The sequence below is a fragment of the Calliopsis andreniformis genome, unplaced genomic scaffold (genome assembly GCF_051401765.1).
Source record: "Calliopsis andreniformis isolate RMS-2024a unplaced genomic scaffold, iyCalAndr_principal scaffold0004, whole genome shotgun sequence".
In the NCBI taxonomy this organism is placed as follows: domain Eukaryota; kingdom Metazoa; phylum Arthropoda; class Insecta; order Hymenoptera; family Andrenidae; genus Calliopsis; species Calliopsis andreniformis.
The window spans coordinates 7,514,876-7,659,054 of record NW_027480424.1 but is presented as its reverse complement, the minus strand read 5'-3'; positions in this window follow the sequence as shown (position 1 = coordinate 7,659,054).

Here is a 144,179-nt window from a genome sequence, read left to right as displayed (position 1 = left end):
CCAGTTTGAAAGTGATGGTCATTTCTACGTTCCGGACAACCTAGGCTTCACTCTATGGCGTTCTTCCACCACATCGAATAGCTGCGGCCTCAGAAGTCAACGCCTGAAGCATAAAATACAATAGAAATGCAACAGTCTTTCCATCCTATAACAGGAATAATTGCAGCCCTTGTGAAAGTGATGGTCATTTGTACGTTCCAGGCAACCTAGGCTTCACTCTAGGGCGTTGTTCCACCAGATCGAATTGTTAGGGCCTAAGAAGTGAACGCCAGAAGCATAAAATGCAATAAAAATACAACAGCTTTTCCATCGTATAACAGGATTAATTGCAACCTGTTTGAAAGTGATGGTCATTTCTCCTTTCCGGGCAACCTAGGCTCCACTCTAGGGCGTTGCTCCACTAGATCGAATAGCTAGGGCCTAAGAAGTCTACGCCAGAAGCAAAAAATACGATATAAATACAACAGCTTTTCCATCGTATAAAACGAATAATAGCAACCAGTGTGAAAGTTATGGTCATTTCTACGTTCCGGGCAACCTAGGCTTCACTCTAGGGCATTGCTCGACCAGATCGAATAGTTTGTGCCTTAGAAGTCAACGCCAGAAGCATAAAATACAATAAAGATGCAACAGCTTTTCCATCGTATAAAACGAATAATTGCAACCAGTGTGAAAGTTATTGTTATTTCTACTTTCCGGGCAACCTAGGCTTCACCCTAGGGCGTCGCTCCAACAGATTGAATAGTTAGGACCTTAGAAGTCAATGCCAGAAGCATAAAATGCAATAAAAATGCAACAGTTTTTCCATCATATAACAGGAATAATTGCAACCAGTTTGAAAGAGATGGTCATTTCTACGTTCCGGGCAACATAGGCTTCACTCTAGGGCATTGCTCGACCAGATCGAATAGTTTGTGCCTTAGAAGTCAACGCCAGACGCATAAATTACAATATAAATACAACAGTTTTTCCATCGTATAAAACGAACGATTGCTACCAGTATGGAAGTGATGGTCATTTCTACGTTCCGGGCAACCTAGGCCTCACTCTATGGTGTTGTTCCACGAGATTGAATAGTTAGGGCCTAAGAAGTCAACGCCAGAAGCATAAAATACAATTTAAATACAACAGTTTTTCCATCGTATAAGACGAATAATTTCAACCAGTGTGAATGTTATGGTCATTTTTACATTCCGAGCAACCTAGGCTTCACTCTAGGGCATTTATACACCAGATAGAATAGTTAGGGCCTTAGAAGTCAACGCCAGAAGCATAAAATTCAATAAAGATGCAACAGTTTTTCCATCGTATAACAGGAGTCACTGCAAACAGTGTGAAAGTACTGGTCATTTCTACGTTCCGGGTAACCTAGGCTTCACTCTAGGGCGTTGTTCCACCAGATCGAACAGTTAGTGCCTAAGAAGGCAACGCCAGAAGCATAAAGCACAATATAAATATAACAGTTTTTCCATCGTATAAAACGAATTATAGCAACCAGAGTGAATGTTATGGTCATTTCTACGTTCCGGGCAACCTAGGCTTCACCCCAGGGCGTTGTTCCACCACATCGAATAGTTAGGGCCTAAGAAGAGAACGCCAGCAGCATAAAATACAATATAAATACAACAGCTTTTCCATCATATGAAACGAATTATTGCCACCAGCATGAAAGTTATGGTCATTTGTACGGTCCGGGCAACCTAGGCTTCACTCTATGGCGTTCTTCCACCACATCGAATAGCTGCGGCCTCAGAAGTCAACGCCTGAAGCATAAAGTACAATAGAAATGCAACAGTCTTTCCATCCTATAACAGGAATAATTGCAACCCTTGTGAAAGTGATGGTCATTTGTACGTTCCAGGCAACCTAGGCTTCACTCTAGGGCGTTGTTCCACCAGATCGAATTGTTAGGGCCTAAGAAGTGAACGCCAGAAGCATAAGGTACAATATAAATATAACAGTTTTTCCATCGTATAGAACGAATAATAGCAACCAGTGTGAAAGTTATGGTCATTTCTACGTTCCGGGCAACCTAGGCTTCACCCTAGGGCGTTGTTCCACCAGATCGAATAGTTAGGGCCTAAGAAGTGAACGCCAGAAGCATAAAATACAATATAAATACAACAGTTTTTCCATCATATAAAACGAGTAATTGCAACCAGTATGAAAGTTGTGGTCATTTCTACTTTCCGAGCAACCTAGGCTTCACCCTAGGGCGTTGCTCCAACAGATTGAATAGTTAGGGCCGTAGAAGTCAACGCCCGAACCATAAAATGCAAAAAAAATACAACAGTGTTACCATCATATAACAGGAGTAATTGCAACCAGTTTGAAAGTGATGGTCATTTCTACGTTCCGGGCAACCTAGGCTTCACTCTAGGTCGTTGTTCCACCAGATCGAATAGTTAGTGCCTTAGAAGTCAACGCCAGAAGCATAAAATACAATATAAATAGAACAGTTTTTCCATCGTATAAAACGAATAATTGCAACCAGCATGAAACTTATGGTCATTTCTACTTTCCGAGCAACCTAGGCTTCACCCTAGGGCGTTGTTCCACCAGATCGAATAGCTAGGGCCTAAGAAGTGAACGCCAGAAGCATAAAATACAAAATAAATATAACAGTTCTTCCATCATATAAAACGAATAATTGCAACCAGTATGAAAGCTCTTGTCATTTCTACTTTACGGGCAACCTAGGCTACACCCTAGGGCGTTGCTCCACCAGATCGAATAGTTAGTGCCTTAGAAGTCAACGCCAGAAGCATAAATTACAATATAAATACAACAGTTTTTCCATTGTATAAAACGAATGATTGCTACCAGTATGGAAGTGATGGTCATTTCTACGTTCCGGGCAACCTAGGCCTCACTCTAGGGTGTTGTTCCACGAGATTGAATAGTTAGGGCCTAAGAAATCAACGCCAGAAGCATAAAATACAATTTAAGTACAACAGTTTTTCCATCGTATAAAACGAATGATTGCTACCAGTATGGAAGTGATGGTCATTTCTACGTTCCGGGCAACCTAGGCCTCACTCTAGGGTGTTGTTCCACGAGATTGAATAGTTAGGGCCTAAGAAGTCAACGCCAGAAGCATAAGATGCAATATAAATATAACAGTTTTTCCATCGTATAGAACGAATAATAGCAACCAGAGTGAATGTTATGGTCATTTCTACGTTCCGGGCAACCTAGGCTTCACCCCAGGGCGTTGTTCCACCACATCGAATAGTTAGGGCCTAAGAAGTGAACGCCAGAAGCATAAAATACAATATAAATACAACAGTTTTTCCATCATATAAAACGAGTAATTGCAACCAGTATGAAAGTTGTGGTCATTTCTACTTTCCGAGCAACCTAGGCTTCACCCTAGGGCGTTGCTCCAACAGATTGAATAGTTAGGGCCGTAGAAGTCAACGCCCGAACCATAAAATGCAAAAAAAATACAACAGTGTTACCATCATATAACAGGAATAATTGCAACCAGTTTGAAAGTGATGGTCATTTCTACGTTCCGGACAACCTAGGCTTCACTCTATGGCGTTCTACCACCACATCGAATAGCTGCGGCCTCAGAAGTCAACGCCTGAAGCATAAAATACAATAGAAATGCAACAGTCTTTCCATCCTATAACAGGAATAATTGCAGCCCTTGTGAAAGTGATGGTCATTTGTACGTTCCAGGCAACCTAGGCTTCACTCTAGGGCGTTGTTCCACCAGATCGAATTGTTAGGGCCTAAGAAGTGAACGCCAGAAGCATAAAATGCAATAAAAATACAACAGCTTTTCCATCGTATAACAGGATTAATTGCAACCTGTTTGAAAGTGATGGTCATTTCTCCTTTCCGGGCAACCTAGTCTCCACTCTAGGGCGTTGCTCCACTAGATCGAATAGCTAGGGCCTAAGAAGTCTACGCCAGAAGCAAAAAATACGATATAAATACAACAGCTTTTCCATCGTATAAAACGAATAATAGCAACCAGTGTGAAAGTTATGGTCATTTCTACGTTCCGGGCAACCTAGGCTTCACTCTAGGGCATTGCTCGACCAGATCGAATAGTTTGTGCCTTAGAAGTCAACGCCAGAAGCATAAAATACAATAAAGATGCAACAGCTTTTCCATCGTATAAAACGAATAATTGCAACCAGTGTGAAAGTTATTGTTATTTCTACTTTCCGGGCAACCTAGGCTTCACCCTAGGGCGTCGCGCCAACAGATTGAATAGTTAGGACCTTAGAAGTCAATGCCCGAAGCATAAAATGCAATAAAAATGCAACAGTTTTTCCATCATATAACAGGAATAATTGCAACCAGTTTGAAAGAGATGGTCATTTCTACGTTCCGGGCAACATAGGCTTCACTCTAGGGCATTGCTCGACCAGATCGAATAGTTTGTGCCTTAGAAGTCAACGCCAGACGCATAAATTACAATATAAATACAACAGTTTTTCCATCGTATAAAACGAACGATTGCTACCAGTATGGAAGTGATGGTCATTTCTACGTTCCGGGCAACCTAGGCCTCACTCTAGGGTGTTGTTCCACGAGATTGAATAGTTAGGGCCTAAGAAGTCAACGCCAGAAGCATAAAATACAATTTAAATACAACAGTTTTTCCATCGTATAAGACGAATAATTTCAACCAGTGTGAATGTTATGGTCATTTTTACATTCCGAGCAACCTAGGCTTCACTCTAGGGCATTTATACACCAGATAGAATAGTTAGGGCCTTAGAAGTCAACGCCAGAAGCATAAAATTCAATAAAGATGCAACAGTTTTTCCATCGTATAACAGGAGTCACTGCAAACAGTGTGAAAGTACTGGTCATTTCTACGTTCCGGGTAACCTAGGCTTCACTCTAGGGCGTTGTTCCACCAGATCGAACAGTTAGTGCCTAAGAAGGCAACGCCAGAAGCATAAAGCACAATATAAATATAACAGTTTTTCCATCGTATAAAACGAATAATAGCAACCAGCATGAAACTTATGGTCATTTCTACTTTCCGAGCAACCTAGGCTTCACCCTAGGGCGTTGTTCCACCAGATCGAATAGCTAGGGCCTAAGAAGTGAACGCCAGAAGCATAAAATACAAAATAAATATAACAGTTTTTCCATCATATAAAACGAATAATTGCAACCAGTATGAAAGCTCTTGTCATTTCTACTTTACGGGCAACCTAGGCTACACCCTAGGGCGTTGCTCCACCAGATCGAATAGTTAGTGCCTTAGAAGTCAACGCCAGAAGCATAAATTACAATATAAATACAACAGTTTTTCCATTGTATAAAACGAATGATTGCTACCAGTATGGAAGTGATGGTCATTTCTACGTTCCGGGCAACCTAGGCCTCACTCTAGGGTGTTGTTCCACGAGATTGAATAGTTAGGGCCTAAGAAATCAACGCCAGAAGCATAAAATACAATTTAAGTACAACAGTTTTTCCATCGTATAAGACGAATAATAGCAACCAGAGTGAATGTTATGGTCATTTCTACGTTCCGGGCAACCTAGGCTTCACCCCAGGGCGTTGTTCCACCACATCGAATAGTTAGGGCCTAAGAAGAGAACGCCAGCAGCATAAAATACAATATAAATACAACAGCTCTTCCATCATATAAAACGAATAATTACAACTAGTGTGAAAGATATGGTCATTTCTACGTTCCGGGCAACCTAGGCTTCTCTCTAGGGCGTTGTTCCACCAGATCGAACAGATAGGGCCTAAGAAGGCAACGCCAGAAGCATAAAATACAATATAAATATAACAGTTTCTCCATCGTATAAAACGAATAATAGCGACCAGTGTGAAAGTTATGGTCATTTCTACGTTCCCGGCAACCTAGGCTTCACCCCAGGGCGTTGTTCCACCAGATCGAATAGTTAGGGCCTAAGAAGTGAACGCCAGCAGCATGACATACAATATAAATACAACAGCTTTTCCATCGTATAAAACGAATAATTTCAACCAGTGTGAATGTTATGGTCATTTCTACATTCCGAGCAATCTTGGCTTCACTCTAGGGCGTTGATCCAACAGATTGAATAGCTAGGGCCTTAGAAGTCAACGCCCGAAGTATAAAATACAATATAAATACAACAGCTTTTCCATCGTATAAAACGAATAATTGCAAGCAGTATGAAAGTTATGGTCATTTCTACTTTCCGGGCAACCTAGGCTTCACCCTAGGGCGTTGCTCCATCAGATTGAATAGTTAGGGCCTTAGAAGTCAACGGCCGAAGCATAAAATACAAAATAAATAGAACTGTTTTTCTAGCGTATAAAACGAATAATCGCTACCGGTGTGAAAGATATTTCCATTTCTACGTTGCGGGCAACCTAGACTTCACCCTAGGGCGTTGTTCCACCAGATCGAACAGTTAGTGCCTAAGAAGGCAACGCCAGAAGCATAAAGCACAATATAAATATAACAGTTTTTCCATCGTATAAAACGAATAATAGCAACCAGAGTGAATGTTATGGTCATTTCTACGTTCCGGGCAACCTAGGCTTCACCCCAGGGCGTTGTTCCACCACATCGAATAGTTAGGGCCTAAGAAGAGAACGCCAGCAGCATAAAATACAATATAAATACAACAGCTTTTCCATCATATGAAACGAATTATTGCCACCAGCATGAAAGTTATGGTCATTTGTACGGTCCGGGCAACCTAGGCTTCACTCTATGGCGTTCTTCCACCACATCGAATAGCTGCGGCCTCAGAAGTCAACGCCTGAAGCATAAAGTACAATAGAAATGCAGCAGTCTTTCCATCCTATAACAGGAATAATTGCAACCCTTGTGAAAGTGATGGTCATTTGTACGTTCCAGGCAACCTAGGCTTCACGCTAGGGCGTCGTTCCACCAGATCGAATTGTTAGGGCCTAAGAAGTGAACGCCAGAAGCATAAGGTACAATATAAATATAACAGTTTTTCCATCGTATAGAACGAATAATAGCAACCAGTGTGAAAGTTATGGTCATTTCTACGTTCCGGGCAACCTAGGCTTCACCCCAGGGCGTTGTTCCACCACATCGAATAGTTAGGGCCTAAGAAGAGAACGCCAGCAGCATAAAATACAATATAAATACAACAGCTTTTCCATCATATGAAACGAATTATTGCCACCAGCATGAAAGTTATGGTCATTTGTACGGTCCGGGCAACCTAGGCTTCACTCTATGGCGTTCTTCCACCACATCGAATAGCTGCGGCCTCAGAAGTCAACGCCTGAAGCATAAAGTACAATAGAAATGCAGCAGTCTTTCCATCCTATAACAGGAATAATTGCAACCCTTGTGAAAGTGATGGTCATTTGTACGTTCCAGGCAACCTAGGCTTCACGCTAGGGCGTCGTTCCACCAGATCGAATAGTTAGGGCCTAAGAAGTGAACGCCAGAAGCATAAAATACAATATAAATACAACAGTTTTTCCATCATATAAAACGAGTAATTGCAACCAGTATGAAAGTTGTGGTCATTTCTACTTTCCAAGCAACCTAGGCTTCACCCTAGGGCGTTGCTCCAACAGATTGAATAGTTAGGGCCGTAGAAGTCAACGCCCGAACCATAGAATGCAAAAAAAATACAACAGTGTTACCATCATATAACAGGAGTAATTACAACCAGTTTGAAAGTGATGGTCATTTCTACGTTCCGGGCAACCTAGGCTTCACTCTAGGTCGTTGTTCCACCAGATCGAATAGTTAGTGCCTTAGAAGTCAACGCCAGAAGCATAAAATACAATATAAATACAACAGTTTTTCCATCGTATAAAACGAATAATTGCAACCAGCATGAAACTTATGGTCATTTCTACTTTCCGAGCAACCTAGGCTTCACCCTAGGGCGTTGTTCCACCAGATCGAATAGCTAGGGCCTAAGAAGTGAACGCCAGAAGCATAAAATACAAAATAAATATAACAGTTTTTCCATCATATAAAACGAATAATTGCAACCAGTATGAAAGCTCTTGTCATTTCTACTTTACGGGCAACCTAGGCTACACCCTAGGGCGTTGCTCCACCAGATCGAATAGTTAGTGCCTTAGAAGTCAACGCCAGAAGCATAAAACACAATAAAAATACAACAGTTTTTCAATCGTATAAAACGAATAATTGCAACCAGTATGAAACTTATGGTCATTCCTACTTTCCGAGAATCCTAGGCTTCAACCCTAGGGCGTTGCTCCAACAGATTGAATAGTTAGGGCCTTAGAAGTCAACGCCCGAAGCATAAAATGCAATAAAAATACAACAGCGTTTCCATCATATAACAGGAATAATTGCAACCAGTTTGAAAGTGATGGCCAATTCTACGATCTGGGCAACATAGGCTTCACTCTAGGGCATTGCTCGACCAGATCGAATAGTTTGTGCCTTAGAAGTCAACGCCAGAAGCATAAATTACAATATAAATACAACAGTTTTTCCATCGTATAAAACGAATGATTGCTACCAGTATGGAAGTGATGGTCATTTCTACGTTCCGGGCAACCTAGGCCTCACTCTAGGGTGTTGTTCCACGAGATTGAATAGGTAGGGCCTAAGAAATCAACGCCAGAAGCATAAAATACAATTTAAGTACAACAGTTTTTCCATCGTATAAGACGAATAATAGCAACCAGAGTGAATGTTATGGTCATTTCTACGTTCCGGGCAACCTAGTCTTCACCCCAGGGCGTTGTTCCACCACATCGAATAGTTAGGGCCTAAGAAGAGAACGCCAGCAGCATAAAATACAATATAAATACAACAGCTCTTCCATCATATAAAACGAATAATTGCAACCAGTGTGAAAGATATGGTCATTTCTACGTTCCGGGCAACCTAGGCTTCACCCTAGGGCGTCGCTCCAACAGATTGAATAGTTAGGACCTTAGAAGTCAATGCCCGAAGCATAAAATGCAATAAAAAGGCAACAGTTTTTCCATCATATAACAGGAATAATTGCAACCAGTTTGAAAGAGATGGTCATTTCTACGTTCCGGGCAACATAGGCTTCACTCTAGGGCATTGCTCGACCAGATCGAATAGTTTGTGCCTTAGAAGTCAACGCCACAAGCATAAATTACAATATAAATACAACAGTTTTTCCATCGTACAAAACGAATTATTGCAATCAGCGTGAAAGTTATGGTCATTTCTACATTCCGAGCAACCTAGGCTTCACTCTAGGGCGTTGCTCCACCAGATCGAATAGTTAGGTCCTTAGAAGTCAACGCCCGGAGCATAAAATACGACATAAATACAACAGCTTTTCCATCGTATAAAAGGAATAATTGCAAACAGTTTGAAAGTAATGGTCATTTCTACGTTCCGGGCAACCTAGGCTTCACTGTATGGCGTTCTTCCACCACATCGAATAGCTACGGCCTCAGAAGTCAACACCTGAAGTATAAAATACAATAAAAATACAACAGTATTTCCATTCTATAACAGGAATAATTGCAACCCGTGTGAAAGTGATGGTAATTTCTACGTTCCGGGCAACCTAGGCATCACCCTAGGGCGTTGTTCCACCAGATCGAATAGTTAGTGCCTTAGAAGTCAACGCCAGAAGCATAAAATACAATAAAAATACAACAGTTTTTCAATCGTATAAAACGGATAATTGCAACCAGCATGAAACTTATGGTCATTTCTACTTTCCGAGAAACCTGGGCTTCAACCCTCGGGCGTTGCTCCAACAGATTGAAAAGTTATGGCCTTAGAAGTCAACGCCCGAAGCATAAAATGCAATAAAAATACAACAGTGTTTCCACCATATAACAGGAATAATTGCAACCAGTTTGCAAGTGATGGCCAATTCTTCGTTCCGGGCAACCTAGGCTGCACTCTAGGGCGTTGCTCCAACAGATTGAATAGTTAGGGCCTTAGAAGTCAATGCCCGAAGCATAAAATGCATTAAAAATACGACAGTTTTTCCATCATATAACAGGAATAATTGCAACCAGTTTGAAAGTGATGGTCATTTCTACGTTCCGGGAAACCTCGGCTTCACTCTAGGGCGTCGCTCCGCCAGATCGAATAGTTAGTGCATTAAAAGTCAACGCCAGAAGCATATAATACAATATAAATACAACAGTTTTTCCATCGTATAAAACGAATAATAGCAACCAGTGTGAAAGTTATGATCACTTCAACGTTCCGGCAACCTAGGCTTCACCCCAGGGCGTTGTTCCACCAGATCGAATAGTTAGGGCCTTAGAAGTCAACGCCCGAAGCATAAAATACAAAATAAATAGAACAGTTTTTCCATCGTATAAAACGAATAATAGCAACCAGTGTGAAAGTTATGGTCAATTCTACGTTCCGGCAACCTAGGCTTCACCCCAGGGCGTTGTTCCACCAGATCGAATAGTTAGGGCCTAAGAAGTGAACGCCAGCAGCATAAAATACAATATAAATACAACAGTTCTTCCATCATATAAAACGAATAATTGCAACCAGTGTGAAAGTTATGGTCATTTGTACGTTCCGCGCAACCTAGGCTTCACTCTATGGCGTTCTTCCACCACATCGAATAGCTGCGGCCTCAGAAGTCAACGCCTGAAGCATAAAGTACAATAGAAATGCAACAGTGTTTCCATCCTATAACAGGAATAATTGCAACCCTTGTGAAAGTGATGGTCATTTGTACGTTCCAGGCAACCTAGGCTTCACTCTAGGGCGTTGTTCCACCAGATCGAATAGTTAGGGCCTAAGAAGTGAACGCCAGCAGCATAAAATACAATATAAATACAACAGTTCTTCCATCATATAAAACGAATAATTGCAACCAGTGTGAAAGTTATGGCCATTTGTACGTTCCGGGCAACCTAGGCTTCACTCTATGGCGTTCTTCCACCACATCGAATAGCTGTGGCCTCAGAAGTCAACGCCTGAAGCATAAAGTACAATAGAAATGCAACAGTCTTTCCATCCTATAACAGGAATAATTGCAACCCTTGTGAAAGTGATGGTCATTTGTACGTTCCAGGCAACCTAGGCTTCACTCTAGGGCGTTGTTCCACCAGATCGAATTGTTAGGGCCTAAGAAGTGAACGCCAGAAGCATAAGGTACAATATAAATATAACAGTTTTTCCATCGTATAGAACGAATAATAGCAACCAGTGTGAAAGTTATGGTCATTTCTACGTTCCGGGCAACCTAGGCTTCACCCTAGGGCGTTGTTCCACCAGATCGAATAGTTAGGGCCTAAGAAGTGAACGCCAGAAGCATAAAATACAATATAAATACAACAGTTTTTCCATCATATAAAACGAGTAATTGCAACCAGTATGAAAGTTGTGGTCATTTCTACTTTCCGAGCAACCTAGGCTTCACCCTAGGGCGTTGCTCCAACAGATTGAATAGTTAGGGCCGTAGAAGTCAACGCCCGAACCATAAAATGCAAAAAAAATACAACAGTGTTACCATCATATAACAGGAGTAATTGCAACCAGTTTGAAAGTGAAGGTCATTTCTACGTTCCGGGCAACCTAGGCTTCACTCTAGGGCGTTGTTCCACCAGATCGAATAGTTAGTGCCTTAGAAGTCAACGCCAGAAGCATAAAATACAATATAAATACAACAGTTTTTCCATCGTATAAAACGAATAATTGCAACCAGTATGAAACTTATGGTCATTTCTACTTTCCGAGCAACCTAGGCTTCACCCTAGGGCGTTGTTCCACCAGATAGAATAGCTAGGGCCTAAGAAGTGAACGCCAGAAGCATAAAATACAATATAAATATAACAGTTCTTCCATCATATAAAACGAATAATTGCAACCAGTATGAAAGCTCTTGTCATTTCTACTTTACGGGCAACCTAGGCTACACCCTAGGGCGTTGCTCCACCAGATCGAATAGTTAGTGCCTTAGAAGTCAACGCCAGAAGCATAAAATACAATAAAAATACAACAGTTTTTCAATCGTATAAAACGAATAATAGCAACCAGTATGAAACTTATGGTCATTCCTACTTTCCGAGAATCCTAGGCTTCAACCCTAGGGCGTTGCTCCAACAGATTGAATAGTTAGGGGCTTAGAAGTCAACGCCCGAAGCATAAAATGCAATAAAAATACAACAGCGTTTCCATCATATAACAGGAATAATTGCAGCCAGTTTGAAAGTGATGGCCAATTCTACGATCCGGGCAACCTAGGCTACACTCTAGGGCGTTGCTCCAACAGATTGAATAGTTAGGGCCTTAGAAGTCAATGCCCGAAGCATAAAATGCAATAAAAATACAACAGTTTTTCCATCATATAACAGGAATAATTGCAACCAGTTTGAAAGTGATGGTCATTTCTACGTTCCGGGAAACCTCGGCTTCACTCTAGGGAGTTGCTCCGCCAGGTCGAATAGTTAGTGAATTAAAAGTCAACGCCAGAAGCATATAATACAATTTAATACAACAGCTTTTCCATCGTATAAAACGAATAATAGCAACCAGTGTGAAAGTTATGGTCACTTCTACGTTCCGGCAACCTAGGCTTCACCCCAGGACGTTGTTCCACCAGATCGAATAGTTAGGGCCTAAGAAGTGAACGCCAGCAGCATAAAATACAATATAAATACAACAGTTCTTCCATCATATAAAACGAATAATTGCAACCAGTGTGAAAGTTATGGTCATTTCTACGTTCCGGACAACCTAGGCTTCACTCTATGGCGTTCTTCCACCACATCGAATAGCTGCGGCCTCAGAAGTCAACGCCTGAAGCATAAAATACAATAGAAATGCAACAGTCTTTCCATCCTATAACAGGAATAATTGCAGCCCTTGTGAAAGTGATGGTCATTTGTACGTTCCAGGCAACCTAGGCTTCACTCTAGGGCGTTGCTCCACCAGATCCAATTGTTAGGGCCTAAGAAGTGAACGCCAGAAGCATAAAATGCAACAAAAATACAACAGCTTTTCCATCGTATAACAGGATTAATTGCAACCTGTTTGAAAGTGATGGTCATTTCTCCTTTCCGGGCAACCTAGGCTCCACTCTAGGGCGTTGCTCGACTAGATCGAATAGCTAGGGCCTAAGAAGTCTACGCCAGAAGCATAAAATACGATATAAATACAACAGCTTTTCCATCGTATAAAACGAATAATTGCAACCAGTGTGAAAGTAATGGTCATTTCTACGTTCCGAGCACCCTAGGCGTCACTCTAGGGCGTTGCTCCACCACATCTAATAGCTACGGCCTTAGAAGCCAACGCCAGAGGCATAAAATACAATATAAATACAACAGCCGTTACACCGTATATAACGAATAATTGCAACCTGTGTGAAGGTCATGGTCATATCTACGTTCCCGGCAACCTAGGCTTCACTGTAGGGCGTTGCTCCACCAGATCGAAGTGTTGGGGACTAAGAAGTCAACGCCAGAAGCATAAGATGCAATATAAATATAACAGTTTTTCCATCGTATAGAACGAATAATAGCAACCAGTGTGAAAGTTATGGTCATTTCTACGTTCCGGGCAACCTAGGCTTCACTCTAGGGCATTGCTCGACCAGATCGAATAGTTTGTGCCTTAGAAGTCAACGCCAGAAGCATAAAATACAATAAAGATGCAACAGCTTTTCCATCGTATAAAACGAATAATTGCAACCAGTGTGAAAGTTATTGTTATTTCTACTTTCCGGGCAACCTAGGCTTCACCCTAGGGCGTCGCTCCAACAGACTGAATAGTTAGGACCTTAGAAGTCAATGCCCGAAGCATAAAATGCAATAAAAATGCAACAGTTTTTCCATCATATAACAGGAATAATTGCAACCAGTTTGAAAGAGATGGTCATTCCTACGTTCCGGGAAACATCGGCTTCACTCTAGGGAGTTGCTCCGCCAGGTCGAATAGTTAGTGAATTAAAAGTCAACGCCAGAAGCATATAATACAATTTAATACAACAGTTTTTCCATCGTATAAAACGAATAATAGCAACCAGTGTGAAAGTTATGGTCACTTCTACGTTCCGGCAACCTAGGCTTCACCCCAGGACGTTGTTCCACCAGATCGAATAGTTAGGGCCTAAGAAGTGAACGCCAGCAGCATAAAATACAATATAAATACAACAGTTCTTCCATCATATAAAACGAATAATTGCAACCAGTGTGAAAGTTATGGTCATTTCTACGTTCCGGACAACCTAGGCTTCACTCTATGGCGTTCTTCCACCACATCGAATAGCTGCGGCCTCAGAAGTCAACGCCTGAAGCATAAAATACAATAGAAATGCAACAGTCTTTCCATCCTATAACAGGAATAGTTGCAGCCCTTGTGAAAGTGATGGTCATTTGTACGTTCCAGGCAACCTAGGCTTCACTCTAGGGCGTTGTTCCACCAGATCGAATTGTTAGGGCCTAAGAAGTGAACGCCAGAAGCATAAAATGCAATAAAAATACAACAGCTTTTCCATCGTATAACAGGATTAATTGCAACCTGTTTGAAAGTGATGGTCATTTCTCCTTTCCGGGCAACCTAGGCTCCACTCTAGGGCGTTGCTCCACTAGATCGAATAGCTAGGGCCTAAGAAGTCTACGCCAGAAGCATAAAATACGATATAAATACAACAGCTTTTCCATCGTATAAAACGAGTAATTGCAACCAGTGTGAAAGTAATGGTCATTTCTACGTTCCGAGCACCCTAGGCGTCACTCTAGGGCGTTGCTCCACCACATCTAATAGCTACGGCCTTAGAAGCCAACGCCAGAGGCATAAAATACAATATAAATACAACAGCCGTTACACCGTATATAACGAATAATTGCAACCTGTGTGAAGGTCATGGTCATATCTACGTTCCGGGCAACCTAGGCTTCACTGTAGGGCGTTGCTCCACCAGATCGAAGAGTTAGGGCCTAAGAAGTCAACGCCAGAAGCATAAGATGCAATATAAATATAACAGTTTTTCCATCGTATAGAACGTATAATAGCAACCAGTGTGAAAGTTATGGTCATTTCTACGTTCCGGGCAACCTAGGCTTCACTCTAGGGCATTGCTCGACCAGATCGAATAGTTTGTGCCTTAGAAGTCAACGCCAGAAGCATAAAATACAATAAAGATGCAACAGCTTTTCCATCGTATAAAACGAATAATTGCAACCAGTGTGAAAGTTACTGTTATTTCTACTTTCCGGGCAACCTAGGCTTCACCCTAGGGCGTCGCTCCAACAGACTGAATAGTTAGGACCTTAGAAGTCAATGCCCGAAGCATAAAATGCAATAAAAATGCAACAGTTTTTCCATCATATAACAGGAATAATTGCAACCAGTTTGAAAGAGATGGTCATTTCTACGTTCCGGTCAACATAGGCTTCACTCTAGGGCATTGCTCGACCAGATCGAATAGTTTGTGCCTTAGAAGTCAACGCCAGACGCATAAATTACAATATAAATACAACAGTTTTTCCATCGTATAAAACGAATGATTGCTACCAGTATGGAAGTGATGGTCATTTCTACGTTCCGGGCAACCTAGGCCTCACTCTAGGGTGTTGTTCCACGAGATTGAATAGTTAGGGCCTAAGAAGTCAACGCCAGAAGCATAAAATACAATTTAAATACAACAGTTTTTCCATCGTATAAGACGAATAATTTCAACCAGTGTGAATGTTATGGTCATTTTTACATTCCGAGCAACCTAGGCTTCACTCAAGGGCATTTATACACCAGATAGAATAGTTAGGGCCTTAGAAGTCAACGCCAGAAGCATAAAATTCAATAAAGATGCAACAGTTTTTCCATCATATAACAGGAGTCACTGCAAACAGTGTGAAAGTACTGGTCATTTCTACGTTCCGGGTAACCTAGGCTTCACTCTAGGGCGTTGTTCCACCAGATCGAACAGTTAGTGCCTAAGAAGGCAACGCCAGAAGCATAAAGCACAATATAAATATAACAGTTTTTCCATCGTATAAAACTAATAATAGCAACCAGAGTGAATGTTATGGTCATTTCTATGTTCCGGGCAACCTAGGCTTCACCCCAGGGCGTTGTTCCACCACATCGAATAGTTAGGGCCTAAGAAGTGAACGCCAGAAGCATAAAATACAATATAAATACAACAGTTTTTCCATCATATAAAACGTGTAATTGCAACCAGTATGAAAGTTGTGGTCATTTCTACTTTCCGAGCAACCTAGGCTTCACCCTAGGGCGTTGCTCCAACAGATTGAATAGTTAGGGCCGTAGAAGTCAACGCCCGAACCATAAAATGCAAAAAAAATACAACAGTGTTACCATCATATAACAGGAATAATTGCAACCAGTTTGAAAGTGATGGTCATTTCTACGTTCCGGGCAACCTTGGCTTCACTGTAGGGCGTTGTTCCACCAGATCGAATAGTTAGTGCCTTAGAAGTCAACGCCAGAAGCATAAAATACAATATAAATACAACAGTTTTTCCATCGTATAAAACGAATAATTGCAACCAGTATGAAACTTATGGTCATTTCTACTTTCCGAGCAACCTAGGCTTCACCCTAGGGCGTTGTTCCACCAGATGGAATAGCTAGGGCCTAAGAAGTGAACGCCAGAAGCATAAAATACAATATAAATATAACAGTTCTTCCATCATATAAAACGAATAATTGCAACCAGTATGAAAGCTCTTGTCATTTCTACTTTACGGGCAACCTAGGCTACACCCTAGGGCGTTGCTCCACCAGATCGAATAGTTAGTGCCTTAGAAGTCAACGCCAGAAGCATAAAATACAATAAAAATACAACAGTTTTTCAATCGTATAAAACGAATAATTGCAACCAGTATGAATCTTATGGTCATTCCTACTTTCCGAGAATCCCAGGCTTCAACCCTAGGGCGTTGCTCCAACAGATTGAATAGTTGGGGCCTTAGAAGTCAACGCCCGAAGAATAAAATGCAATAAAAATACAACAGCGTTTCCATCATATAACAGGAATAATTGCAGCCAGTTTGAAAGTGATGGCCAATTCTACGATCCGGGCAACCTAGGCTACACTCTAGGGCGTTGCTCCAACAGATTGAATAGTTAGAGCCTTAGAAGTCAATGCCCGAAGCATAAAATGCCATAAAAATACAACAGTTTTTCCATCATATAACAGGAATAATTGCAACCAGTTTGAAAGTGATGGTCATTTCTACATTCCGGGAAACCTCGGCTTCACTCTAGGGAGTTGCTCCGCCAGGTCGAATAGTTAGTGAATTAAAAGTCAACGCCAGAAGCATATAATACAATTTAATACAACAGTTTTTCCATCGTATAAATCGAATAATAGCAACCAGTGTGAAAGTTATGGTCACTTCTACGTTCCGGCAACCTAGGCTTCACACCAGGACGCTGTTCCACCAGATCGAATAGTTAGGGCCTAAGAAGTGAACGCCAGCAGCATAAAATACAATATAAATACAACAGTTCTTCCATCATATAAAACGAATAATTGCAACCAGTGTGAAAGTTATGGTCATTTCTACGTTCCGGACAACCTAGGTTTCACTCTATGGCGTTCTTCCACCACATCGAATAGCTGCGGCCTCAGAAGTCAACGCCTGAAGCATAAAATGCAATAAAAATACAACAGCTTTTCCATCGTATAACAGGATTAATTGCAACCTGTTTGAAAGTGATGGTCATTTCTCCTTTCCGGGCAACCTAGGCTCCACTCTAGGGCGTTGCTCCACCAGATCGAAGTGTTAGGGCCTAAGAAGTCAACGCCAGAAGCATAAGATGCAATATAAATATAACAGTTTTTCCATCGTATAGAACGAATAATAGCAACCAGTGTGAAAGTTATGGTCATTTCTACGTTCCGGGCAACCTAGGCTTCACTCTAGGGCATTGCTCGACCAGATCGAATAGTTTGTGCTTTAGAAGTCAACTCCAGAAGCATAAAATACAATATAAATACAACAGTTTTTCCATCGTATAAAACGAATGATTGCTACCAGTATGGAAGTGATGGTCATTTCTACGTTCCGGGCAACCTAGGCCTCACTCTAGGGTGTTGTTCCACGAGATTGAATAGTTAGGGCCTAAGAAGTCAACGCCAGAAGCATAAAATACAATTTAAATACAACAGTTTTTCCATCGTATAAGACGAATAATTTCAACCAGTGTGAATGTTATGGTCATTTTTACATTCCGAGCAACCTAGGCTTCACTCTAGGGCATTTATACACCAGATAGAATAGTTAGGGCCTTAGAAGTCAACGCCAGAAGCATAAAATTCAATAAAGATGCAACAGTTTTTCCATCGTATAACAGGAGTCACTGCAAACAGTGTGAAAGTACTGGTCATTTCTACGTTCCGGGTAACCTAGGCTTCACTCTAGGGCGTTGTTCCACCAGATCGAACAGTTAGTGCCTAAGAAGGCAACGCCAGAAGCATAAAGCACAATATAAATATAACAGTTTTTCCATCGTATAAAACGAATAATAGCAACCAGAGTGAATGTTATGGTCATTTCTATGTTCCGGGCAACCTAGGCTTCACCCCAGGGCGTTGTTCCACCACATCGAATAGTTAGGGCCTAAGAAGTGAACGCCAGAAGCATAAAATACAATATAAATACAACAGTTTTTCCATCATATAAAACGAGTAATTGCAACCAGTATGAAAGTTGTGGTCATTTCTACTTTCCGAGCAACCTAGGCTTCACCCTAGGGCGTTGCTCCAACAGATTGAATAGTTAGGGCCGTAGAAGTCAACGCCCGAACCATAAAATGCAAAAAAAATACAACAGTGTTACCATCATATAACAGGAATAATTGCAACCAGTTTGAAAGTGATGGTCATTTCTACGTTCCGGGCAACCTAGGCTTCACTCTAGGGCGTTGTTCCACCAGATCGAATAGTTAGTGCCTTAGAAGTCAACGCCAGAAGCATAAAATACAATATAAATACAACAGTTTTTCCATCGTATAAAACGAATAATTGCAACCAGTATGAAACTTATGGTCATTTCTACTTTCCGAGCAACCTAGGCTTCACCCTAGGGCGTTGTTCCACCAGATGGAATAGCTAGGGCCTAAGAAGTGAACGCCAGAAGCATAAAATACAATATAAATATAACAGTTCTTCCATCATATAAAACGAATAATTGCAACCAGTATGAAAGCTCTTGTCATTTCTACTTTACGGGCAACCTAGGCTACACCCTAGGGCGTTGCTCCACCAGATCGAATAGTTAGTGCCTTAGAAGTCAACGCCAGAAGCATAAAATACAATAAAAATACAACAGTTTTTCAATCGTATAAAACGAATAATTGCAACCAGTATGAAACTTATGGTCATTCCTACTTTCCGAGAATCCCAGGCTTCAACCCTAGGGCGTTGCTCCAACAGATTGAATAGTTGGGGCCTTAGAAGTCAACGCCCGAAGCATAAAATGCAATAAAAATACAACAGCGTTTCCATCATATAACAGGAATAATTGCAGCCAGTTTGAAAGTGATGGCCAATTCTACGATCCGGGCAACCTAGGCTACACTCTAGGGCGTTGCTCCAACAGATTGAATAGTTAGAGCCTTAGAAGTCAATGCCCGAAGCATAAAATGCAATAAAAATACAACAGTTTTTCCATCATATAACAGGAATAATTGCAACCAGTTTGAAAGTGATGGTCATTTCTACATTCCGGGAAACCTCGGCTTCACTCTAGGGAGTTGCTCCGCCAGGTCGAATAGTTAGTGAATTAAAAGTCAACGCCAGAAGCATATAATACAATTTAATACAACAGTTTTTCCATCGTATAAAACGAATAATAGCAACCAGTGTGAAAGTTATGGTCACTTCTACGTTCCGGCAACCTAGGCTTCACCCCAGGACGTTGTTCCACCAGATCGAATAGTTAGGGCCTAAGAAGTGAACGCCAGCAGCATAAAATACAATATAAATACAACAGTTCTTCCATCATATAAAACGAATAATTGCAACCAGTGTGAAAGTTATGGTCATTTCTACGTTCCGGACAACCTAGGTTTCACTCTATGGCGTTCTTCCACCACATCGAATAGCTGCGGCCTCAGAAGTCAACGCCTGAAGCATAAAATGCAATAAAAATACAACAGCTTTTCCATCGTATAACAGGATTAATTGCAACCTGTTTGAAAGTGATGGTCATTTCTCCTTTCCGGGCAACCTAGGCTCCACTCTAGGGCGTTGCTCCACCAGATCGAAGTGTTAGGGCCTAAGAAGTCAACGCCAGAAGCATAAGATGCAATATAAATATAACAGTTTTTCCATCGTATGGAACGAATAATAGCAACCGTTGTGAAAGTTATGGTCATTTCTACGTTCCGGGCAACCTAGGCTTCACTCTAGGGCATTGCTCGACCAGATCGAATAGTTTGTGCTTTAGAAGTCAACTCCAGAAGCATAAAATACAATAAAGATGCAACAGCTTTTCCATCGTATAAAACGAATAATTTCAACCAGTGTGAAAGTTATTGTCATTTCTACTTTCCGGGCAACCTAGGCTTCACCCTAGGGCGTCGGTCCAACAGATTGAATAGTTAGGACCTTAGAAGTCAATGCCCGAAGCATAAAATGCAATAAAAATGCAACAGTTTTTCCATCATATAACAGGAATAATTGCAACCAGTTTGAAAGAGATGGTCATTTCTACGTTCCGGGCAACATAGGCTTCACTCTAGGGCATTGCTCGACCAGATCGAATAGTTTGTGCCTTAGAAGTCAACGCCACAAGCATAAATTACAATATAAATACAACAGTTTTTCCATCGTATAAAACGAATGATTGCTACCAGTATGGAAGTGATGGTCATTTCTACGTTCCGGGCAACCTAGGCCTCACACTAGGGTGTTGTTCCACGAGATTGAATAGTTAGGGCCTAAGAAGTCAACGCCAGAAGCATAAAATACAATTTAAATACAACAGTTTTTCCATCGTATAAGACGAATAATTTCAACCAGTGTGAATGTTATGGTCATTTTTACATTCCGAGCAACCTAGGCTTCACTCTAGGGCATTTATACACCAGATAGAATAGTTAGGGCCTTAGAAGTCAACGCCAGAAGCATAAAATTCAATAAAGATGCAACAGTTTTTCCATCGTATAACAGGAGTCACTGCAAACAGTGTGAAAGTACTGGTCATTTCTACGTTCCGGGTAACCTAGGCTTCACTCTAGGGCGTTGTTCCACCAGATCGAACAGTTAGTGCCTTAGAAGTCAACGCCAGAAGCATAAAATACAATATAAATACAACAGTTTTTCCATCGTATAAAACGAATAATTGCAACCAGTATGAAACTTATGGTCATTTCTACTTTCCGAGCAACCTAGGCTTCACCCTAGGGCGTTGTTCCACCAGATGGAATAGCTAGGGCCTAAGAAGTGAACGCCAGAAGCATAAAATACAATATAAATATAACAGTTCTTCCATCATATAAAACGAATAATTGCAACCAGTATGAAAGCTCTTGTCATTTCTACTTTACGGGCAACCTAGGCTACACCCTAGGGCGTTGCTCCACCAGATCGAATAGTTAGTGCCTTAGAAGTCAACGCCAGAAGCATAAAATACAATAAAAATACAACAGTTTTTCAATCGTATAAAACGAATAATTGCAACCAGTATGAATCTTATGGTCATTCCTACTTTCCGAGAATCCCAGGCTTCAACCCTAGGGCGTTGCTCCAACAGATTGAATAGTTGGGGCCTTAGAAGTCAACGCCCGAAGAATAAAATGCAATAAAAATACAACAGCGTTTCCATCATATAACAGGAATAATTGCAGCCAGTTTGAAAGTGATGGCCAATTCTACGATCCGGGCAACCTAGGCTACACTCTAGGGCGTTGCTCCAACAGATTGAATAGTTAGAGCCTTAGAAGTCAATGCCCGAAGCATAAAATGCAATAAAAATACAACAGTTTTTCCATCATATAACAGGAATAATTGCAACCAGTTTGAAAGTGATGGTCATTTCTACATTCCGGGAAACCTCGGCTTCACTCTAGGGAGTTGCTCCGCCAGGTCGAATAGTTAGTGAATTAAAAGTCAACGCCAGAAGCATATAATACAATTTAATACAACAGTTTTTCCATCGTATAAATCGAATAATAGCAACCAGTGTGAAAGTTATGGTCACTTCTACGTTCCGGCAACCTAGGCTTCACACCAGGACGCTGTTCCACCAGATCGAATAGTTAGGGCCTAAGAAGTGAACGCCAGCAGCATAAAATACAATATAAATACAACAGTTCTTCCATCATATAAAACGAATAATTGCAACCAGTGTGAAAGTTATGGTCATTTCTACGTTCCGGACAACCTAGGTTTCACTCTATGGCGTTCTTCCACCACATCGAATAGCTGCGGCCTCAGAAGTCAACGCCTGAAGCATAAAATGCAATAAAAATACAACAGCTTTTCCATCGTATAACAGGATTAATTGCAACCTGTTTGAAAGTGATGGTCATTTCTCCTTTCCGGGCAACCTAGGCTCCACTCTAGGGCGTTGCTCCACCAGATCGAAGTGTTAGGGCCTAAGAAGTCAACGCCAGAAGCATAAGATGCAATATAAATATAACAGTTTTTCCATCGTATAGAACGAATAATAGCAACCAGTGTGAAAGTTATGGTCATTTCTACGTTCCGGGCAACCTAGGCTTCACTCTAGGGCATTGCTCGACCAGATCGAATAGTTTGTGCTTTAGAAGTCAACTCCAGAAGCATAAAATACAATATAAATACAACAGTTTTTCCATCGTATAAAACGAATGATTGCTACCAGTATGGAAGTGATGGTCATTTCTACGTTCCGGGCAACCTAGGCCTCACTCTAGGGTGTTGTTCCACGAGATTGAATAGTTAGGGCCTAAGAAGTCAACGCCAGAAGCATAAAATACAATTTAAATACAACAGTTTTTCCATCGTATAAGACGAATAATTTCAACCAGTGTGAATGTTATGGTCATTTTTACATTCCGAGCAACCTAGGCTTCACTCTAGGGCATTTATACACCAGATAGAATAGTTAGGGCCTTAGAAGTCAACGCCAGAAGCATAAAATTCAATAAAGATGCAACAGTTTTTCCATCGTATAACAGGAGTCACTGCAAACAGTGTGAAAGTACTGGTCATTTCTACGTTCCGGGTAACCTAGGCTTCACTCTAGGGCGTTGTTCCACCAGATCGAACAGTTAGTGCCTAAGAAGGCAACGCCAGAAGCATAAAGCACAATATAAATATAACAGTTTTTCCATCGTATAAAACGAATAATAGCAACCAGAGTGAATGTTATGGTCATTTCTATGTTCCGGGCAACCTAGGCTTCACCCCAGGGCGTTGTTCCACCACATCGAATAGTTAGGGCCTAAGAAGTGAACGCCAGAAGCATAAAATACAATATAAATACAACAGTTTTTCCATCATATAAAACGAGTAATTGCAACCAGTATGAAAGTTGTGGTCATTTCTACTTTCCGAGCAACCTAGGCTTCACCCTAGGGCGTTGCTCCAACAGATTGAATAGTTAGGGCCGTAGAAGTCAACGCCCGAACCATAAAATGCAAAAAAAATACAACAGTGTTACCATCATATAACAGGAATAATTGCAACCAGTTTGAAAGTGATGGTCATTTCTACGTTCCGGGCAACCTAGGCTTCACTCTAGGGCGTTGTTCCACCAGATCGAATAGTTAGTGCCTTAGAAGTCAACGCCAGAAGCATAAAATACAATATAAATACAACAGTTTTTCCATCGTATAAAACGAATAATTGCAACCAGTATGAAACTTATGGTCATTTCTACTTTCCGAGCAACCTAGGCTTCACCCTAGGGCGTTGTTCCACCAGATGGAATAGCTAGGGCCTAAGAAGTGAACGCCACAAGCATAAAATACAATATAAATATAACAGTTCTTCCATCATATAAAACGAATAATTGCAACCAGTATGAAAGCTCTTGTCATTTCTACTTTACGGGCAACCTAGGCTACACCCTAGGGCGTTGCTCCACCAGATCGAATAGTTAGTGCCTTAGAAGTCAACGCCAGAAGCATAAAATACAATAAAAATACAACAGTTTTTCAATCGTATAAAACGAATAATTGCAACCAGTATGAAACTTATGGTCATTCCTACTTTCCGAGAATCCCAGGCTTCAACCCTAGGGCGTTGCTCCAACAGATTGAATAGTTGGGGCCTTAGAAGTCAACGCCCGAAGCATAAAATGCAATAAAAATACAACAGCGTTTCCATCATATAACAGGAATAATTGCAGCCAGTTTGAAAGTGATGGCCAATTCTACGATCCGGGCAACCTAGGCTACACTCTAGGGCGTTGCTCCAACAGATTGAATAGTTAGAGCCTTAGAAGTCAATGCCCGAAGCATAAAATGCAATAAAAATACAACAGTTTTTCCATCATATAACAGGAATAATTGCAACCAGTTTGAAAGTGATGGTCATTTCTACATTCCGGGAAACCTCGGCTTCACTCTAGGGAGTTGCTCCGCCAGGTCGAATAGTTAGTGAATTAAAAGTCAACGCCAGAAGCATATAATACAATTTAATACAACAGTTTTTCCATCGTATAAAACGAATAATAGCAACCAGTGTGAAAGTTATGGTCACTTCTACGTTCCGGCAACCTAGGCTTCACCCCAGGACGTTGTTCCACCAGATCGAATAGTTAGGGCCTAAGAAGTGAACGCCAGCAGCATAAAATACAATATAAATACAACAGTTCTTCCATCATATAAAACGAATAATTGCAACCAGTGTGAAAGTTATGGTCATTTCTACGTTCCGGACAACCTAGGTTTCACTCTATGGCGTTCTTCCACCACATCGAATAGCTGCGGCCTCAGAAGTCAACGCCTGAAGCATAAAATGCAATAAAAATACAACAGCTTTTCCATCGTATAACAGGATTAATTGCAACCTGTTTGAAAGTGATGGTCATTTCTCCTTTCCGGGCAACCTAGGCTCCACTCTAGGGCGTTGCTCCACCAGATCGAAGTGTTAGGGCCTAAGAAGTCAACGCCAGAAGCATAAGATGCAATATAAATATAACAGTTTTTCCATCGTATGGAACGAATAATAGCAACCGTTGTGAAAGTTATGGTCATTTCTACGTTCCGGGCAACCTAGGCTTCACTCTAGGGCATTGCTCGACCAGATCGAATAGTTTGTGCTTTAGAAGTCAACTCCAGAAGCATAAAATACAATAAAGATGCAACAGCTTTTCCATCGTATAAAACGAATAATTTCAACCAGTGTGAAAGTTATTGTCATTTCTACTTTCCGGGCAACCTAGGCTTCACCCTAGGGCGTCGGTCCAACAGATTGAATAGTTAGGACCTTAGAAGTCAATGCCCGAAGCATAAAATGCAATAAAAATGCAACAGTTTTTCCATCATATAACAGGAATAATTGCAACCAGTTTGAAAGAGATGGTCATTTCTACGTTCCGGGCAACATAGGCTTCACTCTAGGGCATTGCTCGACCACATCGAATAGTTTGTGCCTTAGAAGTCAACGCCACAAGCATAAATTACAATATAAATACAACAGTTTTTCCATCGTATAAAACGAATGATTGCTACCAGTATGGAAGTGATGGTCATTTCTACGTTCCGGGCAACCTAGGCCTCACACTAGGGTGTTGTTCCACGAGATTGAATAGTTAGGGCCTAAGAAGTCAACGCCAGAAGCATAAAATACAATTTAAATACAACAGTTTTTCCATCGTATAAGACGAATAATTTCAACCAGTGTGAATGTTATGGTCATTTTTACATTCCGAGCAACCTAGGCTTCACTCTAGGGCATTTATACACCAGATAGAATAGTTAGGGCCTTAGAAGTCAACGCCAGAATCATAAAATTCAATAAAGATGCAACAGTTTTTCCATCGTATAACAGGAGTCACTGCAAACAGTGTGAAAGTACTGGTCATTTCTACGTTCCGGGTAACCTAGGCTTCACTCTAGGGCGTTGTTCCACCAGATCGAACAGTTAGTGCCTAAGAAGGCAACGCCAGAAGCATAAAGCACAATATAAATATAACAGTTTTTCCATCGTATAAAACGAATAATAGCAACCAGAGTGAATGTTATGGTCATTTCTACGTTCCGGGCAACCTAGGCTTCACCCCAGGGCGTTGTTCCACCACATCGAATAGTTAGGGCCTAAGAAGAGAACGCCAGCAGCATAAAATACAATATAAATACAACAGCTTTTCCATCATATGAAACGAATTATTGCCACCAGCATGAAAGTTATGGTCATTTGTACGTTCCGGGCAACCTAGGCTTCACTCTATGGCGTTCTTCCACCACATCGAATAGCTGCGGCCTCAGAAGTCAACGCCTGAAGCATAAAGTACAATAGAAATGCAACAGTCTTTCCATCCTATAACAGGAATAATTGCAACCCTTGTGAAAGTGATGGTCATTTGTACGTTCCAGGCAACCTAGGCTTCACTCTAGGGCGTTGTTCCACCAGATCGAATTGTTAGGGCCTAAGAAGTGAACGCCAGAAGCATAAGGTACAATATAAATATAACAGTTTTTCCATCGTATAGAACGAATAATAGCAACCAGTGTGAAAGTTATGGTCATTTCTACGTTCCGGGCAACCTAGGCTTCACCCTAGGGCGTTGTTCCACCAGATCGAATAGTTAGGGCCTAAGAAGTGAACGCCAGAAGCATAAAATACAATATAAATACAACAGTTTTTCCATCATATAAAACGAGTAATTGCAACCAGTATGAAAGTTGTGGTCATTTCTACTTTCCGAGCAACCTAGGCTTCACCCTAGGGCGTTGCTCCAACACATTGAATAGTTAGGGCCGTAGAAGTCAACGCCCGAACCATAAAATGCAAAAAAAATACAACAGTGTTACCATCATATAACAGGAATAATTGCAACCAGTTTGAAAGTGAAGGTCATTTCTACGTTCCGGGCAACCTAGGCTTCACTCTAGGGCGTTGTTCCACCAGATCGAATAGTTAGTGCCTTAGAAGTCAACGCCAGAAGCATAAAATACAATATAAATACAACAGTTTTTCCATCGTATAAAACGAATAATTGCAACCAGTATGAAACTTATGGTCATTTCTACTTTCCGAGCAACCTAGGCTTCACCCTAGGGCGTTGTTCCACCAGATAGAATAGCTAGGGCCTAAGAAGTGAACGCCAGAAGCATAAAATACAATATAAATATAACAGTTCTTCCATCATATAAAACGAATAATTGCAACCAGTATGAAAGCTCTTGCCATTTCTACTTTACGGGCAACCTAGGCTACACCCTAGGGCGTTGCTCCACCAGATCGAATAGTTAGTGCCTTAGAAGTCAACGCCAGAAGCATCAAATACAATAAAAATACAACAGTTTTTCAATCGTATAAAACGAATAATAGCAACCAGTATGAAACTTATGGTCATTCCGACTTTCCGAGAATCCTAGGCTTCAACCCTAGGGCGTTGCTCCAACAGATTGAATAGTTAGAAGCTTAGAAGTCAACGCCCGAAGCATAAAATGCAATAAAAATACAACAGCGTTTCCACCATATAACAGGAATAATTGCAGCCAGTTTGAAAGTGATGGCCAATTCTACGATCCGGGCAACCTAGGCTACACTTTAGGGCGTTGCTCCAACAGATTGAATAGTTAGGGCCTTAGAAGTCAATGCCCGAAGCATAAAATGCAATAAAAATACAACAGTTTTTCCATCATATAACAGGAATAATTGCAACCAGTTTGAAAGTGATGGTCATTTCTACGTTCCGGGAAACCTCGGCTTCACTCTAGGGAGTTGCTCCGCCAGGTCGAATAGTTAGTGAATTAAAAGTCAACGCCAGAAGCATATAATACAATTTAATACAACAGTTTTTCCATCGTATAAAACGAATAATAGCAACCAGTGTGAAAGTTATGGTCACTTCTACGTTCCGGCAACCTAGGCTTCACCCCAGGACGTTGTTCCACCAGATCGAATAGTTAGGGCCTAAGAAGTGAACGCCAGCAGCATAAAATACAATATAAATACAACAGTTCTTCCATCATATAAAACGAATAATTGCAACCAGTGTGAAAGTTATGGTCATTTCTACGTTCCGGACAACCTAGGCTTCACTCTATGGCGTTCTTCCACCACATCGAATAGCTGCGGCCTCAGAAGTCAACGCCTGAAGCATAAAATACAATAGAAATGCAACAGTCTTTCCATCCTATAACAGGAATAGTTGCAGCCCTTGTGAAAGTGATGGTCATTTGTACGTTCCAGGCAACCTAGGCTTCACTCTAGGGCGTTGTTCCACCAGATCGAATTGTTAGGGCCTAAGAAGTGAACGCCAGAAGCATAAAATGCAATAAAAATACAACAGCTTTTCCATCGTATAACAGGATTAATTGCAACCTGTTTGAAAGTGATGGTCATTTCTCCTTTCCGGGCAACCTAGGCTCCACTCTAGGGCGTTGCTCCACTAGATCGAATAGCTAGGGCCTAAGAAGTCTACGCCAGAAGCATAAAATACGATATAAATACAACAGCTTTTCCATCGTATAAAACGAATAATTGCAACCAGTGTGAAAGTAATGGTCATTTCTACGTTCCGAGCACCCTAGGCGTCACTCTAGGGCGTTGCTCCACCACATCTAATAGCTACGGCCTTAGAAGCCAACGCCAGAGGCATAAAATACAATATAAATACAACAGCCGTTACACCGTATATAACGAATAATTGCAACCTGTGTGAAGGTCATGGTCATATCTACGTTCCGGGCAACCTAGGCTTCACTGTAGGGCGTTGCTCCACCAGATCGAAGTGTTAGGGCCTAAGAAGTCAACGCCAGAAGCATAAGATGCAATATAAATATAACAGTTTTTCCATCGTATAGAACGTATAATAGCAACCAGTGTGAAAGTTATGGTCATTTCTACGTTCCGGGCAACCTAGGCTTCACTCTAGGGCATTGCTCGACCAGATCGAATAGTTTGTGCCTTAGAAGTCAACGCCAGAAGCATAAAATACAATAAAGATGCAACAGCTTTTCCATCGTATAAAACGAATAATTGCAACCAGTGTGAAAGTTATTGTTATTTCTACTTTCCGGGCAACCTAGGCTTCACCCTAGGGCGTCGCTCCAACAGACTGAATAGTTAGGACCTTAGAAGTCAATGCCCGAAGCATAAAATGCAATAAAAATGCAACAGTTTTTCCATCATATAACAGGAATAATTGCAACCAGTTTGAAAGAGATGGTCATTTCTACGTTCCGGTCAACATAGGCTTCACTCTAGGGCATTGCTCGACCAGATCGAATAGTTTGTGCCTTAGAAGTCAACGCCAGACGCATAAATTACAATATAAATACAACAGTTTTTCCATCGTATAAAACGAATGATTGCTACCAGTATGGAAGTGATGGTCATTTCTACGTTCCGGGCAACCTAGGCCTCACTCTAGGGTGTTGTTCCACGAGATTGAATAGTTAGGGCCTAAGAAGTCAACGCCAGAAGCATAAAATACAATTTAAATACAACAGCTTTTCCATCGTATAAGACGAATAATTTCAACCAGTGTGAATGTTATGGTCATTTTTACATTCCGAGCAACCTAGGCTTCACTCAAGGGCATTTATACACCAGATAGAATAGTTAGGGCCTTAGAAGTCAACGCCAGAAGCATAAAATTCAATAAAGATGCAACAGTTTTTCCATCGTATAACAGGAGTCACTGCAAACAGTGTGAAAGTACTGGTCATTTCTACGTTCCGGGTAACCTAGGCTTCACTCTAGGGCGTTGTTCCACCAGATCGAACAGTTAGTGCCTAAGAAGGCAACGCCAGAAGCATAAAGCACAATATAAATATAACAGTTTTTCCATCGTATAAAACGAATAATAGCAACCAGAGTGAATGTTATGGTCATTTCTATGTTCCGGGCAACCTAGGCTTCACCCCAGGGCGTTGTTCCACCACATCGAATAGTTAGGGCCTAAGAAGTGAACGCCAGAAGCATAAAATACAATATAAATACAACAGTTTTTCCATCATATAAAACGAGTAATTGCAACCAGTATGAAAGTTGTGGTCATTTCTACTTTCCGAGCAACCTAGGCTTCACCCTAGGGCGTTGCTCCAACAGATTGAATAGTTAGGGCCGTAGAAGTCAACGCCCGAACCATAAAATGCAAAAAAAATACAGCAGTGTTACCATCATATAACAGGAATAATTGCAACCAGTTTGAAAGTGATGGTCATTTCTACGTTCCGGGCAACCTAGGCTTCACTCTAGGGCGTTGTTCCACCAGATCGAATAGTTAGTGCCTTAGAAGTCAACGCCAGAAGCATAAAATACAATATAAATACAACAGTTTTTCCATCGTATAAAACGAATAATTGCAACCAGTATGAAACTTATGGTCATTTCTACTTTCCGAGCAACCTAGGCTTCACCCTAGGGCGTTGTTCCACCAGATGGAATAGCTAGGGCCTAAGAAGTGAACGCCAGAAGCATAAAATACAATATAAATATAACAGTTCTTCCATGATATAAAACGAATAATTGCAACCAGTATGAAAGCTCTTGTCATTTCTACTTTACGGGCAACCTAGGCTACACCCTAGGGCGATGCTCCACCAGATCGAATAGTTAGTGCCTTAGAAGTCAACGCCAGAAGCATAAAATACAATAAAAATACAACAGTTTTTCAATCGTATAAAACGAATAATTGCAACCAGTATGAATCTTATGGTCATTCCTACTTTCCGAGAATCCCAGGCTTCAACCCTAGGGCGTTGCTCCAACAGATTGAATAGTTGGGGCCTTAGAAGTCAACGCCCGAAGAATAAAATGCAATAAAAATACAACAGCGTTTCCATCATATAACAGGAATAATTGCAGCCAGTTTGAAAGTGATGGCCAATTCTACGATCCGGGCAACCTAGGCTACACTCTAGGGCGTTGCTCCAACAGATTGAATAGTTAGAGCCTTAGAAGTCAATGCCCGAAGCATAAAATGCAATAAAAATACAACAGTTTTTCCATCATATAACAGGAATAATTGCAACCAGTTTGAAAGTGATGGTCATTTCTACATTCCGGGAAACCTCGGCTTCACTCTAGGGAGTTGCTCCGCCAGGTCGAATAGTTAGTGAATTAAAAGTCAACGCCAGAAGCATATAATACAATTTAATACAACAGTTTTTCCATCGTATAAAACGAATAATAGCAACCAGTGTGAAAGTTATGGTCACTTCTACGTTCCGGCAACCTAGGCTTCACCCCAGGACGTTGTTCCACCAGATCGAATAGTTAGGGCCTAAGAAGTGAACGCCAGCAGCATAAAATACAATATAAATACAACAGTTCTTCCATCATATAAAACGAATAATTGCAACCAGTGTGAAAGTTATGGTCATTTCTACGTTCCGGACAACCTAGGTTTCACTCTATGGCGTTCTTCCACCACATCGAATAGCTGCGGCCTCAGAAGTCAACGCCTGAAGCATAAAATGCAATAAAAATACAACAGCTTTTCCATCGTATAACAGGATTAATTGCAACCTGTTTGAAAGTGATGGTCATTTCTCCTTTCCGGGCAACCTAGGCTCCACTCTAGGGCGTTGCTCCACCAGATCGAAGTGTTAGGGCCTAAGAAGTCAACGCCAGAAGCATAAGATGCAATATAAATATAACAGTTTTTCCATCGTATAGAACGAATAATAGCAACCAGTGTGAAAGTTATGGTCATTTCTACGTTCCGGGCAACCTAGGCTTCACTCTAGGGCATTGCTCGACCAGATCGAATAGTTTGTGCTTTAGAAGTCAACTCCAGAAGCATAAAATACAATAAAGATGCAACAGCTTTTCCATCGTATAAAACGAATAATTTCAACCAGTGTGAAAGTTATTGTTATTTCTACTTTCCGGGCAACCTAGGCTTCACCCTAGGGCGTCGCTCCAACAGATTGAATAGTTAGGACCTTAGAAGTCAATGCCCGAAGCATAAAATGCAATAAAAATGCAACAGTTTTTCCATCATATAACAGGAATAATTGCAACCAGTTTGAAAGAGATGGTCATTTCTACGTTCCGGGCAACATAGGCTTCACTCTAGGGCATTGCTCGACCAGATCGAATAGTTTGTGCCTTAGAAGTCAACGCCACAAGCATAAATTACAATATAAATACAACAGTTTTTCCATCGTATAAAACGAATGATTGCTACCAGTATGGAAGTGATGGTCATTTCTACGTTCCGGGCAACCTAGGCCTCACTCTAGGGTGTTGTTCCACGAGATTGAATAGTTAGGGCCTAAGAAGTCAACGCCAGAAGCATAAAATACAATTTAAATACAACAGTTTTTCCATCGTATAAGACGAATAATTTCAACCAGTGTGAATGTTATGGTCATTTTTACATTCCGAGCAACCTAGGCTTCACTCTAGGGCATTTATACACCAGATAGAATAGTTAGGGCCTTAGAAGTCAACGCCAGAAGCATAAAATTCAATAAAGATGCAACAGTTTTTCCATCGTATAACAGGAGTCACTGCAAACAGTGTGAAAGTACTGGTCATTTCTACGTTCCGGGTAACCTAGGCTTCACTCTAGGGCGTTGTTCCACCAGATCGAACAGTTAGTGCCTAAGAAGGCAACGCCAGAAGCATAAAGCACAATATAAATATAACAGTTTTTCCATCGTATAAAACGAATAATAGCAACCAGAGTGAATGTTATGGTCATTTCTATGTTCCGGGCAACCTAGGCTTCACCCCAGGGCGTTGTTCCACCACATCGAATAGTTAGGGCCTAAGAAGTGAACGCCAGAAGCATAAAATACAATATAAATACAACAGTTTTTCCATCATATAAAACGAGTAATTGCAACCAGTATGAAAGTTGTGGTCATTTCTACTTTCCGAGCAACCTAGGCTTCACCCTAGGGCGTTGCTCCAACAGATTGAATAGTTAGTGCCGTAGAAGTCAACGCCCGAACCATAAAATGCAAAAAAAATACAACAGTGTTACCATCATATAACAGGAATAATTGCAACCAGTTTGAAAGTGATGGTCATTTCTACGTTCCGGGCAACCTAGGCTTCACTCTAGGGCGTTGTTCCACCAGATCGAATAGTTAGTGCCTTAGAAGTCAACGCCAGAAGCATAAAATACAATATAAATACAACAGTTTTTCCATCGTATAAAACGAATAATTGCAACCAGTATGAAACTTATGGTCATTTCTACTTTCCGAGCAACCTAGGCTTCACCCTAGGGCGTTGTTCCACCAGATGGAATAGCTAGGGCCTAAGAAGTGAACGCCAGAAGCATAAAATACAATATAAATATAACAGTTCTTCCATCATATAAAACGAATAATTGCAACCAGTATGAAAGCTCTTGTCATTTCTACTTTACGGGCAACCTAGGCTACACCCTAGGGCGTTGCTCCACCAGATCGAATAGTTAGTGCCTTAGAAGTCAACGCCAGAAGCATAAAATACAATAAAAATACAACAGTTTTTCAATCGTATAAAACGAATAATTGCAACCAGTATGAAACTTATGGTCATTCCTACTTTCCGAGAATCCCAGGCTTCAACCCTAGGGCGTTGCTCCAACAGATTGAATAGTTGGGGCCTTAGAAGTCAACGCCCGAAGCATAAAATGCAATAAAAATACAACAGCGTTTCCATCATATAACAGGAATAATTGCAGCCAGTTTGAAAGTGATGGCCAATTCTACGATCCGGGCAACCTAGGCTACACTCTAGGGCGTTGCTCCAACAGATTGAATAGTTAGAGCCTTAGAAGTCAATGCCCGAAGCATAAAATGCAATAAAAATACAACAGTTTTTCCATCATATAACAGGAATAATTGCAACCAGTTTGAAAGTGATGGTCATTTCTACATTCCGGGAAACCTCGGCTTCACTCTAGGGAGTTGCTCCGCCAGGTCGAATAGTTAGTGAATTAAAAGTCAACGCCAGAAGCATATAATACAATTTAATACAACAGTTTTTCCATCGTATAAAACGAATAATAGCAACCAGTGTGAAAGTTATGGTCACTTCTACGTTCCGGCAACCTAGGCTTCACCCCAGGACGTTGTTCCACCAGATCGAACAGTTAGGGCCTAAGAAGTGAACGCCAGCAGCATAAAATACAATATAAATACAACAGTTCTTCCATCATATAAAACGAATAATTGCAACCAGTGTGAAAGTTATGGTCATTTCTACGTTCCGGACAACCTAGGTTTCACTCTATGGCGTTCTTCCACCACATCGAATAGCTGCGGCCTCAGAAGTCAACGCCTGAAGCATAAAATGCAATAAAAATACAACAGCTTTTCCATCGTATAACAGGATTAATTGCAACCTGTTTGAAAGTGATGGTCATTTCTCCTTTCCGGGCAACCTAGGCTCCACTCTAGGGCGTTGCTCCACCAGATCGAAGTGTTAGGGCCTAAGAAGTCAACGCCAGAAGCATAAGATGCAATATAAATATAACAGTTTTTCCATCGTATGGAACGAATAATAGCAACCAGTGTGAAAGTTATGGTCATTTCTACGTTCCGGGCAACCTAGGCTTCACTCTAGGGCATTGCTCGACCAGATCGAATAGTTTGTGCTTTAGAAGTCAACTCCAGAAGCATAAAATACAATAAAGATGCAACAGCTTTTCCATCGTATAAAACTAATAATTTCAACCAGTGTGAAAGTTATTGTTATTTCTACTTTCCGGGCAACCTAGGCTTCACCCTAGGGCGTCGGTCCAACAGATTGAATAGTTAGGACCTTAGAAGTCAATGCCCGAAGCATAAAATGCAATAAAAATGCAACAGTTTTTCCATCATATAACAGGAATAATTGCAACCAGTTTGAAAGAGATGGTCATTTCTACGTTCCGGGCAACATAGGCTTCACTCTAGGGCATTGCTCGACCAGATCGAATAGTTTGTGCCTTAGAAGTCAACGCCACAAGCATAAATTACAATATAAATACAACAGTTTTTCCATCGTATAAAACGAATGATTGCTACCAGTATGGAAGTGATGGTCATTTCTACGTTCCGGGCAACCTAGGCCTCACTCTAGGGTGTTGTTCCACGAGATTGAATAGTTAGGGCCTAAGAAGTCAACGCCAGAAGCATAAAATACAATTTAAATACAACAGTTTTTCCATCGTATAAGACGAATAATTTCAACCAGTGTGAATGTTATGGTCATTTTTACATTCGGAGCAACCTAGGCTTCACTCTAGGGCATTTATACACCAGATAGAATAGTTAGGGCCTTAGAAGTCAACGCCAGAAGCATAAAATTCAATAAAGATGCAACAGTTTTTCCATCGTATAACAGGAGTCACTGCAAACAGTGTGAAAGTACTGGTCATTTCTACGTTCCGGGTAACCTAGGCTTCACTCTAGGGCGTTGTTCCACCAGATCGAACAGTTAGTGCCTAAGAAGGCAACGCCAGAAGCATAAAGCACAATATAAATATAACAGTTTTTCCATCGTATAAAACGAATAATAGCAACCAGAGTGAATGTTATGGTCATTTCTACGTTCCGGGCAACCTAGGCTTCACCCCAGGGCGTTGTTCCACCACATCGAATAGTTAGGGCCTAAGAAGAGAACGCCAGCAGCATAAAATACAATATAAATACAACAGCTTTTCCATCATATGAAACGAATTATTGCCACCAGCATGAAAGTTATGGTCATTTGTACGTTCCGGGCAACCTAGGCTTCACTCTATGGCGTTCTTCCACCACATCGAATAGCTGCGGCCTCAGAAGTCAACGCCTGAAGCATAAAGTACAATAGAAATGCAACAGTCTTTCCATCCTATAACAGGAATAATTGCAACCCTTGTGAAAGTGATGGTCATTTGTACGTTCCAGGCAACCTAGGCTTTACTCTAGGGCGTTGTTCCACCAGATCGAATTGTTAGGGCCTAAGAAGTGAACGCCAGAAGCATAAGGTACAATATAAATATAACAGTTTTTCCATCGTATAGAACGAATAATAGCAACCAGTGTGAAAGTTATGGTCATTTCTACGTTCCGGGCAACCTAGGCTTCACCCTAGGGCGTTGTTCCACCAGATCGAATAGTTAGGGCCTAAGAAGTGAACGCCAGAAGCATAAAATACAATATAAATACAACAGTTTTTCCATCATATAAAACGAGTAATTGCAACCAGTATGAAAGTTGTGGTCATTTCTACTTTCCGAGCAACCTAGGCTTCACCGTAGGGCGTTGCTCCAACACATTGAATAGTTAGGGCCGTAGAAGTCAACGCCCGAACCATAAAATGCAAAAAAAATACAACAGTGTTACCATCATATAACAGGAATAATTGCAACCAGTTTGAAAGTGAAGGTCATTTCTACGTTCCGGGCAACCTAGGCTTCACTCTAGGGCGTTGTTCCACCAGATCGAATAGTTAGTGCCTTAGAAGTCAACGCCAGAAGCATAAAATACAATATAAATACAACTGTTTTTCCATCGTATAAAACGAATAATTGCAACCAGTATGAAACTTATGGTCATTTCTACTTTCCGAGCAACCTAGGCTTCACCCTAGGGCGTTGTTCCACCAGATAGAATAGCTAGGGCCTAAGAAGTGAACGCCAGAAGCATAAAATACAATATAAATATAACAGTTCTTCCATCATATAAAACGAATAATTGCAACCAGTATGAAAGCTCTTGCCATTTCTACTTTACGGGCAACCTAGGCTACACCCTAGGGCGTTGCTCCACCAGATCGAATAGTTAGTGCCTTAGAAGTCAACGCCAGAAGCATAAAATACAATAAAAATACAACAGTTTTTCAATCGTATAAAACGAATAATAGCAACCAGTATGAAACTTATGGTCATTCCTACTTTCCGAGAATCCTAGGCTTCAACCCTAGGGCGTTGCTCCAACAGATTGAATAGTTAGAAGCTTAGAAGTCAACGCCCGAAGCATAAAATGCAATAAAAATACAACAGCGTTTCCACCATATAACAGGAATAATTGCAGCCAGTTTGAAAGTGATGGCCAATTCTACGATCCGGGCAACCTAGGCTACACTCTAGGGCGTTGCTCCAACAGATTGAATAGTTAGGGCCTTAGAAGTCAATGCCCGAAGCATAAAATGCAATAAAAATACAACAGTTTTTCCATCATATAACAGGAATAATTGCAACCAGTTTGAAAGTGATGGTCATTTCTACGTTCCGGGAAACCTCGGCTTCACTCTAGGGAGTTGCTCCGCCAGGTCGAATAGTTAGTGAATTAAAAGTCAACGCCAGAAGCATATAATACAATTTAATACAACAGTTTTTCCATCGTATAAAACGAATAATAGCAACCAGTGTGAAAGTTATGGTCATTTCTACGTTCCGGACAACCTAGGCTTCACTCTATGGCGTTCTTCCACCACATCGAATAGCTGCGGCCTCAGAAGTCAACGCCTGAAGCATAAAATACGATATAAATACAACAGCTTTTCCATCGTATAAAACGAATAATTGCAACCAGTGTGAAAGTAATGGTCATTTCTACGTTCCGAGCACCCTAGGCGTCACTCTAGGGCGTTGCTCCACCACATCTAATAGCTACGGCCTTAGAAGCCAACGCCAGAGGCATAAAATACAATATAAATACAACAGCCGTTACACCGTATATAACGAATAATTGCAACCTGTGTGAAGGTCATGGTCATATCTACGTTCCGGGCAACCTAGGCTTCACTGTAGGGCGTTGCTCCACCAGATCGAAGTGTTAGGGCCTAAGAAGTCAACGCCAGAAGCATAAGATGCAATATAAATATAACAGTTTTTCCATCGTATAGAACGAATAATAGCAACCTGTGTGAAAGTTATGGTCATTTCTACGTTCCGGGCAACCTAGGCTTCACTCTAGGGCATTGCTCGACCAGATCGAATAGTTTGTGCCTTAGAAGTCAACGCCAGAAGCATAAAATACAATAAAGATGCAACAGCTTTTCCATCGTATAAAACGAATAATTGCAACCAGTGTGAAAGTTATTGTTATTTCTACTTTCCGGGCAACCTAGGCTTCACCCTAGGGCGTCGCTCCAACAGATTGAATAGTTAGGACCCTAGAAGTCAATGCCCGAAGCATAAAATGCAATAAAAATGCAACAGTTTTTCCATCATATAACAGGAATAATTGCAACCAGTTTGAAAGAGATGGTCATTTCTACGTTCCGGGCAACATAGGCTTCACTCTAGGGCATTGCTCGAACAGATCGAATAGTTTGTGCCTTAGAAGTCAACGCCAGACGCATAAATTACAATATAAATACAACAGTTTTTCCATCGTATAAAACGAATGATTGCTACCAGTATGGAAGTGATGGTCATTTCTACGTTCCGGGCAACCTAGGCCTCACTCTAGGGTGTTGTTCCACGAGATTGAATAGTTAGGGCCTAAGAAGTCAACGCCAGAAGCATAAAATACAATATAAATACAACAGTTTTTCCATCGTATAAAACTAATAATTGCAACCAGCATGAAACTTATGGTCATTTCTACTTTCCGAGCAACCTAGGCTTCACCCTAGGGCGTTGTTCCACCAGATCGAATAGCTAGGGCCTAAGAAGTGAACGCCAGAAGCATAAAATACAAAATAAATATAACAGTTTTTCCATCATATAAAACGAATAATTGCAACCAGTATGAAAGCTCTTGTCATTTCTACTTTACGGGCAACCTAGGCTACACCCTAGGGCGTTGCTCCACCAGATCGAATAGTTAGTGCCTTAGAAGTCAACGCCAGAAGCATAAAACACAATAAAAATACAACAGTTTTTCAATCGTATAAAACGAATAATTGCAACCAGTATGAAACTTATGGTCATTCCTACTTTCCGAGAATCCCAGGCTTCAACCCTAGGGCGTTGCTCCAACAGATTGAATAGTTGGGGCCTTAGAAGTCAACGCCCGAAGCATAAAATGCAATAAAAATACAACAGCGTTTCCATCATATAACAGGAATAATTGCAGCCAGTTTGAAAGTGATGGCCAATTCTACGATCCGGGCAACCTAGGCTACACTCTAGGGCGTTGCTCCAACAGATTGAATAGTTAGAGCCTTAGAAGTCAATGCCCGAAGCATAAAATGCAATAAAAATACAACAGTTTTTCCATCATATAACAGGAATAATTGCAACCAGTTTGAAAGTGATGGTCATTTCTACATTCCGGGAAACCTCGGCTTCACTCTAGGGAGTTGCTCCGCCAGGTCGAATAGTTAGTGAATTAAAAGTCAACGCCAGAAGCATATAATACAATTTAATACAACAGTTTTTCCATCGTATAAAACGAATAATAGCAACCAGTGTGAAAGTTATGGTCACTTCTACGTTCCGGCAACCTAGGCTTCACCCCAGGACGTTGTTCCACCAGATCGAACAGTTAGGGCCTAAGAAGTGAACGCCAGCAGCATAAAATACAATATAAATACAACAGTTCTTCCATCATATAAAACGAATAATTGCAACCAGTGTGAAAGTTATGGTCATTTCTACGTTCCGGACAACCTAGGTTTCACTCTATGGCGTTCTTCCACCACATCGAATAGCTGCGGCCTCAGAAGTCAACGCCTGAAGCATAAAATGCAATAAAAATACAACAGCTTTTCCATCGTATAACAGGATTAATTGCAACCTGTTTGAAAGTGATGGTCATTTCTCCTTTCCGGGCAACCTAGGCTCCACTCTAGGGCGTTGCTCCACCAGATCGAAGTGTTAGGGCCTAAGAAGTCAACGCCAGAAGCATAAGATGCAATATAAATATAACAGTTTTTCCATCGTATGGAACGAATAATAGCAACCAGTGTGAAAGTTATGGTCATTTCTACGTTCCGGGCAACCTAGGCTTCACTCTAGGGCATTGCTCGACCAGATCGAATAGTTTGTGCTTTAGAAGTCAACTCCAGAAGCATAAAATACAATAAAGATGCAACAGCTTTTCCATCGTATAAAACTAATAATTTCAACCAGTGTGAAAGTTATTGTTATTTCTACTTTCCGGGCAACCTAGGCTTCACCCTAGGGCGTCGGTCCAACAGATTGAATAGTTAGGACCTTAGAAGTCAATGCCCGAAGCATAAAATGCAATAAAAATGCAACAGTTTTTCCATCATATAACAGGAATAATTGCAACCAGTTTGAAAGAGATGGTCATTTCTACGTTCCGGGCAACATAGGCTTCACTCTAGGGCATTGCTCGACCAGATCGAATAGTTTGTGCCTTAGAAGTCAACGCCACAAGCATAAATTACAATATAAATACAACAGTTTTTCCATCGTATAAAACGAATGATTGCTACCAGTATGGAAGTGATGGTCATTTCTACGTTCCGGGCAACCTAGGCCTCACTCTAGGGTGTTGTTCCACGAGATTGAATAGTTAGGGCCTAAGAAGTCAACGCCAGAAGCATAAAATACAATTTAAATACAACAGTTTTTCCATCGTATAAGACGAATAATTTCAACCAGTGTGAATGTTATGGTCATTTTTACATTCGGAGCAACCTAGGCTTCACTCTAGGGCATTTATACACCAGATAGAATAGTTAGGGCCTTAGAAGTCAACGCCAGAAGCATAAAATTCAATAAAGATGCAACAGTTTTTCCATCGTATAACAGGAGTCACTGCAAACAGTGTGAAAGTACTGGTCATTTCTACGTTCCGGGTAACCTAGGCTTCACTCTAGGGCGTTGTTCCACCAGATCGAACAGTTAGTGCCTAAGAAGGCAACGCCAGAAGCATAAAGCACAATATAAATATAACAGTTTTTCCATCGTATAAAACGAATAATAGCAACCAGAGTGAATGTTATGGTCATTTCTACGTTCCGGGCAACCTAGGCTTCACCCCAGGGCGTTGTTCCACCACATCGAATAGTTAGGGCCTAAGAAGAGAACGCCAGCAGCATAAAATACAATATAAATACAACAGCTTTTCCATCATATGAAACGAATTATTGCCACCAGCATGAAAGTTATGGTCATTTGTACGTTCCGGGCAACCTAGGCTTCACTCTATGGCGTTCTTCCACCACATCGAATAGCTGCGGCCTCAGAAGTCAACGCCTGAAGCATAAAGTACAATAGAAATGCAACAGTCTTTCCATCCTATAACAGGAATAATTGCAACCCTTGTGAAAGTGATGGTCATTTGTACGTTCCAGGCAACCTAGGCTTCACTCTAGGGCGTTGTTCCACCAGATCGAATTGTTAGGGCCTAAGAAGTGAACGCCAGAAGCATAAGGTACAATATAAATATAACAGTTTTTCCATCGTATAGAACGAATAATAGCAACCAGTGTGAAAGTTATGGTCATTTCTACGTTCCGGGCAACCTAGGCTTCACCCTAGGGCGTTGTTCCACCAGATCGAATAGTTAGGGCCTAAGAAGTGAACGCCAGAAGCATAAAATACAATATAAATACAACAGTTTTTCCATCATATAAAACGAGTAATTGCAACCAGTATGAAAGTTGTGGTCATTTCTACTTTCCGAGCAACCTAGGCTTCACCGTAGGGCGTTGCTCCAACACATTGAATAGTTAGGGCCGTAGAAGTCAACGCCCGAACCATAAAATGCAAAAAAAATACAACAGTGTTACCATCATATAACAGGAATAATTGCAACCAGTTTGAAAGTGAAGGTCATTTCTACGTTCCGGGCAACCTAGGCTTCACTCTAGGGCGTTGTTCCACCAGATCGAATAGTTAGTGCCTTAGAAGTCAACGCCAGAAGCATAAAATACAATATAAATACAACTGTTTTTCCATCGTATAAAACGAATAATTGCAACCAGTATGAAACTTATGGTCATTTCTACTTTCCGAGCAACCTAGGCTTCACCCTAGGGCGTTGTTCCACCAGATAGAATAGCTAGGGCCTAAGAAGTGAACGCCAGAAGCATAAAATACAATATAAATATAACAGTTCTTCCATCATATAAAACGAATAATTGCAACCAGTATGAAAGCTCTTGCCATTTCTACTTTACGGGCAACCTAGGCTACACCCTAGGGCGTTGCTCCACCAGATCGAATAGTTAGTGCCTTAGAAGTCAACGCCAGAAGCATAAAATACAATAAAAATACAACAGTTTTTCAATCGTATAAAACGAATAATAGCAACCAGTATGAAACTTATGGTCATTCCTACTTTCCGAGAATCCTAGGCTTCAACCCTAGGGCGTTGCTCCAACAGATTGAATAGTTAGAAGCTTAGAAGTCAACGCCCGAAGCATAAAATGCAATAAAAATACAACAGCGTTTCCACCATATAACAGGAATAATTGCAGCCAGTTTGAAAGTGATGGCCAATTCTACGATCCGGGCAACCTAGGCTACACTCTAGGGCGTTGCTCCAACAGATTGAATAGTTAGGGCCTTAGAAGTCAATGCCCGAAGCATAAAATGCAATAAAAATACAACAGTTTTTCCATCATATAACAGGAATAATTGCAACCAGTTTGAAAGTGATGGTCATTTCTACGTTCCGGGAAACCTCGGCTTCACTCTAGGGAGTTGCTCCGCCAGGTCGAATAGTTAGTGAATTAAAAGTCAACGCCAGAAGCATATAATACAATTTAATACAACAGTTTTTCCATCGTATAAAACGAATAATAGCAACCAGTGTGAAAGTTATGGTCATTTCTACGTTCCGGACAACCTAGGCTTCACTCTATGGCGTTCTTCCACCACATCGAATAGCTGCGGCCTCAGAAGTCAACGCCTGAAGCATAAAATACGATATAAATACAACAGCTTTTCCATCGTATAAAACGAATAATTGCAACCAGTGTGAAAGTAATGGTCATTTCTACGTTCCGAGCACCCTAGGCGTCACTCTAGGGCGTTGCTCCACCACATCTAATAGCTACGGCCTTAGAAGCCAACGCCAGAGGCATAAAATACAATATAAATACAACAGCCGTTACACCGTATATAACGAATAATTGCAACCTGTGTGAAGGTCATGGTCATATCTACGTTCCGGGCAACCTAGGCTTCACTGTAGGGCGTTGCTCCACCAGATCGAAGTGTTAGGGCCTAAGAAGTCAACGCCAGAAGCATAAGATGCAATATAAATATAACAGTTTTTCCATCGTATAGAACGAATAATAGCAACCTGTGTGAAAGTTATGGTCATTTCTACGTTCCGGGCAACCTAGGCTTCACTCTAGGGCATTGCTCGACCAGATCGAATAGTTTGTGCCTTAGAAGTCAACGCCAGAAGCATAAAATACAATAAAGATGCAACAGCTTTTCCATCGTATAAAACGAATAATTGCAACCAGTGTGAAAGTTATTGTTATTTCTACTTTCCGGGCAACCTAGGCTTCACCCTAGGGCGTCGCTCCAACAGATTGAATAGTTAGGACCCTAGAAGTCAATGCCCGAAGCATAAAATGCAATAAAAATGCAACAGTTTTTCCATCATATAACAGGAATAATTGCAACCAGTTTGAAAGAGATGGTCATTTCTACGTTCCGGGCAACATAGGCTTCACTCTAGGGCATTGCTCGAACAGATCGAATAGTTTGTGCCTTAGAAGTCAACGCCAGACGCATAAATTACAATATAAATACAACAGTTTTTCCATCGTATAAAACGAATGATTGCTACCAGTATGGAAGTGATGGTCATTTCTACGTTCCGGGCAACCTAGGCCTCACTCTAGGGTGTTGTTCCACGAGATTGAATAGTTAGGGCCTAAGAAGTCAACGCCAGAAGCATAAAATACAATATAAATACAACAGTTTTTCCATCGTATAAAACTAATAATTGCAACCAGCATGAAACTTATGGTCATTTCTACTTTCCGAGCAACCTAGGCTTCACCCTAGGGCGTTGTTCCACCAGATCGAATAGCTAGGGCCTAAGAAGTGAACGCCAGAAGCATAAAATACAAAATAAATATAACAGTTTTTCCATCATATAAAACGAATAATTGCAAACAGTATGAAAGCTCTTGTCATTTCTACTTTACGGGCAACCTAGGCTACACCCTAGGGCGTTGCTCCACCAGATCGAATAGTTAGTGCCTTAGAAGTCAACGCCAGAAGCATAAAACACAATAAAAATACAACAGTTTTTCAATCGTATAAAACGAATAATTGCAACCAGTATGAAACTTATGGTCATTCCTACTTTCCGAGAATCCCAGGCTTCAACCCTAGGGCGTTGCTCCAACAGATTGAATAGTTGGGGCCTTAGAAGTCAACGCCCGAAGCATAAAATGCAATAAAAATACAACAGCGTTTCCATCATATAACAGGAATAATTGCAGCCAGTTTGAAAGTGATGGCCAATTCTACGATCCGGGCAACCTAGGCTACACTCTAGGGCGTTGCTCCAACAGATTGAATAGTTAGAGCCTTAGAAGTCAATGCCCGAAGCATAAAATGCAATAAAAATACAACAGTTTTTCCATCATATAACAGGAATAATTGCAACCAGTTTGAAAGTGATGGTCATTTCTACATTCCGGGAAACCTCGGCTTCACTCTAGGGAGTTGCTCCGCCAGGTCGAATAGTTAGTGAATTAAAAGTCAACGCCAGAAGCATATAATACAATTTAATACAACAGTTTTTCCATCGTATAAAACGAATAATAGCAACCAGTGTGAAAGTTATGGTCACTTCTACGTTCCGGCAACCTAGGCTTCACCCCAGGACGTTGTTCCACCAGATCGAACAGTTAGGGCCTAAGAAGTGAACGCCAGCAGCATAAAATACAATATAAATACAACAGTTCTTCCATCATATAAAACGAATAATTGCAACCAGTGTGAAAGTTATGGTCATTTCTACGTTCCGGACAACCTAGGTTTCACTCTATGGCGTTCTTCCACCACATCGAATAGCTGCGGCCTCAGAAGTCAACGCCTGAAGCATAAAATGCAATAAAAATACAACAGCTTTTCCATCGTATAACAGGATTAATTGCAACCTGTTTGAAAGTGATGGTCATTTCTCCTTTCCGGGCAACCTAGGCTCCACTCTAGGGCGTTGCTCCACCAGATCGAAGTGTTAGGGCCTAAGAAGTCAACGCCAGAAGCATAAGATGCAATATAAATATAACAGTTTTTCCATCGTATGGAACGAATAATAGCAACCAGTGTGAAAGTTATGGTCATTTCTACGTTCCGGGCAACCTCGGCTTCACTCTAGGGCATTGCTCGACCAGATCGAATAGTTTGTGCTTTAGAAGTCAACTCCAGAAGCATAAAATACAATAAAGATGCAACAGCTTTTCCATCGTATAAAACTAATAATTTCAACCAGTGTGAAAGTTATTGTTATTTCTACTTTCCGGGCAACCTAGGCTTCACCCTAGGGCGTCGGTCCAACAGATTGAATAGTTAGGACCTTAGAAGTCAATGCCCGAAGCATAAAATGCAATAAAAATGCAACAGTTTTTCCATCATATAACAGGAATAATTGCAACCAGTTTGAAAGAGATGGTCATTTCTACGTTCCGGGCAACATAGGCTTCACTCTAGGGCATTGCTCGACCAGATCGAATAGTTTGTGCCTTAGAAGTCAACGCCACAAGCATAAATTACAATATAAATACAACAGTTTTTCCATCGTATAAAACGAATGATTGCTACCAGTATGGAAGTGATGGTCATTTCTACGTTCCGGGCAACCTAGGCCTCACTCTAGGGTGTTGTTCCACGAGATTGAATAGTTAGGGCCTAAGAAGTCAACGCCAGAAGCATAAAATACAATTTAAATACAACAGTTTTTCCATCGTATAAGACGAATAATTTCAACCAGTGTGAATGTTATGGTCATTTTTACATTCGGAGCAACCTAGGCTTCACTCTAGGGCATTTATACACCAGATAGAATAGTTAGGGCCTTAGAAGTCAACGCCAGAAGCATAAAATTCAATAAAGATGCAACAGTTTTTCCATCGTATAACAGGAGTCACTGCAAACAGTGTGAAAGTACTGGTCATTTCTACGTTCCGGGTAACCTAGGCTTCACTCTAGGGCGTTGTTCCACCAGATCGAACAGTTAGTGCCTAAGAAGGCAACGCCAGAAGCATAAAGCACAATATAAATATAACAGTTTTTCCATCGTATAAAACGAATAATAGCAACCAGAGTGAATGTTATGGTCATTTCTACGTTCCGGGCAACCTAGGCTTCACCCCAGGGCGTTGTTCCACCACATCGAATAGTTAGGGCCTAAGAAGAGAACGCCAGCAGCATAAAATACAATATAAATACAACAGCTTTTCCATCATATGAAACGAATTATTGCCACCAGCATGAAAGTTATGGTCATTTGTACGTTCCGGGCAACCTAGGCTTCACTCTATGGCGTTCTTCCACCACATCGAATAGCTGCGGCCTCAGAAGTCAACGCCTGAAGCATAAAGTACAATAGAAATGCAACAGTCTTTCCATCCTATAACAGGAATAATTGCAACCCTTGTGAAAGTGATGGTCATTTGTACGTTCCAGGCAACCTAGGCTTCACTCTAGGGCGTTGTTCCACCAGATCGAATTGTTAGGGCCTAAGAAGTGAACGCCAGAAGCATAAGGTACAATATAAATATAACAGTTTTTCCATCGTATAGAACGAATAATAGCAACCAGTGTGAAAGTTATGGTCATTTCTACGTTCCGGGCAACCTAGGCTTCACCCTAGGGCGTTGTTCCACCAGATCGAATAGTTAGGGCCTAAGAAGTGAACGCCAGAAGCATAAAATACAATATAAATACAACAGTTTTTCCATCATATAAAACGAGTAATTGCAACCAGTATGAAAGTTGTGGTCATTTCTACTTTCCGAGCAACCTAGGCTTCACCGTAGGGCGTTGCTCCAACACATTGAATAGTTAGGGCCGTAGAAGTCAACGCCCGAACCATAAAATGCAAAAAAAATACAACAGTGTTACCATCATATAACAGGAATAATTGCAACCAGTTTGAAAGTGAAGGTCATTTCTACGTTCCGGGCAACCTAGGCTTCACTCTAGGGCGTTGTTCCACCAGATCGAATAGTTAGTGCCTTAGAAGTCAACGCCAGAAGCATAAAATACAATATAAATACAACAGTTTTTCCATCGTATAAAACGAATAATTGCAACCAGTATGAAACTTATGGTCATTTCTACTTTCCGAGCAACCTAGGCTTCACCCTAGGGCGTTGTTCCACCAGATAGAATAGCTAGGGCCTAAGAAGTGAACGCCAGAAGCATAAAATACAATATAAATATAACAGTTCTTCCATCATATAAAACGAATAATTGCAACCAGTATGAAAGCTCTTGCCATTTCTACTTTACGGGCAACCTAGGCTACACCCTAGGGCGTTGCTCCACCAGATCGAATAGTTAGTGCCTTAGAAGTCAACGCCAGAAGCATAAAATACAATAAAAATACAACAGTTTTTCAATCGTATAAAACGAATAATAGCAACCAGTATGAAACTTATGGTCATTCCTACTTTCCGAGAATCCTAGGCTTCAACCCTAGGGCGTTGCTCCAACAGATTGAATAGTTAGAAGCTTAGAAGTCAACGCCCGAAGCATAAAATGCAATAAAAATACAACAGCGTTTCCACCATATAACAGGAATAATTGCAGCCAGTTTGAAAGTGATGGCCAATTCTACGATCCGGGCAACCTAGGCTACACTCTAGGGCGTTGCTCCAACAGATTGAATAGTTAGGGCCTTAGAAGTCAATGCCCGAAGCATAAAATGCAATAAAAATACAACAGTTTTTCCATCATATAACAGGAATAATTGCAACCAGTTTGAAAGTGATGGTCATTTCTACGTTCCGGGAAACCTCGGCTTCACTCTAGGGAGTTGCTCCGCCAGGTCGAATAGTTAGTGAATTAAAAGTCAACGCCAGAAGCATATAATACAATTTAATACAACAGTTTTTCCATCGTATAAAACGAATAATAGCAACCAGTGTGAAAGTTATGGTCATTTCTACGTTCCGGACAACCTAGGCTTCACTCTATGGCGTTCTTCCACCACATCGAATAGCTGCGGCCTCAGAAGTCAACGCCTGAAGCATAAAATACGATATAAATACAACAGCTTTTCCATCGTATAAAACGAATAATTGCAACCAGTGTGAAAGTAATGGTCATTTCTACGTTCCGAGCACCCTAGGCGTCACTCTAGGGCGTTGCTCCACCACATCTAATAGCTACGGCCTTAGAAGCCAACGCCAGAGGCATAAAATACAATATAAATACAACAGCCGTTACACCGTATATAACGAATAATTGCAACCTGTGTGAAGGTCATGGTCATATCTACGTTCCGGGCAACCTAGGCTTCACTGTAGGGCGTTGCTCCACCAGATCGAAGTGTTAGGGCCTAAGAAGTCAACGCCAGAAGCATAAGATGCAATATAAATATAACAGTTTTTCCATCGTATAGAACGAATAATAGCAACCTGTGTGAAAGTTATGGTCATTTCTACGTTCCGGGCAACCTAGGCTTCACTCTAGGGCATTGCTCGACCAGATCGAATAGTTTGTGCCTTAGAAGTCAACGCCAGAAGCATAAAATACAATAAAGATGCAACAGTTTTTCCATCGTATAAAACGAATGATTGCTACCAGTATGGAAGTGATGGTCATTTCTACGTTCCGGGCAACCTAGGCCTCACTCTAGGGTGTTGTTCCACGAGATTGAATAGTTAGGGCCTAAGAAGTCAACGCCAGAAGCATAAAATACAATATAAATACAACAGTTTTTCCATCGTATAAAACTAATAATTGCAACCAGCATGAAACTTATGGTCATTTCTACTTTCCGAGCAACCTAGGCTTCACCCTAGGGCGTTGTTCCACCAGATCGAATAGCTAGGGCCTAAGAAGTGAACGCCAGAAGCATAAAATACAAAATAAATATAACAGTTTTTCCATCATATAAAACGAATAATTGCAACCAGTATGAAAGCTCTTGTCATTTCTACTTTACGGGCAACCTAGGCTACACCCTAGGGCGTTGCTCCACCAGATCGAATAGTTAGTGCCTTAGAAGTCAACGCCAGAAGCATAAAACACAATAAAAATACAACAGTTTTTCAATCGTATAAAACGAATAATTGCAACCAGTATGAAACTTATGGTCATTCCTACTTTCCGAGAATCCTAGGCTTCAACCCTAGGGCGTTGCTCCAACAGATTGAATAGTTAGAAGCTTAGAAGTCAACGCCCGAAGCATAAAATGCAATAAAAATACAACAGCGTTTCCACCATATAACAGGAATAATTGCAGCCAGTTTGAAAGTGATGGCCAATTCTACGATCCGGGCAACCTAGGCTACACTCTAGGGCGTTGCTCCAACAGATTGAATAGTTAGGGCCTTAGAAGTCAATGCCCGAAGCATAAAATGCAATAAAAATACAACAGTTTTTCCATCATATAACAGGAATAATTGCAACCAGTTTGAAAGTGATGGTCATTTCTACGTTCCGGGAAACCTCGGCTTCACTCTAGGGAGTTGCTCCGCCAGGTCGAATAGTTAGTGAATTAAAAGTCAACGCCAGAAGCATATAATACAATTTAATACAACAGTTTTTCCATCGTATAAAACGAATAATAGCAACCAGTGTGAAAGTTATGGTCATTTCTACGTTCCGGACAACCTAGGCTTCACTCTATGGCGTTCTTCCACCACATCGAATAGCTGCGGCCTCAGAAGTCAACGCCTGAAGCATAAAATACGATATAAATACAACAGCTTTTCCATCGTATAAAACGAATAATTGCAACCAGTGTGAAAGTAATGGTCATTTCTACGTTCCGAGCACCCTAGGCGTCACTCTAGGGCGTTGCTCCACCACATCTAATAGCTACGGCCTTAGAAGCCAACGCCAGAGGCATAAAATACAATATAAATACAACAGCCGTTACACCGTATATAACGAATAATTGCAACCTGTGTGAAGGTCATGGTCATATCTACGTTCCGGGCAACCTAGGCTTCACTGTAGGGCGTTGCTCCACCAGATCGAAGTGTTAGGGCCTAAGAAGTCAACGCCAGAAGCATAAGATGCAATATAAATATAACAGTTTTTCCATCGTATAGAACGAATAATAGCAACCTGTGTGAAAGTTATGGTCATTTCTACGTTCCGGGCAACCTAGGCTTCACTCTAGGGCATTGCTCGACCAGATCGAATAGTTTGTGCCTTAGAAGTCAACGCCAGAAGCATAAAATACAATAAAGATGCAACAGTTTTTCCATCGTATAAAACGAATGATTGCTACCAGTATGGAAGTGATGGTCATTTCTACGTTCCGGGCAACCTAGGCCTCACTCTAGGGTGTTGTTCCACGAGATTGAATAGTTAGGGCCTAAGAAGTCAACGCCAGAAGCATAAAATACAATATAAATACAACAGTTTTTCCATCGTATAAAACTAATAATTGCAACCAGCATGAAACTTATGGTCATTTCTACTTTCCGAGCAACCTAGGCTTCACCCTAGGGCGTTGTTCCACCAGATCGAATAGCTAGGGCCTAAGAAGTGAACGCCAGAAGCATAAAATACAAAATAAATATAACAGTTTTTCCATCATATAAAACGAATAATTGCAACCAGTATGAAAGCTCTTGTCATTTCTACTTTACGGGCAACCTAGGCTACACCCTAGGGCGTTGCTCCACCAGATCGAATAGTTAGTGCCTTAGAAGTCAACGCCAGAAGCATAAAACACAATAAAAATACAACAGTTTTTCAATCGTATAAAACGAATAATTGCAACCAGTATGAAACTTATGGTCATTCCTACTTTCCGAGAATCCTAGGCTTCAACCCTAGGGCGTTGCTCCAACAGATTGAATAGTTAGGGCCTTAGAAGTCAACGCCCGAAGCATAAAATGCAATAAAAATACAACAGCGTTTCCATCATATAACAGGAATAATTGCAACCAGTTTGAAAGTGATGGCCAATTCTACGATCTGGGCAACATAGGCTTCACTCTAGGGCATTGCTCGACCAGATCGAATAGTTTGTGCCTTAGAAGTCAACGCCAGAAGCATAAATTACAATATAAATACAACAGTTTTTCCATCGTATAAAACGAATGATTGCTACCAGTATGGAAGTGATGGTCATTTCTACGTTCCGGGCAACCTAGGCCTCACTCTAGGGTGTTGTTCCACGAGATTGAATAGTTAGGGCCTAAGAAATCAACGCCAGAAGCATAAAATACAATTTAAGTACAACAGTTTTTCCATCGTATAAGACGAATAATAGCAACCAGAGTGAATGTTATGGTCATTTCTACGTTCCGGGCAACCTAGGCTTCACCCCAGGGCGTTGTTCCACCACATCGAATAGTTAGGGCCTAAGAAGAGAACGCCAGCAGCATAAAATACAATATAAATACAACAGCTCTTCCATCATATAAAACGAATAATTGCAACCAGTGTGAAAGATATGGTCATTTCTACGTTCCGGGCAACCTAGGCTTCACCCTAGGGCGTCGCTCCAACAGATTGAATAGTTAGGACCTTAGAAGTCAACGCCACAAGCATAAATTACAATATAAATACAACAGTTTTTCCATCGTACAAAACGAATTATTGCAATCAGCGTGAAAGTTATCGTCATTTCTACATTCCGAGCAACCTAGGCTTCACTCTAGGGCGTTGCTCCACCAGATCGAATAGTTAGGTCCTTAGAAGTCAACGCCCGGAGCATAAAATACGATATAAATACAACAGCTTTTCCATCGTATAAAAGGAATAATTGCAAACAGTTTGAAAGAGATGGTCATTTCTACGTTCCGGGCAACATAGGCTTCACTCTAGGGCATTGCTCGACCAGATCGAATAGTTTGTGCCTTAGAAGTCAACGCCACAAGCATAAATTACAATATAAATACAACAGTTTTTCCATCGTACAAAACGAATTATTGCAATCAGCGTGAAAGTTATCGTCATTTCTACATTCCGAGCAACCTAGGCTTCACTCTAGGGCGTTGCTCCACCAGATCGAATAGTTAGGTCCTTAGAAGTCAACGCCCGGAGCATAAAATACGATATAAATACAACAGCTTTTCCATCGTATAAAAGGAATAATTGCAAACAGTTTGAAAGTAATGGTCATTTCTACGTTCCGGGCAACCTAGGCTTCACTCTAGGGCATTGCTCGACCAGATCGAATAGTTTGTGCCTTAGAAGTCAACGCCAGAAGCATAAAATACAATAAAGATGCAACAGCTTTTCCATCGTATAAAACGAATAATTGCAACCAGTGTGAAAGTTATTGTTATTTCTACTTTCCGGGCAACCTAGGCTTCACCCTAGGGCGTCGCTCCAACAGATTGAATAGTTAGGACCCTAGAAGTCAATGCCCGAAGCATAAAATGCAATAAAAATGCAACAGTTTTTCCATCATATAACAGGAATAATTGCAACCAGTTTGAAAGAGATGGTCATTTCTACGTTCCGGGCAACATAGGCTTCACTCTAGGGCATTGCTCGAACAGATCGAATAGTTTGTGCCTTAGAAGTCAACGCCAGACGCATAAATTACAATATAAATACAACAGTTTTTCCATCGTATAAAACGAATGATTGCTACCAGTATGGAAGTGATGGTCATTTCTACGTTCCGGGCAACCTAGGCCTCACTCTAGGGTGTTGTTCCACGAGATTGAATAGTTAGGGCCTAAGAAGTCAACGCCAGAAGCATAAAATACAATATAAATACAACAGTTTTTCCATCGTATAAAACTAATAATTGCAACCAGCATGAAACTTATGGTCATTTCTACTTTCCGAGCAACCTAGGCTTCACCCTAGGGCGTTGTTCCACCAGATCGAATAGCTAGGGCCTAAGAAGTGAACGCCAGAAGCATAAAATACAAAATAAATATAACAGTTTTTCCATCATATAAAACGAATAATTGCAACCAGTATGAAAGCTCTTGTCATTTCTACTTTACGGGCAACCTAGGCTACACCCTAGGGCGTTGCTCCACCAGATCGAATAGTTAGTGCCTTAGAAGTCAACGCCAGAAGCATAAAACACAATAAAAATACAACAGTTTTTCAATCGTATAAAACGAATAATTGCAACCAGTATGAAACTTATGGTCATTCCTACTTTCCGAGAATCCTAGGCTTCAACCCTAGGGCGTTGCTCCAACAGATTGAATAGTTAGGGCCTTAGAAGTCAACGCCCGAAGCATAAAATGCAATAAAAATACAACAGCGTTTCCATCATATAACAGGAATAATTGCAACCAGTTTGAAAGTGATGGCCAATTCTACGATCTGGGCAACATAGGCTTCACTCTAGGGCATTGCTCGACCAGATCGAATAGTTTGTGCCTTAGAAGTCAACGCCAGAAGCATAAATTACAATATAAATACAACAGTTTTTCCATCGTATAAAACGAATGATTGCTACCAGTATGGAAGTGATGGTCATTTCTACGTTCCGGGCAACCTAGGCCTCACTCTAGGGTGTTGTTCCACGAGATTGAATAGTTAGGGCCTAAGAAATCAACGCCAGAAGCATAAAATACAATTTAAGTACAACAGTTTTTCCATCGTATAAGACGAATAATAGCAACCAGAGTGAATGTTATGGTCATTTCTACGTTCCGGGCAACCTAGGCTTCACCCCAGGGCGTTGTTCCACCACATCGAATAGTTAGGGCCTAAGAAGAGAACGCCAGCAGCATAAAATACAATATAAATACAACAGCTCTTCCATCATATAAAACGAATAATTGCAACCAGTGTGAAAGATATGGTCATTTCTACGTTCCGGGCAACCTAGGCTTCACCCTAGGGCGTCGCTCCAACAGATTGAATAGTTAGGACCTTAGAAGTCAACGCCACAAGCATAAATTACAATATAAATACAACAGTTTTTCCATCGTACAAAACGAATTATTGCAATCAGCGTGAAAGTTATCGTCATTTCTACATTCCGAGCAACCTAGGCTTCACTCTAGGGCGTTGCTCCACCAGATCGAATAGTTAGGTCCTTAGAAGTCAACGCCCGGAGCATAAAATACGATATAAATACAACAGCTTTTCCATCGTATAAAAGGAATAATTGCAAACAGTTTGAAAGAGATGGTCATTTCTACGTTCCGGGCAACATAGGCTTCACTCTAGGGCATTGCTCGACCAGATCGAATAGTTTGTGCCTTAGAAGTCAACGCCACAAGCATAAATTACAATATAAATACAACAGTTTTTCCATCGTACAAAACGAATTATTGCAATCAGCGTGAAAGTTATCGTCATTTCTACATTCCGAGCAACCTAGGCTTCACTCTAGGGCGTTGCTCCACCAGATCGAATAGTTAGGTCCTTAGAAGTCAACGCCCGGAGCATAAAATACGATATAAATACAACAGCTTTTCCATCGTATAAAAGGAATAATTGCAAACAGTTTGAAAGTAATGGTCATTTCTACGTTCCGGGCAACCGAGGCTTCACTGTATGGCGTTCTTCCACCACATCGAATAGCTACGGCCTCAGAAGTCAACACCTGAAGTATAAAATACAATAAAAATACAACAGTATTTCCATTCTATAACAGGAATAATTGCAACCCGTGTGAAAGTGATGGTAATTTCTACGTTCCGGGCAACCTAGGCTTCACCCTAGGGCGTTGTTCCACCAGATCGAATAGTTAGTGCCTTAGAAGTCAACGCCAGAAGCATAAAATACAATAAAAATACAACAGTTTTTCAATCGTATAAAACGGATAATTGCAACCAGCATGAAACTTATGGTCATTTCTACTTTCCGAGAAACCTGGGCTTCAACCCTAGGGCGTTGCTCCAACAGATTGAAAAGTTATGGCCTTAGAAGTCAACGCCCGAAGCATAAAATGCAATAAAAATACAACAGTGTTTCCATCATATAACAGGAATAATTGCAACCAGTTTGCAAGTGATGGCCAATTCTTCGTTCCGGGCAACCTAGGCTGCACTCTAGGGCGTTGCTCCAACAGATTGAATAGTTAGGGCCTTAGAAGTCAATGCCCGAAGCATAAAATGCATTAAAAATACGACAGTTTTTCCATCATATAACAGGAATAATTGCAACCAGTTTGAAAGTGATGGTCATTTCTACGTTCCGGGAAACCTCGGCTTCACTCTAGGGCGTTGCTCCGCCAGATCGAATAGTTAATGCATTAAAAGTCAACGCCAGAAGCATATAATACAATATAAATACAACAGTTTTTCCATCGTATAAAACGAATAATAGCAACCAGTGTGAAAGTTATGATCACTTCAACGTTCCGGCAACCTAGGCTTCACCCCAGGGCGTTGTTCCACCAGATCGAATAGTTAGGGCCTTAGAAGTCAACGCCCGAAGCATAAAATACAAAATAAATAGAACAGTTTTTCCATCGTATAAAACGAATAATAGCAACCAGTGTGAAAGTTATGGTCAATTCTACGTTCCGGCAACCTAGGCTTCACCCCAGGGCGTTGTTCCACCAGATCGAATAGTTAGGGCCTAAGAAGTGAACGCCAGCAGCATAAAATACAATATAAATACAACAGTTCTTCCATCATATAAAACGAATAATTGCAACCAGTGTGAAAGTTATGGTCATTTGTACGTTCCGCGCAACCTAGGCTTCACTCTATGGCGTTCTTCCACCACATCGAATAGCTGCGGCCTCAGAAGTCAACGCCTGAAGCATAAAGTACAATAGAAATGCAACAGTGTTTCCATCCTATAACAGGAATAATTGCAACCCTTGTGAAAGTGATGGTCATTTGTACGTTCCAGGCAACCTAGGCTTCACTCTAGGGCGTTGTTCCACCAGATCGAATAGTTAGGGCCTAAGAAGTGAACGCCAGCAGCATAAAATACGATATAAATACAACAGCTTTTCCATCGTATAAAACGAATAATTGCAACCAGTGTGAAAGTAATGGTCATTTCTACGTTCCGAGCACCCTAGGCGTCACTCTAGGGCGTTGCTCCACCACATCTAATAGCTACGGCCTTAGAAGCCAACGCCAGAGGCATAAAATACAATATAAATACAACAGCCGTTACACCGTATATAACGAATAATTGCAACCTGTGTGAAGGTCATGGTCATATCTACGTTCCCGGCAACCTAGGCTTCACTGTAGGGCGTTGCTCCACCAGATCGAAGTGTTAGGGCCTAAGAAGTCAACGCCAGAAGCATAAGATGCAATATAAATATAACAGTTTTTCCATCGTATAGAACGTATAATAGCAACCAGTGTGAAAGTTATGGTCATTTCTACGTTCCGGGCAACCTAGGCTTCACTCTAGGGCATTGCTCGACCAGATCGAATAGTTTGTGCCTTAGAAGTCAACGCCAGAAGCATAAAATACAATAAAGATGCAACAGCTTTTCCATCGTATAAAACGAATAATTGCAACCAGTGTGAAAGTTATTGTTATTTCTACTTTCCGGGCAACCTAGGCTTCACCCTAGGGCGTCGCTCCAACAGACTGAATAGTTAGGACCTTAGAAGTCAATGCCCGAAGCATAAAATGCAATAAAAATGCAACAGTTTTTCCATCATATAACAGGAATAATTGCAACCAGTGTGAAAGTACTGGCCATTTCTACGTTCCGGGTAACCTAGGCTTCACTCTAGGGCGTTGTTCCACCAGATCGAACAGTTAGTGCCTAAGAAGGCAACGCCAGAAGCATAAAGCACAATATTAATATAACAGTTTTTCCATCGTATAAAACGAATAATAGCAACCAGAGTGAATGTTATGGTCATTTCTATGTTCCGGGCAACCTAGGCTTCACCCCAGGGCGTTGTTCCACCACATCGAATAGTTAGGGCCTAAGAAGTGAACGCCAGAAGCATAAAATACAATATAAATACAACAGTTTTTCCATCATATAAAACGAGTAATTGCAACCAGTATGAAAGTTGTGGTCATTTCTACTTTCCGAGCAACCTAGGCTTCACCCTAGGGCGTTGCTCCAACAGATTGAATAGTTAGGGCCGTAGAAGTCAACGCCCGAACCATAAAATGCAAAAAAAATACAAAAGTGTTACCATCATATAACAGGAATAATTGCAACCAGTTTGAAAGTGATGGTCATTTCTACGTTCCGGGCAACCTAGGCTTCACTCTAGGGCGTTGTTCCACCAGATCGAATAGTTAGTGCCTTAGAAGTCAACGCCAGAAGCATAAAATACAATATAAATACAACAGTTTTTCCATCGTATAAAACGAATAATTGCAACCAGTATGAAACTTATGGTCATTTCTACTTTCCGAGCAACCTAGGCTTCACCCTAGGGCGTTGTTCCACCAGATGGAATAGCTAGGGCCTAAGAAGTGAACGCCAGAAGCATAAAATACAATATAAATATAACAGTTCTTCCATCATATAAAACGAATAATTGCAACCAGTATGAAAGCTCTTGTCATTTCTACTTTACGGGCAACCTAGGCTACACCCTAGGGCGTTGCTCCACCAGATCGAATAGTTAGTGCCTTAGAAGTCAACGCCAGAAGCATAAAATACAATAAAAATACAACAGTTTTTCAATCGTATAAAACGAATAATTGCAACCAGTATGAAACTTATGGTCATTCCTACTTTCCGAGAATCCCAGGCTTCAACCCTAGGGCGTTGCTCCAACAGATTGAATAGTTGGGGCCTTAGAAGTCAACGCCCGAAGCATAAAATGCAATAAAAATACAACAGCGTTTCCATCATATAACAGGAATAATTGCAGCCAGTTTGAAAGTGATGGCCAATTCTACGATCCGGGCAACCTAGGCTACACTCTAGGGCGTTGCTCCAACAGATTGAATAGTTAGAGCCTTAGAAGTCAATGCCCGAAGCATAAAATGCAATAAAAATACAACAGTTTTTCCATCATATAACAGGAATAATTGCAACCAGTTTGAAAGTGATGGTCATTTCTACATTCCGGGAAACCTCGGCTTCACTCTAGGGAGTTGCTCCGCCAGGTCGAATAGTTAGTGAATTAAAAGTCAACGCCAGAAGCATATAATACAATTTAATACAACAGTTTTTCCATCGTATAAAACGAATAATAGCAACCAGTGTGAAAGTTATGGTCACTTCTACGTTCCGGCAACCTAGGCTTCACCCCAGGATGTTGTTCCACCAGATCGAATAGTTAGGGCCTAAGAAGTGAACGCCAGCAGCATAAAATACAATATAAATACAACAGTTCTTCCATCATATAAAACGAATAATTGCAACCAGTGTGAAAGTTATGGTCATTTCTACGTTCCGGACAACCTAGGTTTCACTCTATGGCGTTCTTCCACCACATCGAATAGCTGCGGCCTCAGAAGTCAACGCCTGAAGCATAAAATGCAATAAAAATACAACAGCTTTTCCATCGTATAACAGGATTAATTGCAACCTGTTTGAAAGTGATGGTCATTTCTCCTTTCCGGGCAACCTAGGCTCCACTCTAGGGCGTTGCTCCACCAGATCGAAGTGTTAGGGCCTAAGAAGTCAACGCCAGAAGCATAAGATGCAATATAAATATAACAGTTTTTCCATCGTATAGAACGAATAATAGCAACCAGTGTGAAAGTTATGGTCATTTCTACGTTCCGGGCAACCTAGGCTTCACTCTAGGGCATTGCTCGACCAGATCGAATAGTTTGTGCTTTAGAAGTCAACGCCACAAGCATAAATTACAATATAAATACAACAGTTTTTCCATCGTATAAAACGAATGATTGCTACCAGTATGGAAGTGATGGTCATTTCTACGTTCCGGGCAACCTAGGCCTCACTCTAGGGTGTTGTTCCACGAGATTGAATAGTTAGGGCCTAAGAAGTCAACGCCAGAAGCATAAAATACAATTTAAATACAACAGTTTTTCCATCGTATAAGACGAATAATTTCAACCAGTGTGAATGTTATGGTCATTTTTACATTCCGAGCAACCTAGGCTTCACTCTAGGGCATTTATACACCAGATAGAATAGTTAGGGCCTTAGAAGTCAACGCCAGAAGCATAAAATTCAATAAAGATGCAACAGTTTTTCCATCGTATAACAGGAGTCACTGCAAACAGTGTGAAAGTACTGGTCATTTCTACGTTCCGGGTAACCTAGGCTTCACTCTAGGGCGTTGTTCCACCAGATCGAACAGTTAGTGCCTAAGAAGGCAACGCCAGAAGCATAAAGCACAATATAAATATAACAGTTTTTCCATCGTATAAAACGAATAATAGCAACCAGAGTGAATGTTATGGTCATTTCTATGTTCCGGGCAACCTAGGCTTCACCCCAGGGCGTTGTTCCACCACATCGAATAGTTAGGGCCTAAGAAGTGAACGCCAGAAGCATAAAATACAATATAAATACAACAGTTTTTCCATCATATAAAACGAGTAATTGCAACCAGTATGAAAGTTGTGGTCATTTCTACTTTCCGAGCAACCTAGGCTTCACCCTAGGGCGTTGCTCCAACAGATTGAATAGTTAGGGCCGTAGAAGTCAACGCCCGAACCATAAAATGCAAAAAAAATACAACAGTGTTACCATCATATAACAGGAATAATTGCAACCAGTTTGAAAGTGATGGTCATTTCTACGTTCCGGGCAACCTAGGCTTCACTCTAGGGCGTTGTTCCACCAGATCGAATAGTTAGTGCCTTAGAAGTCAACGCCAGAAGCATAAAATACAATATAAATACAACAGTTTTTCCATCGTATAAAACGAATAATTGCAACCAGTATGAAACTTATGGTCATTTCTACTTTCCGAGCAACCTAGGCTTCACCCTAGGGCGTTGTTCCACCAGATGGAATAGCTAGGGCCTAAGAAGTGAACGCCAGAAGCATAAAATACAATATAAATATAACAGTTCTTCCATCATATAAAACGAATAATTGCAACCAGTATGAAAGCTCTTGTCATTTCTACTTTACGGGCAACCTAGGCTACACCCTAGGGCGTTGCTCCACCAGATCGAATAGTTAGTGCCTTAGAAGTCAACGCCAGAAGCATAAAATACAATAAAAATACAACAGTTTTTCAATCGTATAAAACGAATAATTGCAACCAGTATGAAACTTATGGTCATTCCTACTTTCCGAGAATCCCAGGCTTCAACCCTAGGGCGTTGCTCCAACAGATTGAACAGTTGGGGCCTTAGAAGTCAACGCCCGAAGCATAAAATGCAATAAAAATACAACAGCGTTTCCATCATATGACAGGAATAATTGCAGCCAGTTTGAAAGTGATGGCCAATTCTACGATCCGGGCAACCTAGGCTACACTCTAGGGCGTAGCTCCAACAGATTGAATAGTTAGAGCCTTAGAAGTCAATGCCCGAAGCATAAAATGCAATAAAAATACAACAGTTTTTCCATCATATAACAGGAATAATTGCAACCAGTTTGAAAGTGATGGTCATTTCTACATTCCGGGAAACCTCGGCTTCACTCTAGGGAGTTGCTCCGCCAGGTCGAATAGTTAGTGAATTAAAAGTCAACGCCAGAAGCATATAATACAATTTAATACAACAGTTTTTCCATCGTATAAAACGAATAATAGCAACCAGTGTGAAAGTTATGGTCACTTCTACGTTCCGGCAACCTAGGCTTCACCCCAGGACGTTGTTCCACCAGATCGAATAGTTAGGGCCTAAGAAGTGAACGCCAGCAGCATAAAATACAATATAAATACAACAGTTCTTCCATCATATAAAACGAATAATTGCAACCAGTGTGAAAGTTATGGTCATTTCTACGTTCCGGACAACCTAGGTTTCACTCTATGGCGTTCTTCCACCACATCGAATAGCTGCGGCCTCAGAAGTCAACGCCTGAAGCATAAAATGCAATAAAAATACAACAGCTTTTCCATCGTATAACAGGATTAATTGCAACCTGTTTGAAAGTGATGGTCATTTCTCCTTTCCGGGCAACCTAGGCTCCACTCTAGGGCGTTGCTCCACCAGATCGAAGTGTTAGGGCCTAAGAAGTCAACGCCAGAAGCATAAGAAGCAATATAAATATAACAGTTTTTCCATCGTATAGAACGAATAATAGCAACCAGTGTGAAAGTTATGGTCATTTCTACGTTCCGGGCAACCTAGGCTTCACTCTAGGGCATTGCTCGACCAGATCGAATAGTTTGTGCTTTAGAAGTCAACTCCAGAAGCATAAAATACAATAAAGATGCAACAGCTTTTCCATCGTATAAAACGAATAATTTCAACCAGTGTGAATGTTATGGTCATTTTTACATTCGGAGCAACCTAGGCTTCACTCTAGGGCATTTATACACCAGATAGAATAGTTAGGGCCTTAGAAGTCAACGCCAGAAGCATAAAATTCAATAAAGATGCAACAGTTTTTCCATCGTATAACAGGAGTCACTGCAAACAGTGTGAAAGTACTGGTCATTTCTACGTTCCGGGTAACCTAGGCTTCACTCTAGGGCGTTGTTCCACCAGATCGAACAGTTAGTGCCTAAGAAGGCAACGCCAGAAGCATAAAGCACAATATAAATATAACAGTTTTTCCATCGTATAAAACGAATAATAGCAACCAGAGTGAATGTTATGGTCATTTCTACGTTCCGGGCAACCTAGGCTTCACCCCAGGGCGTTGTTCCACCACATCGAATAGTTAGGGCCTAAGAAGAGAACGCCAGCAGCATAAAATACAATATAAATACAACAGCTTTTCCATCATATGAAACGAATTATTGCCACCAGCATGAAAGTTATGGACATTTGTACGTTCCGGGCAACCTAGTCTTCACTCTATGGCGTTCTTCCACCACATCGAATAGCTGCGGCCTCAGAAGTCAACGCCTGAAGCATAAAGTACAATAGAAATGCAACAGTCTTTCCATCCTATAACAGGAATAATTGCAACCCTTGTGAAAGTGATGGTCATTTGTACGTTCCAGGCAACCTAGGCTTCACTCTAGGGCGTTGTTCCACCAGATCGAATTGTTAGGGCCTAAGAAGTGAACGCCAGAAGCATAAGGTACAATATAAATATAACAGTTTTTCCATCGTATAGAACGAATAATAGCAACCAGTGTGAAAGTTATGGTCATTTCTACGTTCCGGGCAACCTAGGCTTCTCCCTAGGGCGTTGTTCCACCAGATCGAATAGTTAGGGCCTAAGAAGTGAACGCCAGAAGCATAAAATACAATATAAATACAACAGTTTTTCCATCATATAAAACGAGTAATTGCAACCAGTATGAAAGTTGTGGTCATTTCTACTTTCCGAGCAACCTAGGCTTCACCCTAGGGCGTTGCTCCAACACATTGAATAGTTAGGGCCGTAGAAGTCAACGCCCGAACCATAAAATGCAAAAAAAATGCAACAGTGTTACCATCATATAACAGGAATAATTGCAACCAGTTTGAAAGTGAAGGTCATTTCTACGTTCCGGGCAACCTAGGCTTCACTCTAGGGCGTTGTTCCACCAGATCGAATAGTTAGTGCCTTAGAAGTCAACGCCAGAAGCATAAAATACAATATAAATACAACAGTTTTTCCATCGTATAAAACGAATAATTGCAACCAGTATGAAACTTATGGTCATTTCTACTTTCCGAGCAACCTAGGCTTCACCCTAGGGCGTTGTTCCACCAGATAGAATAGCTAGGGCCTAAGAAGTGAACGCCAGAAGCATAAAATACAATATAAATATAACAGTTCTTCCATCATATAAAACGAATAATTGCAACCAGTATGAAAGCTCTTGCCATTTCTACTTTACGGGCAACCTAGGCTACACCCTAGGGCGTTGCTCCACCAGATCGAATAGTTAGTGCCTTAGAAGTCAACGCCAGAAGCATAAAATACAATAAAAATACAACAGTTTTTCAATCGTATAAAACGAATAATAGCAACCAGTATGAAACTTATGGTCATTCCTACTTTCCGAGAATCCTAGGCTTCAACCCTAGGGCGTTGCTCCAACAGATTGAATAGTTAGAAGCTTAGAAGTCAACGCCCGAAGCATAAAATGCAATAAAAATACAACAGCGTTTCCACCATATAACAGGAATAATTGCAGCCAGTTTGAAAGTGATGGCCAATTCTACGATCCGGGCAACCTAGGCTACACTCTAGGGCGTTGCTCCAACAGATTGAATAGTTAGGGCCTTAGAAGTCAATGCCCGAAGCATAAAATGCAATAAAAATACAACAGTTTTTCCATCATATAACAGGAATAATTGCAACCAGTTTGAAAGTGATGGTCATTTCTACGTTCCGGGAAACCTCGGCTTCACTCTAGGGAGTTGCTCCGCCAGGTCGAATAGTTAGTGAATTAAAAGTCAACGCCAGAAGCATATAATACAATTTAATACAACAGTTTTTCCATCGTATAAAACGAATAATAGCAACCAGTGTGAAAGTTATGGTCATTTCTACGTTCCGGACAACCTAGGCTTCACTCTATGGCGTTCTTCCACCACATCGAATAGCTGCGGCCTCAGAAGTCAACGCCTGAAGCATAAAATACGATATAAATACAACAGCTTTTCCATCGTATAAAACGAATAATTGCAACCAGTGTGAAAGTAATGGTCATTTCTACGTTCCGAGCACCCTAGGCGTCACTCTAGGGCGTTGCTCCACCACATCTAATAGCTACGGCCTTAGAAGCCAACGCCAGAGGCATAAAATACAATATAAATACAACAGCCGTTACACCGTATATAACGAATAATTGCAACCTGTGTGAAGGTCATGGTCATATCTACGTTCCGGGCAACCTAGGCTTCACTGTAGGGCGTTGCTCCACCAGATCGAAGTGTTAGGGCCTAAGAAGTCAACGCCAGAAGCATAAGATGCAATATAAATATAACAGTTTTTCCATCGTATAGAACGAATAATAGCAACCTGTGTGAAAGTTATGGTCATTTCTACGTTCCGGGCAACCTAGGCTTCACTCTAGGGCATTGCTCGACCAGATCGAATAGTTTGTGCCTTAGAAGTCAACGCCAGAAGCATAAAATACAATAAAGATGCAACAGCTTTTCCATCGTATAAAACGAATAATTGCAACCAGTGTGAAAGTTATTGTTATTTCTACTTTCCGGGCAACCTAGGCTTCACCCTAGGGCGTCGCTCCAACAGATTGAATAGTTAGGACCCTAGAAGTCAATGCCCGAAGCATAAAATGCAATAAAAATGCAACAGTTTTTCCATCATATAACAGGAATAATTGCAACCAGTTTGAAAGAGATGGTCACATCTACGTTCCGGGCAACATAGGCTTCACTCTAGGGCATTGCTCGGCCAGATCGAATAGTTTGTGCCTTAGAAGTCAACGCCAGACGCATAAATTACAATATAAATACAACAGTTTTTCCATCGTATAAAACGAATGATTGCTACCAGTATGGAAGTGATGGTCATTTCTACGTTCCGGGCAACCTAGGCCTCACTCTAGGGTGTTGTTCCACGAGATTGAATAGTTAGGGCCTAAGAAGTCAACGCCAGAAGCATAAAATACAATTTAATTACAACAGTTTTTCCATCGTATAAGACGAATAATTTCAACCAGTGTGAATGTTATGGTCATTTTTACATTCCGAGCAACCTAGGCTTCACTCTAGGGCATTTATACACAAGATAGAATAGTTAGGGCCTTAGAAGTCAACGCCAGAAGCATAAAATTCAATAAAGATGCAACAGTTTTTCCATCGTATAACAGGAGTCACTGCAAACAGTGTGAAAGTACTGGTCATTTCTACGTTCCGGGCAACCTAGGCTTCACCCCAGGGCGTTGTTCCACCACATCGAATAGTTAGGGCCTAAGAAGTGAACGCCAGAAGCATAAAATACAATATAACTACAACAGTTTTTCCATCATATAAAACGAGTAATTGCAACCAGTATGAAAGTTGTGGTCATTTCTACTTTCCGAGCAACCTAGGCTTCACCCTAGGGCGTTGCTCCAACAGATTGAATAGTTAGGGCCGTAGAAGTCAACGCCCGAACCATAAAATGCAAAAAAAATACAACAGTGTTACCATCATATAACAGGAGTAATTGCAACCAGTTTGAAAGTGATGGTCATTTCTACGTTCCGGGCAACCTAGGCTTCACTCTAGGTCGTTGTTCCACCAGATCGAATAGTTAGTGCCTTAGAAGTCAACGCCAGAAGCATAAAATACAATATCAATACAACAGTTTTTCCATCGTATAAAACGAATAATTGCAACCAGTATGAAACTTATGGTCATTTCTACTTTCCGAGCAACCTAGGCTTCACCCTAGGGCGTTGCTCCACCAGATCGAATAGTTAGTGCCTTAGAAGTCAACGCCAGAAGCATAAAACACAATAAAAATACAACAGTTTTTCAATCGTATAAAACGAATAATTGCAACCAGTATGAAACTTATGGTCATTCCTACTTTCCGAGAATCCTAAGCTTCAACCCTAGGGCGTTGCTCCAACAGATTGAATAGTTAGGTCCTTAGAAGTCAACGCCCGGAGCATAAAATACGATATAAATACAACAGCTTTTCCATCGTATAAAAGGAATAATTGCAAACAGTTTGAAAGAGATGGTCATTTCTACGTTCCGGGCAACATAGGCTTCACTATAGGGCATTGCTCGACCAGATCGAATAGTTTGTGCCTTAGAAGTCAACGCCACAAGCATAAATTACAATATAAATACAACAGTTTTTCCATCGTACAAAACGAATTATTGCAATCAGCGTGAAAGTTATCGTCATTTCTACATTCCGAGCAACCTAGGCTTCACTCTAGGGCGTTGCTCCACCAGATCGAATAGTTAGGTCCTTAGAAGTCAACCCCCGGAGCATAAAATACGATATAAATACAACAGCTTTTCCATCGTATAAAAGGAATAATTGCAAACAGTTTGAAAGTAATGGTCATTTCTACGTTCCGGGCAACCTAGGCTTCACTGTATGGCGTTCTTCCACCACATCGAATAGCTACGGCCTCAGAAGTCAACACCTGAAGTATAAAATACAATAAAAATACAACAGTATTTCCATTCTATAACAGGAATAATTGCAACCCGTGTGAAAGTGATGGTAATTTCTACGTTCCGGGCAACCTAGGCTTCACCCTAGGGCGTTGTTCCACCAGATCGAATAGTTAGTGCCTTAGAAGTCAACGCCAGAAGCATAAAATACAATAAAAATACAACAGTTTTTCAATCGTATAAAACGGATAATTGCAACCAGCATGAAACTTATGGTCATTTCTACTTTCCGAGAAACCTGGGCTTCAACCCTAGGGCGTTGCTCCAACAGATTGAAAAGTTATGGCCTTAGAAGTCAACGCCCGAAGCATAAAATGCAATAAAAATACAACAGTGTTTCCATCATATAACAGGAATAATTGCAACCAGTTTGCAAGTGATGGCCAATTCTTCGTTCCGGGCAACCTAGGCTGCACTCTAGGGCGTTGCTACAACAGATTGAATAGTTAGGGCCTTAGAAGTCAATGCCCGAAGCATAAAATGCATTAAAAATACGACAGTTTTTCCATCATATAACAGGAATAATTGCAACCAGTTTGAAAGTGATGGTCATTTCTACGTTCCGGGAAACCTCGGCTTCACTCTAGGGCGTTGCTCCGCCAGATCGAATAGTTAGTGCATTAAAAGTCAACGCCAGAAGCATATAATACAATATAAATACAACAGTTTTTCCATCGTATAAAACGAATAATAGCAACCAGTGTGAAAGTTATGATCACTTCAACGTTCCGGCAACCTAGGCTTCACCCCAGGGCGTTGTTCCACCAGATCGAATAGTTAGGGCCTTAGAAGTCAACGCCCGAAGCATAAAATACAAAATAAATAGAACAGTTTTTCCATCGTATAAAACGAATAATAGCAACCAGTGTGAAAGTTATGGTCAATTCTACGTTCCGGCAACCTAGGCTTCACCCCAGGGCGTTGTTCCACCAGATCGAATAGTTAGGGCCTAAGAAGTGAACGCCAGCAGCATAAAATACAATATAAATACAACAGTTCTTCCATCATATAAAACGAATAATTGCAACCAGTGTGAAAGTTATGGTCATTTGTACGTTCCGCGCAACCTAGGCTTCACTCTATGGCGTTCTTCCACCACATCGAATAGCTGCGGCCTCAGAAGTCAACGCCTGAAGCATAAAGTACAATAGAAATGCAACAGTGTTTCCATCCTATAACAGGAATAATTGCAACCCTTGTGAAAGTGATGGTCATTTGTACGTTCCAGGCAACCTAGGCTTCACTCTAGGGCGTTGTTCCACCAGATCGAATAGTTAGGGCCTAAGAAGTGAACGCCAGCAGCATAAAATACGATATAAATACAACAGCTTTTCCATCGTATAAAACGAATAATTGCAACCAGTGTGAAAGTAATGGTCATTTCTACGTTCCGAGCACCCTAGGCGTCACTCTAGGGCGTTGCTCCACCAAATCTAATAGCTACGGCCTTAGAAGCCAACGCCAGAGGCATAAAATACAATATAAATACAACAGCCGTTACACCGTATATAACGAATAATTGCAACCTGTGTGAAGGTCATGGTCATATCTACGTTCCCGGCAACCTAGGCTTCACTGTAGGGCGTTGCTCCACCAGATCGAAGTGTTAGGGCCTAAGAAGTCAACGCCAGAAGCATAAGATGCAATATAAATATAACAGTTTTTCCATCGTATAGAACGTATAATAGCAACCAGTGTGAAAGTTATGGTCATTTCTACGTTCCGGGCAACCTAGGCTTCACTCTAGGGCATTGCTCGACCAGATCGAATAGTTTGTGCCTTAGAAGTCAACGCCAGAAGCATAAAATACAATAAAGATGCAACAGCTTTTCCATCGTATAAAACGAATAATTGCAACCAGTGTGAAAGTTATTGTTATTTCTACTTTCCGGGCAACCTAGGCTTCACCCTAGGGCGTCGCTCCAACAGACTGAATAGTTAGGACCTTAGAAGTCAATGCCCGAAGCATAAAATGCAATAAAAATGCAACAGTTTTTCCATCATATAACAGGAATAATTGCAACCAGTTTGAAAGAGATGGTCATTTCTACGTTCCGGTCAACATAGACTTCACTCTAGGGCATCGCTCGACCAGATCGAATAGTTTGTGCCTTAGAAGTCAACGCCAGACGCATAAATTACAATATAAATACAACAGTTTTTCCATCGTATAAAACGAATGATTGCTACCAGTATGGAAGTGATGGTCATTTCTACGTTCCGGGCAACCTAGGCCTCACTCTAGGGTGTTGTTCCACGAGATTGAATAGTTAGGGCCTAAGAAGTCAACGCCAGAAGCATAAAATACAATTTAAATACAACAGTTTTTCCATCGTATAAGACGAATAATTTCAACCAGTGTGAATGTTATGGGCATTTTTACATTCCGAGCAACCTAGGCTTCACTCTAGGGCATTTATACACCAGATAGAATAGTTAGGGCCTTAGAAGTCAACGCCAGAAGCATAAAATTCAATAAAGATGCAACAGTTTTTCCATCGTATAACAGGAGTCACTGCAAACAGTGTGAAAGTACTGGCCATTTCTACGTTCCGGGTAACCTAGGCTTCACTCTAGGGCGTTGTTCCACCAGATCGAACAGTTAGTGCCTAAGAAGGCAACGCCAGAAGCATAAAGCACAATATTAATATAACAGTTTTTCCATCGTATAAAACGAATAATAGCAACCAGAGTGAATGTTATGGTCATTTCTATGTTCCGGGCAACCTAGGCTTCACCCCAGGGCGTTGTTCCACCACATCGAATAGTTAGGGCCTAAGAAGTGAACGCCAGAAGCATAAAATACAATATAAATACAACAGTTTTTCCATCATATAAAACGAGTAATTGCAACCAGTATGAAAGTTGTGGTCATTTCTACTTTCCGAGCAACCTAGGCTTCACCCTAGGGCGTTGCTCCAACAGATTGAATAGTTAGGGCCGTAGAAGTCAACGCCCGAACCATAAAATGCAAAAAAAATACAACAGTGTTACCATCATATAACAGGAATAATTGCAACCAGTTTGAAAGTGATGGTCATTTCTACGTTCCGGGCAACCTAGGCTTCACTCTAGGGCGTTGTTCCACCAGATCGAATAGTTAGTGCCTTAGAAGTCAACGCCAGAAGCATAAAATACAATATAAATACAACAGTTTTTCCATCGTATAAAACGAATAATTGCAACCAGTATGAAACTTATGGTCATTTCTACTTTCCGAGCAACCTAGGCTTCACCCTAGGGCGTTGTTCCACCAGATGGAATAGCTAGAGCCTAAGAAGTGAACGCCAGAAGCATAAAATACAATATAAATATAACAGTTCTTCCATCATATAAAACGAATAATTGCAACCAGTATGAAAGCTCTTGTCATTTCTACTTTACGGGCAACCTAGGCTACACCCTAGGGCGTTGCTCCACCAGATCGAATAGTTAGTGCCTTAGAAGTCAACGCCAGAAGCATAAAATACAATAAAAATACAACAGTTTTTCAATCGTATAAAACGAATAATTGCAACCAGTATGAAACTTATGGTCATTCCTACTTTCCGAGAATCCCAGGCTTCAACCCTAGGGCGTTGCTCCAACAGATTGAATAGTTAGAAGCTTAGAAGTCAACGCCCGAAGCATAAAATGCAATAAAAATACAACAGCGTTTCCACCATATAACAGGAATAATTGCAGCCAGTTTGAAAGTGATGGCCAATTCTACGATCCGGGCAACCTAGGCTACACTCTAGGGCGTTGCTCCAACAGATTGAATAGTTAGGGCCTTAGAAGTCAATGCCCGAAGCATAAAATGCAATAAAAATACAACAGTTTTTCCATCATATAACAGGAATAATTGCAACCAGTTTGAAAGTGATGGTCATTTCTACATTCCGGGAAACCTCGGCTTCACTCTAGGGAGTTGCTCCGCCAGGTCGAATAGTTAGTGAATTAAAAGTCAACGCCAGAAGCATATAATACAATTTAATACAACAGTTTTTCCATCGTATAAAACGAATAATAGCAACCAGTGTGAAAGTTATGGTCACTTCTACGTTCCGGCAACCTAGGCTTCACCCCAGGATGTTGTTCCACCAGATCGAATAGTTAGGGCCTAAGAAGTGAACGCCAGCAGCATAAAATACAATATAAATACAACAGTTCTTCCATCATATAAAACGAATAATTGCAACCAGTGTGAAAGTTATGGTCATTTCTACGTTCCGGACAACCTAGGTTTCACTCTATGGCGTTCTTCCACCACATCGAATAGCTGCGGCCTCAGAAGTCAACGCCTGAAGCATAAAATGCAATAAAAATACAACAGCTTTTCCATCGTATAACAGGATTAATTGCAACCTGTTTGAAAGTGATGGTCATTTCTCCTTTCCGGGCAACCTAGGCTCCACTCTAGGGCGTTGCTCCACCAGATCGAAGTGTTAGGGCCTAAGAAGTCAACGCCAGAAGCATAAGATGCAATATAAATATAACAGTTTTTCCATCGTATAGAACGAATAATAGCAACCAGTGTGAAAGTTATGGTCATTTCTACGTTCCGGGCAACCTAGGCTTCACTCTAGGGCATTGCTCGACCAGATCGAATAGTTTGTGCTTTAGAAGTCAACTCCAGAAGCATAAAATACAATAAAGATGCAACAGCTTTTCCATCGTATAAAACGAATAATTTCAACCAGTGTGAATGTTATGGTCATTTTTACATTCGGAGCAACCTAGGCTTCACTCTAGGGCATTTATACACCAGATAGAATAGTTAGGGCCTTAGAAGTCAACGCCAGAAGCATAAAATTCAATAAAGATGCAACAGTTTTTCCATCGTATAACAGGAGTCACTGCAAACAGTGTGAAAGTACTGGTCATTTCTACGTTCCGGGTAACCTAGGCTTCACTCTAGGGCGTTGTTCCACCAGATCGAACAGTTAGTGCCTAAGAAGGCAACGCCAGAAGCATAAAGCACAATATAAATACAACAGTTTTTCCATCGTATAAAACGAATAATTGCAACCAGTATGAAACTTATGGTCATTTCTACTTTCCGAGCAACCTAGGCTTCACCCTAGGGCGTTGTTCCACCAGATAGAATAGCTAGGGCCTAAGAAGTGAACGCCAGAAGCATAAAATACAATATAAATATAACAGTTCTTCCATCATATAAAACGAATAATTGCAACCAGTATGAAAGCTCTTGCCATTTCTACTTTACGGGCAACCTAGGCTACACCCTAGGGCGTTGCTCCACCAGATCGAATAGTTAGTGCCTTAGAAGTCAACGCCAGAAGCATAAAATACAATAAAAATACAACAGTTTTTCAATCGTATAAAACGAATAATAGCAACCAGTATGAAACTTATGGTCATTCCTACTTTCCGAGAATCCTAGGCTTCAACCCTAGGGCGTTGCTCCAACAGATTGAATAGTTAGAAGCTTAGAAGTCAACGCCCGAAGCATAAAATGCAATAAAAATACAACAGCGTTTCCACCATATAACAGGAATAATTGCAGCCAGTTTGAAAGTGATGGCCAATTCTACGATCCGGGCAACCTAGGCTACACTCTAGGGCGTTGCTCCAACAGATTGAATAGTTAGGGCCTTAGAAGTCAATGCCCGAAGCATAAAATGCAATAAAAATACAACAGTTTTTCCATCATATAACAGGAATAATTGCAACCAGTTTGAAAGTGATGGTCATTTCTACGTTCCGGGAAACCTCGGCTTCACTCTAGGGAGTTGCTCCGCCAGGTCGAATAGTTAGTGAATTAAAAGTCAACGCCAGAAGCATATAATACAATTTAATACAACAGTTTTTCCATCGTATAAAACGAATAATAGCAACCAGTGTGAAAGTTATGGTCATTTCTACGTTCCGGACAACCTAGGCTTCACTCTATGGCGTTCTTCCACCACATCGAATAGCTGCGGCCTCAGAAGTCAACGCCTGAAGCATAAAATACGATATAAATACAACAGCTTTTCCATCGTATAAAACGAATAATTGCAACCAGTGTGAAAGTAATGGTCATTTCTACGTTCCGAGCACCCTAGGCGTCACTCTAGGGCGTTGCTCCACCACATCTAATAGCTACGGCCTTAGAAGCCAACGCCAGAGGCATAAAATACAATATAAATACAACAGCCGTTACACCGTATATAACGAATAATTGCAACCTGTGTGAAGGTCATGGTCATATCTACGTTCCTGGCAACCTAGGCTTCACTGTAGGGCGTTGCTCCACCAGATCGAAGTGTTAGGGCCTAAGAAGTCAACGCCAGAAGCATAAGATGCAATATAAATATAACAGTTTTTCCATCGTATAGAACGAATAATAGCAACCTGTGTGAAAGTTATGGTCATTTCTACGTTCCGGGCAACCTAGGCTTCACTCTAGGGCATTGCTCGACCAGATCGAATAGTTTGTGCCTTAGAAGTCAACGCCAGAAGCATAAAATACAATAAAGATGCAACAGCTTTTCCATCGTATAAAACGAATAATTGCAACCAGTGTGAAAGTTATTGTTATTTCTACTTTCCGGGCAACCTAGGCTTCACCCTAGGGCGTCGCTCCAACAGATTGAATAGTTAGGACCCTAGAAGTCAATGCCCGAAGCATAAAATGCAATAAAAATGCAACAGTTTTTCCATCATATAACAGGAATAATTGCAACCAGTTTGAAAGAGATGGTCACATCTACGTTCCGGGCAACATAGGCTTCACTCTAGGGCATTGCTCGACCAGATCGAATAGTTTGTGCCTTAGAAGTCAACGCCAGACGCATAAATTACAATATAAATACAACAGTTTTTCCATCGTATAAAACGAATGATTGCTACCAGTATGGAAGTGATGGTCATTTCTACGTTCCGGGCAACCTAGGCCTCACTCTAGGGTGTTGTTCCACGAGATTGAATAGTTAGGGCCTAAGAAGTCAACGCCAGAAGCATAAAATACAATTTAAATACAACAGTTTTTCCATCGTATAAGACGAATAATTTCAACCAGTGTGAATGTTATGGTCATTTTTACATTCCGAGCAACCTAGGCTTCACTCTAGGGCATTTATACACCAGATAGAATAGTTAGGGCCTTAGAAGTCAACGCCAGAAGCATAAAATTCAATAAAGATGCAACAGTTTTTCCATCGTATAACAGGAGTCACTACAAACAGTGTGAAAGTACTGGTCATTTCTACGTTCCGGGTAACCTAGGCTTCACTCTAGGGCGTTGTTCCACCAGATCGAACAGTTAGTGCCTAAGAAGGCAACGCCAGAAGCATAAAGCACAATATAAATATAACAGTTTTTCCATCGTATAAAACGAATAATAGCAACCAGAGTGAATGTTATGGTCATTTCTACGTTCCGGGCAACCTAGGCTTCACCCCAGGGCGTTGTTCCACCACATCGAATAGTTAGGGCCTAAGAAGAGAACGCCAGCAGCATAAAATACAATATAAATACAACAGCTTTTCCATCATATGAAACGAATTATTGCCACCAGCATGAAAGTTATGGTCATTTGTACGGTCCGGGCAACCTAGGCTTCACTCTATGGCGTTCTTCCACCACATCGAATAGCTGCGGCCTCAGAAGTCAACGCCTGAAGCATAAAGTACAATAGAAATGCAACAGTCTTTCCATCCTATAACAGGAATAATTGCAACCCTTGTGAAAGTGATGGTCATTTGTACGTTCCAGGCAACCTAGGCTTCACTCTAGGGCGTTGTTCCACCAGATCGAATTGTTAGGGCCTAAGAAGTGAACGCCAGAAGCATAAGGTACAATATAAATATAACAGTTTTTCCATCGTATAGAACGAATAATAGCAACCAGTGTGAAAGTTATGGTCATTTCTACGTTCCGGGCAACCTAGGCTTCACCCTAGGGCGTTGATCCACCAGATCGAATAGTTAGGGCCTAAGAAGTGAACGCCAGAAGCATAAAATACAATATAAATACAACAGTTTTTCCATCATATAAAACGAGTAATTGCAACCAGTATGAAAGTTGTGGTCATTTCTACTTTCCGAGCAACCTAGGCTTCACCCTAGGGCGTTGCTCCAACAGATTGAATAGTTAGGGCCGTAGAAGTCAACGCCCGAACCATAAAATGCAAAAAAAATACAACAGTGTTACCATCATATAACAGGAGTAATTGCAACCAGTTTGAAAGTGATGGTCATTTCTACGTTCCGGGCAACCTAGGCTTCACTCTAGGTCGTTGTTCCACCAGATCGAATAGTTAGTGCCTTAGAAGTCAACGCCAGAAGCATAAAATACAATATAAATACAACAGTTTTTCCATCGTATAAAACGAATAATTGCAACCAGCATGAAACTTATGGTCATTTCTACTTTCCGAGCAACCTAGGCTTCACCCTAGGGCGTTGTTCCACCAGATCGAATAGCTAGGGCCTAAGAAGTGAACGCCAGAAGCATAAAATACAAAATAAATATAACAGTTTTTCCATCATATAAAACGAATAATTGCAACCAGTATGAAAGCTCTTGTCATTTCTACTTTACGGGCAACCTAGGCTACACCCTAGGGCGTTGCTCCACCAGATCGAATAGTTAGGGCCTAAGAAGTGAACGCCAGCAGCATGACATACAATATAAATACAACAGCTTTTCCATCGTATAAAACGAATAATTTCAACCAGTGTGAATGTTATGGTCATTTCTACATTCCGAGCAATCTTGGCTTCACTCTAGGGCGTTGATCCAACAGATTGAATAGTTAGGGCCTTAGAAGTCAACGCCCGAAGTATAAAATACAATATAAATACAACAGCTTTTCCATCGTATAAAACGAATAATTGCAAGCAGTATGAAAGTTATGGTCATTTCTACTTTCCGGGCAACCTAGGCTTCACCCTAGGGCGTTGCTCCAACAGATTGAATAGTTAGGGCCTTAGAAGTCAACGGCCGAAGCATAAAATACAAAATAAATAGAACTGTTTTTCTAGCGTATAAAACGAATAATCGCTACCGGTGTGAAAGATATTTCCATTTCTACGTTGCGGGCAACCTAGACTTCACCCTAGGGCGTTGTTCCACCAGATGGAATAGTTATGGCATAAGAAGTCAACACCAGAAGCATAAAATACAATATAAGTACAACAGTTTTTCTATCGTATAAAATGAATAATTGCAAACATTGCGAAAGTAATGGTCATTCCACGTTCCGGGCAACCTAGGCGTCACTCTAGTGCGTTGCTCCACCACATCTAATCGCTACGGCCCTAGACGCCAACGACAGAAGCATAAAATGCAATAAAGATGCAACAGCTTTTCCATCGTATAAAGCAAATAAGTGCAACCAGTGTGAAAGTTATTGTCATTCCTACTTCCCGCGCAACCTAGGCTTCACCCTAGGGCGTTGCTCCAACAGATTGAATAGTTAGGACCTTAGAAGTCAATGCCCGAAGCATAAAATGCAATAAAAATACAACAGTTTTTCCATCATATAACAGGAATAATTGCAACCAGTTTGAAAGCGATGGTCATTTCTACGTTCCGGGAAACCTAGGCTTCTCTCTAGGGCGTTGCTCCACCAGATCGAATAGTTAGAGCCTTAGAAGTCAACGCCAGAAGCATAAAATACAATATAAATACAACAGTTTTTCCATCATATAAAAGGAGTAATTGCAACCAGTATGAAAGTTGTGGTCATTTCTACTTTCCGGGCAACCTAGGCTACACGCTAGGGCGTTGCTCCAACAGATTGAATAGTTAGGGCCTTAGAAGTCAACGCCAGAAGCATAAAAAACAACATAAATACAACAGTTTTTCCATCGTATAAAACGAATAATTGCAACAAGTATGAAAGTAGTGGTTATTTCTACGTTCCGGGCAACCTAGGCTTCACTCTATGGCGTTCTTCCACCACATCAAATAGCTACGGCCTCAGAAGTCAACGCCTGAAGCATAAAATACAATAAAAATACAACAGTCTTTCCATCCTATAACAGGAATAATTGCAACCCGTGTGAAAGTGATGGTCATTTGTACGTTCCAGGCAACCTAGGCTTCACTCTAGGGCGTCCTTCCACCAGATCGAATTGTTAGGTCCTAAGAAGTCAACGCCAGAAGCATCAGATACAATATAAATATAACAGTTTTTCCATCGTATAGAACGAATAATAGCAACCAGTGTGAAAGATATGGTCATTTCTACGTTCCGGGCAACCTAGGCTTCTCTCTAGGGCGTTGTTCCACCAGATCGAATAGTTAGTGCCTTAGAAGTCAACGCCAGAAGCATAAAATACAATATAAATACAACAGTTTTTCCATCGTATAAAACGAATAATTGCAACCAGCATGAAACTTATGGTCATTTCTACTTTCCGAGCAACCTAGGCTTCACCCTAGGGCGTTGTTCCACCAGATCGAATAGCTAGGGCCTAAGAAGTGAACGCCAGAAGCATAAAATACAAAATAAATATAACAGTTTTTCCATCATATAAAACGAATAATTGCAACCAGTATGAAAGCTCTTGTCATTTCTACTTTACGGGCAACCTAGGCTACACCCTAGGGCGTTGCTCCACCAGATCGAATAGTTAGGGCCTAAGAAGTGAACGCCAGCAGCATGACATACAATATAAATACAACAGCTTTTCCATCGTATAAGACGAATAATTTCAACCAGTGTGAATGTTATGGTCATTTCTACATTCCGAGCAATCTTGGCTTCACTCTAGGGCGTTGATCCAACAGATTGAATAGTTAGGGCCTTAGAAGTCAACGCCCGAAGTATAAAATACAATATAAATACAACAGCTTTTCCATCGTATAAAACGAATAATTGCAAGCAGTATGAAAGTTATGGTCATTTCTACTTTCCGGGCAACCTAGGCTTCACCCTAGGGCGTTGCTCCAACAGATTGAATAGTTAGGGCCTTAGAAGTCAACGGCCGAAGCATAAAATACAAAATAAATAGAACTGTTTTTCTAGCGTATAAAACGAATAATCGCTACCGGTGTGAAAGATATTTCCATTTCTACGTTGCGGGCAACCTAGACATCACCCTAGGGCGTTGTTCCACCAGATGGAATAGTTATGGCATAAGAAGTCAACGCCAGAAGCATAAAATACAATATAAGTACAACAGTTTTTCTATCGTATAAAATGAATAATTGCAAACATTGCGAAAGTAATGGTCATTCCACGTTCCGGGCAAGCTAGGCGTCACTCTAGTGCGTTGCTCCACCACATCTAATCGCTACGGCCCTAGACGCCAACGACAGAAGCATAAAATGCAATAAAGATGCAACAGCTTTTCCATCGTATAAAGCAAATAAGTGCAACCAGTGTGAAAGTTATTGTCATTCCTACTTCCCGCGCAACCTAGGCTTCACCCTAGGGCGTTGCTCCAACAGATTGAATAGCTAGGACCTTAGAAGTCAATGCCCGAAGCATAAAGTGCAATAAAAATACAACAGTTTTTCCATCATATAACAGGAATAATTGCAACCAGTTTGAAAGCGATGGTCATTTCTACGTTCCGGGAAACCTAGGCTTCTCTCTAGGGCGTTGCTCCACCAGATCGAATAGTTAGAGCCTTAGAAGTCAACGCCAGAAGCATAAAATACAATATAAATACAACAGTTTTTCCATCATATAAAAGGAGTAATTGCAACCAGTATGAAAGTTGTGGTCATTTCTACTTTCCGGGCAACCTAGGCTTCACTCTATGGCGTTCTTCCACCACATCAAATAGCTACGGCCTCAGAAGTCAACGCCTGAAGCATAAAATACAATAAAAATACAACAGTCTTTCCATCCTATAACAGGAATAATTGCAACCCGTGTGAAAGTGATGGTCATTTGTACGTTCCAGGCAACCTAGGCTTCACTCTAGGGCGTCCTTCCACCAGATCGAATTGTTAGGTCCTAAGAAGTCAACGCCAGAAGCATCAGATACAATATAAATATAACAGTTTTTCCATCGTATAGAACGAATAATAGCAACCAGTGTGAAAGATATGGTCATTTCTACGTTCCGGGCAACCTAGGCTTCTCTCTAGGGCGTTGTTCCACCAGATCGAACAGCTGGGGCCTAAGAAGGCAACGCCATAAGCATAAAATACAATATAAATATAACAGTTTCTCCATCGTATAAAACGAATAATAGCGACCAGTGTGAAAGTTATGGTCATTTCTACGTTCCCGGCAACCTAGGCTTCACCCCAGGGCGTTGTTCCACCAGATCGAATAGTTAGGGCCTAAGAAGTGAACGCCAGCAACATAATATACAATATAAATACAACAGCTTTTCCATCGTATAAAACGAATAATTTCAAACAGTGTGAATGTTATGGTCGTTTCTACATTCCGAGCAACCTTGGCTTCACTCTAGGGCGTTGATCCAACAGATTGAATAGTTAGGGCCTTAGAAGTCAACGCCCGAAGTATAAAATACAATATAAGTACAACAGTTTTTCCATCGTATAAAACGAATAATTGCAAGCAGTATGAAAGTTATGGTCATTTCTACGTTCCGGGCAACCTAGGCTTCACTCTATGGCGTTCTTCCACCACATCGAATAGCTACGGCCTCAGAAGTCAACGCCTGGAGCATAAAATACAATAAGAATACAACAGTCTTTCCTTCCTATAACAGGAATAATTGCAACCCGTGTGAAAGTGATGGTCACTTGTACGTTCCAGGCAACCTAGGCTTCACTCTAGGGCGTTGTTCCACCAGATCGAATTGTTAGGGCCTAAGAAGTCAACGCCAGAAGCATCAGATACAATATAAATATAACAGTTTTTCCATCGTATAGAACGAATAATAGCAACCAGTGTGAAAGATATGGTCATTTCTACGTTCCGGGCAACCTAGGCTTCACCCTAGGGCGTTGTTCCACCAGATCGAATAGTTAGGGCCTAAGAAGTGAACGCCAGAAGCATAAAATACAATATAAATACAACAGTTTTTCCATCATATAAAACGAGTAATTGCAACCAGTATGAAAGGTGTGGTCATTTCTACTTTCCGGGCAACCTAGGCTACACCCTAGGGCGTTGCTCCAACAGATTGAATAGTTACGGCCTTAGAAGTCAATGCCCGAAGCATAAAATGCAATAAAAATACAACAGTTTTTCCACCATATAACCGGAATAATTGCAACCAGTTTGAAAGTGATTGTCATTTCTACGTTCCGGGCAACCAAGGCTTCACTCTAGGGCGTTGCTCCACCAGATCGAATAGTTAGGGCCTAAGAAGTGAACGCCAGCAGCATAAAATACAATATAAATAAAACAGTTCTTCATCATATAAAACGAATAATTGCAACCAGTATGAAAGTTATGGTCATTTCTACGTTCCGGGCAACCTACGCTTCACTCTATGGCGTTCTTCCACCACATCGAATAGCTGCGGCCTCAGAAGTCAACGCCTGAAGCATAAAATACAGTAAAAATACAACAGTCTTTCCATCCTATAACAGGAATAATTGCAACCCGTGTGAAAGTGATGGTCATTTGTACGTTCCAGGCAACCTAGGCTTCACTCTAGGGCGTCGTTCCACCAGATCGAATTGTTAGGGCCTAAGAAGTCAACGCCAGAAGCATCAGATACAATATAAATATAACAGTTTTTCCATCGTATAGAACGAATAATAGCAACCAGTGTGAAAGATATGGTCATTTCTACGTTCCGGGCAACCTAGGCTTCTCTCTAGGGCGTTGTTCCACCAGATCGAACAGCTAGGGCCTAAGAAGGCAACGCCAGAAGCATAAAGCACAATATAAATATAACAGTTTTTCCATCGCATAAAACGAATAACAGCAACCAGAGTGAATGTTATGGTCATTTCTACGTTCCGGGCAACCTAGGCTTCACCCCAGGGCGTTGTTCCACCACATCGAATAGTTAGGGCCTAAGAAGAGAACGCTAGCAGCATAAAATACAATATAAATACAACAGCTTTTCCATCATATGAAACGAATTATTGCCACCAGCATGAAAGTTATGGTCATTTGTACGTTCCGGGCAACCTAGGCTTCACTCTATGGCGTTCTTCCACCACATCGAATAGCTGCGGCCTCAGAAGTCAACGCCTGAAGCATAAAGTACAATAGAAATGCAACAGTCTTTCCATCCTATAACAGGAATAATTGCAACCCTTGTGAAAGTGATGGTCATTTGTACGTTCCAGGCAACCTAGGCTTCACTCTATGGCGTTGTTCCACCAGATCGAATTGTTAGGGCCTAAGAAGAGAACGCCAGAAGCATAAGGTACAATATAAATATAACAGTTTTTCCATCGTATAGAACGAATAACAGCAACCAGTGTGAAAGTTATGGTCATTTCTACGTTCCGGGCAACCTAGGCTTCACCCTAGGGCGTTGTTCCACCACATCGAGTAGCTGCGGCCTCAGAAGTCAACGCCTGAAGCATAAAGTACAATAGAAATGCAACAGTCTTTCCATCCTATAACAGGAATAATTGCAACCCTTGTGAAAGTGATGGTCATTTGTACGTTCCAGGCAACCTAGGCTTCACTCTAGGGCGTTGTTCCACCAGATCGAATAGTTAGGGCCTAAGAAGTGAACGCCAGCAGCATAAAATACAATATAAATACAACAGTTCTTCCATCATATAAAACGAATAATTGCAACCAGTGTGAAAGTTATGGTCATTTGTACGTTCCGGGCAACCTAGGCTTCACTCTATGGCGTTCTTCCACCACATTGAATAGCTGTGGCCTCAGAAGTCAACGCCTGAAGCATAAAGTACAATAGAAATGCAACAGTCTTTCCATCCTATAACAGGAATAATTGCAACCCTTGTGAAAGTGATGGTCATTTGTACGTTCCAGGCAACCTAGGCTTCACTCTAGGGCGTTGTTCCACCAGATCGAATTGTTAGGGCCTAAGAAGTGAACGCCAGAAGCATAAGGTACAATATAAATATAACAGTTTTTCCATCGTATAGAACGAATAATAGCAACCAGTGTGAAAGTTATGGTCATTTCTACGTTCCGGGCAACCTAGGCTTCACCCTAGGGCGTTGTTCCACCAGATCGAATAGTTAGGGCCTAAGAAGTGAACGCCAGAAGCATAAAATACAATATAAATACAACAGTTTTTCCATCATATAAAACGAGTAATTGCATCCAGTATGAAAGTTGTGGTCATTTCTACTTTCCGAGCAACCTAGGCTTCACCCTAGGGCGTTGCTCCAACAGATTGAATAGTTAGGGCCGTAGAAGTCAACGCCCGAACCATAAAATGCAAAAAAAATACAACAGTGTTACCATCATATAACAGGAATAATTGCAACCAGTTTGAAAGTGATGGTCATTTCTACGTTCCGGGCAACCTAGGCTTCACTCTAGGGCGTTGTTCCACCAGATCGAATAGTTAGTGCCTTAGAAGTCAACGCCAGAAGCATAAAATACAATATAAATACAACAGTTTTTCCATCGTATAAAACGAATAATTGCAACCAGTATGAAACTTATGGTCATTTCTACTTTCCGAGCAACCTAGGCTTCACCCTAGGGCGTTGTTCCACCAGATCGAATAGCTAGGGCCTAAGAAGTGAACGCCAGAAGCATAAAATACAATATAAATATAACAGTTCTTCCATCATATAAAACGAATAATTGCAACCAGTATGAAAGCTCTTGTCATTTCTACTTTACGGGCAACCTAGGCTACACCCTAGGGCGTTGCTCCACCAGATCGAATAGTTAGTGCCTTAGAAGTCAACGCCAGAAGCATAAAATACAATAAAAATACAACAGTTTTTCAATCGTATAAAACGAATAATTGCAACCAGTATGAAGCTTATGGTCATTCCTACTTTCCGAGAATCCTAGGCTTCAACCCTAGGGCGTTGCTCCAACAGATTGAATAGTTAGGGCCTTAGAAGTCAACGCCCGAAGCATAAAATGCAATAAAAATACAACAGCGTTTCCATCATATAACAGGAATAATTGCAGCCAGTTTGAAAGTGATGGCCAATTCTACGATCCGGGCAACCTAGGCTACACTCTAGGGCGTTGCTCCAACAGATTGAATAGTTAGGGCCTTAGAAGTCAATGCCCGAAGCATAAAATGCAATAAAAATACAACAGTTTTTCCATCATATAACAGGAATAATTGCAACCAGTTTGAAAGTGATGGTCATTTCTACGTTCCGGGAAACCTCGGCTTCACTCTAGGGAGTTGCTCCGCCAGGTCGAATAGTTAGTGAATTGAAAGTCAACGCCAGAAGCATATAATACAATTTAATACAACAGTTTTTCCATCGTATAAAACGAATAATAGCAACCAGTGTGAAAGTTATGGTCACTTCTACGTTCCGGCAACCTAGGCTTCACCCCAGGACGTTGTTCCACCAGATCGAATAGTTAGGGCCTAAGAAGTGAACGCCAGCAGCATAAAATACAATATAAATACAACAGTTCTTCCATCATATAAAACGAATAATTGCAACCAGTGTGAAAGTTATGGTCATTTCTACGTTCCGGACAACCTAGGTTTCACTCTATGTCGTTCTTCCACCACATCGAATAGCTGCGGCCTCAGAAGTCAACGCCTGAAGCATAAAATACAATAGAAATGCAACTGTCTTTCCATCCTATAACAGGAATAATTGCAACCCTTGTGAAAGTGATGGTCATTTGTACGTTCCAGGCAACCTAGGTTTCACTCTAGGGCGTTGTTCCACCAGATCGAATTGTTAGGGCCTAAGAAGTGAACGCCAGAAGCATAAATTACAATATAAGTACAACAGTTTTTCCATCGTATAAAACGGATGATTGCTACCAGTATGGAAGTGATGGTCATTTCTACGTTCCGGGCAACCTAGGCCTCACTCTAGGGCGTTGTTCCACCAGATCGAACAGTTAGTGCCTAAGAAGGCAACGCCAGAAGCATAAAGCACAATATAAATATAACAGTTTTTCCATCGTATAAAACGAATAATAGCAACCAGAGTGAATGTTCTGGTCATTTCTACGTTCCGGGCAACCTAGGCTTCACCCCAGGGCGTTGTTCCACCACATCGAATAGTTGGGGCCTAAGAAGAGAACGCCAGCAGCATAAAATACAATATAAATACAACAGCTTTTCCATCATATGAAACGAATTATTGCCACCAGCATGAAAGTTATGGTCATTTGTACGTTCCGGGCAACCTAGGCTTCACTCTATGGCGTTCTTCCACCACATCGAATAGCTGCGGCCTCAGAAGTCAACGCCTGAAGCATAAAGTACAATAGAAATGCAACAGTCTTTCCATCCTATAACAGGAATAATTGCAACCCTTGTGAAAGTGATGGTCATTTGTACGTTCGAGGCAACCTAGGCTTCACTCTAGGGCGTTGTTCCACCAGATCGAATTGTTAGGGCCTAAGAAGTGATCGCCAGAAGCATAAGGTACAATATAAATATAACAGTTTTTCCATCGTATAGAACGAATAATAGCAACCAGTGTGAAAGTTATGGTCATTTCTACGTTCCGGGCAACCTAGGCTTCACCCTAGGGCGTTGTTCCACCAGATGGAATAGTTAGGGCCTAAGAAGTGAACGCCAGAAGCATAAAATAGAATATAAATACAACAGTTTTTCCATCATATAAAACGAGTAATTGCAACCAGTATGAAAGTTGTGGTCATTTCTACTTTCCGAGCAACCTAGGCTTCACCCTAGGGCGTTGCTCCAACAGATTGAATAGTTAGGGCCGTAGAAGTCAACGCCCGAACCATAAAATGCAAAAAAAATACAACAGTTTTTCCATCATATAACAGGAATAATTGCAACCAGTTTGAAAGTGATGGTCATTTCTACGTTCCGGGAAACCTCGGCTTCACTCTAGGGAGTTGCTCCGCCAGGTCGAATAGTTAGTGAATTGAAAGTCAACGCCAGAAGCATATAATACAATTTAATACAACAGTTTTTCCATCGTATAAAACGAATAATAGCAACCAGTGTGAAAGTTATGGTCACTTCTACGTTCCGGCAACCTAGGCTTCACCCCAGGACGTTGTTCCACCAGATCGAATAGTTAGGGCCTAAGAAGTGAACGCCAGCAGCATAAAATACAATATAAATACAACAGTTCTTCCATCATATAAAACGAATAATTGCAACCAGTGTGAAAGTTATGGTCATTTCTACGTTCCGGACAACCTAGGTTTCACTCTATGTCGTTCTTCCACCACATCGAATAGCTGCGGCCTCAGAAGTCAACGCCTGAAGCATAAAATACAATAGAAATGCAACTGTCTTTCCATCCTATAACAGGAATAATTGCAACCCTTGTGAAAGTGATGGTCATTTGTACGTTCCAGGCAACCTAGGTTTCACTCTAGGGCGTTGTTCCACCAGATCGAATTGTTAGGGCCTAAGAAGTGAACGCCAGAAGCATAAAATGCAATAAAAATGCAACAGTTTTTCCATCATATAACAGGAATAATTGCAACCAGTTTGAAAGAGATGGTCATTTCTACGTTCCGGGCAACATAGGCTTCACTCTAGGGCATTGCTCGACCAGATCGAATAGTTTGTGCCTTAGAAGTCAACGCCAGAAGCATAAATTACAATATAAGTACAACAGTTTTTCCATCGTATAAAACGGATGATTGCTACCAGTATGGAAGTGATGGTCATTTCTACGTTCCGGGCAACCTAGGCCTCACTCTAGGGCGTTGTTCCACCAGATCGAACAGTTAGTGCCTAAGAAGGCAACGCCAGAAGCATAAAGCACAATATAAATATAACAGTTTTTCCATCGTATAAAACGAATAATAGCAACCAGAGTGAATGTTCTGGTCATTTCTACGTTCCGGGCAACCTAGGCTTCACCCCAGGGCGTTGTTCCACCACATCGAATAGTTGGGGCCTAAGAAGAGAACGCCAGCAGCATAAAATACAATATAAATACAACAGCTTTTCCATCATATGAAACGAATTATTGCCACCAGCATGAAAGTTATGGTCATTTGTACGTTCCGGGCAACCTAGGCTTCACTCTATGGCGTTCTTCCACCACATCGAATAGCTGCGGCCTCAGAAGTCAACGCCTGAAGCATAAAGTACAATAGAAATGCAACAGTCTTTCCATCATATAACAGGAATAATTGCAACCCTTGTGAAAGTGATGGTCATTTGTACGTTCGAGGCAACCTAGGCTTCACTCTAGGGCGTTGTTCCACCAGATCGAATTGTTAGGGCCTAAGAAGTGATCGCCAGAAGCATAAGGTACAATATAAATATAACAGTTTTTCCATCGTATAGAACGAATAATAGCAACCAGTGTGAAAGTTATGGTCATTTCTACGTTCCGGGCAACCTAGGCTTCACCCTAGGGCGTTGTTCCACCAGATGGAATAGTTAGGGCCTAAGAAGTGAACGCCAGAAGCATAAAATAGAATATAAATACAACAGTTTTTCCATCATATAAAACGAGTAATTGCAACCAGTATGAAAGTTGTGGTCATTTCTACTTTCCGAGCAACCTAGGCTTCACCCTAGGGCGTTGCTCCAACAGATTGAATAGTTAGGGCCGTAGAAGTCAACGCCCGAACCATAAAATGCAAAAAAAATACAACAGTGTTACCATCATATAACAGGAATAATTGCAACCAGTTTGAAAGTGAAGGTCATTTCTACGTTCCGGGCAACCTAGGCTTCACTCTAGGGCGTTGTTCCACCAGATCGAATAGTTAGTGCCTTAGAAGTCAACGCCAGAAGCATAAAATACAATATAAATACAACAGCTTTTCCATCGTATAAAACGAATAATTGCAACCAGTATGAAACTTATGGTCATTTCTACTTTCCGAGCAACCTAGGCTTCACCCTAGGGCGTTGTTCCACCAGATAGAATAGCTAGGGCCTAAGAAGTGAACGCCAGAAGCATAAAATACAATATAAATATAACAGTTCTTCCATCATATAAAACGAATAATTGCAACCAGTATGAAAGCTCTTGTCATTTCTACTTTACGGGCAACCTAGGCTACACCCTAGGGCGTTGCTCCACCAGATCGAATAGTTAGTGCCTTAGAAGTCAACGCCAGAAGCATAAAATACAATAAAAATACAACAGTTTTTCAATCGTATAAAACGAATAATAGCAACCAGTATGAAACTTATGGTCATTCCTACTTTCCGAGAATCCTATGCTTCACCCTAGGGCGTCGCTCCAACAGATTGAATAGTTAGGACCTTAGAAGTCAATGCCCGAAGCATAAAATGCAATAAAAATGCAACAGTTTTTCCATCATATAACAGGAATAATTGCAACCAGTTTGAAAGAGATGGTCATTTCTACGTTCCGGGCAACATAGGCTTCACTCTAGGGCATTGCTCGACCAGATCGAATAGTTTGTGCCTTAGAAGTCAACGCCAGACGCATAAATTACAATATAAATACAACAGTTTTTCCATCGTATAAAACGAATGATTGCTACCAGTAAGGAAGTGATGGTCATTTCTACGTTCCGGGCAACCTAGGCCTCACTCTAGGGTGTTGTTCGACGAGATTGAATAGTTAGGGCCTAAGAAGTCAACGCCAGAAGCATAAAATACAATTTAAATACAACAGTTTTTCCATCGTATAAAACGAATAATAGCAACCAGTGTGAAAGTTATGGTCACTTCTACGTTCCGGCAACCTAGGCTTCACCCCAGGACGTTGTTCCACCAGATCGAATAGTTAGGGCCTAAGAAGTGAACGCCAGCAGCATAAAATACAATATAAATACAACAGTTCTTCCATCATATAAAACGAATAATTGCAACCAGTGTGAAAGTTATGGTCATTTCTACGTTCCGGACAACCTAGGCTTCACTCTATGGCGTTCTTCCACCACATCGAATAGCTGCGGCCTCAGAAGTCAACGCCTGAAGCATAAAATACAATAGAAATGCAACTGTCTTTCCATCCTATAACAGGAATAATTGCAACCCTTGTGAAAGTGATGGTCATTTGTACGTTCCAGGCAACCTAGGTTTCACTCTAGGGCGTTGTTCCACCAGATCGAATTGTTAGGGCCTAAGAAGTGAACGCCAGAAGCATAAAATGCAATAAAAATGCAACAGTTTTTCCATCATATAACAGGAATAATTGCAACCAGTTTGAAAGAGATGGTCATTTCTACGTTCCGGGCAACATAGGCTTCACTCTAGGGCATTGCTCGACCAGATCGAATAGTTTGTGCCTTAGAAGTCAACGCCAGAAGCATAAATTACAATATAAGTACAACAGTTTTTCCATCGTATAAAACGGATGATTGCTACCAGTATGGAAGTGATGGTCATTTCTACGTTCCGGGCAACCTAGGCCTCACTCTAGGGCGTTGTTCCACCAGATCGAACAGTTAGTGCCTAAGAAGGCAACGCCAGAAGCATAAAGCACAATATAAATATAACAGTTTTTCCATCGTATAAAACGAATAATAGCAACCAGAGTGAATGTTCTGGTCATTTCTACGTTCCGGGCAACCTAGGCTTCACCCCAGGGCGTTGTTCCACCACATCGAATAGTTGGGGCCTAAGAAGAGAACGCCAGCAGCATAAAATACAATATAAATACAACAGCTTTTCCATCATATGAAACGAATTATTGCCACCAGCATGAAAGTTATGGTCATTTGTACGTTCCGGGCAACCTAGGCTTCACTCTATGGCGTTCTTCCACCACATCGAATAGCTGCGGCCTCAGAAGTCAACGGCTGAAGCATAAAGTACAATAGAAATGCAACAGTCTTTCCATCCTATAACAGGAATAATTGCAACCCTTGTGAAAGTGATGGTCATTTGTACGTTCGAGGCAACCTAGGCTTCACTCTAGGGCGTTGTTCCACCACATCAAATAGCTACGGCCTCAGAAGTCAACGCCTGAAGCATAAAATACAATAAAAATACAACAGTCTTTCCATCCTATAACAGGAATAATTGCAACCCGTGTGAAAGTGATGGTCATTTGTACGTTCCAGGCAACCTAGGCTTCACTCTAGGGCGTCCTTCCACCAGATCGAATTGTTAGGTCCTAAGAAGTCAACGCCAGAAGCATCAGATACAATATAAATATAACAGTTTTTCCATCGTATAGAACGAATAATAGCAACCAGTGTGAAAGATATGGTCATTTCTACGTTCCGGGCAACCTAGGCTTCTCTCTAGGGCGTTGTTCCACCAGATCGAATAGTTAGTGCCTTAGAAGTCAACGCCAGAAGCATAAAATACAATATAAATACAACAGTTTTTCCATCGTATAAAACGAATAATTGCAACCAGCATGAAACTTATGGTCATTTCTACTTTCCGAGCAACCTAGGCTTCACCCTAGGGCGTTGTTCCACCAGATCGAATAGCTAGGGCCTAAGAAGTGAACGCCAGAAGCATAAAATACAAAATAAATATAACAGTTTTTCCATCATATAAAACGAATAATTGCAACCAGTATGAAAGCTCTTGTCATTTCTACTTTACGGGCAACCTAGGCTACACCCTAGGGCGTTGCTCCACCAGATCGAATAGTTAGGGCCTAAGAAGTGAACGCCAGCAGCATGACATACAATATAAATACAACAGCTTTTCCATCGTATAAGACGAATAATTTCAACCAGTGTGAATGTTATGGTCATTTCTACATTCCGAGCAATCTTGGCTTCACTCTAGGGCGTTGATCCAACAGATTGAATAGTTAGGGCCTTAGAAGTCAACGCCCGAAGTATAAAATACAATATAAATACAACAGCTTTTCCATCGTATAAAACGAATAATTGCAAGCAGTATGAAAGTTATGGTCATTTCTACTTTCCGGGCAACCTAGGCTTCACCCTAGGGCGTTGCTCCAACAGATTGAATAGTTAGGGCCTTAGAAGTCAACGGCCGAAGCATAAAATACAAAATAAATAGAACTGTTTTTCTAGCGTATAAAACGAATAATCGCTACCGGTGTGAAAGATATTTCCATTTCTACGTTGCGGGCAACCTAGACTTCACCCTAGGGCGTTGTTCCACCAGATGGAATAGTTATGGCATAAGAAGTCAACGCCAGAAGCATAAAATACAATATAAGTACAACAGTTTTTCTATCGTATAAAATGAATAATTGCAAACATTGCGAAAGTAATGGTCATTCCACGTTCCGGGCAAGCTAGGCGTCACTCTAGTGCGTTGCTCCACCACATCTAATCGCTACGGCCCTAGACGCCAACGACAGAAGCATAAAATGCAATAAAGATGCAACAGCTTTTCCATCGTATAAAGCAAATAAGTGCAACCAGTGTGAAAGTTATTGTCATTCCTACTTCCCGCGCAACCTAGGCTTCACCCTAGGGCGTTGCTCCAACAGATTGAATAGCTAGGACCTTAGAAGTCAATGCCCGAAGCATAAAATGCAATAAAAATACAACAGTTTTTCCATCATATAACAGGAATAATTGCAACCAGTTTGAAAGCGATGGTCATTTCTACGTTCCGGGAAACCTAGGCTTCTCTCTAGGGCGTTGCTCCACCAGATCGAATAGTTAGAGCCTTAGAAGTCAACGCCAGAAGCATAAAATACAATATAAATACAACAGTTTTTCCATCATATAAAAGGAGTAATTGCAACCAGTATGAAAGTTGTGGTCATTTCTACTTTCCGGGCAACCTAGGCTTCACTCTATGGCGTTCTTCCACCACATCAAATAGCTACGGCCTCAGAAGTCAACGCCTGAAGCATAAAATACAATAAAAATACAACAGTCTTTCCATCCTATAACAGGAATAATTGCAACCCGTGTGAAAGTGATGGTCATTTGTACGTTCCAGGCAACCTAGGCTTCACTCTAGGGCGTCCTTCCACCAGATCGAATTGTTAGGTCCTAAGAAGTCAACGCCAGAAGCATCAGATACAATATAAATATAACAGTTTTTCCATCGTATAGAACGAATAATAGCAACCAGTGTGAAAGATATGGTCATTTCTACGTTCCGGGCAACCTAGGCTTCTCTCTAGGGCGTTGTTCCACCAGATCGAACAGCTGGGGCCTAAGAAGGCAACGCCATAAGCATAAAATACAATATAAATATAACAGTTTCTCCATCGTATAAAACGAATAATAGCGACCAGTGTGAAAGTTATGGTCATTTCTACGTTCCCGGCAACCTAGGCTTCACCCCAGGGCGTTGTTCCACCAGATCGAATAGTTAGGGCCTAAGAAGTGAACGCCAGCAACATAATATACAATATAAATACAACAGCTTTTCCATCGTATAAAACGAATAATTTCAAACAGTGTGAATGTTATGGTCGTTTCTACATTCCGAGCAACCTTGGCTTCACTCTAGGGCGTTGATCCAACAGATTGAATAGTTAGGGCCTTAGAAGTCAACGCCCGAAGTATAAAATACAATATAAGTACAACAGTTTTTCCATCGTATAAAACGAATAATTGCAAGCAGTATGAAAGTTATGGTCATTTCTACGTTCCGGGCAACCTAGGCTTCACTCTATGGCGTTCTTCCACCACATCGAATAGCTACGGCCTCAGAAGTCAACGCCTGGAGCATAAAATACAATAAGAATACAACAGTCTTTCCTTCCTATAACAGGAATAATTGCAACCCGTGTGAAAGTGATGGTCACTTGTACGTTCCAGGCAACCTAGGCTTCACTCTAGGGCGTTGTTCCACCAGATCGAATTGTTAGGGCCTAAGAAGTCAACGCCAGAAGCATCAGATACAATATAAATATAACAGTTTTTCCATCGTATAGAACGAATAATAGCAACCAGTGTGAAAGATATGGTCATTTCTACGTTCCGGGCAACCTAGGCTTCACCCTAGGGCGTTGTTCCACCAGATCGAATAGTTAGGGCCTAAGAAGTGAACGCCAGAAGCATAAAATACAATATAAATACAACAGTTTTTCCATCATATAAAACGAGTAATTGCAACCAGTATGAAAGTTGTGGTCATTTCTACTTTCCGGGCAACCTAGGCTACACCCTAGGGCGTTGCTCCAACAGATTGAATAGTTACGGCCTTAGAAGTCAATGCCCGAAGCATAAAATGCAATAAAAATACAACAGTTTTTCCACCATATAACCGGAATAATTGCAACCAGTTTGAAAGTGATTGTCATTTCTACGTTCCGGGCAACCAAGGCTTCACTCTAGGGCGTTGCTCCACCAGATCGAATAGTTAGGGCCTAAGAAGTGAACGCCAGCAGCATAAAATACAATATAAATACAACAGTTCTTCATCATATAAAACGAATAATTGCAACCAGTATGAAAGTTATGGTCATTTCTACGTTCCGGGCAACCTACGCTTCACTCTATGGCGTTCTTCCACCACATCGAATGGCTGCGGCCTCAGAAGTCAACGCCTGAAGCATAAAATACAGTAAAAATACAACAGTCTTTCCATCCTATAACAGGAATAATTGCAACCCGTGTGAAAGTGATGGTCATTTGTACGTTCCAGGCAACCTAGGCTTCACTCTAGGGCGTCGTTCCACCAGATCGAATTGTTAGGGCCTAAGAAGTCAACGCCAGAAGCATCAGATACAATATAAATATAACAGTTTTTCCATCGTATAGAACGAATAATAGCAACCAGTGTGAAAGATATGGTCATTTCTACGTTCCGGGCAACCTAGGCTTCTCTCTAGGGCGTTGTTCCACCAGATCGAACAGCTAGGGCCTAAGAAGGCAACGCCAGAAGCATAAAGCACAATATAAATATAACAGTTTTTGCATCGCATAAAACGAATAACAGCAACCAGAGTGAATGTTATGGTCATTTCTACGTTCCGGGCAACCTAGGCTTCACCCCAGGGCGTTGTTCCACCACATCGAATAGTTAGGGCCTAAGAAGAGAACGCTAGCAGCATAAAATACAATATAAATACAACAGCTTTTCCATCATATGAAACGAATTATTGCCACCAGCATGAAAGTTATGGTCATTTGTACGTTCCGGGCAACCTAGGCTTCACTCTATGGCGTTCTTCCACCACATCGAATAGCTGCGGCCTCAGAAGTCAACGCCTGAAGCATAAAGTACAATAGAAATGCAACAGTCTTTCCATCCTATAACAGGAATAATTGCAACCCTTGTGAAAGTGATGGTCATTTGTACGTTCCAGGCAACCTAGGCTTCACTCTATGGCGTTGTTCCACCAGATCGAATTGTTAGGGCCTAAGAAGAGAACGCCAGAAGCATAAGGTACAATATAAATATAACAGTTTTTCCATCGTATAGAACGAATAACAGCAACCAGTGTGAAAGTTATGGTCATTTCTACGTTCCGGGCAACCTAGGCTTCACCCTAGGGCGTTGTTCCACCACATCGAGTAGCTGCGGCCTCAGAAGTCAACGCCTGAAGCATAAAGTACAATAGAAATGCAACAGTCTTTCCATCCTATAACAGGAATAATTGCAACCCTTGTGAAAGTGATGGTCATTTGTACGTTCCAGGCAACCTAGGCTTCACTCTAGGGCGTTGTTCCACCAGATCGAATAGTTAGGGCCTAAGAAGTGAACGCCAGCAGCATAAAATACAATATAAATACAACAGTTCTTCCATCATATAAAACGAATAATTGCAACCAGTGTGAAAGTTATGGTCATTTGTACGTTCCGGGCAACCTAGGCTTCACTCTATGGCGTTCTTCCACCACATTGAATAGCTGTGGCCTCAGAAGTCAACGCCTGAAGCATAAAGTACAATAGAAATGCAACAGTCTTTCCATCCTATAACAGGAATAATTGCAACCCTTGTGAAAGTGATGGTCATTTGTACGTTCCAGGCAACCTAGGCTTCACTCTAGGGCGTTGTTCCACCAGATCGAATTGTTAGGGCCTAAGAAGTGAACGCCAGAAGCATAAGGTACAATATAAATATAACAGTTTTTCCATCGTATAGAACGAATAATAGCAACCAGTGTGAAAGTTATGGTCATTTCTACGTTCCGGGCAACCTAGGCTTCACCCTAGGGCGTTGTTCCACCAGATCGAATAGTTAGGGCCTAAGAAGTGAACGCCAGAAGCATAAAATACAATATAAATACAACAGTTTTTCCATCATATAAAACGAGTAATTGCAACCAGTATGAAAGTTGTGGTCATTTCTACTTTCCGAGCAACCTAGGCTTCACCCTAGGGCGTTGCTCCAACAGATTGAATAGTTAGGGCCGTAGAAGTCAACGCCCGAACCATAAAATGCAAAAAAAATACAACAGTGTTACCATCATATAACAGGAATAATTGCAACCAGTTTGAAAGTGATGGTCATTTCTACGTTCCGGGCAACCTAGGCTTCACTCTAGGGCGTTGTTCCACCAGATCGAATAGTTAGTGCCTTAGAAGTCAACGCCAGAAGCATAAAATACAATATAAATACAACAGTTTTTCCATCGTATAAAACGAATAATTGCAACCAGTATGAAACTTATGGTCATTTCTACTTTCCGAGCAACCTAGGCTTCACCCTAGGGCGTTGTTCCACCAGATCGAATAGCTAGGGCCTAAGAAGTGAACGCCAGAAGCATAAAATACAATATAAATATAACAGTTCTTCCATCATATAAAACGAATAATTGCAACCAGTATGAAAGCTCTTGTCATTTCTACTTTACGGGCAACCTAGGCTACACCCTAGGGCGTTGCTCCACCAGATCGAATAGTTAGTGCCTTAGAAGTCAACGCCAGAAGCATAAAATACAATAAAAATACAACAGTTTTTCAATCGTATAAAACGAATAATTGCAACCAGTATGAAGCTTATGGTCATTCCTACTTTCCGAGAATCCTAGGCTTCAACCCTAGGGCGTTGCTCCAACAGATTGAATAGTTAGGGCCTTAGAAGTCAACGCCCGAAGCATAAAATGCAATAAAAATACAACAGCGTTTCCATCATATAACAGGAATAATTGCAGCCAGTTTGAAAGTGATGGCCAATTCTACGATCCGGGCAACCTAGGCTACACTCTAGGGCGTTGCTCCAACAGATTGAATAGTTAGGGCCTTAGAAGTCAATGCCAGCAGCATAAAATACAATATAAATACAACAGTTCTTCCATCATATAAAACGAATAATTGCAACCAGTGTGAAAGTTATGGTCATTTCTACGTTCCGGACAACCTAGGTTTCACTCTATGTCGTTCTTCCACCACATCGAATAGCTGCGGCCTCAGAAGTCAACGCCTGAAGCATAAAATACAATAGAAATGCAACTGTCTTTCCATCCTATAACAGGAATAATTGCAACCCTTGTGAAAGTGATGGTCATTTGTACGTTCCAGGCAACCTAGGTTTCACTCTAGGGCGTTGTTCCACCAGATCGAATTGTTAGGGCCTAAGAAGTGAACGCCAGAAGCATAAAATGCAATAAAAATGCAACAGTTTTTCCATCATATAACAGGAATAATTGCAACCAGTTTGAAAGAGATGGTCATTTCTACGTTCCGGGCAACATAGGCTTCACTCTAGGGCATTGCTCGACCAGATCGAATAGTTTGTGCCTTAGAAGTCAACGCCAGAAGCATAAATTACAATATAAGTACAACAGTTTTTCCATCGTATAAAACGGATGATTGCTACCAGTATGGAAGTGATGGTCATTTCTACGTTCCGGGCAACCTAGGCCTCACTCTAGGGCGTTGTTCCACCAGATCGAACAGTTAGTGCCTAAGAAGGCAACGCCAGAAGCATAAAGCACAATATAAATATAACAGTTTTTCCATCGTATAAAACGAATAATAGCAACCAGAGTGAATGTTCTGGTCATTTCTACGTTCCGGGCAACCTAGGCTTCACCCCAGGGCGTTGTTCCACCACATCGAATAGTTGGGGCCTAAGAAGAGAACGCCAGCAGCATAAAATACAATATAAATACAACAGCTTTTCCATCATATGAAACGAATTATTGCCACCAGCATGAAAGTTATGGTCATTTGTACGTTCCGGGCAACCTAGGCTTCACTCTATGGCGTTCTTCCACCACATCGAATAGCTGCGGCCTCAGAAGTCAACGCCTGAAGCATAAAGTACAATAGAAATGCAACAGTCTTTCCATCCTATAACAGGAATAATTGCAACCCTTGTGAAAGTGATGGTCATTTGTACGTTCGAGGCAACCTAGGCTTCACTCTAGGGCGTTGTTCCACCAGATCGAATTGTTAGGGCCTAAGAAGTGATCGCCAGAAGCATAAGGTACAATATAAATATAACAGTTTTTCCATCGTATAGAACGAATAATAGCAACCAGTGTGAAAGTTATGGTCATTTCTACGTTCCGGGCAACCTAGGCTTCACCCTAGGGCGTTGTTCCACCAGATGGAATAGTTAGGGCCTAAGAAGTGAACGCCAGAAGCATAAAATAGAATATAAATACAACAGTTTTTCCATCATATAAAACGAGTAATTGCAACCAGTATGAAAGTTGTGGTCATTTCTACTTTCCGAGCAACCTAGGCTTCACCCTAGGGCGTTGCTCCAACAGATTGAATAGTTAGGGCCGTAGAAGTCAACGCCCGAACCATAAAATGCAAAAAAAATACAACAGTGTTACCATCATATAACAGGAATAATTGCAACCAGTTTGAAAGTGAAGGTCATTTCTACGTTCCGGGCAACCTAGGCTTCACTCTAGGGCGTTGTTCCACCAGATCGAATAGTTAGTGCCTTAGAAGTCAACGTCAGAAGCATAAAATACAATATAAATACAACAGCTTTTCCATCGTATAAAACGAATAATTGCAACCAGTATGAAACTTATGGTCATTTCTACTTTCCGAGCAACCTAGGCTTCACCCTAGGGCGTTGTTCCACCAGATAGAATAGCTAGGGCCTAAGAAGTGAACGCCAGAAGCATAAAATACAATATAAATATAACAGTTCTTCCATCATATAAAACGAATAATTGCAACCAGTATGAAAGCTCTTGTCATTTCTACTTTACGGGCAACCTAGGCTACACCCTAGGGCGTTGCTCCACCAGATCGAATAGCTAGTGCCTTAGAAGTCAACGCCAGAAGCATAAAATACAATAAAAATACAACAGTTTTTCAATCGTATAAAACGAATAATAGCAACCAGTATGAAACTTATGGTCATTCCTACTTTCCGAGAATCCTATGCTTCACCCTAGGGCGTCGCTCCAACAGATTGAATAGTTAGGACCTTAGAAGTCAATGCCCGAAGCATAAAATGCAATAAAAATGCAACAGTTTTTCCATCATATAACAGGAATAATTGCAACCAGTTTGAAAGAGATGGTCATTTCTACGTTCCGGGCAACATAGGCTTCACTCTAGGGCATTGCTCGACCAGATCGAATAGTTTGTGCCTTAGAAGTCAACGCCAGACGCATAAATTACAATATAAATACAACAGTTTTTCCATCGTATAAAACGAATGATTGCTACCAGTAAGGAAGTGATGGTCATTTCTACGTTCCGGGCAACCTAGGCCTCACTCTAGGGTGTTGTTCCACGAGATTGAATAGTTAGGGCCTAAGAAGTCAACGCCAGAAGCATAAAATACAATTTAAATACAACAGTTTTTCCATCGTATAAAACGAATAATAGCAACCAGTGTGAAAGTTATGGTCACTTCTACGTTCCGGCAACCTAGGCTTCACCCCAGGACGTTGTTCCACCAGATCGAATAGTTAGGGCCTAAGAAGTGAACGCCAGCAGCATAAAATACAATATAAATACAACAGTTCTTCCATCATATAAAACGAATAATTGCAACCAGTGTGAAAGTTATGGTCATTTCTACGTTCCGGACAACCTAGGCTTCACTCTATGGCGTTCTTCCACCACATCGAATAGCTGCGGCCTCAGAAGTCAACGCCTGAAGCATAAAATACAATAGAAATGCAACTGTCTTTCCATCCTATAACAGGAATAATTGCAACCCTTGTGAAAGTGATGGTCATTTGTACGTTCCAGGCAACCTAGGTTTCACTCTAGGGCGTTGTTCCACCAGATCGAATTGTTAGGGCCTAAGAAGTGAACGCCAGAAGCATAAAATGCAATAAAAATGCAACAGTTTTTCCATCATATAACAGGAATAATTGCAACCAGTTTGAAAGAGATGGTCATTTCTACGTTCCGGGCAACATAGGCTTCACTCTAGGGCATTGCTCGACCAGATCGAATAGTTTGTGCCTTAGAAGTCAACGCCAGAAGCATAAATTACAATATAAGTACAACAGTTTTTCCATCGTATAAAACGGATGATTGCTACCAGTATGGAAGTGATGGTCATTTCTACGTTCCGGGCAACCTAGGCCTCACTCTAGGGCGTTGTTCCACCAGATCGAACAGTTAGTGCCTAAGAAGGCAACGCCAGAAGCATAAAGCACAATATAAATATAACAGTTTTTCCATCGTATAAAACGAATAATAGCAACCAGAGTGAATGTTCTGGTCATTTCTACGTTCCGGGCAACCTAGGCTTCACCCCAGGGCGTTGTTCCACCACATCGAATAGTTGGGGCCTAAGAAGAGAACGCCAGCAGCATAAAATACAATATAAATACAACAGCTTTTCCATCATATGAAACGAATTATTGCCACCAGCATGAAAGTTATGGTCATTTGTACGTTCCGGGCAACCTAGGCTTCACTCTATGGCGTTCTTCCACCACATCGAATAGCTGCGGCCTCAGAAGTCAACGCCTGAAGCATAAAGTACAATAGAAATGCAACAGTCTTTCCATCCTATAACAGGAATAATTGCAACCCTTGTGAAAGTGATGGTCATTTGTACGTTCGAGGCAACCTAGGCTTCACTCTAGGGCGTTGTTCCACCAGATCGAATTGTTAGGGCCTAAGAAGTGATCGCCAGAAGCATAAGGTACAATATAAATATAACAGTTTTTCCATCGTATAGAACGAATAATAGCAACCAGTGTGAAAGTTATGGTCATTTCTACGTTCCGGGCAACCTAGGCTTCACCCTAGGGCGTTGTTCCACCAGATGGAATAGTTAGGGCCTAAGAAGTGAACGCCAGAAGCATAAAATAGAATATAAATACAACAGTTTTTCCATCATATAAAACGAGTAATTGCAACCAGTATGAAAGTTGTGGTCATTTCTACTTTCCGAGCAACCTAGGCTTCACCCTAGGGCGTTGCTCCAACAGATTGAATAGTTAGGGCCGTAGAAGTCAACGCCCGAACCATAAAATGCAAAAAAAATACAACAGTGTTACCATCATATAACAGGAATAATTGCAACCAGTTTGAAAGTGAAGGTCATTTCTACGTTCCGGGCAACCTAGGCTTCACTCTAGGGCGTTGTTCCACCAGATCGAATAGTTAGTGCCTTAGAAGTCAACGTCAGAAGCATAAAATACAATATAAATACAACAGCTTTTCCATCGTATAAAACGAATAATTGCAACCAGTATGAAACTTATGGTCATTTCTACTTTCCGAGCAACCTAGGCTTCACCCTAGGGCGTTGTTCCACCAGATAGAATAGCTAGGGCCTAAGAAGTGAACGCCAGAAGCATAAAATACAATATAAATATAACAGTTCTTCCATCATATAAAACGAATAATTGCAACCAGTATGAAAGCTCTTGTCATTTCTACTTTACGGGCAACCTAGGCTACACCCTAGGGCGTTGCTCCACCAGATCGAATAGCTAGTGCCTTAGAAGTCAACGCCAGAAGCATAAAATACAATAAAAATACAACAGTTTTTCAATCGTATAAAACGAATAATAGCAACCAGTATGAAACTTATGGTCATTCCTACTTTCCGAGAATCCTATGCTTCACCCTAGGGCGTCGCTCCAACAGATTGAATAGTTAGGACCTTAGAAGTCAATGCCCGAAGCATAAAATGCAATAAAAATGCAACAGTTTTTCCATCATATAACAGGAATAATTGCAACCAGTTTGAAAGAGATGGTCATTTCTACGTTCCGGGCAACATAGGCTTCACTCTAGGGCATTGCTCGACCAGATCGAATAGTTTGTGCCTTAGAAGTCAACGCCAGACGCATAAATTACAATATAAATACAACAGTTTTTCCATCGTATAAAACGAATGATTGCTACCAGTAAGGAAGTGATGGTCATTTCTACGTTCCGGGCAACCTAGGCCTCACTCTAGGGTGTTGTTCCACGAGATTGAATAGTTAGGGCCTAAGAAGTCAACGCCAGAAGCATAAAATACAATTTAAATACAACAGTTTTTCCATCGTATAAAACGAATAATAGCAACCAGTGTGAAAGTTATGGTCACTTCTACGTTCCGGCAACCTAGGCTTCACCCCAGGACGTTGTTCCACCAGATCGAATAGTTAGGGCCTAAGAAGTGAACGCCAGCAGCATAAAATACAATATAAATACAACAGTTCTTCCATCATATAAAACGAATAATTGCAACCAGTGTGAAAGTTATGGTCATTTCTACGTTCCGGACAACCTAGGCTTCACTCTATGGCGTTCTTCCACCACATCGAATAGCTGCGGCCTCAGAAGTCAACGCCTGAAGCATAAAATACAATAGAAATGCAACTGTCTTTCCATCCTATAACAGGAATAATTGCAACCCTTGTGAAAGTGATGGTCATTTGTACGTTCCAGGCAACCTAGGTTTCACTCTAGGGCGTTGTTCCACCAGATCGAATTGTTAGGGCCTAAGAAGTGAACGCCAGAAGCATAAAATGCAATAAAAATGCAACAGTTTTTCCATCATATAACAGGAATAATTGCAACCAGTTTGAAAGAGATGGTCATTTCTACGTTCCGGGCAACATAGGCTTCACTCTAGGGCATTGCTCGACCAGATCGAATAGTTTGTGCCTTAGAAGTCAACGCCAGAAGCATAAATTACAATATAAGTACAACAGTTTTTCCATCGTATAAAACGGATGATTGCTACCAGTATGGAAGTGATGGTCATTTCTACGTTCCGGGCAACCTAGGCCTCACTCTAGGGCGTTGTTCCACCAGATCGAACAGTTAGTGCCTAAGAAGGCAACGCCAGAAGCATAAAGCACAATATAAATATAACAGTTTTTCCATCGTATAAAACGAATAATAGCAACCAGAGTGAATGTTCTGGTCATTTCTACGTTCCGGGCAACCTAGGCTTCACCCCAGGGCGTTGTTCCACCACATCGAATAGTTGGGGCCTAAGAAGAGAACGCCAGCAGCATAAAATACAATATAAATACAACAGCTTTTCCATCATATGAAACGAATTATTGCCACCAGCATGAAAGTTATGGTCATTTGTACGTTCCGGGCAACCTAGGCTTCACTCTATGGCGTTCTTCCACCACATCGAATAGCTGCGGCCTCAGAAGTCAACGCCTGAAGCATAAAGTACAATAGAAATGCAACAGTCTTTCCATCCTATAACAGGAATAATTGCAACCCTTGTGAAAGTGATGGTCATTTGTACGTTCGAGGCAACCTAGGCTTCACTCTAGGGCGTTGTTCCACCAGATCAAATTGTTAGGGCCTAAGAAGTGATCGCCAGAAGCATAAGGTACAATATAAATATAACAGTTTTTCCATCGTATAGAACGAATAATAGCAACCAGTGTGAAAGTTATGGTCATTTCTACGTTCCGGGCAACCTAGGCTTCACCCTAGGGCGTTGTTCCACCAGATGGAATAGTTAGGGCCTAAGAAGTGAACGCCAGAAGCATAAAATAGAATATAAATACAACAGTTTTTCCATCATATAAAACGAGTAATTGCAACCAGTATGAAAGTTGTGGTCATTTCTACTTTCCGAGCAACCTAGGCTTCACCCTAGGGCGTTGCTCCAACAGATTGAATAGTTAGGGCCGTAGAAGTCAACGCCCGAACCATAAAATGCAAAAAAAATACAACAGTGTTACCATCATATAACAGGAATAATTGCAACCAGTTTGAAAGTGAAGGTCATTTCTACGTTCCGGGCAACCTAGGCTTCACTCTAGGGCGTTGTTCCACCAGATCGAATAGTTAGTGCCTTAGAAGTCAACGCCAGAAGCATAAAATACAATATAAATACAACAGCTTTTCCATCGTATAAAACGAATAATTGCAACCAGTATGAAACTTATGGTCATTTCTACTTTCCGAGCAACCTAGGCTTCACCCTAGGGCGTTGTTCCACCAGATAGAATAGCTAGGGCCTAAGAAGTGAACGCCAGAAGCATAAAATACAATATAAATATAACAGTTCTTCCATCATATAAAACGAATAATTGCAACCAGTATGAAAGCTCTTGTCATTTCTACTTTACGGGCAACCTAGGCTACACCCTAGGGCGTTGCTCCACCAGATCGAATAGTTAGTGCCTTAGAAGTCAACGCCAGAATCATAAAATACAATAAAAATACAACAGTTTTTCAATCGTATAAAACGAATAATAGCAACCAGTATGAAACTTATGGTCATTCCTACTTTCCGAGAGTCCTATGCTTCACCCTAGGGCGTCGCTCCAACAGATTGAATAGTTAGGACCTTAGAAGTCAATGCCCGAAGCATAAAATGCAATAAAAATGCAACAGTTTTTCCATCATATAACAGGAATAATTGCAACCAGTTTGAAAGAGATGGTCATTTCTACGTTCCGGGCAACATAGGCTTCACTCTAGGGCATTGCTCGACCAGATCGAATAGTTTGTGCCTTAGAAGTCAACGCCAGACGCATAAATTACAATATAAATACAACAGTTTTTCCATCGTATAAAACGAATGATTGCTACCAGTAAGGAAGTGATGGTCATTTCTACGTTCCGGGCAACCTAGGCCTCACTCTAGGGTGTTGTTCCACGAGATTGAATAGTTAGGGCCTAAGAAGTCAACGCCAGAAGCATAAAATACAATTTAAATACAACAGTTTTTCCATCGTATAAAACGAATAATAGCAACCAGTGTGAAAGTTATGGTCACTTCTACGTTCCGGCAACCTAGGCTTCACCCCAGGACGTTGTTCCACCAGATCGAATAGTTAGGGCCTAAGAAGTGAACGCCAGCAGCATAAAATACAATATAAATGCAACAGTTCTTCCATCATATAAAACGAATAATTGCAACCAGTGTGAAAGTTATGGTCATTTCTACGTTTCGGACAACCTAGGCTTCACTCTATGGCGTTCTTCCACCACATCGAATAGCTGCGGCCTCAGAAGTCAACGCCTGAAGCATAAAATACAATAGAAATGCAACTGTCTTTCCATCCTATAACAGGAATAATTGCAACCCTTGTGAAAGTGATGGTCATTTGTACGTTCCAGGCAACCTAGGTTTCACTCTAGGGCGTTGTTCCACCAGATCGAATTGTTAGGGCCTAAGAAGTGAACGCCAGAAGCATAAAATGCAATAAAAATGCAACAGTTTTTCCATCATATAACAGGAATAATTGCAACCAGTTTGAAAGAGATGGTCATTTCTACGTTCCGGGCAACATAGGCTTCACTCTAGGGCATTGCTCGACCAGATCGAATAGTTTGTGCCTTAGAAGTCAACGCCAGAAGCATAAATTACAATATAAGTACAACAGTTTTTCCATCGTATAAAACGGATGATTGCTACCAGTATGGAAGTGATGGTCATTTCTACGTTCCGGCCAACCTAGGCCTCACTCTAGGGCGTTGTTCCACCAGATCGAACAGTTAGTGCCTAAGAAGGCAACGCCAGAAGCATAAAGCACAATATAAATATAACAGTTTTTCCATCGTATAAAACGAATAATAGCAACCAGAGTGAATGTTCTGGTCATTTCTACGTTCCGGGCAACCTAGGCTTCACCCCAGGGCGTTGTTCCACCTCATCGAATAGTTGGGGCCTAAGAAGAGAACGCCAGCAGCATAAAATACAATATAAATACAACAGCTTTTCCATCATATGAAACGAATTATTGCCACCAGCATGAAAGTTATGGTCATTTGTACGTTCCGGGCAACCTAGGCTTCACTCTATGGCGTTCTTCCACCACATCGAATAGCTGCGGCCTCAGAAGTCAACGCCTGAAGCATAAAGTACAATAGAAATGCAACAGTCTTTCCATCCTATAACAGGAATAATTGCAACCCTTGTGAAAGTGATGGTCATTTGTACGTTCGAGGCAACCTAGGCTTCACTCTAGGGCGTTGTTCCACCAGATCGAATTGTTAGGGCCTAAGAAGTGATCGCCAGAAGCATAAGGTACAATATAAATATAACAGTTTTTCCATCGTATAGAACGAATAATAGCAACCAGTGTGAAAGTTATGGTCATTTCTACGTTCCGGGCAACCTAGGCTTCACCCTAGGGCGTTGTTCCACCAGATGGAATAGTTAGGGCCTAAGAAGTGAACGCCAGAAGCATAAAATAGAATATAAATACAACAGTTTTTCCATCATATAAAACGAGTAATTGCAACCAGTATGAAAGTTGTGGTCATTTCTACTTTCCGAGCAACCTAGGCTTCACCCTAGGGCGTTGCTCCAACAGATTGAATAGTTAGGGCCGTAGAAGTCAACGCCCGAACCATAAAATGCAAAAAAAATACAACAGTGTTACCATCATATAACAGGAATAATTGCAACCAGTTTGAAAGTGAAAGTCATTTCTACATTCCGGGCAACCTAGGCTTCACTCTAGGGCGTTGTTCCACCAGATCGAATAGTTAGTGCCTTAGAAGTCAACGCCAGAAGCATAAAATACAATATAAATACAACAGCTTTTCCATCGTATAAAACGAATAATTGCAACCAGTATGAAACTTATGGTCATTTCTACTTTCCGAGCAACCTAGGCTTCACCCTAGGGCGTTGTTCCACCAGATAGAATAGCTAGGGCCTAAGAAGTGAACGCCAGAAGCATAAAATACAATATAAATATAACAGTTCTTCCATCATATAAAACGAATAATTGCAACCAGTATGAAAGCTCTTGTCATTTCTACTTTACGAGCAACCTAGGCTACACCCTAGGGCGTTGCTCCACCAGATCGAATAGTTAGTGCCTTAGAAGTCAACGCCAGAAGCATAAAATACAATAAAAATACAACAGTTTTTCAATCGTATAAAACGAATAATAGCAACCAGTATGAAACTTATGGTCATTCCTACTTTCCGAGAATCCTATGCTTCACCCTAGGGCGTCGCTCCAACAGATTGAATAGTTAGGACCTTAGAAGTCAATGCCCGAAGCATAAAATGCAATAAAAATGCAACAGTTTTTCCATCATATAACAGGAATAATTGCAACCAGTTTGAAAGAGATGGTCATTTCTACGTTCCGGGCAACATAGGCTTCACTCTAGGGCATTGCTCGACCAGATCGAATAGTTTGTGCCTTAGAAGTCAACGCCAGACGCATAAATTACAATATAAATACAACAGTTTTACCATCGTATAAAACGAATGATTGCTACCAGTAAGGAAGTGATGGTCATTTCTACGTTCCGGGCAACCTAGGCCTCACTCTAGGGTGTTGTTCCACGAGATTGAATAGTTAGGGCCTAAGAAGTCAACGCCAGAAGCATAAAATACAATTTAAATACAACAGTTTTTCCATCGTATAAAACGAATAATAGCAACCAGTGTGAAAGTTATGGTCACTTCTACGTTCCGGCAACCTAGGCTTCACCCCAGGACGTTGTTCCACCAGATCGAATAGTTAGGGCCTAAGAAGTGAACGCCAGCAGCATAAAATACAATATAAATACAACAGTTCTTCCATCATATAAAACGAATAATTGCAACCAGTGTGAAAGTTATGGTCATTTCTACGTTCCGGACAACCTAGGCTTCACTCTATGGCGTTCTTCCACCACATCGAATAGCTGCGGCCTCAGAAGTCAACGCCTGAAGCATAAAATACAATAGAAATGCAACAGTCTTTCCATCCTATAACAGGAATAATTGCAGCCCTTGTGAAAGTGATGGTCATTTGTACGTTCCAGGCAACCTAGGCTTCACTCTAGGGCGTTGTTCCACCAGATCGAATTGTTAGGGCCTAAGAAGTGAACGCCAGAAGCATAAAATGCAATAAAAATACAACAGCTTTTCCATCGTATAACAGGATTAATTGCAACCTGTTTGAAAGTGATGGTCATTTCTCCTTTCCGGGCAACCTAGGCTCCACTCTAGGGCGTTGCTCCACTAGATCGAATAGCTAGGGCCTAAGAAGTCTACGCCAGAAGCATAAAATACGATATAAATACAACAGCTTTTCCATCGTATAAAACGAATAATTGCAACCAGTGTGAAAGTAATGGTCATTTCTACGTTCCGAGCACCCTAGGCGTCACTCTAGGGCGTTGCTCCACCACATCTAACAGCTACGGCCTTAGAAGCCAACGCCAGAGGCATAAAATCCAATATAAATACAACAGCCGTTACACCGTATATAACGAATAATTGCAACCTGTGTGAAGGTCATGGTCATATCTACGTTCCGGGCAACCTAGGCTTCACTGTAGGGCGTTGCTCCACCAGATCGAAGTGTTAGGGCCTAAGAAGTCAACGCCAGAAGCATAAGATGCAATATAAATATAACAGTTTTTCCATCGTATAGAACGAATAATAGCAACCAGTGTGAAAGTTATGGTCATTTCTACGTTCCGGGCAACCTAGGCTTCACTCTAGGGCATTGCTCGACCAGATCGAATAGTTTGTGCCTTAGAAGTCAACGCCAGAAGCATAAAATACAATAAAGATGCAACAGCTTTTCCATCGTATAAAACGAATAATTTCAACCAGTGTGAATGTTATGGTCATTTTTACATTCCGAGCAACCTAGGCTTCACTCTAGGGCATTTATACACAAGATAGAATAGTTAGGGCCTTAGAAGTCAACGCCAGAAGCATAAAATTCAATAAAGATGCAACAGTTTTTCCATCGTATAACAGGAGTCACTGCAAACAGTGTGAAAGTACTGGTCATTTCTACGTTCCGGGTAACCTAGGCTTCACTCTAGGGCGTTGTTCCACCAGATCGAACAGTTAGTGCCTAAGAAGGCAACGCCAGAAGCATAAAGCACAATATAAATATAACAGTTTTTCCATCGTATAAAACGAATAATAGCAACCAGAGTGAATGTTATGGTCATTTCTACGTTCCGGGCAACCTAGGCTTCACCCCAGGGCGTTGTTCCACCACATCGAATAGTTAGGGCCTAAGAAGAGAACGCCAGCAGCATAAAATACAATATAAATACAACAGCTTTTCCATCATATGAAACGAATTATTGCCACCAGCATGTAAGTTATGGTCATTTGTACGTTCCGGGCAACCTAGGCTTCACTCTATGGCGTTCTTCCACCACATCGAATAGCTGCGGCCTCAGAAGTCAACGCCTGAAGCATAAAGTACAATAGAAATGCAACAGTCTTTCCATCCTATAACAGGAATAATTGCAACCCTTGTGAAAGTGATGGTCATTTGTACGTTCCAGGCAACCTAGGCTTCACTCTAGGGCGTTGTTCCACCAGATCGAATTGTTAGGGCCTAAGAAGTGAACGCCAGAAGCATAAGGTACAATATAAATATAACAGTTTTTCCATCGTATAGAACGAATAATAGCAACCAGTGTGAAAGTTATGGTCATTTCTACGTTCCGGGCAACCGAGGCTTCACCCTAGGGCGTTGTTCCACCAGATCGAATAGTTAGGGCCTAAGAAGTGAACGCCAGAAGCATAAAATACAATATAAATACAACAGTTTTTCCATCATATAAAACGAGTAATTGCAACCAGTATGAAAGTTGTGGTCATTTCTACTTTCCGAGCAACCTAGGCTCCACCCTAGGGCGTTGCTCCAACAGATTGAATAGTTAGGGCCGTAGAAGTCAACACCCGAACCATAAAATGCAAAAAAAATACAACAGTGTTACCATCATATAACAGGAGTAATTGCAACCAGTTTGAAAGTGATGGTCATTTCTACGTTCCGGGCAACCTAGGCTTCACTCTAGGTCGTTGTTCCACCAGATCGAATAGTTTGTGCCTTAGAAGTCAACGCCAGACGCATAAATTACAATATAAATACAACAGTTTTTCCATCGTACAAAACGAATGATTGCTACCAGTATGGAAGTGATGGTCATTTCTACGTTCCGGGCAACCTAGGCCTCACTCTAGGGTGTTGTTCCACGAGATTGAATAGTTAGGGCCTAAGAAGTCAACGCCAGAAGCATAAAATACAATTTAAATACAACAGTTTTTCCATCGTATAAGACGAATAATTTCAACCAGTGTGAATGTTATGGTCATTTTTACATTCCGAGCAACCTAGGCTTCACTCTAGGGCATTTATACACCAGATAGAATAGTTAGGGCCTTAGAAGTCAACGCCAGAAGCATAAAATTCAATAAAGATGCAACAGTTTTTCCATCGTATAACAGGAGTCACTGTAAACAGTGTGAAAGTACTGGTCATTTCTACGTTCCGGGTAACCTAGGCTTCACCCTAGGGCGTTGCTCCAACAGATTGAATAGTTAGGGCCGTAGAAGTCAACACCCGAACCATAAAATGCAAAAAAAATACAACAGTGTTACCATCATATAACAGGAGTAATTGCAACCAGTTTGAAAGTGATGGTCATTTCTACGTTCCGGGCAACCTAGGCTTCACTCTAGGTCGTTGTTCCACCAGATCGAATAGTTAGTGCCTTAGAAGTCAACGCCAGAAGCATAAAATACAATATAAATACAACAGTTTTTCCATCGTATAAAACGAATAATTGCAACCAGCATGAAACTTATGGTCATTTCTACTTTCCGAGCAACCTAGGCTTCACCCTAGGGCGTTGTTCCACCAGATCGAATAGCTAGGGCCTAAGAAGTGAACGCCAGAAGCATAAAATACAAAATAAATATAACAGTTTTTCCATCATATAAAACGAATAATTGCAACCAGTATGAAAGCTCTTGTCATTTCTACTTTACGGGCAACCTAGGCTACACCCTAGGGCGTTGCTCCACCAGATCGAATAGTTAGTGCCTTAGAAGTCAACGCCAGAAGCATAAAACACAATAAAAATACAACAGTTTTTCAATCGTATAAAACGAATAATTGCAACCAGTATGAAACTTATGGTCATTCCTACTTTCCGAGAATCCTAGGCTTCAACCCTAGGGCGTTGCTCCAACAGATTGAATAGTTAGGGCCTTAGAAGTCAACGCCCGAAGCATAAAATGCAATAAAAATACAACAGCGTTTCCATCATATAACAGGAATAATTGCAACCAGTTTGAAAGTGATGGCCAATTCTACGATCTGGGCAACATAGGCTTCACTCTAGGGCATTGCTCGACCAGATCGAATAGTTTGTGCCTTAGAAGTCAACGCCAGAAGCATAAATTACAATATAAATACAACAGTTTTTCCATCGTATAAAACGAATGATTGCTACCAGTATGGAAGTGATGGTCATTTCTACGTTCCGGGCAACCTAGGCCTCACTCTAGGGTGTTGTTCCACGAGATTGAATAGTTAGGGCCTAAGAAATCAACGCCAGAAGCATAAAATACAATTTAAGTACAACAGTTTTTCCATCGTATAAGACGAATAATAGCAACCAGAGTGAATGTTATGGTCATTTCTACGTTCCGGGCAACCTAGGCTTCACCCCAGGGCGTTGTTCCACCACATCGAATAGTTAGGGCCTAAGAAGAGAACGCCAGCAGCATAAAATACAATATAAATACAACAGCTCTTCCATCATATAAAACGAATAATTGCAACCAGTGTGAAAGATATGGTCATTTCTACGTTCCGGGCAACCTAGGCTTCTCTCTAGGGCGTTGTTCCACCAGATCGAACAGCTAGGGCCTAAGAAGGCAACGCCAGAAGCATAAAATACAATATAAATATAACAGTTTCTCCAACGTATAAAACGAATAATAGCGACCAGTGTGAAAGTTATGGTCATTTCTACGTTCCCGGCAACCTAGGCTTCACCCCAGGGCGTTGTTCCACCAGATCGAATAGTTAGGGCCTAAGAAGTGAACGCCAGCAGCATGACATACAATATAAATACAACAGCTTTTCCATCGTATAAAACGAATAATTTCAACCAGTGTGAATGTTATGGTCATTTCTACATTCCGAGCAATCTTGGCTTCACTCTAGGGCGTTGATCCAACAGATTGAATAGTTAGGGCCTTAGAAGTCAACGCCCGAAGTATAAAATACAATATAAATACAACAGCTTTTCCATCGTATAAAACGAATAATTGCAAGCAGTATGAAAGTTATGGTCATTTCTACTTTCCGGGCAACCTAGGCTTCACCCTAGGGCGTTGCTCCAACAGATTGAATAGTTAGGGCCTTAGAAGTCAACGGCCGAACCATAAAATACAAAATAAATAGAACTGTTTTTCTAGCGTATAAAACGAATAATCGCTACCGGTGTGAAAGATATTTCCATTTCTACGTTGCGGGCAACCTAGACTTCACTCTGGGGCGTTGTTCCACCAGATGGAATAGTTATGGCATAAGAAGTCAACGCCAGAAGCATAAAATACAATATAAGTACAACAGTTTTTCTATCGTATAAAATGAATAATTGCAAACATTGCGAAAGTAATGGTCATTCCACGTTCCGGGCAACCTAGGCGTCACTCTAGTGCGTTGCTCCACCACATCTAATCGCTACGGCCCTAGACGCCAACGACAGAAGCATAAAATGCAATAAAGATGCAACAGCTTTTCCATCGTATAAAGCAAATAAGTGCAACCAGTGTGAAAGTTATTGTCATTCCTACTTCCCGCGCAACCTAGGCTTCACCCTAGGGCGTTGCTCCAACAGATTGAATAGTTAGGACCTTAGAAGTCAATGCCCGAAGCATAAAATGCAATAAAAATACAACAGTTTTTCCATCATATAACAGGAATAATTGCAACCAGTTTGAAAGCGATGGTCATTTCTACGGTCCGGGCAACCTAGGCTTCTCTCTAGGGCGTTGCTCCACCAGATCGAATTGTTAGAGCCTTAGAAGTCAACGCCAGAAGCATAAAATACAATATAAATACAACAGTTTTTCCATCATATAAAAGGAGTAATTGCAACCAGTATGAAAGTTGTGGTCATTTCTACTTTCCGGGCAACCTAGGCTACACGCTAGGGCGTTGCTCCAACAGATTGAATAGTTAGGGCCTTAGAAGTCAACGCCAGAAGCATAAAAAACAACATAAATACAACAGTTTTTCCATCGTATAAAACGAATAATTGCAACAAGTATGAAAGTAGTGGTTATTTCTACGTTCCGGGCAACCTAGGCTTCACTCTATGGCGTTCTTCCACCACATCAAATAGCTACGGCCTCAGAAGTCAACGCCTGAAGCATAAAATACAATAAAAATACAACAGTCTTTCCATCCTATAACAGGAATAATTGCAACCCGTGTGAAAGTGATGGTCATTTGTACGTTCCAGGCAACCTAGGCTTCACTCTAGGGCGTCGTTCCACCAGATCGAATTGTTAGGTCCTAAGAAGTCAACGCCAGAAGCATCAGATACAATATAAATATAACAGTTTTTCCATCGTATAGAACGAATAATAGCAACCAGTGTGAAAGATATGGTCATTTCTACGTTCCGGGCAACCTAGGCTTCTCTCTAGGGCGTTGTTCCACCAGATCGAACAGCTAGGGCCTAAGAAGGCAACGCCAGAAGCATAAAATACAATATAAATATAACAGTTTCTCCATCGTATAAAACGAATAATAGCGACCAGTGTGAAAGTTATGGTCATTTCTACGTTCCCGGCAACCTAGGCTTCACCCCAGGGCGTTGTTCCACCAGATCGAATAGTTAGGGCCTAAGAAGTCAACGCCAGAAGCATCAGATACAATATAAATATAACAGTTTTTCCATCGCATAGAACGAATAATAGCAACCAGTGTGAAAGATATGGTCATTTCTACGTTCCGGGCAACCTAGGCTTCACCCTAGGGCGTTGCTCCACCAGATCGAATAGTTAGGGCCTAAGAAGTGAACGCCAGAAGCATAAAATACAATATAAATACAACAGTTTTTCCATCATATAAAACGAGTAATTGCAACCAGTATGAAAGTTGTGGTCATTTCTACTTTCCGGGCAACCTAGGCTACACCCTAGGGCGTTGCTCCAACAGATTGAATAGTTACGGCCTTAGAAGTCAATGCCCGAAGCATAAAATGCAATAAAAATACAACAGTTTTTCCACCATATAACCGGAATAATTGCAACCAGTTTGAAAGTGATTGTCATTTCTACGTTCCGGGCAACCAAGGCTTCACTCTAGGGCGTTGCTCCACCAGATCGAATAGTTAGGGCCTAAGAAGTGAACGCCAGCAGCATAAAATACAATATAAATACAACAGTTCTTCCATCATATAAAACGAATAATTGCAACCAGTATGAAAGTTATGGTCATTTCTACGTTCCGGGCAACCTACGCTTCACTCTATGGCGTTCTTCCACCACATCGAATAGCTGCGGCCTCAGAAGTCAACGCCTGAAGCATAAAATACAATAAAAATACAACAGTCTTTCCATCCTATAACAGGAATAATTGCAACCCGTGTGAAAGTGATGGTCATTTGTACGTTCCAGGCAACCTAGGCTTCACTCTAGGGCGTCGTTCCACCAGATCGAATTGTTAGGGCCTAAGAAGTCAACGCCAGAAGCATCAGATACAATATAAATATAACAGTTTTTCCATCGTATAGAACGAATAATAGCAACCAGTGTGAAAGATATGGTCATTTCTACGTTCCGGGCAACCTAGGCTTCTCTCTAGGGCGTTGTTCCACCAGATCGAACAGCTAGGGCCTAAGAAGGCAACGCCAGAAGCATAAAATACAATATAAATATAACAGTTTCTCCATCGTATAAAATGAATAATAGCGACAAGTGTGAAAGTTATGGTCATTTCTACGTTCCCGGCAACCTAGGCTTCACCCCAGGGCGTTGTTCCACCAGATCGAATAGTTAGGGCCTAAGAAGTGAACGCCAGCAGCATAATATACAATATAAATACAACAGCTCTTCCATCGTATAAAACGAATAATTTCAACCAGTGTGAATGTTATGGTCGTTTCTACATTCCGAGCAACCTTGGCTTCACTCTAGGGCGTTGATCCAACAGATTGAATAGTTAGGGCCTTAGAAGTCAACGCCCGAAGTATAAAATACAATATAAGTACAACAGTTTTTCCATCGTATAAAACGAATAATTGCAAGCAGTATGAAAGTTATGGTCATTTCTACGTTCCGGGCAACCTAGGCTTCACTCTATGGCGTTCTTCCACCACATCGAATAGCTACGGCTTCAGAAGTCAACGCCTGGAGCATAAAATACAATAAGAATACAACAGTCTTTCCATCCTATAACAGGAATAATTGCAACCCGTGTGAAAGTGATGGTCACTTGTACGTTCCAGGCAACCTAGGCTTCACTCTAGGGCGTTGTTCCACCAGATCGAATTGTTAGGGCCTACGAAGTCATCGCCAGAAGCATCAGATACAATATAAATATGACAGTTTTTCCATCGTATAGAACGAATAATAGCAACCAGTGTGAAAGATATGGTCATTTCTACGTTCCGGGCAACCTAGGCTTCTCTCTAGGGCGTTGTTCCACCAGATCGAACAGCTAGGGCCCAAGAAGGCAACGCCAGAAGCATAAAATACAATATAAATATAACAGTTTCTCCATCGTATAAAACGAATGATAGCGACCAGTGTGAAAGTTATGGTCATTTCTACGTTCCCGGCAACCTAGGGTTCACCCCAGGGCGTTGGTCCACCAGATCGAATAGTTAGGGCCTAAGAAGTGAACGCCAGCAGCATAATATACAATATAAATACAACAGCTTTTCCATCGTATAAAACGAATAATTTCAACCAGTGTGAATGTTATGGTCATTTCTATATTCCGAGCAACCTTAGCTTCACTCTAGGGCGTTGATCCAACAGATTGAATAGTTAGGGCCTTAGACGTCAACGCCCGAAGTATAAAATACAATATAAATACAACAGTTTTTCCATCGTATAAAACGAATAATTGCAAGCAGTATGAAAGTTATGTTCATTTCTACTTTCCGGGCAACCTAGGCTTCACCCTAGGGCGTTGCTCCAACAGATTGAATAGTTAGGGCCTAAGAAGTGAACGCCAGCAGCATAAAATACAATATAAATACAACAGTTCTTCCATCATATAAAACGAATAATTGCAACCAGTATGAAAGTTATGGTCATTTCTACGTTCCGGGCAACCTACGCCTCACTCTATGGCGTTCTTCCACCACATCGGATAGCTGCGGCCTCAGAAGTCAACGCATGAAGCATAAAATACAATAAAAATACAACAGCCTTTCCATCCTATAACAGGAATAATTGCAACCCCTGTGAAAGTGATGGTCATTTGTACGTTTCAGGCAACCTAGGCTTCACTCTAGGGCGTTGTTCCACCAGATCGGATTGTTAGGGCCTAAGAAGTCAACGCCAGAAGCATAAGATACAATATAAAAATAACAGCTTTTCCATCGTATAGAACGAATAATAGCAACCAGTGTGAAAGTTATGGTCATTTCTACGTTCCGGGCATCCCAGGCTTTACTCTAGGGCGTTGCTCCAACAGATTGAATAGTTAGGGCCTTAGAAGTCAATGCCCGAAGCATAAAATGCAATAAAAATACAACAGTTTTTCCATCATATAACCGGAATAATTGCAACCAGTTTGAAAGTGATTGTCATTTCTACGTTCCGGGCAACCTCGGCTTCACTCTAGGGCGTTGCTCCACCAGATCGAATAGTTAGGGCCTAAGAAGTGAATGCCAGCCACATAAAATACAATATAAATACAACAGTTCTTCCATCATATAAAACGAATAATTGCAACCAGTATGAAAGTTATGGTCATTTCTACGTTCCGGGCAACCTACGCTTCACTCTATGGCGTTCTTCCACCACATCGAATAGCTGCGCCCTCAGAAGTCAACGCCTGAAGCATAAAATACAATAAAAATACAACAGTCTTTCCATCCTATAACAGGAATAATTGCAACCCGTGTGAAAGTGATGGTCATTTGTACGTTCCAGGCAACCTAGGCTTCACTCTAGAGCGTTGTTCCACCATATCGAATTGTTAGGGCCTAAGAAGTCAACGTCAGAAGCATAAGATGCAATATAAATATAACAGTTTTTCCATCGTATAGAACGAATAATAGCAACCAGTGTGAAAGTTATGGTCATTTCTACGTTCCGGGCATCCTAGGCTTTACTCTAGGGCGTTGCTCCACCAGATCAAACAGTTAGGGCCTTAGAAGTCAACGCCCGAAGCATAAAATACAAAATAAATAGAACAGTTTTTCCATTGTATAAAACGAATAATTGCTACCAGTCTAAAAGTTATGGTCATTTCTACGTTCCGGGCAACCTAGGCTTCACCCTAGGGCGTTGTTCCACCAGATCGAATAGTTAGGGCCTAAGAAGTGAACGCCAGAAGCATTAAATACAATATAAATACAACAGTTTTTCCATCATATAAAACGAGTAATTGCAACCAGTATGAAAGTTGTGGTCATTTCTACGTTCCGGGCAACATAGGTTTCACTCTAGGGCATTGCTCGACCAGATCGAATAGTATGTGCCTTAGAAGTCAACGCCAGAAGCATAAAATACAATACAAATACAACAGTTTTTCCATCGTATAAAACGAAAGATAGCTACCAGTATGGAAGTGATGGTCATTTCTACGTTCCGGGCAACCTAGGCCTCACTCTAGGGTGTTGTTCCACCTGATTGAATAGTTAGGGCCTAAGAAATCAACGCCAGAAGCATAAAATACAATTTAAATATAATAGTTTTTCCATCGTATCAAACGAATAATTTCAACCAGTGTGAATGTTATGGTCATTTTTACATTCCGAGCAACCTAGGCTTCACTATAGGGCGTTGATACACCAGATAGAATAGTTAGGGCCTTAGAGGTCAACGCCAGAAGCTTAAATACAATTTAAATATAACAGTTTTTCCATCGTATAAATCGAATAATTTCAACCAGTGTGAATGTTATAGTCATTTTTACATTCCGAGCAACCTAGGCTTCACTCTAGGGCGTTGATACACCAGATCGAATAGCTAGGGCCTAAGAAGTGAACGCCAGAAGCATAAAAGCAAAATAAATATAACAGTTTTTCCATCATATAAAACGAATAATTGCAACCAGTATGAAAGCTCTTGTCATTTCTACTTTACGGGCAACCTAGGCTTCTCTCTAGGGCGTTGTTCCACCAGATCGAACAGATAGGGCCTAAGAAGGCAACGCCAGAAGCATAAAACACAATAAAAATACAACAGTTTTTCAATCGTATAAAACGAATAATTGCAACCAGTATGAAACTTATGGTCATTCCTACTTTCCGAGAATCCTAGGCTTCAACCCTAGGGCGTTGCTCCAACAGATTGAATAGTTAGGGCCTTAGAAGTCAACGCCCGAAGCATAAAATGCAATAAAAATACAACAGCGTTTCCATCATATAACAGGAATAATTGCAACCAGTTTGAAAGTGATGGCCAATTCTACGATCTGGGCAACATAGGCTTCACTCTAGGGCATTGCTCGACCGGATCGAATAGTTTGTGCCTTAGAAGTCAACGCCAGAAGCATAAATTACAATATAAATACAACAGTTTTTCCATCGTATAAAACGAATGATTGCTACCAGTATGGAAGTGATGGTCATTTCTACGTTCCGGGCAACCTAGGCCTCACTCTAGGGTGTTGTTCCACGAGATTGAATAGTTAGGGCCTAAGAAATCAACGCCAGAAGCATAAAATACAATTTAAGTACAACAGTTTTTCCATCGTATAAGACGAATAATAGCAACCAGAGTGAATGTTATGGTCATTTCTACGTTCCGGGCAACCTAGGCTTCACCCCAGGGCGTTGTTCCACCACATCGAATAGTTAGGGCCTAAGAAGAGAACGCCAGCAGCATAAAATACAATATAAATACAACAGCTCTTCCATCATATAAAACGAATAATTGCAACCAGTGTGAAAGATATGGTCATTTCTACGTTCCGGGCAACCTAGGCTTCTCTCTAGGGCGTTGTTCCACCAGATCGAACAGATAGGGCCTAAGAAGGCAACGCCAGAAGCATAAAATACAATATAAATATAACAGTTTCTCCATCGTATAAAACGAATAATAGCGACCAGTGTGAAAGTTATGGTCATTTCTACGTTCCGGGCAACCTAGGCTTCTCTCTAGGGCGTTGTTCCACCAGATCGAATAGTTAGGGCCTAAGAAGTGAACGCCAGCAGCATGACATACAATATAAATACAACAGCTTTTCCATCGTATAAAACGAATAATTTCAACCAGTGTGAATGTTATGGTCATTTCTACATTCCGAGCAATCTTGGCTTCACTCTAGGGCGTTGATCCAACAGATTGAATAGTTAGGGCCTTAGAAGTCAACGCCCGAAGTATAAAATACAATATAAATACAACAGTTCTTCCATCATATAAAACGAATAATTGCAACCAGGGTGAAAGTTATGGTCATTTCTACGTTCCGGGCAACATAGGCTTCACTCTAGGGCATTGCTCGACCAGATCGAATAGTTTGTGCCTCAGAAGTCAACGCCTGAAGCATATAATACAATAGAAATGCAACAGTCTTTCCATCCTATAACAGGAATAATTGCAGCCCTTGTGAAAGTGATGGTCATTTGTACGTTCCAGGCAACCTAGGCTTCACTCTAGGGCGTTGTTCCACCAGATCGAATTGTTAGGGCCTAAGAAGTGAACGCCAGAAGCATAAAATGCAATAAAAATACAACAGCTTTTCCATCGTATAACAGGATTAATTGCAACCTGTTTGAAAGTGATGGTCATTTCTCCTTTCCGGGCAACCTAGGCTCCACTCTAGGGCGTTGCTCCACTACATCGAATAGCTAGGGCCTAAGAAGTCTACGCCAGAAGCATAAAATACGATATAAATACAACAGCTTTTCCATCGTATAAAACGAATAATTGCAACCAGTGTGAAAGTAATGGTCATTTCTACGTTCCGAGAACCCTAGGCGTCACTCTAGGGCGTTGCTCCACCACATATAATAGCTACGGCCTTAGAAGCCAACGCCAGAGGCATAAAATACAATATAAATACAACAGCCGTTACACCGTATATAACTAATAATTGCAACCTGTGTGAAGGTCATGGTCATATCTACGTTCCGGGCAACCTGGGCTTCACTGTAGGGCGTTGCTCCACCAGATCGAAGTGTTAGGGCCTAAGAAGTCAACGCCAGAAGCATAAGATGCAATATAAATATAACAGTTTTTCCATCGTATAGAACGAATAATAGCAACCAGTGTGAAAGTTATGGTCATTTCCACGTTCCGGGCAACCTAGGCTTCACTCTAGGGCATTGCTCGACCAGATCGAATAGTTTGTGCCTTAGAAGTCAACGCCAGAAGCATAAAATACAATAAAGATGCAACAGCTTTTCCATCGTATAAAACGAATAATTGCAACCAGTGTGAAAGTTATTGTTATTTCTACTTTCCGGGCAACCTAGGCTTCACCCTAGGGCGTCGCTCCAACAGATTGAATAGTTAGGACCTTAGAAGTCATTGCCCGAAGCATAAAATGCAATAAAAATGCAACAGTCTTTCCATCATATAACAGGAATAATTGCAACCAGTTTGAAAGAGATGGTCATTTCTACGTTCCGGGCAACATAGGCTTCACTCTAGGGCATTGCTCGACCAGATCGAATAGTTTGTGCCTTAGAAGTCAACGCCAGACGCATAAATTACAATATAAATACAACAGTTTTTCCATCGTACAAAACGAATGATTGCTACCAGTATGGAAGTGATGGTCATTTCTACGTTCCGGGCAACCTAGGCCTCACTCTAGGGTGTTGTTCCACGAGATTGAATAGTTAGGGCCTAAGAAGTCAACGCCAGAAGCATAAAGCACAATATAAATACAACAGTTTTTCCATCGTATAAAACGAATAATAGCAACCAGAGTGAATGTTATGGTCATTTCTACGTTCCGGGCAACCTAGGCTTCACCCCAGGGCGCTGTTCCACCACATCGAATAGTTAGGGCCTAAGAAGAGAACGCCAGCAGCATAAAATACAATATAAATACAACAGCTTTTCCATTATATGAAACGGATTATTGCCACCAGCATGAAAGTTATGGTCATTTGTACGTTCCGGGCAACCTAGGCTTCACTCTATGGCGTTCTTCCACCACATCGAATAGCTGCGGCCTCAGAAGTCAACGCCTGAAGCATAAAGTACAATAGAAATGCAACAGTCTTTCCATCCTATAACAGGAATAATTGCAACCCTTGTGAAAGTGATGGTCATTTGTACGTTCCAGGCAACCTAGGCTTCACTCTAGGGCGTTGTTCCACCAGATCGAATTGTTAGGGCCTAAGAAGTGAACGCCAGAAGCATAAGGTACAATATAAATATAACAGTTTTTCCATCGTATAGAACGAATAATAGCAACCAGTGTGAAAGTTATGGTCATTTCTACGTTCCGGGCAACCGAGGCTTCACCCTAGGGCGTTGTTCCACCAGATCGAATAGTTAGGGCCTAAGAAGTGAACGCCAGAAGCATAAAATACAATATAAATACAACAGTTTTTCCATCATATAAAACGAGTAATTGCAACCAGTATGAAAGTTGTGGTCATTTCTATTTTCCGAGCAACCTAGGCTTCACCCTAGGGCGTTGCTCCAACAGATTGAATAGTTAGGGCCGTAGAAATCAACACCCGAACCATAAAATGCAAAAAAAATACAACAGTGTTACCATCATATAACAGGAGTAATTGCAACCAGTTTGAAAGTGATGGTCATTTCTACGTTCCGGGCAACCTAGGCTTCACTCTAGGTCGTTGTTCCACCAGATCGAATAGTTTGTGCCTTAGAAGTCAACGCCAGACGCATAAATTACAATATAAATACAACAGTTTTTCCATCGTACAAAACGAATGATTGCTACCCGTATGGAAGTGATGGTCATTTCTACGTTCCGGGCAACCTAGGCCTCACTCTAGGGTGTTGTTCCACGAGATTGAATAGTTAGGGCCTAAGAAGTCAACGCCAGAAGCATAAAATACAATTTAAATACAACAGTTTTTCCATCGTATAAGACGAATAATTTCAACCAGTGTGAATGTTATGGTCATTTTTACATTCCGAGCAACCTAGGCTTCACTCTAGGGCATTTATACACCAGATAGAATAGTTAGGGCCTTAGAAGTCAACGCCAGAAGCATAAAATTCAATAAAGATGCAACAGTTTTTCCATCGTATAACAGGAGTCACTGTAAACTGTGTGAAAGTACTGGTCATTTCTACGTTCCGGGTAACCTAGGCTTCACTCTAGGGCGTTGTTCCACCAGATCGAACAGTTAGTGCCTAAGAAGGCAACGCCAGAAGCATAAAATACAATATAAATACAACAGTTTTTCCATCGTATAAAACGAATAATTGCAACCAGCATGAAACTTATGGTCATTTCTACTTTCCGAGCAACCTAGGCTTCACCCTAGGGCGTTGTTCCACCAGATCGAATAGCTAGGGCCTAAGAAGTGAACGCCAGAAGCATAAAATACAAAATAAATATAACAGTTTTTCCATCATATAAAACGAATAATTGCAACCAGTATGAAAGCTCTTGTCATTTCTACTTTACGGGCAACCTAGGCTACACCCTAGGGCGTTGCTCCACCAGATCGAATAGTTAGTGCCTTAGAAGTCAACGCCAGAAGCATAAAACACAATAAAAATACAACAGTTTTTCAATCGTATAAAACGAATAATTGCAACCAGTATGAAACTTATGGTCATTCCTACTTTCCGAGAATCCTAGGCTTCAACCCTAGGGCGTTGCTCCAACAGATTGAATAGTTAGGGCCTTAGAAGTCAACGCCCGAAGCATAAAATGCAATAAAAATACAACAGCGTTTCCATCATATAACAGGAATAATTGCAACCAGTTTGAAAGTGATGGCCAATTCTACGATCTGGGCAACATAGGCTTCACTCTAGGGCATTGCTCGACCAGATCGAATAGTTTGTGCCTTAGAAGTCAACGCCAGAAGCATAAATTACAATATAAATACAACAGTTTTTCCATCGTATAAAACGAATGATTGCTACCAGTATGGAAGTGATGGTCATTTCTACGTTCCGGGCAACCTAGGCTTCTCTCTAGGGCGTTGTTCCACCAGATCGAACAGCTAGGGCCTAAGAAGGCAACGCCAGAACCATAAAATACAATATAAATATAACAGTTTGTCCATCGTATAAAACGAATAATAGCGACCAGTGTGAAAGTTATGGTCATTTCTACGTTGCCGGCAACCTAGGCTTCACCCCAGGGCGTTGTTCCACCAGATCGAATAGTTAGGGCCTAAGAAGTGAACGCCAGCAGCATGACATACAATATAAATACAACAGCTTTTCCATCGTATAAAATGAATAATTTCAACCAGTGTGAATGTTATGGTCATTTCTACATTCCGAGCAATCTTGGCTTCACTCTAGGGCGTTGATCCAACAGATTGAATAGTTAGGGCCTTAGAAGTCAACGCCCGAAGTATAAAATACAATATAAATACAACAGCTTTTCCATCGTATAAAACGAATAATTGCAAGCAGTATGAAAGTTATGGTCATTTCTACTTTCCGGGCAACCTAGGCTTCACCCTAGGGCGTTGCTCCAACAGATTGAATAGTTAGGGCCTTAGAAGTCAACGGCCGAAGCATAAAATACAAAATAAATAGAACTGTTTTTCTAGCGTATAAAACGAATAATCGCTACCGGTGTGAAAGATATTTCCATTTCTACGTTGCGGGCAACCTAGACTTCACCCTAGGGCGTTGTTCCACCAGATGGAATAGTTATGGCATAAGAAGTCAACGCCAGAAGCATAAAATACAATATAAGTACAACAGTTTTTCTATCGTATAAAATGAATAATTGCAAACATTGCGAAAGTAATGGTCATTCCACGTTCCGGGCAAGCTAGGCGTCACTCTAGTGCGTTGCTCCACCACATCTAATCGCTACGGCCCTAGACGCCAACGACAGAAGCATAAAATGCAATAAAGATGCAACAGCTTTTCCATCGTATAAAGCAAATAAGTGCAACCAGTGTGAAAGTTATTGTCATTCCTACTTCCCGCGCAACCTAGGCTTCACCCTAGGGCGTTGCTCCAACAGATTGAATAGTTAGGACCTTAGAAGTCAATGCCCGAAGCATAAAATGCAATAAAAATACAACAGTTTTTCCATCATATAACAGGAATAATTGCAACCAGTTTGAAAGCGATGGTCATTTCTACGTTCCGGGCAACCTAGGCTTCTCTCTAGGGCGTTGCTCCACCAGATCGAATTGTTAGGTCCTAAGAAGTCAACGCCAGAAGCATCAGATACAATATAAATATAACAGTTTTTCCATCGTATAGAACGAATAATAGCAACCAGTGTGAAAGATATGGTCATTTCTACGTTCCGGGCAACCTAGGCTTCTCTCTAGGGCGTTGTTCCACCAGATCGAACAGCTAGGGCCTAAGAAGGCAACGCCAGAAGCATAAAATACAATATAAATATAACAGTTTCTCCATCGTATAAAACGAATAATAGCGACCAGTGTGAAAGTTATGGTCATTTCTACGTTCCCGGCAACCTAGGCTTCACCCCAGGGCGTTGTTCCACCAGATCGAATAGTTAGGGCCTAAGAAGTCAACGCCAGAAGCATCAGATATAATATAAATATAACAGTTTTTCCATCGCATAGAACGAATAATAGCAACCAGTGTGAAAGATATGGTCATTTCTACGTTCCGGGCAACCTAGGCTTCACCCTAGGGCGTTGCTCCACCAGATCGAATAGTTAGGGCCTAAGAAGTGAACGCCAGAAGCATAAAATACAATATAAATACAACAGTTTTTCCATCATATAAAACGAGTAATTGCAACCAGTATGAAAGTTGTGGTCATTTCTACTTTCCGGGCAACCTAGGCTACACCCTAGGGCGTTGCTCCAACAGATTGAATAGTTACGGCCTTAGAAGTCAATGCCCGAAGCATAAAATGCAATAAAAATACAACAGTTTTTCCACCATATAACCGGAATAATTGCAACCAGTTTGAAAGTGATTGTCATTTCTACGTTCCGGGCAACCAAGGCTTCACTCTAGGGCGTTGCTCCACCAGATCGAATAGTTAGGGCCTAAGAAGTGAACGCCAGCAGCATAAAATACAATATAAATACAACAGTTCTTCCATCATATAAAACGAATAATTGCAACCAGTATGAAAGTTATGGTCATTTCTACGTTCCGGGCAACCTACGCTTCACTCTATGGCGTTCTTCCACCACATCGAATAGCTGCGGCCTCAGAAGTCAACGCCTGAAGCATAAAATACAATAAAAATACAACAGTCTTTCCATCCTATAACAGGAATAATTGCAACCCGTGTGAAAGTGATGGTCATTTGTACGTTCCAGGCAACCTAGGCTTCACTCTAGGGCGTCGTTCCACCAGATCGAATTGTTAGGGCCTAAGAAGTCAACGCCAGAAGCATCAGATACAATATAAATATAACAGTTTTTCCATCGTATAGAACGAATAATAGCAACCAGTGTGAAAGATATGGTCATTTCTACGTTCCGGGCAACCTAGGCTTCTCTCTAGGGCGTTGTTCCACCAGATCGAACAGCTAGGGCCTAAGAAGGCAACGCCAGAAGCATAAAATACAATATAAATATAACAGTTTCTCCATCGTATAAAACGAATAATAGCGACAAGTGTGAAAGTTATGGTCATTTCTACGTTCCCGGCAACCTAGGCTTCACCCCAGGGCGTTGTTCCACCAGATCGAATAGTTAGGGCCTAAGAAGTGAACGCCAGCAGCATAATATACAATATAAATACAACAGCTTTTCCATCGTATAAAACGAATAATTTCAACCAGTGTGAATGTTATGGTCGTTTCTACATTCCGAGCAACCTTGGCTTCACTCTAGGGCGTTGATCCAACAGATTGAATAGTTAGGGCCTTAGAAGTCAACGCCCGAAGTATAAAATACAATATAAGTACAACAGTTTTTCCATCGTATAAAACGAATAATTGCAAGCAGTATGAAAGTTATGGTCATTTCTACTTTCCGGGCAACCTAGGCTTCACCCTAGGGCGTTGCTCCAACAGATTGAATAGTTAGGGCCTAAGAAGTGAACGCCAGCAGCATAAAATACAATATAAATACAACAGTTCTTCCATCATATAAAACGAATAATTGCAACCAGTATGAAAGTTATGGTCATTTCTACGTTTCGGGCAACCTACGCCTCACTCTATGGCGTTCTTCCACCACATCGAATAGCTGCGGCCTCAGAAGTCAACGCATGAAGCATAAAATACAATAAAAATACAACAGCCTTTCCATCCTATAACAGGAATAATTGCAACCCCTGTGAAAGTGATGGTCATTTGTACGTTTCAGGCAACCTAGGCTTCACTCTAGGGCGTTCTTCCACCAGATCGGATTGTTAGGGCCTAAGAAGTCAACGCCAGAAGCATAAGATACAATATAAATATAACAGTTTTTCCATCGTATAGAACGAATAATAGCAACCAGTGTGAAAGTTATGGTCATTTCTACGTTCCGGGCAACCTAGGCTTTACTCTAGGGCGTTGCTCCACCAGATCAAACAGTTAGGGCCTTAGAAGTCAACGCCCGAAGCATAAAACACAAAATAAATAGAACAGTTTTTCCATTGTATAAAACGAATAATTGCAACCAGTGTAAAATTTATGGTCATTTCTACGTTCCGGGCAACCTAGGCTTCACCCTAGGGCGTTGTTCCACCAGATCGAATAGTTAGGGCCTAAGAAGTGAACGCCAGAAGCATTAAATACAATATAAATACAACAGTTTTTCCATCATATAAAACGAGTAATTGCAACCAGTATGAAAGTTGTGGTCATTTCTACGTTCCGGGCAACATAGGTTTCACTCTAGGGCATTGCTCGACCAGATCGAATAGTATGTGCCTTAGAAGTCAACGCCAGAAGCATAAAATACAATACAAATACAACAGTTTTTCCATCGTATAAAACGAAAGATAGCTACCAGTATGGAAGTGATGGTCATTTCTACGTTCCGGGCAACCTAGGCCTCACTCTAGGGTGTTGTTCCACCTGATTGAATAGTTAGGGCCTAAGAAATCAACGCCAGAAGCATAAAATACAATTTAAATATAATAGTTTTTCCATCGTATCAAACGAATAATTTCAACCAGTGTGAATGTTATGGTCATTTTTACATTCCGAGCAACCTAGGCTTCACTCTAGGGCGTTGATACACCAGATAGAATAGTTAGGGCCTTAGAAGTCAGTGCCCGAAGCACAAAATGCAATAAAAATACAACAGTTTTTCCATCATATAACAGGAATAATTCCAACCAGTTTGAAAGTGATGGTCATTTCTACGTTCCGGGCAAGCTCGGCTTCACTCTAGGGCGTTGCTCCACCAGATCGAATAGTTAGGGCCTAAGAAGTGAACGCCAGAAGCATAAAATACAATATAAATACAACAGTTTTTCCATCATATAAAACGAGTAATTGCAACCAGTATGAAAGTTGTGGACATTTCTCCTTCCCGGCAACCTAGGCTACACGCTAGGGCGTTGCTCCAACAGATTGAATAGTTAGGGCCTTAGAAGTCAACGCCAGAAGCATAAAAAACAACATAAATACAACAGTTTCTCCATCGTAGAAAACGAATAATTGCAACAAGTATGAATGTAGTGGTTATTTCTACGTTCCGGGCAACCTAGGTTTCACTCTAGGGCGTTGCACCACCAGATCGAATAGTGAGGGCCTTAGAAGTAAACGCCCGAAGCATAAAATACGATACAAAATACAACAGCTTTTCCATCGTATAAAACGAATAATTGGGACCAGTGTGTAAGTTAAAGACTTTTCTACAGTCCGAGCAACCTAGGTTTCACTCTAGGGCGTTGCTCCACCAGATCGAATACCTAGGGACTTGGAACTCAACGCCAGAAGAATAAAACACAATATAGGTACAACCGTTTTTCCATTGTATAAAATGAATAATTGCAAACATTGTGAAATTCATGGTCATTTCTACGTTCCGGGCAACCTAGGCGTCACTGTAGGGTGTTGCTCCACCACAGCTAATAGCTACGGCCTTAGAAGTCAACGCCAGAAGCATAAAATACAATATCAATACAACAGCTTTTCCATCGTATAAAATGAATAATTGCAAACAGTGTGAAAGTACTGGTCATTTCTACGTTCCGTGTAATCTAGGCTTCACTCTATGGCGTTCTTCCACCACATCAAATAGCTACGGCCTCAGAAGTCAACGCCTGAAGCATAAAATACAATAAGAATACAACAGTCTTTCCATCCTATAACAGGAATAATTGCAACCCGTGTGAAAGTGATGGTCATTTGTACGTTCCAGGCAACCTAGGCTTCACTCTAGGGCGCCGTTCCACCAGATCGAATTGTTAGGGCCTAAGAAGTCAACGCCAGAAGCATCAGATACAATATAAATATAACAGTTTTTCCATCGTATAGAACGAATAATAGCAACCAGTGTGAAAGATATGGTCATTTCTACGTTCCGGGCAACCTAGGCTTCTCTCTAGGGCGTTGTTCCACCAGATCGAACAGCTAGGGCCTAAGAAGGCAACGCCAGAAGCATAAAATACAATATAAATATAACAGTTTCTCCATCGTATAAAACGAATAATAGCGACCAGTGTGAAAGTTATGGTCATTTCTACGTTCCCGGCAACCTAGGCTTCACCCCAGGGCGGTGTTCCACCAGATCGAATAGTTAGGGCCTAAGAAGTGAACGCCAGCAGCATAATATACAATATAAATACAACAGCTTTTCCATCGTATAAAACGAATAATTTCAACCAGTGTGAATGTTATGGTCGTTTCTACATTCCGAGCAACCTTGGCTTCACTCTAGGTCGTTGATCCAACAGATTGAATAGTTAGGGCCTTAGAAGTCAACGCCCGAAGTATAAAATACAATATAAGTACAACAGTTTTTCCATCGTATAAAACGAATAATTGCAAGCAGTATGAAAGTTATGGTCATTTCTACGTTCCGGGCAACCTAGGCTTCACTCTATGGCGTTCTTCCACCACATCGAATAGCTACGGCCTCAGAAGTCAACGCCTGAAGCATAAAATACAATAAGAATACAACAGTCTTTCCATCCTATAACAGGAATAATTGCAACCCGTGTGAAAGTGATGGTCATTTGTACGTTCCAGGCAACCTAGGCTTCACGCTAGGGCGCCGTTCCACCAGATCGAATTGTTAGGGCCTAAGAAGTCAACGCCAGAAGCATCAGATACAATATAAATATAACAGTTTTTCCATCGTATAGAACGAATAATAGCAACCAGTGTGAAAGATATGGTCATTTCTACGTTCCGGGCAACCTAGGCTTCTCTCTAGGGCGTTGTTCCACCAGATCGAACAGCTAGGGCCTAAGAAGGCAACGCCAGAAGCATAAAATACAATATAAATATAACAGTTTCTCCATCGTATAAAACGAATAATAGCGACCAGTGTGAAAGTTATGGTCATTTCTACGTTCCCGGCAACCTAGGCTTCACCCCAGGGCGGTGTTCCACCAGATCGAATAGTTAGGGCCTAAGAAGTGAACGCCAGCAGCATAATATACAATATAAATACAACAGCTTTTCCATCGTATAAAACGAATAATTTCAACCAGTGTGAATGTTATGGTCGTTTCTACATTCCGAGCAACCTTGGCTTCACTCTAGGTCGTTGATCCAACAGATTGAATAGTTAGGGCCTTAGAAGTCAACGCCCGAAGTATAAAATACAATATAAGTACAATAGTTTTTCCATCGTATAAAACGAATAATTGCAAGCAGTATGAAAGTTATGGTCATTTCTACGTTCCGGGCAACCTAGGCTTCACTCTATGGCGTTCTTCCACCACATCGAATAGCTACGGCCTCAGAAGTCAACGCCTGAAGCATAAAATACAATAAGAATACAACAGACTTTCCATCCTATAACAGGAATAATTGCAACCCGTGTGAAAGTGATGGTCACTTGTACGTTCCAGGCAACCTAGGCTTCACTCTAGGGCGTTGTTCCACCAGATCGAATTGTTAGGGCCTAAGAAGTCAACGCCAGAAGCATCAGATACAATATAAATATAACAGTTTTTCCATCGTATAGAACGAATAATAGCAACCAGTGTGATAGATATGGTCATTTATACGTTCCGGGCAACCTAGGCTTCTCTCTAGGGCGTTGCTCCACCAGATCGAACAGCTAGGGCCTAAGAAGGCAACGCCAGAAGCATAAAATACAATATAAATATAACAGTTTCTCCATCGTATAAAACGAATAATAGCGACCAGTGTGAAAGTTATGGTCATTTCTACGTTCCCGGCAACCTAGGCTTCACCCCAGGGCGTTGTTCCACCAGATCGAATAGTTAGGGCCTAAGAAGTGAACGCCAGCAGCATAATATACAATATAAATACAACAGCTTTTCCATCGTATAAAACGAATAATTTCAACCAGTGTGAATGTTATGGTCGTTTCTACATTCCGAGCAACCTTGGCTTCACTCTAGGTCGTTGATCCAACAGATTGAATAGTTAGGGCCTTAGAAGTCAACGCCCGAAGTATAAAATACAATATAAGTACAACAGTTTTTCCATCGTATAAAACGAATAATTGCAAGCAGTATGAAATTTATGGTCATTTCTACGTTCCGGGCAACCTAGGCTTCACTCTATGGCGTTCTTCCACCACATCGAATAGCTACGGCCTCAGAAGTCAACGCCTGAAGCATAAAATACAATAAGAATACAACAGACTTTCCATCCTATAACAGGAATAATTGCAACCCGTGTGAAAGTGATGGTCACTTGTACGTTCCAGGCAACCTAGGCTTCACTCTAGGGCGTTGTTCCACCAGATCGAATTGTTAGGGCCTAAGAAGTCAACGCCAGAAGCATCAGATACAATATAAATATAACAGTTTTTCCATCGTATAGAACGAATAATAGCAACCAGTGTGATAGATATGGTCATTTCTACGTTCCGGGCAACCTAGGCTTCTCCCTAGGGCGTTGCTCCACCAGATCGAACAGCTAGGGCCTAAGAAGGCAACACCAGAAGCATAAAATACAATATAAATATAACAGTTTCTCCATCGTATAAAACGAATAATAGCGACCAGTGTGAAAGTTTTGGTCATTTCTACGTTCCCGGCAACCTAGGCTTCACCCCAGGGCGTTGTTCCACCAGATCGAATAGTTAGGGCCTAAGAAGTGAACGCCAGCAGCATAATATACAATATAAATACAACAGCTTCTCCATCGTATAAAACGAATAATTTCAACCAGTGTGAATGTTATGGTCATTTCTACATTCCGAGCAACCTTAGCTTCACTCTAGGGCGTTGATCCAACAGATTGAATAGTTAGGGCCTTAGAAGTCAACGCCCGAAGTATAAAAGAGAATATAAATACAACAGTTTTTCCATCGTATAAAACGAATAATTGCAAGCAGTATGAAAGTTATGGTCATTTCTACTTTCCGGGCAACCTAGGCTTCACCCTAGGGCGTTGCTCCAACAGATTGAATAGTTAGGGCCTAAGAAGTGAACGCCAGCAGCATAAAATACAATATAAATACAACAGTTCTTCCATCATATAAAACGAATAATTGCAAGCAGTATGAAAGTTATGGTCATTTCTACTTTCCGGGCAACCTAGGCTTCACCCTAGGGCGTTGCTCCAACAGATTGAATAGTTAGGGCCTAAGAAGTGAACGCCAGCGGCATAAAATACAATATAAATACAACAGTTCTTCCATCATATAAAACGAATAATTGCAACCAGTATGAAAGTTATGGTCATTTCTACTTTCCGGGCAACCTACGCCTCACTCTATGGCGTTCTTCCACCACATCGAATAGCTGCGGCCTCAGAAGTCAACGCCTGAAGCATAAAATACATTAAAAATACAACAGTCTTTCCATCCTATAACAGGAATAATTGCAACCCGTGTGAAAGTGATGGTCATTTGTACGTTCCAGGCAACCTAGGCTTCACTCTAGGGCGTTGTTCCACCAGATCGAATTGTTAGGGCCTAAGAAGTCAACGCCAGAAGCATAAGATACAATATAAATATAACAGTTTTTCCATCGTATAGAACGAATAATAGCAACCAGTGTGAAAGTTATGGTCATTTCTACGTTCCGGGCAACCTAGGCTTTACTCTAGGGCGTTGCTCCACCAGATCAAACAGTTAGGGCCTTAGAAGTCAACGCCCGAAGCATAAAATACAAAATAAATAGAACAGTTTTTCCATTGTATAAAACGAATAATTGCAACCAGTGTAAAAGTTATGGTCATTTCTACGTTCCGGGCAACCTAGGCTTCACCCTAGGGCGTTGTTCCACCAGATCGAATAGTTAGGGCCTAAGAAGTGAACGCCAGAAGCATAAAATACAATATAAATACAACAGCTTTTCCATCGTATAAAACGAATAATTTCAACCAGTGTGAATGTTATGGTCGTTTCTACATTCCGAGCAACCTTGGCTTCACTCTAGGGCGTTGATCCAACAGATTGAATAGTTAGGGCCTTAGAAGTCAATGCCCGAAGCATAAAATGCAATAAAAATACAACAGTTTTTCCACCATATAACCGGAATAATTGCAACCAGTTTGAAAGTGATTGTCATTTCTACGTTCCGGGCAACCTAGGCTTCACTCTAGGGCGTTGCTCCACCAGATCGAATAGTTAGGGCCTAAGAAGTGAACGCCAGCAGCATAAAATACAATATAAATACAACAGTTCTTCCATCATATAAAACGAATAATTGCAACCAGTATGAAAGTTATGGTCATTTCTAAGTTCCGGGCAACCTACGCTTCACTCTACGGCGTTCTTCCACCACATCGAATAGCTGCGGCCTCAGAAGTCAACGCCTGAAGCATAAAATACAATAAAAATACAACAGTCTTTCCATCCTATAACAGGAATAATTGCAACCCGTGTGAAAGTGATGGTCATTTGTACGTTCCAGGCAACCTAGGCTTCACTCTAGGGCGTTGTTCCGCCAGATCGAATTGTTAGGGCCTAAGAAGTCAACGTCAGAAGCATAAGATACAATATAAAAATAACAGCTTTTCCATCGTATAGAACGAATAATAGCAACCAGTGTGAAAGTTATGGTCATTTCCACGTTCCGGGCATCCCAGGCTTTACTCTAGGGCGTTGCTCCACCAGATCAAACAGATAGGGCCTTAGAAGTCAACGCCCGAATCATAAAATACAAAATAAATAGAACAGTTTTTCCATTGTATAAAACGAATAATTGCTACCAGTCTAAAAGTTATGGTCATTTCTACGTTCCGGGCAACCTAGGCTTCTCTCTAGGGCGTTGTTCCACCAGACCGAACAGCTAGGGCCTAAGAAGGCAACGCCAGAAGCATAAAATACAATATAAATATAACAGTTTCTCCATCGCATAAAACGAATAATAGCGACCAGAGTGAAAGTTATGGTCATTTCTACGTTCCCGGCAACCTAGGCTTCACCCCAGGGCGTTGTTCCACCAGATCGACTAGTTAGGGCCTAAGAAGTGAACGCCAGCAGCATAATATACAATATAAATACAACAGCTTTTCCATCGTATAAAACGAATAATTTCAACCAGTGTGAATGTTATGGTCATTTCTATATTCCGAGCAACCTTGGCTTCACTCTAGGGCGTTGATCCAACAGATTGAATAGTTAGGGCCTTAGAAGTCAACACCGGAAGTATAAAATACAATATAAGTACAACAGTTTTTCCATCGTATAGGACGAATAATAGCATCCAGTGTGAAAGTTATGGTCATTTCTACGTTCCGGGCAACCTAGGCTTCACTCTAGGGCGTTGCTCCACCAGATCAAACAGTTAGGGCCTTAGAAGTCAACGCCCGAAGCATAAAATACAAAATAAATAGAACAGTTTTTCCATCGTATAGAACGAATAATAGCAACCAGTGTGAAAGTTATTGTCATTTCTACGTTCCGGGCAACCTAGGCTTTACTCTAGGGCGTTGGTCCACCAGATCAAACAGTTAGGGCCTTAGAAGTCAACGCCCGAAGCATAAAATACAAAATAAATAGAACAGTTTTTCCATTGTATAAAACGAATAATTGCAAACATTGTGAAATTAATGGTCATTTCTACATTCCGGGCAACCTAGGCGTCACTGTAGGGCGTTGCTCCACCACAGCTAATAGCTACGGCCTTAGAAGTCAACGCCAGAAGCATAAAATACAATATCAATACAACAGCTTTTCCATCGTATAAAATGAATAATTGCAAACAGTGTGAAAGTACTGGTCATTCCTACGTTCCGTGTAATCTAGGCTTCACTCTAGGGCGTTGTTCCACCAGATTGAATAGTTAGGGCCTAAGATGGCAACGCCAGAAGCATAAAATACAATATAAATATAACAGTTTTTCCATCGTATAAAACGAATAATAGCAACCAGTGTGAAAGCTATGGTCATTTCTACGTTCCGGGCAACCTAGGCTTCACCCCAGGGCGTTGTTCCTCCAGATCCAATAGTTAGGGCCTAAGAAGTGAACGCCAGCAGCATAAAATACAATATAATTACAACAGTTCTTCCATCATATAAAGCGAATAATTGCAACCAGTATGAAAGTTATGGTCATTTCTACGTTCCGGGCAACCTAGGCTTCACTCTATGGCGTTCTTCTACCACATCAAATAGCTACGGCCTTAGAAGTCAACGCCACAAGCATAAAATACAATATAAATACAACAGTTTTTCCATCGTATAAAACGAATGATTGCTACCAGTATGGAAGTGATGGTCATTTCTACGTTCCGGGCAACCTAGGCCTCACTCTAGGGTGTTGTTCCACCAGATTGAATAGTTAGGGCCTAAGAAATCAACGCCAGAAGCATAAAATACAATTTAAATATAACAGTTTTTCCATCGTATAAAACGAATAATTTCAACCAGTGTGAATGTTATGGTCATTTTTACATTCCGAGCAACCTAGGCTTCACTATAGGGTGTTGTTCCACCAGATTGAATAGTTAGGGCCTAAGAAATCAACGCCAGAAGCATAAAATACAATTTAAATATAACTGTTTTTCCATCGTATAAAACGAATAATTTCAACCAGTGTGAATGTTATGGTCATTTTTACATTCCGAGCAACCTAGGCTTCACTCTAGGGCGTTGATACACCAGATAGATTAGTTAGGGCCTTAGAAGTCAATGCCCGAAGCACAAAATGCAATAAAAATACAACAGTTTTTCCATCATATAACAGGAATAATTCCAACCAGTTTGAAAGTGATGGTCATTTCTACGTTCCGGGCAACCTCGGCTTCACTCTAAGGCGTTGCTCCACCAGATCGAATAGTTAGGGCCTAAGAAGTGAACGCCAGAAGCATAAAATACAATATAAATACAACAGTTTTTCCATCATATAAAACGAGTAATTGCAACCAGTATGAAAGTTGTGGTCATTTCTACTTTCCGGGCAACCTAGGCTACACGCTAGGGCGTTGCTCCAACAGATTGAATAGTTAGGTCCTTAGAAGTCAACGCCAGAAGCATAAAAAACAACATAAATACAACAGTTTTTCCATCGTATAAAACGAATAATTGCAACAAGCATGAAAGTTGTGGTTGTTTCTACGTTCCGGGCAACCTAGGTTTCACTCTAGGGCGTTGCTCCACCAGATGGAATAGTGAGGGCCTTAGAAGTAAACGCCCGAAGCATAAAATACGATACAAAATACAACAGCTTTTCCATCGTATAAAACGAATAATTGGGACCAGTGTGAAAGTTAAAGTCATTTCTACATTCCGAGCAACCTAGATTTCACTCTAGGGCGTTGCTCCACCAGATCGAATACCTAGGGACTTGGAATTCAACGCCAGAAGAATAAAACACAATATAGGTACAACCGTTCTTCCACTGTATAAAATGAATGATTGCAAACATTGTGAAATTAATGGTCATTTCTACGTTCCGGGCAACCTAGGCGTCACTGTAGGGCGTTGCTCCACCACAGCTAATAGCTACGGCCTTAGAAGTCAACGCCAGAAGCATAAAATACAATATCAATACAACAGCTTTTCCATCGTATAAAATGAATAATTGCAAACAGTGTGAAAGTACTGGTCCTTTCTACGTTCCGTGTAATCTAGGCTTCACTCTAGGTCGTTGTTCCACCATATCGAATAGTTAGGGCCTAAGATGGCAACGCCAGCAGCATAAAATACAATATAAATACAACAGTTCTTCCATCATATAAAGCAAATAATTGCAACCAGTATGAAAGTTATGGTCGTTTCTATGTTCCGGGCAACCTAGGCTTCACTCTATGGCGTTCTTCTACCACATCAAATAGCTACGGCCTCAGAAGTCAACGCCTGAAGCATAAAATACAATAAGAATACAACAGTCTTTCCATCCTATAACAGGAATAATTGCAACCCGTGTGAAAGTGATGGTCATTTGTACGTTCCAGGCAACCTAGGCTTCACTCTAGGGCGTTGTTCCACCAGATCGAATTGTCAGGGCCTAAGAAGTCAACGCCAGAAGCATAAGATACGATATAAATATAACAGTTTTTCCATCGTATAGAACGAATAATAGCAACCAGTGTGAAAGTTATGGTCATTTCTACGTTCCGGGCAACCTAGGCTTTACTCTAGGGCGTTGCTCCACCAGATCAAACAGTTAGGGCCTTAGAAGTCAACGCCCGAAGCATGAAATACAAAATAAATACAACAGTTTTTCCATCGTATAAAATGAATAATTGCAACCAGTTTGAAACTTATGGTCATTTCTACTTTCCGAGCAACCTAGGCTTCACCCTAGGGCGTTGCTCCACCAGATCGAATAGTTACGGCCTAAGAAGTCAACGCCAGAAGCATAAAATACGAAATAAATACAACAGCTTTTCCATCGTATAAAACGAATAATTGCAACCAGTGTGAAAGTTATGGTTTATTTCTACGTTCCGGGCAACCTAGGCTTCACCCCAGGTCGTTGTTCCACCAGATCGAATAGTTAGGGCCTAAGAAGTGAACGCCAGCAGCATAAAATACAATATAAATACAAGTTATTCCATCATATAAAACGAATAATTGCAACCAGTATGAAAGTTATGGTAATTTCTACGTTCCGGGCAACCTTGGTTTCACTCTATGGCGTTGCTCCACCAGATCGCGTAGCTAGGGACTTAGAATTCAACGCCATAAGAATAAAATACAATATAAGTACAACAGTTCTTCCATCGTATAAAATGAATAATTGGAAACATTGTGAAATTAATGGTCATTTCTACGTTCCGGCCAACCTAGGCGTCACTGTAGGGCGTTGCTCCACCACAGCTAATAGCTACGGCCTTAGAAGTCAACGCCAGAAGCATAAAATACAATATCAATACAACAGCTTTTCCATCGTATAAAATGAATAATTGCAAACAGTGTGAAAGTACTGGTCCTTTCTACGTTCCGTGTAATCTAGGCTTCACTCTAGGTCGTTGTTCCACCATATCGAATAGTTAGGGCCTAAGATGGCAACGCCAGCAGCATAAAATACAATATAAATACAACAGTTCTTCCATCATATAAAGCAAATAATTGCAACCAGTATGAAAGTTATGGTCATTTCTACGTTCCGGGCAACCTAGGCTTCACTCTATGGCGTTCTTCTACCACATCAAATAGCTACGGCCTCAGAAGTCAACGCCTGAAGCATAAAATACAATAAGAATACAACAGTCTTTCCATCCTATAACAGGAATAATTGCAACCCGTGTGAAAGTGATGGTCATTTGTACGTTCCAGGCAACCTAGGCTTCACTCTAGGGCGTTGTTCCACCAGATCGAATTGTTAGGGCCTAAGAAGTCAACGCCAGAAGCATAAGATACGATATAAATATAACAGTTTTTCCATCGTATAGAACGAATAATAGCAACCAGTGTGAAAGTTATGGTCATTTCTACGTTCCGGGCAACCTAGGCTTTACTCTAGGGCGTTGCTCCACCAGATCAAACAGTTAGGGCCTTAGAAGTCAACGCCCGAAGCATAAAATACAAAATAAATAGAACAGTTTTTCCATTGTATAAAACGAATAATTGCAACCAGTGTAAAAGTTATGGTCATTTCTACGTTCCGGGCAACCTAGGCTTTACTCTAGGGCGTTGCTCCACCAGATCAAACAGTTAGGGCCTAAGAAGTCAACGTCAGAAGCATAAGATACAATATAAATACAACAGTTTTTCCATCATATAAAACGAGTAATTGCAACCAGTATGAAAGTTGTGGTCATTTCTACTTTCCGTGCAACCTAGGTTTCACTCTAGGGCGTTGCTCCACCAGATCGAATACCTAGGGACTTGGAACTCAACGCCAGAAGAATAAAACACAATATAGGTACAACCGTTCTTCCATTGTATAAAATGAATAATTGCAAACATTGTGAAATTAATGGTCATTTCTACATTCCGGGCAACCTAGGCGTCACTGTAGGGCGTTGCTCCACCACAGCTAATAGCTACGGCCTTAGAAGTCAACGCCAGAAGCATAAAATACAATATCAATACAACAGCTTTTCCATCGTATAAAATGAATAATTGCAAACAGTGTGAAAGTACTGGTCATTCCTACGTTCCGTGTAATCTAGGCTTCACTCTAGGGCGTTGTTCCACCAGATTGAATAGTTAGGGCCTAAGATGGCAACGCCAGAAGCATAAAATACAATATAAATATAACAGTTTTTCCATCGTATAAAACGAATAATAGCAACCAGTGTGAAAGCTATGGTCATTTCTACGTTCCGGGCAACCTAGGCTTCACCCCAGGGCGTTGTTCCTCCAGATCCAATAGTTAGGGCCTAAGAAGTGAACGCCAGCAGCATAAAATACAATATAATTACAACAGTTCTTCCATCATATAAAGCGAATAATTGCAACCAGTATGAAAGTTATGGTCATTTCTACGTTCCGGGCAACCTAGGCTTCACTCTATGGCGTTCTTCTACCACATCAAATAGCTACGGCCTCAGAAGTCAACGCCTGAAGCATAAAATACAATATAAATACAACAGTCTTTCCATCCTATAACAGGAATAATTGCAACCCGTGTGAAAGTGATGGTCATTTGTACGTTCGAGGCAACCTAGGCTTCACTCTAGGGCGTTGCTCCAACAGATTGAATAGTTACGGCCTTAGAAGTCAATGCCCGAAGCATAAAATGCAATAAAAATACAACAGTTTTTCCACCATATAACCGGAATAATTGCAACCAGTTTGAAAGTGATTCTCATTTCTACGTTCCGGGCAACCAAGGCTTCACTCTAGGGCGTTGCTCCACCAGATCGAATAGTTAGGGCCTAAGAAGTGAACGCCAGCAGCATAAAATACAATATAAATACAACAGCTCTTCCATCATATAAAACGAATAATTGCAACCAGTATGAAAGTTATGGTCATTTCTACGTTCCGGGCAACCTACGCTTCACTCTATGGCGTTCTTCGACCACATCGAATAGCTGCGGCCTCAGAAGTCAACGCCTGAAGCATAAAATACAATAAAAATACAACAGTCTTTCCATCCTATAACAGGAATAATTGCAACCCGTGTGAAAGTGATGGTCATTTGTACGTTCCAGGCAACCTAGGCTTCACTCTAGGGCGCTGTTCCACCAGATCGAATTGTTAGGGCCTAAGAAGTCAACGTCAGAAGCATAAGATACAATATAAAAATAACAGCTTTTCCATCGTATAGAACGAATAATAGCAACCAGTGTGAAAGTTATGGTCATTTCTACGTTCCGGGCATCCCAGGCTTTACTCTAGGGCGTTGCTCCAACAGATTGAATAGTTAGGGCCTTAGAAGTCAATGCCCGAAGCATAAAATGCAATAAAAATACAACAGTTTTTCCATCATATAACCGGAATAATTGCAACCAGTTTGAAAGTGATTGTCATTTCTACGTTCCGGGCAACCTCGGCTTCACTCTAGGGCGTTGCTCCACCAGATCGAATAGTTAGGGCCTAAGAAGTGAATGCCAGCCACATAAAATACAATATAAATACAACAGTTCTTCCATCATATAAAACGAATAATTGCAACCAGTATGAAAGTTATGGTCATTTCTACGTTCCGGGCAACCTACGCTTCACTCTATGGCGTTCTTCCACCACATCGAATAGCTGCGCCCTCAGAAGTCAACGCCTGAAGCATAAAATACAATAAAAATACAACAGTCTTTCCATCCTATAACAGGAATAATTGCAACCCGTGTGAAAGTGATGGTCATTTGTACGTTCCAGGCAACCTAGGCTTCACTCTAGTGCGTTGTTCCACCATATCGAATTGTTAGGGCCTAAGAAGTCAACGTCAGAAGCATAAGATACAATATAAATATAACAGTTTTTCCATCGTATAGAACGAATAATAGCAACCAGTGTGAAAGTTATGGTCATTTCTACGTTCCGGGCATCCTAGGCTTTACTCTAGGGCGTTGCTCCACCAGATCAAACAGTTAGGGCCTTAGAAGTCAACGCCCGAAGCATAAAATACAAAATAAATAGAACAGTTTTTCCATTGTATAAAACGAATAATTGCTACCAGTCTAAAAGTTATGGTCATTTCTACGTTCCGGGCAACCTAGGCTTCACCCTAGGGCGTTGTTCCACCAGATCGAATAGTTAGGGCCTAAGAAGTGAACGCCAGAAGCATTAAATACAATATAAATACAACAGTTTTTCCATCATACAAAACGAATAATTGCAACCAGTATGAAAGCTAGGGTCATTTCTACTTTACGGGCAACCTAGGCTACACCCTAGGGTGTTGCTCTTACAGATTGAATAGTTAGGGCCTTAGAAGTTAATGCCCGAAGCATAAACTGCAATAAAAATACAACAGTTTTTCCATCGTATAAAAGGATTAATTGCAACCAGTATGGAAGTGATGGTCATTTCTACGTTCCGGGCAACCTAGGCCTCACTCTAGGGTGTTGTTCCACCTGATTGAATAGTTAGGGCCTAAGAAATCAACGCCAGAAGCATAAAATACAATTTAAATATAATAGTTTTTCCATCGTATCAAACGAATAATTTCAACCAGTGTGAATGTTATGGTCATTTTTACATTCCGAGCAACCTAGGCTTCACTATAGGGCGTTGATACACCAGATAGAATAGTTAGGGCCTGAGAGGTCAACGCCAGAAGCTTAAATACAATTTAAATATAACAGTTTTTCCATCGTATAAATCGAATAATTTCAACCAGTGTGAATGTTATAGTCATTTTTACATTCCGAGCAACCTAGGCTTCACTCTAGGGCGTTGATACACCAGATAGAATAGTTAGGGCCTTAGAAGTCAATGCCCGAAGCACAAAATGCAATAAAAATACAACAGTTTTTCCATCATATAACAGGAATAATTCCAACCAGTTTGAAAGTGATGGTCATTTCTACGTTCCGGGCAACCTCGGCTGCACTCTAGGGCGTTGCTCCACCAGATCGAATAGTTAGGGCCTAAGAAGTGAACGCCAGAAGCATAAAATACAATATAAATACAACAGTTTTTCCATCATATAAAACGAGTAATTGCAACCAGTATGAAAGTTGTGGACATTTCTCCTTCCCGGCAACCTAGGCTACACGATAGGGCGTTGCTCCAACAGATTGAATAGTTAGGGCCTTAGAAGTCAACGCCAGAAGCATAAAAAACAACATAAATACAACAGTTTCTCCATCGTAGAAAACGAATAATTGCAACAAGTATGAAAGTAGTGGTTATTTCTACGTTCCGGGCAACCTAGGTTTCACTCTAGGGCGTTGCACCACCAGATCGAATAGTGAGGGCCTTAGAAGTAAACGCCCGAAGCATAAAATACGATACAAAATACAACAGCTTTTCCATCGTATAAAACGAATAATTGGGACCAGTGTGTAAGTTAAAGACATTTCTACAGTCCGAGCAACCTAGGTTTCACTCTAGGGCGTTGCTCCACCAGATCGAATACCTAGGGACTTGGAACTCAACGCCAGAAGAATAAAACACAATATAGGTACAACCGTTTTTCCATTGTATAAAATGATTAATTGCAAACATTGTGAAATTCATGGTCATTTCTACGTTACGGGCAACCTAGGCGTCACTGTAGGGTGTTGCTCCACCACAGCTAATAGCTCCGGCCTTAGAAGTCAACGCCAGAAGCATAAAATACAATATCAATACAACAGCTTTTCCATCGTATAAAATGAATAATTGCAAACAGTGTGAAAGTACTGGTCATTTCTACGTTCCGTGTAATCTAGGCTTCACTCTAGGGCGTTGTTCCACCAGATCGAATAGTTAGGGCCTAAGATGGCAACGCCAGAAGCATAAAATACAATATAAATATAACAGTTTTTCCATCGTATAAAACGAGTAATTGCAACCAGTGTGAAAGTTATGGTCATTTCTACGTTCCGGGCAACCTAGGCTTCACGCCAGGGCGTTGTTCCACCAGATCCAGTAGTTAGGGCCTAAGAAGTGAACGCCAGCAGCATAAAATACAATATAATTACAACAGTTCTTCCATCATATAAAGCGAATGATTGCTACCAGTATGAAAGTTATGGTCATTTCTACGTTCCGGGCAACCTAGGCTTCACTCTATGGCGTTCTTCCACCACATCAAATAGCTACGGCCTCAGAAGTCAACGCCTGAAGCATAAAATACAATAAGAATACAACAATCTTTCCATCCTATAACAGGAATAATTGCAACCCGTGTGAAAGTGATGGTCATTTGTACGTTCCAGGCAACCTAGGCTTCACTCTAGGGCGCCGTTCCACCAGATCGAATTGTTAGGGCCTAAGAAGTCAACGCCAGAAGCATCAGATACAATATAAATATAACAGTTTTTCCATCGTATAGAACGAATAATAGCAACCAGTGTGAAAGATATGGTCATTTCTACGTTCCGGGCAACCTAGGCTTCTCTCTAGGGCGTTGTTCCACCAGATCGAACATCTAGGGCCTAAGAAGGCAACGCCAGAAGCATAAAATACAATATAAATATAACAGTTTCTCCATCGTATAAAACGAATAATAGCGACCAGTGTGAAAGTTATGGTCATTTCTACGTTCCCGGCAACCTAGGCTTCACCCCAGGGCGTTGTTCCACCAGATCGAATAGTTAGGGCCTAAGAAGTGAACGCCAGCAGCATAATATACAATATAAATACAACAGCTTTTCCATCGTATAAAACGAATAATTTCAACCAGTGTGAATGTTATGGTCGTTTCTACATTCCGAGCAACCTTGGCTTCACTCTAGGGCGTTGATCCAAGAGATTGAATAGTTAGGGCCTTAGAAGTCAACGCCCGAAGTATAAAATACAATATAAGTACAACAGTTTTTCCATCGTATAAAACGAATAATTGCAAGCAGTATGAAAGTTATGGTCATTTCTACGTTCCGGGCAACCTAGGCTTCACTCTATGGCGTTCTTCCACCACATCGAATAGCTACGGCCTCAGAAGTCAACGCCTGAAGCATAAAATACAATAAGAATACAACAGACTTTCCATCCTATAACAGGAATAATTGCAACCCGTGTGAAAGTGATGGTCACTTGTACGTTCCAGGCAACCTAGGCTTCACTCTAGGGCGTTGTTCCACCAGATCGAATTGTTAGGGCCTAAGAAGTCAACGCCAGAAGCATCAGATACAATATAAATATAACAGTTTTTCCATCGTATAGAACGAATAATAGCAACCAGTGTGATAGATATGGTCATTTCTACGTTCCGGGCAACCTAGGCTTCTCTCTAGGCCGTTGCTCCACCAGATCGAACAGCTAGGGCCTAAGAAGGCAACGCCAGAAGCATAAAATACAATATAAATATAACAGTTTCTCCATCGTATAAAACGAATAATAGCGACCAGTGTGAAGGTTTTGGTCATTTCTACGTTCCCGGCAACCTAGGCTTCACCCCAGGGCGTTGCTCCAACAGATTGAATAGTTAGGGCCTAAGAAGTGAACGCCAGCAGCATAAAATACAATATAAATACAACAGTTCTTCCATCATATAAAACGAATAATTGCAACCAGTATGAAAGTTATGGTCATTTCTACTTTCCGGGCAACCTACGCCTCACTCTATGGCGTTCTTCCACCACATCGAATAGCTGCGGCCTCAGAAGTCAACGCCTGAAGCATAAAATACATTAAAAATACAACAGTCTTTCCATCCTATAACAGGAATAATTGCAACCCGTGTGAAAGTGATGGTCATTTGTACGTTCCAGGCAACCTAGGCTTCACTCTAGGGCGTTGTTCCACCAGATCGAATTGTTAGGGCCTAAGAAGTCAACGCCAGAAGCATAAGATACAATATAAATATAACAGTTTTTCCATCGTATAGAACGAATAATAGCAACCAGTGTGAAAGTTATGGTCATTTCTACGTTCCGGGCAACCTAGGCTTTACTCTAGGGCGTTGCTCCACCAGATCAAACAGTTAGGGCCTTAGAAGTCAACGCCCGAAGCATAAAATACAAAATAAATAGAACAGTTTTTCCATTGTATAAAACGAATAATTGCAACCAGTGTAAAAGTTATGGTCATTTCTACGTTCCGGGCAACCTAGGCTTCACCCTAGGGCGTTGTTCCACCAGATCGAATAGTTAGGGCCTAAGAAGTGAACGCCAGAAGCATAAAATACAATATAAATACAACAGCTTTTCCATCGTATAAAACGAATAATTTCAACCAGTGTGAATGTTATGGTCGTTTCTACATTCCGAGCAACCTTGGCTTCACTCTAGGGCGTTGATCCAACAGATTGAATAGTTAGGGCCTTAGAAGTCAATGCCCGAAGCATAAAATGCAATAAAAATACAACAGTTTTTCCACCATATAACCGGAATAATTGCAACCAGTTTGAAAGTGATTGTCATTTCTACGTTCCGGGCAACCTAGGCTTCACTCTAGGGCGTTGCTCCACCAGATCGAATAGTTAGGGCCTAAGAAGTGAACGCCAGCAGCATAAAATACAATATAAATACAACAGTTCTTCCATCATATAAAACGAATAATTGCAACCAGTATGAAAGTTATGGTCATTTCTACGTTCCGGGCAACCTACGCTTCACTCTATGGCGTTCTTCCACCACATCGAATAGCTGCGGCCTCAGAAGTCAACGCCTGAAGCATAAAATACAATAAAAATACAACAGTCTTTCCATCCTATAACAGGAATAATTGCAACCCGTGTGAAAGTGATGGTCATTTGTACGTTCCAGGCAACCTAGGCTTCACTCTAGGGCGTTGTTCCACCAGATCGAATTGTTAGGGCCTAAGAAGTCAACGTCAGAAGCATAAGATGCAATATAAAAATAACAGCTTTTCCATCGTATAGAACGAATAATAGCAACCAGTGTGGAAGTTATGGTCATTTCTACGTTCCGGGCATCCCAGGCTTTACTCTAGGGCGTTGCTCCACCAGATCAAACAGATAGGGCCTTAGAAGTCAACGCCAGAAGCATCAGATACAAAATAAATAGAACAGTTTTTCCATTGTATAAAACGAATAATTGCTACCAGTCTAAAAGTTATGGTCATTTCTACGTTCCGGGCAACCTAGGCTTCTCTCTAGGGCGTTGTTCCACCAGACCGAACAGCTAGGGCCTAAGAAGGCAACGCCAGAAGCATAAAATACAATATAAATATAACAGTTTCTCCATCGTATAAAATGAATAATAGCGACCAGAGTGAAAGTTATGGTCATTTCTACGTTCCCGGCAACCTAGGCTTCACCCCAGGGCGTTGTTCCACCAGATCGAATAGTTAGGGCCTAAGAAGTGAACGCCAGCAGCATAATATACAATATAAATACAACAGCTTTTCCATCGTATAAAACGAATAATTTCAACCAGTGTGAATGTTATGGTCATTTCTATATTCCGAGCACCCTTGGCTTCACTCTAGGGCGTTGATCCAACAGATTGAATAGTTAGGGCCTTAGAAGTCAACGCCCGAAGTATAAAATACAATATAAGTACAACAGTTTTTCCATCGTATAGGACGAATAATAGCATCCAGTGTGAAAGTTATGGTCATTTCTACGTTCCGGGCAACCTAGGCTTCACTCTAGGGCGTTGCTCCACCAGATCAAACAGTTAGGGCCTTAGAAGTCAACGCCCGAAGCATAAAATACAAAATAAATAGAACAGTTTTTCCATCGTATAGAACGAATAATAGCAACCAGTGTGAAAGTTATGGTCATTTCTACGTTCCGGGCAACCTAGGCTTTACTCTAGGGCGTTGGTCCACCAGATCAAACAGTTAGGGCCTTAGAAGTCAACGCCCGAAGCATAAAATACAAAATAAATATAACAGTTTTTCCATTGTATAAAACGAATAATTGCAACCAGTGTAAAAGTTATGGTCATTTCTACGTTCCGGGCAACCTAGGCTTCACCCTAGGGCGTTGTTCCACCAGATCGAATAGTTAGGGCCTAAGAAGTGAACGCCAGAAGCATAAAATACAATATAAATACAACAGTTCTTCCATCATATATAACGAATAATTGCAACCAGTATGAAAGTTATGGTCATTTCTACGTTCCGGGCAACCTACGCTTCACTCTATGGCGTTCTTCCACCACATCGAATAGCTGCGGCCTCAGAAGTCAACGCCTGAAGCATAAAATACAATAAAAATACAACAGTCTTTCCATCCTATAACAGGAATAATTGCAACCCGTGTGAAAGTGATGGTCATTTGTACGTTCCAGGCAACCTAGGCTTCACTCTAGGGCGTTGTTCCACCAGATCGAATTGTTAGGGCCTAAGAAGTCAACGTCAGAAGCATAAGATACAATATAAAAATAACAGCTTTTCCATCGTATAGAACGAATAATAGCAACCAGTGTGAAAGTTATGGTCATTTCTACGTTCCGGGCATCCCAGGCTTTACTCTAGGGCGTTGCTCCACCAGATCAAACAGATAGGGCCTTAGAAGTCAACGCCCGAAGCATAAAATAC